Source organism: Salvia splendens, chromosome 8 (assembly GCF_004379255.2).
Source record: "Salvia splendens isolate huo1 chromosome 8, SspV2, whole genome shotgun sequence".
Classification (NCBI taxonomy): Eukaryota; Viridiplantae; Streptophyta; class Magnoliopsida; order Lamiales; family Lamiaceae; genus Salvia; species Salvia splendens.
Window position 1 is genome coordinate 12,459,321 of NC_056039.1, and position 125,218 is coordinate 12,584,538.

The following is a 125,218-nucleotide window of genomic DNA, read 5'->3' on the forward strand; positions in this document are numbered from 1 at the left end:
ATCAATTGGTATCACGATCCGGGTTGATTACCAATGGCTGAACGTAGACGTGGCGGTGCTCGTGGTGGCGGTCGTGGTGGAGGACGTGGGGAGATTCCTCAACCCGAAGGGGCTGCACGGGAACACGATCTGCGTGATGTTGAGAACGACGAGCTAAGACAACAGGTGCGAGATCTCCAGCGATGCCTGGCGCAACTGGAGACTCCCACCACCGAGACAAACTCGGATTCAGATCTTTCCCATCCTAACGATGATGACGGCGAGAACCCTTTTAGCCGTGCAGGGAAGCGCCGCGGGAATGGGTACTATGGGGTTGACCCATCGCGTGATATCGACATGAGGATTGAGATTCCAGAGTTTGAGGGTAAGGCTCTTCCTGATGAGTTCATTGATTGGTTGAATACTGTAGAGCGTGTTTTCGATATCAAGAACATCAGTGATAGCAATAAGGTGAAATTGGTTACAATTAAGTTGAAGAAAAATGCTTCGATCTGGTGGGAACATGTTAAGAAATAACGAGCAAGGGAAAGGAAGTCCAAAATTCAGTCTTGGGAAAAGATGAAGAAGTTACTTCGGGGGAAATTTCTTCCTACACACTTTTAACATGATGCATTTATTGAATACCATGTCTGTAAGCAGGGTGCTATGTCTGTGGAGGAGTTTACCAATGAATTTGATCTTCTACAGATGCATTGTGATGTTGAGGAAGAGGAGGAACAGATGATCACTCGCTACTTTGAGGCGCTTCGTACTGATATCGCTGAGGTGGTTCAATTGCAACAATATTTCAGTTATGAGGATGTATGCAGGCTTGCTCTTAAGGTAGAGAAGCAATTGAAAGGAAAGAAAGTCTCGAGTTGTTGGTCATCGGGCAGAGAGTCGACGAATTTTCGTGGAGGTTCAGGATCGTCACAACCAACTGCACCTGTAGCAGCAAAACAGCAAGTCACGACGAAACCTGGGTAGTTTGTTGAGCCGGGTTCGAGGGCGCGGCAGCTCGTACGGTGTTTTAAGTGTCAGGGTTTTGGGCATATGCAGGCTGATTTCCCCAATAAGCAGATGGTCACATTCATTGGGAAAGATGATGCGCCTATGTTTGATGAATCTAAGAATGATGGCTCTAGGCCAGACACGGATACCGAGTTAGTTTATGCAGATCATGGGCCTGCATTGGTCGTTCGACGTGTTCTGAATATATCGCCTACAGATGATGAACAGTGGTTGAGGCACAACATATCCATACAAAGTGCACCACCAAAGGAAAGGTTTGTAATTTGATTATTGATGGGGAAGCTGCGAAAACGTGGTGTCTGCAACCATGGTGGATAAATTAGGTTTGAAGACAGTGGATCATCCCCAGCCTTACAAGCTGTCATGGCTTGTTAAAGGGCGCAAGTTAAAGGTTCATAAACGTTGCCTCGTTCAATTTTCCATTGGGAAACGGTATCAAGATGAAGTATGGTGTGATGTTATTCCTATGGATGCCTGTCATATGTTGTTGGGTCGTCCGTAGCTGTTTGATCGGAGAGTCAGGCATGATGGCTTCAAGAATATGTATACCTTTAAGAATGATGGAGCCACCATTACTTTGTGTCCCAGTCCAGACGAGAGGTGTGACCCTGCCGCGAATAAGGATGATAAGGTTGTTGGGAGCAATAACCTATTGATGTGATCTACTTTTGTAGCTGCAGCGGCCGAAGCCAAAAACTTCCTTGTGCTTGTGGTGGTCGAAGGGAACGTTGAGGACATGGCTATTTCGGCAGAAGTGCAGTCGCTTCTGGAATTGTATCGGGATGTCTTACCAGCGGCTATTCCAGCAGGTTTTCCTCCTATGAGGGATATTCAGCATTGCATTGATCTCCTGTCTGGTTCCTCTATTCCGAATAAAGCGGCGTATCGTTTGAGGCCTAAAGAACACGAGGAGTTGCAGAGACAGGTCTTGGAATTGCTTGAGAAGGTGGTCATCTGTGAGAGTATGAGCCCGTGTGTTGTTCTGGCTCTAATGGGGCCCAAGGCTAATGGTTCAATGAGGATGTGTATGGAGAGCCGAGCGATCAATAAAATCACAATATAGTACAGGTTCCCGATCCCCAGGTTCGACGATCTATTGGACCAACTGCATGGTTCAATAGTGTTTTCAAAGATAGATTTGCGAAGTGGTTATCATCAGATTCGCATAAGGCTAGGAGATGAGTGGAAGACGACCTTCAAGACGAGAGATGGGTTGTACGAATGGATGGTCACGCCGTTTGGGTTGTCGAATGCGCCTAGTACATTCATGCGTCTGATGAACCAGATTTTTAGGCCGTTTATTGGGCAGTTTGTTGTCGTTTATTTCGATGACATTCTTGTCCATAGTAGTTCGGTGGAGCAACATTTGGATCACTTGAGGAAGGTTTTTGATGTACTGTGCGTACAACAGTTGTACGCCAACGCCAAGAAGTGCCATTTTCTGACGGAGAAAGTGACGTTTTTGGGTTATGTGGTTACTAAGGAGGGCATACGCATGAATGAAGGCATGATTGAAGCTATCACAAGTTTGCCGACGCGGACTAATATTAATGACATTCGGAGTTTCCATGGTTTGGCTTCTTTTTATCGCCGTTTCATTCAGGAGTTCAATAGCATTATTGCTCCGATCACAGAATGTTTGAAAGGTAGAAAGTTCATGTGGAGCAGTGAGGCGGACGCTGCATTCCAGTTTTTGAAGTTAAAGGTAACCTAAGCCCCTGTTTTGACTTTACCAAATTTTGATGATGTGTTTGAGGTGCATTGTGATGTGTCGAATGTTGGGATTGGTGGAGTATTGAGTCAGAATCAGAAACCAATTGCCTTTTACAGTGAGAAATTGTGTGACCGTAAGAGGTATTCTACTTATGACAAAGAGTTTTATGCTATTGTTCGTACTCTTGACCATTAGCAACATTACCTCTTGTCCAAGGAGTTTGTGTTATATTCCGATCAAAGAGTCTCTCTCCATGCATGATTAGGTAGTTTACTTGTTGATCTTGTGTTTCTCTTTCATTTTTAATTATGTGACAGCCAAGTAGTCTTTTCTCTCACTCAATTTATGTGCCTTAGTGTAGGATTAGTAGTTAAAATCATCCTTTAGAAGTCAAGGGAAGGGACCATTAGTTGTAGGCTTTTATCCATTGGTTTTACACCTTGGGTAATAGAGTTTGAGGGACAACAAGTATATGCTTTCTCTTCACTTTTGGCAGCCATTTAGCTTAGTTAATTTCTGCACTCCACCTCCCATTTACATGTGATTTAGTTTAGTTTTTAGGAGTAAATTAGTTTAGCCACTTTTCAGGGTCACTATCCTAGTTTTCTAGCTTTCTTTTAGGAGCCAACACTTAATTTATTTTCCTTAGCCTTTTTACTTAGTCTCTTATGCTTTTTGAACTTAGGAGTACTCATGCATATTGCTGCCCTATTTTTATTTCCGAAAGGTTCTAATTTTCGCCACTGTCTGAATTGGCCAGTTTGTCACCTTGGCCGGTCTGCATTCCCATTTATATGCTTTATCTTAAGTTTGGTGTTTTCTTGCATTCTACTTTATTTTCAACTTTAGTTCCCACTTTGTCTGTAAGTACGGTTTAATTTCTGTAGTTTAATTTTTTCCTCCCTTAAATTAAAGCGTGGCGGCATCGCCAAACTTCCAAGTGTGGAAATACATAACGGATGCTATTGTTCCTTGTGGGTTCGACACCTTACCTTACCATATGCTAATTAATAGTATTTTGGAAAGTGGGAACTTATAAGTATTGTTGAATAGGCAGGGACATGCGCCTACGACATGCGTGCAAAACCCCGACCTTTCAGAGAACTATGGTTTGAAGAACACAGAAACCCTGACACCGTCGACGGGCCTTGTTCGTTTTGCTTCAAAGAATCATTCTATTCAGAACTACAAGTAGCCGACGGACCTTCTCCGGCTTCATTTTCAGGCGGATGTGTGGACTTCCTCTTCCTCGCATTTGCAACTTTCATGTCGCGAGACCGTCGCTGCAACGGAAGTTTGGGTACGGCGACTTCCAAGTCATGGCAACCAACACAATAATCAGTCGGAATCGGAACTATGGTTTCTTAGGAGAGTGACGAGATAGAAGAGAGAGAAAAGAGAGTTTGACATTTTGTTTTTTTCCCAAATGAAAAGTTAAGAGATATTAAGTGAATTTAGATGATTTGTTATTCAAATTTAAATATTAAAAATTGAGTTATTTAGCAAAATCATTAGCTTAATATTAACCTACTAATAATCTCAGATTAAGTCTAATCGGGTCAAATTTGGACTAATTGTGGTTGACTGCCAAAAATGACGGAAACCGTTAAAAAGGGATCTATTCGACAACGTTTTCGTATGTTTTGGATTCAATTTTCAAAAAGTGAATGTTCTGGACCAAAATCGTAAATCAGTTATATGTTTAGAACCAAAATAGTATTTAACTCTAAATTTTAACAAAAAATTTATACTATGTTAGTTGTGTTTGATAAATCTAATAAAAATAGTTATATATATATATATATATATATATATATATATATATATATATGGGTGCATTATTTTACTTTTCATCCCTAAGATCCTTTGTTCTTCTTATTAATAGTCGTTGGATCTTATTCATTAATGGCTCAGATTGATTCTGTGAATCTTCCTCCGCGTTGCATTATACAACTACTTTGTATGCATTATGAGGGCAATATAGTCTAATCAGATTAGAGTCGAACCGCTAGAATTTGGCAATTCCGATTTTGGTGGGATTTGATATCTTCCGTCTCTTCATTCACTCCCATTCAATTCTCTCTCATCCCCCTCCACTCTCTCCACACGGTCCTTTCGAAAAAACCCTAGCTCCATCCGCCTTTGTGAGATTTCGGAAGCAACGCACAAACTTGCAGCTAGATACGCTCACAACAGCGAACGAAATCGACCTACACGATTTCTGGTGTATTTAAACCTTCATCTAGGTATGTTTGAGGAACGATTCCTAGATTTTTTGTACTAATTCTGTATATACCCATAAAAATTAATATGAAGCTTCAAATATGTGGTGTTTTTTTGTTAAGCAGAACAAGGAGTGGTTTGGTCATGATTTTCTCTGTCTCCAACGGGTTGGGTATGTCGCAGGGTGTAAAATCATGGATTCGTGCATCTGACATTTTTTTCCCGACAAATTAAAAATGTCTAAGCGAGGACGACCGCGGTCACAATCGTCTCAAGATGCAGGTATAATTACGTCGCTAAACCTGCATTGCAAAATTGTAAACGTGCATTTGTTATTTTGGATTGTGCATTATGTACCCTGATTTTTGCATTATGCTGTATATATTAGGTATTAATACATGTATTGTCTATGATGTTTAACCAACTCAGTCAAGATTCAATATGGTTATTTAAGTATCTCAGGCAAAACTTTTCTATGATATTGTGTATATGGGTTAATCAACTCAGTGAAGATTACATATGTGCATTATTTGGTTTAGACAGTGCATTATGTAGTGTCTAATTGTCATTATGTGCAGTATATTATGCAATATGAGAAATATTGTGTATATGGGTTAATCAACTCAGAGAAGATTACATATGTGCATTATTTGGTTAAGGCATTGCATTATGTAGCAGGTTATTGTCATTATTTGGAGTATATTAGGCATTATGAGATGTAATTTGTATATTGGTTAATCAACTCAGTGAAGATTACATATGTGTATTATTTGGTTTAGGCAGTGCATTATATAGCAGGTTATTGTCATTATTTGGATTATATTAGGCATAATGAGATGTATTTTGTATATTACGCATTATAAGATATATTGTGCATTTTGAGTGGTATTCTTTATATGTTTTAATAAACTTAGCGTGTAATACATGTGCATTTTTTGGTTTAGAGATTGCAGTATGTATCATGATATTTACATTATGTGAAGTATATTGTGCATTATCAAAGGTAAGTTGTATCTGTAATTACATCAGAGGTAGTGTGTGTACTTGATTAAATTGATAATTATGTAATGTTGGGTGCATTATATGCTTTGTCATACGCATTATGGGTCAAGTTTATGTGCATTATTTGTTATGACTTAAGCATTATTTGTTTTGAAATATGCATTAATCCTTATGAAGCTCATATCGTGTTGTCTTTTGATTTAGTGATAATTTTCTGATGTGTTATGTTGTTTGGTCCATATCAGAGAAGCAGCTTAGAGTCGACATAGACGATGCCCTCGACGACTTTATTCCCGTTGCTCTGGCAAAAAAATTCAGCGATAGGTTGGCCAAGATAGGCCCTAGTATGTCTGGAAATAAGGGGGAGCCGAAACACCAACAAGGGATAACGAATCTGTTGTTTACTTAACTGCTTGAAGCAGTTGAATCCACGATAGAAAATGGATAACGGATCTGTTATTTATTTTTTTTTGTTAATTTCGTAATTTGGAGATTAGCCAACACTTTGCATATTTATGTTCTGTGATACATTGTTTGTCAAAAGTGGATGAAGCTAAGGGATATGGACATGTGCATTATTTCAATTAAACCTTTCATTATTCATCGAGAAATTATCATTATTCAGCAATATACAATGTGTATTACTTTTTTTAAGTTGTGCATTATGTGTTATTAAATTGTCAGTATGTGCAATATACTATGCATTTTTAGAATTACGGTGTATATGAGTGAATTGGTTTGATATAAATTATCATGCGTGTGTGTTATTGTTTCTTAAGTACATATGTAATTAGGCGATTAAAGTATTTAACTACCACTGTGATCATCAGAAATGTGCATTTTTTGATTAAAACGTTACATTATTTATCGAGAAAATTTTATTATTTTGATTGTTGTAGGGAATACGAACTATCAATGGGGTGATGAGTACTTCAATGAGTTAACCTCACAGTTATTGGAGTAATTCAGTGTTATCCAATCCAATAACGAACAAAAAATTTGGTTCATTATTCGTATCAGTTTAAACGTTGTTATTAATGAGTGCGTACTACACCCTAACCCCTAGACTTATTAAACCCTTAGAGGTAAGAAGAAACGTGTGGCAAACATCGAAACACGGCACATCTTATTCGTATACATTGCAGTTCAAATATGGTGCATTATATAGTCAATAAAATCCATTATTCGTTAACATTCGGTGCATTATTCGTAACAGTTCGTTTCCATTCGGTGCATTATTCGTATCGGTTTAAACGTTGTTATTAATGAGTACGTACTATACCCTAGCCCCTAGGCTTATTAAACCCTAAAGGGTAACAAGAAACGTGTGGCAAACATCGAAACACGGCACATCTTATTCGTATACATTGCAGTTCAAATATGGTGCATTATATAGTCAATAAAATCCATTATTCGTTAACATTCGGTGCATTATTCGTATCAATTCGTTTCCATTCGGTGCATTATTCGTATCGATTTAAACGTTGTTATTAATGAGTACGTACTATACCCTAGCCCCTAGGCTTATTAAACCCTAAGGGGAAACAAGAAACGTGTGTCAAACATCGAAACACAACACATCTTATTCGTATACATTGCAGTTCACATATGGTGCATTATATAGTTCACAATATCCATTACTCGTTACCATTCGGTGCATTATTCGTTTCTGTTTAAACATTGTTATTAATGAGTACGTACCATACCCTAGCCCCTAGGCTTATTAAACCCTTAAGGGAAACAAGAAACGTGTGTCAATCATCTAAACACGACACATCTTAAGCGTATAAATTGCAGTTCATATATGGTGCATTATATAGTCAATAATATCCATTATTCGTAACCATTCAGTGCATTATTCGTATCAGTTTAAACGTTGTTATTTAAGTGTACGTACTATACCCTAGCCCCAAGACTTATTAAACCCTTAGGGGAAACAAGAAACGTGTGCAACCCCAAATGAATTACTGCAGCTCGTGTATTTGGACAACGTTATTTAGACTTAGAACATACTACACCCTAGCCCCTAGGCTTATTAAACCCTTATGGAAAACAAGAACTGTGCACCAAACATCAAAACACGGCATAAGTTATATTAAACGGGTCAAGATTAATGTTCATTACATATCAAATATAATGCATTACAGAAACTAAACTATGCATTATACTATACAATATGTAGATTATGTATATCAGTTAAAAAACTCCAACGCAATTAAACTCCAATGCGATTGACGATCTCCACAAACTCATTCATAATTACTCATCGTCGATTGGCCACTACAATCCGGCTAATGCGCCGAATCTGGTCGCTCGAGGACTCCGATTTCATATTCCTAAACAATGAATGAACTAGCTTCAGAATAAAGAATACTTCTTCACATTCTAATTCTCACTAAGTTCGAAACGAAGTATCACCAAACTAGTATTAAATCACCACAGCAAACTCAAAAACAGTATAATAAGCTACGATTAAGCAATAAACTTGGTAAGTGAATGCTGAATGTATCAGCATTGACAATAACTAGTAATTGCAAATCTAAAACTGCTCTGATTTGAAAAGTAGTACCTGATTAGGTTTTTGGAGGTAATGCGGGGAGTTTTGATGGCAGTACCAATCAAACTACTTCCAGTTATATATATTCCCCTTAATCCGCCAGTTAAGCAAAATCAGACGAAAAATTAACAAGCAAGAGACACATAGGGGGCATATCACAATGTGCGAGAAATACCAAGCGGCGCCGAGAACCGAGACGCCGATGGATATGGCGATTCCGATTGCAAAGAATGTGTACGGAGAGATCTGAAGCAAAGCTCGCACCCATGAACTTGATGAATTCACCATCTCTCCTTCCGAGAACTGGAAAAATCAGTTAATCGACTATGTTTAATAAAAAATCAATCATGGGAAGATCTTCATAAGCGTAAATTAAGAATTTTCCATAACCAACCAACATATTGCTTTCCAAATTAGCCCTTTTCGGGTTTTTTAAACATTAAATTTAATGATTATACAAACAAATTTCGGCCTTAGGATTTCGAAAATCAACGGCTAAGATCAAGAAGGAAATAGGAGGAAATATGAGAAAATGAAATGAATACATCCATATATATATATATATATATATATATAGGGTTTTGATCCATGCAAAACCATTCTTAATACAAAAATGCAGAACTAAGCATACAAAAGTCATTTTTAGGTCATTGTAAGCTTATTTTTACGTCATTATAGTAAGGATGACATGAAATGATCTTAACATGACCTCAAACCCAAAGTTTATAATATGACCTAAAACTACTTTACAATGACCCTCCGTGTTTTTGTTTAATTATTGACCATTGGATTGTCAAATCTCATGGTCAGGATTTGGTCTAGATTTTGTATTGAGATCAAGTTTTGTATTGATCATTTTCCTATATATATATATATATATATATATAGGGGAACGTTATTCTCCTATTCATCCCTTAGATCCTTTATTCTTCTTAATATGGGCCGTTAAATCTCATTCATCAACGGTCCAGATGATCAGCATTATTACACTATAATGATGCATTATTAGTCGGTGTGCATTATTCAACTGAAAATCTGCATTATTACACTATAATGGTGCATTATTAGTCGGTGTGCATTATTCAACTGAAAATCTGCATTATTAAATGACACGTGGCACCAATCTAACCGTCGGATGACAAAATCGTGGGGCTGAGATTAAAAAGAACAAAGAACGAAAGATACAAAAAGGAAATGAATACATCCATATATATATACATATATATATATATATATATATATATAGGTTAGTGATTAAGATATAACTAATCTTAAGTGTATAACTGGAGAACAAATCTCAGCCACACATCTTAATGGAACAAATATTATTTATTTTAAAAATACAAAATAGGCCAAGGGTATTTTTGGAAATTACATTATGAAATTTATAACAGGCAACGTGATTTTGCCGTGCTGGAACTCTGCTTCAGCTGAACTCCATCAACATGATGACTGTAGATGAGGGATATGGGGCTGGGGTTTCGGGCGGTTGTTTGGAAGGAGAGGTAAATATTACTAATATTAGCATGATTATATAAGCTGCAATTGAAAGCAAAAAACAATGCGAATAAAATAAAATTAGAAGCAGGTGATAATTCACAGAATTGAAATGCTAATATTATACCATGAGTTTGATCTTCCATAAATTCAAGCAAAAATAATGTAGATAAACCGGAAGCAAAGCGGAGACGAGAACGCAGTTGACGATCTGTTAATCGGCGGTTTCGAAGCAAGTAGAGACGATGAGGAAGACCGTAGGTTCACTATCAAAAATTTGACAGCTGATTTTCAGCTACCTGGTGGATTACCGAAAGAGAAATACGGAGTAATTACTAATTACCGATCAAAAACAGAAGAAATTTATACGGAAATTAAGAAAATAAAATGCAAATTTTGTTTAAGAATCATATGTAAATTGAAAACTGAGTAATTCGATTAGAATAACGACACTAGGAAAAATAACTAAAACATCGGGCTTCACTGTTGACAGTGTGATTCGAAGCGTGCATACGGCGGTCAATAACCCTCGCCTGACCAGAATCTCTTGTTTACAAAACACATCACTCTTATTATGATTTTACTTCACTCTTGTTTACAAAACACATCACTCTTATTATGATTTTACTTTACTGTTGTTTACAAAACACATCACTCTTATTATGATTTTACTTCACTATTGTTTACAAAGCACATCACTCTTAGCATGATTTTACTTTACTGTTGTTTACAAAACACATCACTCTTAGCATGATTTTACTTCACTCTTGTTTACAAAACACATCACTCTTATTATGATTTTACTTCACTGTTGTTTAGAAAACACATCACTCTTAGCATGATTTTACTTCACTCTTGTTTACAAAACACATCACTATTAGCATGATTTTACTTCACTCTTGTTTACAAAACACATCACTCTTATTATGATTTTACTTCACTGTTGTTTTACAAAACACATCACTCTTAGCATGATTTTACTTCACTGTTGTCACTCTTAGCATGATTTTACTTCACTCTTGTTTGCAAAACACATCACTCTTAGCATGATTCTACTTCACTCTTGTTTACAAAATACATCACTCTTAGCATGATTTTACTTCACTTTTGTTTACAAAACACATCACTCTTATTATGATTTTACTTCATTGTTGTTTACAAAACACATCACTCTTAGTACAGGTTGTGCTTACCAAACTTGAGCTTATGTTTATCAATGTATGATTTAAACGTATTATCAATGTTAATATTATGACCCAAAAATGTTCATTTAATTGTTTAAATATTATCAATGTATGATTTAAACGTATGACCCAAATACAGGTTGTGCTTACCAAACTTGAGCATATGTTTTCATGACCTACATATTCACTTAGTATGGCCTAAAATGTTTTTAATACATTTGGTGTAATTGTCGGAGAGATCTTCGGCCTTGCTAATACTTGGCAGCCGTGTCTAGCTTTGAATATAACTGTAATATAATTTATCTATTATTTAGCAGTTTTTTACCATTATATAAATAATTCGATTCGATAAGCATCATGAATTGCAGGGTGATCTCGCAAGAAGACTCGGTATGAAACAAGGAAAAAGTACTAACATAAATGAAATTCAAAATTGTGTTGTTACACCACAGGATGGAGTAAACAAGGTAATTCTTGTGTAATAATAGTTTAACCTTATTGATTACTGCTACAAATATGTTACTAAAATGACCATATCGTACAATATGTAACGAATATTTTTGTACATCATTGACATACATACACATTCATTAATATTACTATTTATTTTAGTCTGTAGCGGAGATTAGTAGCTTCATGGCTATAGGAAGGATTCAAAGCTGGAACACTCAAAAATAAGTTATAAGTGTTGGTTCTGGAGCAGCACGTTTGTGTGCATCAAAGGTATATGTCAAAATTTAAAAAGTCATTAAAAAACTATAGGTACTGCAATGTTTGTTGAGTTTCTATATATATGTTGATATATATGTTTGTTACAGAGTGAGAACCAGGACCGCAACACAATAATTGGTACATCATTTAACGGTGGTAGCGTTGCATCACATCAGACGGGTATAGAAAAGGTACAAACAATGTAGATATATATTCTTGTATGTACCCATTTTTAACCAAATATCAGGCATAACAACATCATCCACATATTATTACACTAATTAATATGTACTGAATTATAAATAGGAAGGAACTATCAATGTGGAAGAGATTGTAAAATCAGCCGTGGCTGACTACATGGAAGGCGGTGGTGATGATGCTGCTAATGAATTTTATTCAGAGGCTTCAGGAATGAAAACGAAAACAAATTTGGATAATAAGCTTAGAAGCAAGGATGGAACTAATGTATGTGGCTATCCATACTTACAATATCAAAAAATACTTCATATTTATTATAACGTCTTATGTACGATTATGTTAAAATTAATATGTAGGATGAGGAACTCGATGTGGAAGCCATAGTAAAATCTGCAGTGGAAGCGTACATGGAATGTGATGTGGTTGATGAGGATTCTGTCACACCTTTCACTAATAAATCAGAACCAAAACTGGGCAAAGATTTGGTTATCCATGCAAACGAACAAGTAAGATTTGTTGTAATTATTTATGTAGTTGTATGTAGTAGGGCATGTACTTCCTAAACCGTCCAAATAGAATATATCTACATCATATACCACTGATCAATACCTTCTACATCTAGCCACATGACACCCAACAAAAATTTAAGATGAACGTTCGCACCAAGACAGACATGAGATGTTCTAATGCACTGCGGTCACCATTTCTTGAGAGAGCAATCACTGTGTCACGCAAGCTTATTCCAGATGAACGAGTAATGTATTACTGGTTGATGACCACTCACTAAGAAAATGAGTAAGTGTTTTGATATCAACATAGATATTGAATTTTTGCCATAAAAACAAAAAAAATAATTATTTGAATGACAGAGAACAAATTATATACAATGGCCGAGTAGTTGAAGTCATGCTTTTGGAATTCTGTTCACTACTACCGCATCATGAGGTTTCAAGTGGAATAATTAGCGTCTTCTGCTCCGTACTTAACCATATGGAAGCTTTGAAATCGGTCACTTCTCCCAAAATGCTGTTTTTCACAACCTACCCTGCTGTGAGTTAACCTAGTCGATTATTTGTTAACCTAAACATGTGAACTAACTCTACTGATATAAATATGCGCAGCTTTACACGGTTGTTATGAGTAATGGAAGGGATGATAATGCGGACAAACAAGATGAATTTGCCTCAAACATTGACAAAGAGGTCAGCGAAATACCACACTTCACATGGGCATACATAGATATGGTATGTTGCTGTAGAATCCATGACATAATTGTAATTTACTTTGAGAAAGACCCCACTCATTTTAACAAAAATCACTAACATATTACACAAAATAGGTATTCTTTGCATTCTGCGTTTCAAAAAGGTACTACACTGCGTGCTTTTGTTTCGAACGAAGATCAGTGGTGATTATAGATGCTTGTAAAGATGGAGAAGACCATGACTTGCGATACACCTACGACTGTATTCCAAAGGCATTGGTATGAATTACACAATTAGAACTCACAGTACTACTAGATAATTGTTGATACTAACACTTTGCATGTTTTACAGAGGACGTTCTTTTGTAAGTATTTATCAAGGATTGGTTGTCACAATCAATGCAAATCAGTGATAAACGTGCCTATTCAGAGGATGAAGATGAGTTGGAGAACAACAGACAATGCAGATGACAACGGCGTTTAATTGCTTAGACACCTTGAAGTCTACATGGGTGAAAGAGAGGGACAATGGAATTGTGGACTGTCGACAAAAACAAAGGTGTGTTACAGTATTTAAGAGCTAAATACAACCGTGTGTAGATGTTGGCAGGATATAATCACAGCGCGTTACTGAATAAAGAGGCGGCATATAAACATTATGCAAAGAAGAACAAGAAAACAAAGATCAACGTAGAAAACATGATAGCAAACTATTGATCTCTCCAAATGTTTATTGCGTAGTTTAAATTAGTGGATCATTTTTCCGTTTCTTTAGGGATAGTGTTACCCTTGATTTTGAATTGCGTTTTACTCGGCTAGAGGATAGCAAACAAAAATGTATATTGTTTCATCTATAAGTTGCGAAAAAATTTTATTGCAATGCCCTTTAATTGCTTCCCTATTGGATGTGTTGGACGATAACTGATGCTATTAACAGTACTCCATAGACCGGGTCATAATAAAGTGCATATGTGAGTCATAGAATTGTTAGTATAATCTGTGTCAAAATATACAACAACAGAAAGCATGACCTAAAACTACTATAAATCAGAAGGACACCTACAGTCTGATATAAATATTTACATCAAAAAAACTGATTAGAAGTACGATCGAAGAAAATTTTTAGTTGTTTAACAAATTCAAAAAACAAAACCACGTTTCTACTCATGTTTTAACCATACTAATAACGCTTGTACAATTCAAACATGCAAAAACATGTACTAAAAATATAGTCATACCTTTGGGTCATACTAACAAATGTTGTCATAACAAAATATGGGTACATAGGGTCACAATAATATTAAATTTGAGTCATGACGTAATGATTAGGTTTTATATTACAAAAAATTAATCTAGTCTATTATGTCATAATAGATGAATATATAGGTCATGAAAATGTAAGGGTAAAATTAGTCAGAATAAACCAAAATTTCATTCATGACATCAACCTATTGACAAATAGAAAGCCACACGCATTGATGACTGATATCAGTAATTTCTACATACGTAACTTTGGAATCTAAGTGTTCTCCAGAAATGAATTAAACGAACATTACTTAAAAAAATAAAAAACTTGAATCAAACATCAGAATTTCTTCTGGACAGCATCTTTTCTTTCTCTTTAAATTTGTCGCAATTCCTTGAATCGTGGTGACCCCACTCCTGACATTTCTTGCGTTGACGCATACGCTTGCTCTTAAGCTTCAAAGCCTTCTAGACTCTTGAAGGGACTCTACTACCACATCCCTTCGTGCTAACGACTTCAGGTGGATGTACATCTACTTCCTGGGGTGCCTCAGCCCCATAAAATTCCTCCATTATTTTCTTCTTCTGGGCTGTAGACGTTACAACCCCATCGGCAAAAATCTGTTGTCGAGCTTCACGCACTATAGATGTTAGCTCATAAATTTGATCAATATCAACAGACACAGCCTGGTAAAGACCAAACATCTCTCCCAACAAAATTGCTTGGGCCTTCTTCTTCTCATCAACATAAACATGCGTTGCTACATCTGGGTTTTGGACGGCATGAACAACCTTAAGCAGATGAGATTTCAACCATCGACCTCCAATCAGATATCTCAGGAATCAATCGCAATTTTTTGTTCTTCAACACAAGGAAGATGTGGCAGCATACAAGACCAGTCCTAGAAAACATCTTACAACCACATAGACAAACAGAATCCTCCACAGATAATGTGACAGACCATGTGTTTGAAAAATGATCTACAACCTTGTAAACCTCTGGACTTGAGTCATTAGATATTGATACCAGACTGCAGTGGTTATAAGCCTCCAGAATCTGTTCTTGAATTTCCTTGAATGCACCATCAGTAAATATTGTGGATGCATGCTTCTCAATAGACCATATTGTTTTCATCTTTGCAGTAGTATTATAATCCATACAATCCAGCTTTGCGGAGTAGTTTCGTTGGGCATCAACAACATTATTGAAATTCATTAAAAAAACAACAAGGTTCGCCCTGGACTGAGTATACCTCTTGAAAAAACTATTCTGCAATTCCGAAACAGATGTCGTCTTTATCAAAGAACTATTAGGAAAGTCCCTAAAGTAGGCTGGAACCCAATACTTTCTTGATTCGAACATAGAAACGAACCATTCAGAGCCAACAAGTGCATAAGTCTCCATCACATTCTTCCACGTGTCTTCAAAGTCAGTGGATTCAATTAACTCAGACCAAACGCATGAATTCAAATCCTTTTTAAAATCAGGATTACCAAGAAGTGACTTAGGAACCTTTTCAGCAACTTTTGCCATGATGTGCCACATACACCATCTGTGACGTGTATTCACAAGAACTTTTTCAATGGCTACTTTCATGCCCAAGTCTTGATCAGTAATTATCAACTTGGGATGTATGCCCATGCACTTCACAAACTGCTTAAACAGCCAAGAGAACGAATCTGCGCTCTCACTACAAAGCAAACCAGGTCCAAAGGACACTGCGCACCCATGGTTGTCCTTACCAGTGAACGAAGCGAAAATCATTGAGTACCTTCAAGGAAACATAAAATAGTATGAAAAGATTTACACGTGTATAATGATATATCAAATAATATGTCATAATAAACTCAAATCGTAGCATAACAGATAAATGCATCAATTTTAATAAAAAAAACTTCTACCTATTAGTTGAGTACGTAGTATCAAACGAAACGATGTCACCAAATTGCAAGAAATTCATCTTGGCCATAGGATCATACCAGAATAAATGAATCAGGCGACTATAGGAATCAACTTCATACTCGTACGTGAAGGCATCACAATTTTCCTTCTTCTTCTTCAACTCATCTATAATCATTTGGGCGTCATATCTTTCAGTGTATCTTCTGATGTCCCGTGTGTAGTTACGGATGTCCAACACAGTACACCCAACAGACTCATAACCGCCCATCAATTCAGTCAATAGCTTGAAAGTGAGAGATGGCCCGATATTAGCACTAGCACAATCTGAAATAAATTTTTGATGAACTGGTTCAAGTTGACGATTTAATCTCATGAACTTCTGGTGTTGTACCTCAACCATGGGGTGGTTGTGTTCTTCGTTAAAGTGTTGAATTACGTAACCACGGTCATAATGGAATTTGAATGCAACACAAGCATTACATCCACATTTTTTGGATTTACGTCGTCGTTTGGGTTGCTTATCGTTAAACTTATGTTCACCCTCTCTGTTACACACCATGTAAAACCATATGGTGATATCATCAACCTTCTTTGAACCGTTCTTCCTTGTATCAAATCTGACACGTCGACCATAGTTCTCATAAAACTCAATCGCGTTGTCCAACGTGGGGAAGCTACGACCAACAAATGGTTTAAGCTCTATAGGGCATTCTGGTATATTTAAATCTGTAAAAATTCATAAATAGAACACACAAAACAAAAACGATTAAAAACCAACAAGCAACCATATACTAGGTGTAGAATGATAATGGGTCATAATAGGCTTAAGTCGTGGCATACATCCAACACAAATATCATATATGAAAATGAGTCATACTATACTAAAAATCAAAGCATAGTGAGCAAAACGCTCAAAAAAGCCATTTGAAAAAATTCACACAAACAATGACGATGACATAAACATATTAGAAAATATGAATAGTAGCATAGCAACCTAATGAAAATAAAAAATATGACGATAACCAGTATTCGCAAAAACGTCAACAGAGTATGATGGATATTAACAAAAAAACCATCATACACTGGGTAGGATGATATTAGGTCATAATAGGCTTATATAGTGGCACAAACTAAAAATAAATAAAATATGAAAATGTGTCATACTATACACAAATAGAAGCTTATCGGACAAAACGATCAGATAATATATTTGCAAAGTTTCACGGAAACGCCTACGGAGAAATAAACAGATTAAAAGATGTGAAACGGAGCATAGCGAACAAATGAAAAAAAAGACAATGACCATAACCTGCATTCCCAACAACGTCATCGGAGTATGATTGATTATCTACATGCGAAGTAGGAAGAGTTTCGGATTCCATTTGTAAAGTATGGAAACTGCAAACTATGATTAAATATAATCACAGATTGAACAGATTAAACTGGAACGCAAATGGAGATGTGTTCTTCAAACGATGATGATATATTTTTAACGCTTGAAAATAATACTCTGGAAGTATTACACTGCAAATTTGGTGTAAGAATGGCTACAAATGATAAATCACGGGGAAGATGCGGTTGAAATAGATATAAACCAGAATTGACGCGTATTCTTTGATAGAGGTAATATAGATTGCTAGATTATAGGAGATCAATTAACCAACAAAACATATATAATTACTTAATTAACCTTATCGTATTATACTTGATTAAAATAAAAAAAACCAGGAATTAACTAAGCCGCCAAATCTTATTAAAAACAGATGATCTAATCAAATCCAAAGATATATATATATATATATATATATATAATATATATATATAGGTTAGTGATCAAGATATAACTAATTTTAAGTGTATAACTAGAGAACAAATCTCAGCCACACATCTTAATACTCCAAATTAATCTTATGGCTTAAATAATCTTGCATATTTTTATAAAAATAATATCCAAAGGGAATTTTTGGAATTCAATATCTCAAATGTATCAACGTGAATTGTCTTCTGCGCAATTTGTACAATCTGAATCTGAATTGTCTCCCGCCACCGCCACGGCCGGCCTCTCCGCCGCCGCCGCATATGCGTCGGTTCTTCCACTGAAGGCGTCCTCCACCGGGCTGTTCGCGGCGATGACGGTACATGATCTGATACTGTTCGTTGGACAGGGAGGATTGCAAGTGGATGCAGCTGATACTGTCGGCTCCCGAGTCACGACGAACGGTGATTAGGATATGCATCAGCATGAGGGTGGCCAAAGACACGAGGATGCAGCTGATAATTAGATAGATAAAAATGATTTTGAAATAATCTTGTGAAAAGTACATAAGTCGAATTTGTGATTTGTAAAATTAGAAATGATGTTAACAACCTCACTGTTATCTAATTAGGCCATGGATTGATCTTTTAGGTTAATCATGACAGCTTGTATATTGATGCCTCTTAGAAAGTGTAACAAATTAAATGAGTTTTAACCATGTGATTTGCAATAAACAGGCTCTGCCGTGTAAGTAACATTTTATTTAACTCTTGTTTACAAAACACATCACTCTTAGTATGATTTTACTACACTCTAGTTTACAAAACACATCACTCTTAGCATGATTTTACTTCACTCTTGTTTACAAAACACATCACTCTTAGCATGATTTTACTTCACTCTTGTTTACAAAACACATCACTCTTAGCATGATTTTACTTCACTCTTGTTTACAAAACACATCACTCTTAGCATGATTTTACTCCACTCTTGTTTACAAAACACATCACTCTTAGCATGATTTTACTTCACTCTTGTTTACAAAACACATCACTCTTATTATGATTTTACTTCACTCTTGTTTACAAAACACATCACTCTTATTATGATTTTACTTCACCGTTGTTTACAAAACACATCACTTAGCATGATTTAACTTCACTCTTGTTTACAAAACACATCACTATTAGCATGATTTTACTTCACTCTTATTAACAAAACACATTACTATTAGCATGATTTTATTTCACTCATGTTCACAAAACACATCACTCTTATTCTGATTTTACTGCACTCATGTTCACAAAACACATCACTCTTACTGTGATTTTACTGTACTCTTGTTGACAAAACACATCACTCTTATTCTGATTTTACTTCACTCTTGTTCACAAAACACATCACTCTTATTCTGATTTTACTTCACTCTTGTTTACAAAACACATCACTCTTATTCTGATTTTACTTCACTCTTGTTACAAAACACATCACTCTTATTCTGATTTTACTTTACTCTTGTTCACAAAACACATCACTCTTATTCTTATTTTACTTCACTCTTGTTCACAAAACACATCACTCTTATTCTGATTTTAATTCACTCTTGTTCACAAAACACATCACTCTTACTCTGATTTTACTTCACTCTTGTTCACAAAATACATCACTCTTATTCTGATTTTACTTCACTCTTGTTCACAAAACACATCACTCTTATTCTGATTTTACTTCACTCTTGTTTACAAAACACATCACTCTTACTCTGATTTTACTCCACTCTTGTTTACAAAACACAACACTCTTATTCTGATTTTACTTCACTCTTGTTCACAAAACACATCACTCTTACTGTGATTTTACTTCAATCTTGTTCACAAAACATTTACTTCACTCTTGTTTACAAAATACATTTACAAAACACAACACTCTTATTCTGATTTTACTTCACTTTTGTTCACAAAACACATCACTCTTACTGTGATTTTACTTCACTCTTGTTCACAAAACATTTACTTCACTCTTGTTTACAAAATACATCACTCTTATCATTATGTTACTACAACAAACAACATTAAACAAGAGATGAAGAAAAAAGCCACAAGGATCACCAAATTTCTCTACATAAATAACTTCGAAGGAGCAATAGCTTATCATCTGCTTAAAATCTAGCTGGTCAATTGATCAAACACCTTCTAGCATCAGCATTTACAAATTTCTCTCTAATCAAATAAATAATTAAGAATGAAAATTTAGTCGAATTAGAAGAGGATGAACTTCAATTACTATTATTACAAGAATTTCCGTAGCTCAATTTCGCCATATTTATAGCTGAAACCGATCGCCGCCTTTGCTCGGGCAAATTCTGGCTTTGATGAACAGAGCTCCGAATTCTTCAATAATTCTTGAATTCCCATACAGCCATCAACCTAAGAGTAATTAAACTCAATTTCGAGTCGGAATTCCCATACCGGATGATGATTGCGGCGAGCAACGACTTGTCGATCATCGTCTTCAGCTTCACATTCTTCGCCCCAGTTAATGGGCTCTTACCCTAGATCACTACTACATATATATATATATATATATATATATATATATATATATAGGGAAGTGATCAATGTCGAACCAATTTTAAAGAACGAATTAAAGACCAAATCTCATCCATCCCTTAATCACATCTAATGGTTATTAATAATTAGTCATTGTTTTATTTCTTTTATTTAATTAAATTGACACAAGGGTAGTTTTGGAAGACCAAAAATGATGCAGTTCCGTGCATACACTTCTTCCTCCATTCCCAAATTCAATCCACTTCTCTCTCTCACCGGTCCCCGGCGCCAACTACCTCCACCGTGCGGCCTCCCCCACCCCAACGCATCGGAGTTGAGGAAGTAGCACCACACTGCGGAGTGGATCTCGGATCTGGTGGAGATGGAGAAGCTCTCTGACTACACTTGGAACGAGGCATATACAGCAAATCGTCGACGTGATCTGCCGATCATTTATCTCGTAAATATCTATCTTCTTATCTCAATCTTCCTCAAATCGTATTGCAGTTTTCATCAAATCGTGATTCATCTCTGAATATAAAGCTGGAGATATCTACACAACGAAGCCGGACGTGAAGAATTCTGATTACTTCGTGAGACCAGAATTCCGATTACTTCTCATGCTTACCTTCAGAATCTCATAGAAAAATTCTGATTATGGGTGATCTACAAACACCAATTGACACTCTTCATACAAATTCAGATTTAGAGGTAGAAGAAGACGACAACTCATTTGAAGGTTCACGGTTTTTTTGATTCATTTTTTTTGGATACCTGATGTGTTTTTAATTTTGCTAAAGTTTTTTAACACATCCGATGAAAAATCTATTGTTGAACCTTGTTGATGAATGAATTATACTCCCTCCGTCCAGCAATAGCAGTCCCGTTTTTCTGTTTTGGGACGTCCGAGAATAGGAGTCCCGGTTCTACTTACCATATTTGGACAATTTAATTACCCTCCCCCTTCTCACCTATTTACTCAATTGCCATTAAAACGCCCCCCCCCCCCCCCCCACTTTAATTTCACTCGCTCACTCTTTCGGTCTCACTCTCTCACCCTCATTCTCTCTCACTCTCGGTCTCACTCTCTCGCCCTCCTCTTCCTCCGTAGAAACCCTAATTCCCGCCGCCGCCTCTTCCTCTTCCCCACTCGACCGTATATGGATAATGTACTCTCTGAAACCATATCCCCCATCTATGGGTTAGATTCGGCCGGAAATTGTTTTCAACTTCCACGTTGGCCTCGTCCGAATCCGACGCCGGAGTGGACCTTCGACACGTCGGAGGGGTCAATCCTGACTCCTATTGCAACCCACCTTTCTCCTATCTGCACATACTCGTGGGAGGCGGGTGATTCGATGTCCACCGTAGTTCTTGAAACTCCGATGGTTGAAGTCCCTTCGTGGACCGATTCCCAGCCCTCTATGTTCCTCGAAACGCCAGATCTGGAAGTTATGCCGTCGATGGTGACTGGTTCCACCATGATTCCTGACCCGCCGGAGATCATGCTCGAATCTGAGCTTATTGTCCCTGGTACGCCGGGTTATGAAAGTCCTGACTCCACTGTGGTCCGTGAAACTCCACGAGTGAAGAGGCGGAGGCGTCCTGTTGAGGAAGAGGAGTGGTTCAAGGAGATCCTCCTGATTCTCTTGCCCGGCATCATGAAGATCTCATCTAATATTGTGAGTTGTGTAAGAATCACCCCCTATCTAGGGTTTGGAGATTCTGGCTTGGTCTGTATTTAGGGGTTTCCATAGGGTTATTTTGTTATGTTGATTTAGCCACCCCCATTTTGGGTTAGGAGGTTTAATCTTGCCCTATATGATGAAATTTGTGATGTTTCACCGATTATGTTGATGGAATTTGTGCATTCTAATATACTGTGGTGATTGTGTTTTGAGTAAGCCACCCTCAATTTGAGTTAGGATGTTTAATCTACTACTATATGATGAAATTTGTAATGTTTGGCTGATTAATCTACTACTATATGGTGAATTGTTGATGGACATGCTGGAATTTGTTGTTGGTTGCTGTTGTGCAGATGGGGTATGTTTGTGGTGCTTATTTTAAGTGAAATGGCCACCCCTTGATCTGGTTTGGAGGCTTTTCACACTGCCCTATGATGAAATTTTGCTGAGGTGCTTTCATGATGGTGAATTGTTGATATTCTTGCAGGAATTTGTGGTTGGTTGCTTCTGTGCTGATGGGGTATGTTTGTCGTGCTTATCTTATGTGAAATAGCCACCCCTTGATCTAGTTTGGAGGCTTTTCACAATGCCCTATGAAGAATTTTTTCTGAGGTGCTTTCAAAAAATAATAGGGGCTGACCAACACACCAAAAAAATCAGACTACCATATTCCGTAAACACTATGGCCTGACCAACACACCAAAAAGATCAGACCACCCTATTCCATAAACATCACTTTGGATGACCTAGAAGCCAAATGCATTTGACTGAGGGCCAATATCATATATTGACCCACCATTGTTCTCTGGCATTTGTAAGTAGTGCAACACATCTCTCACAACATTCTCCTCCACTTCCAGCACATTGGGGATTCCCACAGTTCTTTGTAGTCTATCCGTGTTGATGTGTGGAACTTTGTATCCATTTCCACCTCTGCACTGTAGGATTTCAGTGAGGCAAGCCTGCAATCTTAGGAAAACTCTGTTGAGAGTTTGTGGTGACAGCTCTGCAAATAAGCTACACACATTCCCCACAAGTTCATCCACAGTGTTGCATGGTTTCTCATGCTGCAGTGACTGAATTGCTCTAAAAAAGCCCAGGTCTAAGATGTTAGTATCAGGAGAATTAGGTGGTTGACAAATCAGTTGGATTTTAAATCCATCTGAATTGGCAACAACCTGAAAATCTGCATCCATGGCACTTATGTGTGGGGTTGCATTATCTTGCTGAATGTAAATGTCTTTACTTGCCCAAACAGGCCACTTGGCCTTAATTGCAGGTATAATCTGGCATAAAGAAAAATAACATAGCTACATGATGATCTTTATTGAGTTATTAAGATCTGATAGAATGAAAAAAGTTGCATACCTTGTTGATAAGGCAGTCCCTCATCACTGCCTTTGTGACTGAATTGATTGATTTGGTTTCCATGGTCCCTCTAGCCCTGTTCTTTGACTTCCTCTGTGCTAGCAGTACTTCAGTAAAGGGAAATATTCCCACCTTACCATCATAAGTTGCCTGCCCATCCATTCCAAATTGTGGTCTACTGACAGCACACATAAACATCACTTTGGTGATGTATCTCTTGGATTTGCATGACCTATATGGCTCATCCTCATCCGGCAAGAGGTAGTATATGTCTGATACCTTGGTCATATAGAACCATTTTTCATCTATATGCACTACATTGTGCATGCTTTGATATTGAACTCTACCTTGAGTAATCTGTGGCTGAAGTTGACTACGACTCCATCTAGCTCTTGCTACCTTATTCATATTGGTGAGGGCATGTTTGATTGCATTTGTATGTGGCCGTAGTTTACCTTGCTTCACCCAGTGATCTAATGTGCTCTTGCTCACATTCAATTTTACTGTCATTTTTCTCAGGGAAGATCTTTCAAAAGTAGATAAGTTTCTAACCTTTTCTTCATCAAGATCTAATCTGTCAACATGATGGTAGCCTCTAATCTTTCCTTCCATGATTGCAGGTTCCCCTCTTTGCATCTGCTCCTTGGTTGCCTTCCATAGCCTGTATACTGTCTTCCTACTGATGCTAAATGTGTCTGCTGCCTCCATTACAGCCCCTCTTGCGAGCACTCCATCATGGCTGTGCTTGAGTAGAAACTGCACCACATTGTTCTTGATGCTGCTGCTCAAGTGTAGGGTTTGCCTCTGCCCATTATCCATCCCTAGAATGAAATTTTTCTGAGGGATTCAAATTTTCACAAGTGTTGGGAGTTTTTTTGGGAGATTTTCAGATTTGGGGTTCGTAGGAGAGTCATAAATAAGTGTAGGTGATGTATTTATAGCAGATTTGGTGTTGTACTTTTTGGAGTTCAAATGTCCCTCCAACTCTTTGCAGAGGGAAATTTGAAATTTTCAATTGTCCTTTGTGTTTTGAGCAGATTTGAACTTAATTTGATGAATTAGTAATTGAATGCATTATGTTTAAGTTGAGTGTTCTATTTAAATTCAGTTTTTAATTTATGTCCATGAATATGTTGGAAACAGGAAATTAAAAATGTCATTCTTATAAATGACATTGAAATGTCTAGCAACGAATAAAAAAAATTTGCAGCTTATTCTCTATGCAATTAAACGTCCAGCATGGAAGCAAAACTTTTAACACAATTGAGGTGGGTCCCAAATTCCACTATCACACATCATTTATTACACACTCCACAACTTTCTTAAAACCCGTGCCCTTTAGGAATGGGACTACTATTGCTGGACGGAGGGAGTATTTAACAAGAGATTAACAATTTGTATTTTTTTTATTTTTTCAAATTTGTATTTTTTTTATTTTTTCACGTTTGTAGTAATAAACAAATCAATATGAAGTAATAGTTTATCTGAATGAATTACTAGGTTGTAAAAAGAAGAAGAAGAAGAAGAAGAAATGCTTATTTCCTTATAGTAAACTATTTCATTCCAGTAGGTTTCGTTCGATTTTTTCACACTTGTTGTAATAAACATATCAATATGAAGTAATTTATTTCCAGTAGGTAATACTTCATTTTTGTAGTTTTTTATTTCATTACAGTAAGTTTATTACTTCAGTTCATTATCTAATAAATTGAAAATGAAAATGTTTTTACTTCATTCAAGTAAGTTTATTACTTCATTCCAGCACGTAATATTGAAAATGAGTAGATTTTTACTTCATTCCATACTACTTCATTTAAATGAGTCGTTACTTCATTCAAACAAGTTTTTAGTTCATTGCATGCAGTAGGTTTTCAAATGATTTAACACATGTTTCATTCGAATTCATTGAACTAGGTATTTATTTCATTCCAGTTGATTTTCACTTCATTTCAGTTGATTTTTACTTCATTTAAGTAAGTTTATTATTTCATTCCAGCGCGTAATATATTGAAAATGAACACATTTTTACTTCATTTCATATTACTTCATTTAAATGAGTCGTTACTTCATTTAAACAGGTTTTTAGTTCATTGCATGCAATAGGTTTTCAAATGATTTAACATATGTTTCATTCGAATTCATTGAACTAGGTTTTTACTTCATTTCAGTTGGTTTTTACTTCATTTCAGTTGATTTTACTTAATTTAAGTAAGTTTATTATTTCATTCCAGCACGTAATATATTGAAAATGAACAGATTTTTCCTTCATTCCATATTACTTCATTTAAATGAGTCGTTACTTCATTCAAACTGATTTTTAGTTCATTGCATGCAGTAGGTTTTCAAATGATTTAACACATGTTTCATTCGAATTCATTGAACTAGGTTTACTTCATTCTAGTTGGTTTTTACTTCATTTCAGTTGATTTTTACTTCATTTAAGTAAGTTTATTATTTTATTCCAGCACGTAATATATTGAAAATGAACAGATTTTTACTTCATTCCATATTACTTCATTTCCTTATAGTAAATTATTTCGTTCCAGTAGGTTTCCTTATAGTAATAAACAGATCAGTATGAAGTAATAGTTTTGTTGAATGAAGTAATCGCTAGAATCAATGAAGTAATATTAGCATTACTAGGTTGGAAGAAGAAGAAGAAGAAGAAGAAGAAGAAGAAGAAGAAGAAGAAGAAGAAGAAGAAGAAGAAGAAGAAGAAGAAGAAGAAGAAGAAGAAGAAGAAGCTTATTTGCTTACAGTAAATTATTCCATTCCAGTAGATTTTCGTACTTCATTCGTGTAGTTATTTACTTCATTCTTGTTGTTTATTACTTCAACACATGTTTCTTTCAAATTCATTGAACAAAGTTTTTTACTTTATTCACTCTAAATAATAGTACAATTTATCCCAGTATATTTATTACTTCATTCGAAAAAGTTATTACTTCATCCAGTAGGATTTCAAATTCTTCTACAGATACTTCGTTTCTGCAGTGTCCACGGCAGAGCCTTCAGCTTCTGAAAACCAAAAATCCTCTCTAATAATTGAACAAATGGATTTAACAAACAAAATGCATCACCTCTTCCGCACCAAACTCACTTGCTCATCGCATTTTTAATCAATTATGACCATCATTTCAGGATCCAAGAGTTATTTGTACTTCGAAACATCGGCGAGGCGGTTCTATCCACAGTGGTGACTCGACAACAGCAACGAGCACGTTGAATAGATGCAGCGCAAAGGAGATGACGGCGACATAGCTTCAAGTGGAATTTTATTACTATTTTGACGAAAATCAGAATCCAAATTAGGAATTAGATTAAGTAAATTAAGACTAAGAACTCTGTAAAGCTTCAAAGGTGTATTACCTTCACCAGACGTTCAGCCAGAACGCAACAGCCGTTGATTACCTTCGGTCGACGATTGGCCTGTGTCAACCATTTCAAATCAGTGGATTGGGGATGAATTGGGGTGAATCGACTATAATTGAATTAGCTGGAGATGTCGTCGATTGTAGTCGAGGTAGACGATGATGTCGTCGATTTGCAGAAGAAGATGTGGAAGCGTCGATTTTGGTAGAAGAAGCAGCTTTGGAGCGTCGATTTGCAGAAGAAGAGGAGCGGGAAATGAGAAAGAAGGGTACATATTTTTGGAGGCACAGCAGCAGGAATGAGTATGGAAAGTAAACCATGTAATTTTTACCCTAAATGCAATTTTACCTAAATACTCCTGGGATGAAGTAAATTGTGTACCTAATGAAGGAGCCAAATTAATATAGCATGGTCTAATCTCATCTATTAAAAACTAGATCTAAGGGCCCTAATTTGATCTCTAGTTCGGTGTTTAAGACTAGATTTGTGAATAATGGGATATATATATACAGTTACGAACCTCAATATGTATTTTGCTAAGTTGTTATGAGAGTACTAACATTGAACGCCAATTTAACAATTTGTAGATAATATCAATTGACGTACGCGATTGCGTCACAAGCGTTTGTGCAATATCTTATCGTAATTCAAATAGGTTATTCGACTGAATTTTTAATGAATAGATTAACGAAAATGTTAGCGGAATTTTTCAACATTATTACCTTCTCTAATTGCAATAATTTAAGTTAGTATGAAAATCTAATTAAATTGAACACACCACCATCAACGCACTAACGTCGACCCAATATTACAATGAGAAGTCTTTGTAATATAACTTAACACAATGATTAATTGATTATAAATTAAGTGCGACACCTATGCGTATGTTAGCCAAACAATAGAATAGTTAAATTCTTAAAGGTCGCAAATTTGACTCCATCATAACGTAACTTTTAAAAATTTATATTTATTTGTTAATAAGAAAACAACCTGTGTGCAGTAAAAACCTAGTCATGTAGAATTTATTAATCTTCATATGGATGTATTCATCCTTAAATAGTGACTTTTAAAACTTCAATTTATTAATCCACCGACTTCGTGGTCAAATTGACCCGATCCAAATCAACCTCATCAAAATCCATTATAAAATCCTCTGGAAAATCAGACCAATATTTGCAAACTGCAATTTACTATCAATGAAATTCTATCATTCAAAAACACGGCTCCCCTCCGGAAAATAAAATACAAGACGGCTTATACTATTTTTCTCCGGAAAATAATATACAAGACGGCTTATACCATTTTTAAAACATTGTAGTTATATTATTAATTAGTATTTTGAACTTACAACTTCCTAAATATTTTTGGACAATATATGTGCTATGTTTGGCCATCCAAAATTGGCAGCTGTCGTTGTACCCTCTGTTCTGCCACATCTTCATTTCCATTTTACAATCCATACCTTAATTAGTCATACATCTCCCCTTAATTTTCAATTATATTTTTTTAGTTTCCAACTAGTAGTAATTTATAAAATTGAAATACAGATTGCCCCTTAAAATTAGACTATTTCTAAATAAAGAAATTTTAAACAACTAAACAATACGAATAATGTGAACACAATAATCCTTTAAAACTACGTACCTCACTATCTTTTGTCATTCTCTCTTACTTTATTAATGCATATTAAAACTTGTACCGCTTCAAGATATGTTATTTTTATATATGGGATAAATGAAGTAATATAAATAATAAATTACTTCATAAAAATTTCATAAAAAGTATAAGTTCAACAAAGTAAAATTAAAATGCACCCCCTCCATCCCAATGTAAACAAGTTTATTTTCTCGAAGAAAATATTTGGAGATGTTCTAATTCAAAAAATAGGTGGTGCCAATGGGTTAAAAGTCTTTTTTATTTGCACCAATGACGCATTGTTTAAGTTTAACTTTTTTTTATGTTTAATCATTGCAAACTTTATACGGAATATTAGAAAATTTACGTCACGATATGTGACTTTAGCCAAAGTGCAAAATTTACGAAACCTAATGGTAAAAGTTGACAAAAAAGTCAGAATTATTAGACATGAAAGAGTTGAATGCTTCAATTAATCAATTCTGAGCATAAGCGATTCCATATAGAATATGCTTTAACTCTATAAATTTAACTCGACAGTCATGTTAAACACGTCACCACCAGCACGTTTACTGCCATAATAGGAGAAACAATTTTACACATCTATTTTTCTAGTAACTATCTCAAATAAAAGAATTTTTAGTAAGACTTTTAGAACACTATGATTATTATATCATCACCACCAATTTTTCTAGTTACAACACCCATAATATGTATTTTCAAGAAAACATGACCGACGTTTACGATAAAACGTTGTCATTTGTTGCCGAAAACTCTGGGAATATTTTAATGGTATAAGTATAACATAACATTATTTTTTGACATTATATCACTACGATATACTGCTTTAAATTAGTTATTTATCATTAATTATAGATAGACAAATCAATTTATGAAAATTAATAAACATTATTACTATATAAAAAGAATATTCAACATTCACGTATGAGTTATATTTTCATGGACGGAGGGAGTACTTGTAGATGGATGACGACATAACGGGTATGAAGGAACCGTTGATAAGTTGTGAAGTGGAATGATTGAGGCCACAAACGATGTGTGGAAGATCGTTTGATAAGTCGGATAAAACAACTCAATGAATTAATTAAAATTCAAGAGAACTCAGGAGAGATAATTTCATAATTTATTGATCTTCAAATGTGTCTTTGTATTTCAACAATAAGGCCTTTAGATTGGAAAAGAAAGTCCCAAACTTATGAAAAAAATAAAATTCAAATGGAATAACTGTAGAAAGGAAACCCTAATTTGGTGGGAGGAAAAAAAAACTAATATATTTTCATCTACTAATTCTACCAATTAGAAAATAAATAAATACTTATTAAAAGAAACTTGTTTAGCCTTCAAGTCTTGCATGCATCAAGATGGATCATTTGAAAACTATCTAAAAATGAGAACTTTGTATACTATCACTTGGTAGCACAAATGTATTAGTAGACAGTACAAAACTTATCAGTTGCTCCAAACATATATGTTTTGTGTTGTTAACTGATTGTTTTATGCTTCCAATTAATAGTTCTAAAAGTTCTCATTTGAAGAAAGTTCTCAACTGAACTACTCACCATCAATGTAATCAATTTATAACATCTTATATTATATCAGAGCCTAAATTCGAACCGTACAAATCCAAAATCCGTGCTCAACCCAAAATGCATATTCTTGTGGAACAGATGGAGTATTAGATGCTAACAAATAACTAATCCTAGCCGCAGTTTATACACTGTAGATGACTTGAGATTGATTATGGGATTATAGCTAGAATGAATATACTGATTCATGCAGAGGGATATTATTGGACACAAAATTCTATTCTCTCTCCTAAATCTCTTATAGACAGCATGCTGACAACGTGCACCGATCAGTACATATATAGAAACGCAATAAAAATATCTATAAAAATACACTTAGCATGTTTTACAAGCTCAATCAGTACATATTACACAATGTAATCATGATATAGTTAAAATTAATTGAGTCTAAGTTAAAATAATCTCCACTAAATTAATAAAACGATGATTTCGCCTTTAAAGCATCTTCGATATCCAAAATAATCGTCGGCCATTTCACAAGCATCATGCGAATTTCAACGCTTTCTGATTTCATTATTTTTGGGGTGATTGTTTATACATAATGAGCAAATTAACGACCCTAAAAACATGAACTTTCGTTGACAAAGTGAAAATGATTTACTCATAAGATAAAATATGTTTAATTTACAAAAATTCAAAGTCAAGACGGCGGCTTCTCATTATTGGTAAAGAAAGACTCGATTCGAATTTCGAAATATAATAACTTTAGTCATTTTCATTAATTTTCTAAACAAGAACGTGCCACTTATTAACTTTTCCCCCCACCATTCCAATTCTTTTATATATAAGCAATCAAGTGATCAATCAAAACCCAATATAGCTACTATGCCCCTTCAACAAATTTCTAGTACAATCTTGTATTTCATTTTCCTGCTTCGTTTACCAACAATATATGGTGGTCTAGTTGCCAAACCAGGATGCCAAAATATGTGCGGGAATTTGCCAATTCCTTATCCATTTGGGGTCGGGTCAAATTGCTCGCTCGACCCGTCCTTCACCATTAGCTGCAACACTTCCACAGAGCCTCCGAAGGCGTACCTTTCCATCATTGATAAACAATTGATTGAAATAAACGAGACGTATGTTCGGGTCAAGTATCCCAACTTGGTTTCGGTTTGCTATGAGTCTGAGGGTGATTCGTATAAAGATAGTAGTGTGAGTGTGAACTTGACAGGGACTTTGTATTCGCTGTCCATGTACACAAACCGGCTCACCGCCATAGGATGCGACGACGCTGTGCTGCAGTCCAACGGAACTTACAACAACGGGGGCTGCTCAGCGTTTTGCGAGGACCACATCAACACTCAAACAGGGTATTGTCCTTTTGATCCTACTTCCATCGGTAGTGGTTGTTGCCAGGCCCAAATCGTCGGAGGTAATTCTCTATTTGTAGAATAATTTTCTTATGTTCTATTATAGTTGAGTCATTAAGTATATTTTTTTTTGGACATAAGAGTTATAAATATGTAAATGAGTTTGTTTAGACTGTTGCTATCGGTTCCCATGTCATGGAACACCAATTAAAAGATACTCCCTTCGTCCGTGAAATGTTATCAATTTTATTTTTTTTTTCCAATTTTAGTAAATAGACCCCACTTTCAACTAACTCATTACACTCACATTCTATTATAAAAACATGATATAAATGCGGGACCCAAATTCCATTGACCCACTTTTCTTCACATTTCTTAAAACTTTTGCAGATAGAGGGAGTAAATTATTTTAAATATTAAAAAAAGAGAGAAGATGTGAGTTTGAACTTTGACCTTTTCATCATTTTTCTTGGTTCAGAATGGAATTTATTTTTTTTGCCAAAATGAGGCACATTTCACGTATAATAATATTATAACCATTTTCACAATTTAAGTATTGTAATTTTTACTCCATTATTATTAAAAGGATAACTAAATGTTAGTAGTACTATATTGAAATTTGTGTACATCTTTTAATTCAATTTGACGTATAGCAATTGTAAATTTAATTATATATGAAAATATAAAATTATTTATGTAATTTGTTAATAATTTTACACTCCTATGTTAAAATTTTATATATTTTACTAGTAGTTCGTATGAAAAAGAAAATACTCCCTCCGTCCCTGATTAAATGTCTAATATTTGACCGGCACGAGTTTTAAGAAATTGTTTGACTTTATGGAGTAAAGTAAGTAAAAAAAATTAGTGAAATGTGAGGCCAACTTTTATATATTGATTTTATAATAAAATGTGAGTGGAATGAGTTAGTGGAATGTAGGGTCCACTTACCAAATATAATAAAAGTGAAATGAGACATTTATTGGCGGACGAACGAAAAAGGAAAAATAGGACATTTAATAGCGGATGGAGGCAGTACTCCGTATTTCATTACCTTTGGTTAGGGTCACTGCGTAGACCACTAGACATTGCATAAATGTGAAGGTCATAGTTGAGAGATAAATGAATATTTTATTAAAATCTTCACAAATCTTGGGTGATCACTTTTGTTTTCTTTATTCTATTCTTAACTTAAAATTATTGTTTCTATTTTTTGTTTAAAAACTTTATTGCTCATGAAAATGGATTAATGAAAAATTTTATTTTAATTTTTACAAAAATCATCCTTGGAATATTTGGAATTTTTTGGGATACAATTGAAACCCCGTTGATGGTTACTGGTGACAGAGACGGGTTTAGTGGGAGCAGAACTAATAGACTTGAGCAGGAAAGTGCAACGTAGGAAGCTTTTCCCGTGCAGCTACGCCTTTATCCTGGAGGTCTCAGACACCGGATTTTCGTACCCGTTGTTCTACCTCCATAACTCAACCGCACTGCAAAACGACAATTGGGCGTCGGCTACAAGTCCTCCAGTGGTGCGGCTGGACTGGATTGCTGGGGTTCAAAACTGCAGCCTAGCAAAGCTAAATCCTACTACATACGCATGTCGTGATGAGAGGAGTTTATGTGTTGATGTTGCCAACGTCAGTAGAGGATACCGGTGCAGCTGCGTCCAAGGTTACGAGGGCAATCCTTACCTTCTTGGAGGCTGCCAAAGTTAGTGTTACTACTACTATTTATTCTTTTCTTTTCTTTTGTTATTTTTTCGCAACCACCTTTAACTAACTAACACTGTCTCCAGCGATTGCATTTCCCAGTTCAATTGCAAGAACTGGGTGCCAGGATCAGTGTGGGCAACTCTCCATTCCATTTCCTTTTGGAATAGGCCAGAATTGCTCTTTGGAGCCATCCTTTGAAGTGTATTGCGATACCTCCGCGAACCCTCCCAAAGCTTACCTCTCTATTCTCGAGAAGGAAATCACCCACTTAAATTTATCACAGGTTCAGGTGGACTATCCAACACTTGGTTACGCTTGCTACAATCGGTCAGATCGAATCATTAAGACGGAAGAGCAAAGCTTGAGGGTTGACTTGTCAAAAACTCAATTCACGTTGTCGGAAGATGGTTGGATTTCCGTGATTGGGTGCGATGATATAATGGTGGGTATGACTCGAACTTCTGTTAGTAGTACATGTGCAGCTGTTTGCAAGGATAACCAAATTGCTAACGATTATTACGCATATTGTCCAACTAAGAGGGATGAGTATTGGCCTGGCAATGGCTGTTGCAGGGCACCCATTCCCAGAGGTAGGTATTAACATATTTCTTATATTCCAACATAATAATAAACTCTGATTAAAGAAGCCGGGTTGCAGGCACCTCCTACCTAGAAGCCAATTTGAGCGAGTTCAGTGGACGATGGCCGCGAACCAATTTTTATTGTAGTTACGCCTTCCTTGGAACCAAGGATGACTATTATCAAGCAACATACCCCATTTTGAATAACTCAACACAAATTCAATCTGATGATCCACACATAAATTACCGACCCACCATCGTTCCACTGGACTGGAGGATTGGTGCCGTAAATTGCAAAGACGCGCGATTGAATCCAACTGATTATGTGTGTCAGAATAACACAGCCTGCATTGATTTTGATGATACAGTTAGAGGCTACCTCTGCAACTGCTCCAAAGGATACCAAGGCAACCCTTACCTTAGCCCAGGATGCAAAGGTTGCTGCTTTTTTTAAAAAATTTCTTATCTTTATCTAACAATCTAATGCTTTAAATCATAATTTCAAATGTTTTACGAACAGATATCGATGAATGCGCGGATAGTACAACTAATGCATGCGTTTCAAATTCAATTTGTGTGAATGCTGTTGGATCTTATCACTGCTCATGCCCCAAAGGATATGTTGGTGATGGCAAGAAAGATGGCACCCGTTGTATTAAGATGTCGCCATCCAACACCAACACCATAATCTTGGCAGGTAACAATATGTTTTCATTGTATCCCTCCCCTTCCACAATAATTAAGTCTTTATCTTTTTATGGTAAAAATCAATACCCTAAATTTCTCTTAATTAATCCATTTCCTACTTTACTTTAATTATTTATCTATTATATTCTCTCTTATTTACTCTCACTCTATTTATTTAACTCCCCAAATTCTTTTTTCATCATCTTCATGTCCAAAAGAAATTCTCAATTTATTGGTTCAAATTATTCGTTTTAAAATGAATTATAAATATCACTTATCGGTGTATATAATCATATGTTCTCCTTTCATCCCACTATAAGTAAGGTGTATTTCTTTTAGGTCATCCCATTATTAATGAGACATTTCCTTTTATGTTGAAAAAATAACACTTTATCTTTCTCTTACATTATGCTTTCTCCTACTTTTTTTCTCACTTTTACTTTATTCTCTCTTCATTTAACCACTAGACACCACTACCTAAAACACGTGTCTAAAAGAAATGTGTCACATGTAATGGACGGGGGGAGTATTATGCTGAACAAAAAATTGTAAAACATAAATTATACACTACTCCCTCAGTCCGCCACTAAATGTCTCATTTCTTCTTTTTTGTCCGTCCGTCGATAAGTATCGCATTTTACTTTTACCATTTTTGGCAAGTGCACCTCATATTCCATTAACTCACTTCACTTTTATCTTATTATAAAACTAATATAAAAAGTATGACTCGCATTCTACTACCTTTTAGACTAATTTCTATACTTAAATTCCGAGCCGATAAAAATGGGAGATACATTGGCGAATGAATGATCATACGCAACTTAATAAGATTGATCCAAATAAATAAACAAAATAGTACTCTCACTTTTCTTTTTTATTTGTTCCAATCAAAATGACCGCTTTATATTTTTGAAATAAACTTCCTCTCTCCCCTCTCCTCTCTCCTTATTGATATACCAACTAAATATTTCTCCTTACTTCACTCCGGTCAATAACTTCATCTAGAATCTCGTTCCACTCAAGAAAGTATATAGACATATTGAATAGATAACATAAAGTGGTTGACTTGTGCATCATTATATAGTACTCCACATGTTTGCAGTTTCTTAGTCAAGTAATTTCATATACAGGTATGGGCTCTGGATTAGGATTTCTTGTACTCGTCTTAATGTCCTTTTGGTTGATTAAAGTACTGAAAAAGAGAAGGGAAAAACTGATTAAGGACAGATTTTTCAAACGAAATGGTGGTCTTCTCTTACAACAACAACAAAAGAATGAAGGTACAATTGGAAAAACAAAACTTTTCACTGCAGAAGAGTTGGAAATAGCTACTGATCACTTTAATGGAAACCGAATCCTTGGACACGGAGGTCAGGGTATTGTCTATAAAGGAATGTTATCGGATGGTAAAATTGTGGCGGTAAAAAAATCAAAGTTGGTTGAAGAGAACCAGTTGAAACCGTTCATAAATGAGGTGGTTATATTGTCACAAATCAATCACAAGAATGTGGTCAATTTGTTGGGTTGTTGCTTGGAAACAGAAGTTCCTTTACTTGTTTATGAATTCATGCCAAATGGTAGCCTTTATAATCTCATACATGATCCGAATCATGAATTTCCATTTCCATGGATCATGCGTTTGAAAATCGCAGCTGATATAGCAGAAGCATTGGCCTATTTACACTATGCATCTTCTGTAGCGATCTATCACAGAGACATCAAGTCAAGTAATCTCCTTTTGGACGAGAAATATGTTGTCAAAGTGTCGGACTTTGGAATTTCAAAGCCTATTTCTGCAGGTCAAACTCACTTAACTACTCTAGTTAAAGGGACGTTGGGATATTTAGATCCAGAGTATTTTCATTCGAGTAAATTCACTGAAAAAAGCGATGTTTATAGTTTTGGAGTGGTTCTTGTCGAGCTTCTTACTGGGAAAATGCCAATTTCCCCTGATGAGGAAGAGGAGGAAAGAAGCCTAGCTACTCGGTTTCGTACGTGCATGGTAAGAAACTGCCTCGACACGATTTTGGATCCTCAAATTTTGGAGCAAGGTAGAAAGGAAGAGGTGGTTTTAGTGGCCAAACTTGCACAAAAATGCTTGAATTTGAAAGGGAAAATGAGACCAACTATGAAAGAAGTGGCTATCGAATTGGAAAGTTATAGGTTATCTCAAAGGTCTATTAGAGTTGAAGATGAATCAGAAGATGTGAGAGCTGGAGATGACACAGAAGATGTGATAATTTTTGAAGACATTCCTGCAACAATTTCAGACAATGAGTTCACATTGCCTGGTAGATAGTGTGTGTAACTGCATTGTATACGAATTTATACATCTCTTTTAATTTAATTATGTTGTCAAACAAATTTCTCCGTTTTAAATTTCTACTATACAAATTCACAAGTATTTTTTTTATTTTGATGTACAAACTTTAACAATAATTTTCATCGTCTCAAATTCCGGCAAAGTCAAAGTCTATATGTGCGGTGCGGTGCGGTGGGTAGAACAGTGCACTTGGATTATTCAAAATAATCAATTTCATGCTTTTTATTCAGTAAATAAACTTTGTTATTTTGAGGGCATCCGCAACACTGCGTATGGTCTCATCCCCGAGGGACTGAGACGGGACGGGATGCGTTGCAAGCCTATTCCCCCACATCATGTGGTGGCAAACCAATCACCAATCGTTGTGCCCAGGGGCGGACACACGTGAGAAGAGGGTGGAGCTTAAGCCCTTACCCAATACTTTTTTTTTTCTGTTTTTAGTTTGTAATTTTTTTGAAATTTTTGAAATTCATCCACTTAGCCCTTACAAAACCAATATCTTTGAAGACTAAATCATTGGAAATTGATTGATGAGCGGGGCTGAATTTGAAATTCTGAAATAGTTGAAGAAGAGCAACAATGGTGATAATGGTTTGAGGAAGAAGAAGACAATTAAATAGTATTAAATAATATACTGTAAATAAAAGATACGGACTTGATTCGTGCCTCTTTTAATGTGCATTTGTTGTTTCAAATATTCAGAATTTATTGTGAAGTGCCTTCAATAGATATTGCATAGGTGTAGGAGAATTAGCTTTTAAATATTACTAAAAAAATGATTTACTAGAGCTATAATCCAAACGAATTCTTCTTTAATTAAAAATTTTCCTACACTAGAATTATGCAAATACTCCAGAATTGGTTATTCCGGCTTATTTTTCTTGATAAGTTTAGTTTTTTCTTGTTTATATTTTTAATTTAATTATAAATAAGTTTGTATTTCTAAAACTATTACTAATATTCACATAAGTTTGTATTTCTAAAACTATCGATACCTAACAAATTCAGAGTGTTTAGTTGTTGTAATTCAACAGATGGAACATTTTTTTAGGTTGCGAACTTTGTCAAACTCTCATTTTTGTCTGTAAACTTTGAAAATATCTTTTAAAGTCCGACAAATTTGATTTAATATTATTTAAGCTACTTTTTCACTATTTCAAATTTTTTAACGACAAAAACACCCTCAACACCACGAAGAACAGAGTGGGTATCGTTTACAAGTTAGCCCCTACTAAATAAATTTGCTGCGTCCGCCCCTGGTTGTGCCGAAATATAAAATTATATACTCATTCCTTCTCTTCTCTAAAAAGTATAAACATTTTGTTCAGATTTTAACGTATAATTGTTAAAGTAATACACATTGAGATAAAAGGTAGTGTAATTAGGGGTTGCGTTAGTGTGCTAACTATTTTACAGTAATAACTAATAACTTTCAATTCCGTGTATTAAAATTATCATCACAAAGACATAATTATATCAATACAACATGTAAATTTAAATACCAACACAAAGACATAAGTTTATCAATACAAGAAGATTGATAAGTTTATATCTTTGTGTTGATATTTTTAACATACAAAATTGATATTTAGTTATTAGTTATTACTGTAATAATTTAGTATTTGATCACACACAGTGTAACTAGTGTTAGTGGGGGTGTGCTCATGAGTGTAATGGTTAAGTTGTAAATAAAATTACGTGTGGGGTAATGTGTTATCTAACTTAACTATTCCAAAATTAGAAAGATCATACTTTTTAGGGACGGACTAATAAAAAAATACTCCCTCCGTCCCAACTAAGATGACACACTTTCCTTTTTAGTTTGTCTCAACTATGATGACACATTTCTATTTCTCGTAACATTCTTTCTCCAATTAATACACATAATCACTTTTTTCTCTCTTCAATTAAATATTCAACTCTCTTTCCCTCTACCATTTAATACTTACACCCATTATTTCTTTCTGCAATTAACCACATTAATCAACAACTCCTAAAATCACGCGCCGACTAATAAATATGTTATGAGAGAAGGAGTAGTTCATACTTTTCATGAAGCATTTAGAGAATATATATATGAGTAAACTGTTTTTTAATTATAAAAATAGGATAAAATTATAATTCCAAATTTTCAATTTTGTTCAGACAGATATTCAATTTCGGCTATTTTGCTTACTGTCACCAGTTGAAGCCTGAAGGGAGTAAAAAAGTGAAAGTCAAGATGGCGGCTTATCCTATTATATGTAATGAAAATGTCAACATCAAATAATTGAACTTTAGTCCTTTTCATTAACTAACTTTTGTCCTTTTCATTTATTTTCTTGAAACAAGATCATGCATTACTTAATTCACTTCTTTGATATGTGTATACATATATGCTCTATTAAAATAAGTGATCAATCCATCTCAATTAATAGCCAATATGGCTCTTCATCTAATTTCTATCTTGTGTTTAATCTTTCTGATTCGTTTACCAGCAATATATAGTGGTCCAGTTGCCAAACCAGGATGCCAAAATATGTGCGGGAATTTACCAATTTCATATCCATTTGGAGTCGGGTCGAATTGCTCGCTCGACCCGTCCTTCACCATTCGCTGCAATTTGGAGTCGGGTCGAAGGCGTACCTTTCCATCATTGATAAACAATTGATTGAAATAAACGAAACGTATGTTCGGGTCAAGTATCCCAACTTGGTTTCGGTTTGCTATGAGTCTGAAGGTGATTCGTATAAAGATAGTAGAGTGAGTGTGAATGATAGGGATCTCACGTTGCCTTATTCATCACCAAATATCTTTAGCTATATCTCCTCAACAATACATGGCATATCTTTTTTGATTTAGCATAACTCTTATTTTGTTAGTTATCTTTAGTTATTTTTCATATCTTTTATAATCTTTTATTTTAATTATCTTGCTTGATTAGCAAGATAGGTTTAGGGTTTAGAATTCTATAAATTATAGAATTCTCTAGTATTTTGATTCACTGAGAAATAAAGTATAAACTTATTCTCATTCCCAGTTCTGACGGAAATCGCCCCCTAGCACCTGAACTAGGGTTTATCTTCCTTTTATTCTCGTTTCAAACATGCGTGCTCAATCCCGATAGAACAAGGTTCTATCAATTGGCGCTTTCATTGATTTCCTCTTCTCCCACCGCAAACCATCTTATCCGAAGCTCTCTCAAAATCTCCTAAAAAAAATTGAAGTCACGTCACATTTTTGTCTCAAAATCTCTCTCATAATAAAAAAACACCATTCACGGCACTTTCTCTCACATCACCCCAATCTTCCCCACTCATTCACGGCACTTTGACACTTTCAATTTGAACATCCAATTCACCAACCAGGTCGAGAAGTTCTTGACGCACATGCTTGAGCAGGAGTCCTTCGCGCGACGGCATGATGAGTTGAATAGTAGGCTCGACGATATCTTGGCCAAACTTGCAGCCTCCACCAGCGGCAACCATCAAACACGGATGGCAACTACCGCCATCGCTTACGGAGGCACCGCGGGGTGTATCACCCGCACCCTTGCCGCGCCTGAGAGTCGATCCTCCTCGTTTCGACGGAGAGAATGTTGTCGAGTGGATTAACAATATGCAGATTTATTACAACCACCGTTACACGCCTCTATCTGATCGTCTATACCTTACACAATACTTGTTCAATCACCCGGCGTCGGAATGGAGGGCAAACTGGATGGATAATAATGCCGGAAAAGGCTGGGATGATTTTCTATTGGCAGTCAAGCAGCGTTTGACCTATATGAGGATTCTGTTATGCACGATCCGTCGTGCCAGAGCCACGACAATCAACCGTTGACCCATGCCACATCATCACCGATGCAGCGACACGCCACCTCCCAATCGACAATCCCAACGTCACTACTGTCCGAGATCAGCCAGCCATATCGTGAGTTTCCAGCTGTTCGAGCCTCGGCTACAAAGTCGCGAACTCGAAGCAGGTGATCATCTAGTCGATGGCCGAAGACATTGGGGCGAGCCCAATTCTTTTGCTCATCAATGTTCCCAGCAACAGCGTCGTTCTTAATGATGATGTTATTCTTGATTTTTCGAGAAACGTTGTCATTCCCCACCCGAGATCAGTGATGCAAGTGTTCGTCCCTCCAAATCATCACATGGCGTCACGCCCACTGCCCAAGGATCAACCTATTCCCTCATCCAAGTTCGGTGATGTTATTGAAGCTAAAGTGGGAGCAACCTCTACACCATCTTATGGTGATTATTATATGGAGTCGCATCTGCAGAAGCAAGCTTTGCTTTGTGGCTGATCGGGATTTGTTCAGATTTAAACAGACATTCACCTCCGATGGTCGTTCGATCCCGCCGCACAATGTTGTGACATGTTTGGACAGAAGCTGTAGTATTCTCTTTGATTTTATCCTTTCATGGGGGTAGCGAATGGAGTTGTGCTACTCTTCGATTTGGTGGAGACAAATGAGTTCGCATATTTGACCTAGGAGCTTTTGATAGGGTCGAATTCATCCAATTTAGGCACGAATATCAGCCACCCCCGTCCAAAAGTTCAGGAGTGTTTTCTGCTAGTCAAGATGTCGGTGCTAGCTCTACTTCAGACGTAGCTATGTCGGAGAAAGGAGTCTTCCCCAACCTGTGCAGCAACAGTATAAGGAGAAGAAAGGGGAGGAACTACGAATGTTGGCACCAATGGAAGGATCTTGGTTCAGCTGCTCTTATTTTGACTTCCACCTTGAGGGCAAGGTGGTTTTCGGAGAGTTGATAGGGATCTCAAGTTGCCTTATTCATCACCAAATATCTTCAGTCATATCTCCTCAACAATACATGGCATATCTTTTTGATTTAGCATAACTCTTATTTTTGTTAGTTATCTTTAGTTATTTTTCATATCTTTTGTAATCTTTTATTTTAATTATCTTGCTTGATTAGCAGTATAAACTTATTCTCATTCCCGATTCTGACGGAAATCGTCCCCTAGCACCTCAACTAGGTTTATCTTCCTTTTATTCTCGTTTCAAACGTGCGTGCTCAATCCCAATAGCCCAACCGCATTGCAGACTGACAATTGGGCATCTGCAATGAGTCCTCCGGTGGTGAGGCTGGAGTGGATTGCAGGTGTTGAGAATTGCAGCCAAGCAAAGCTGAATCCGACCACGTACGCATGTCAAGATAGCAAGAGTCTATGTGTCTATGTTGCTAACGTTAGCAAAGGATACCAGTGCAGCTGCCTGCAAGGATACGAGGGCAATCCATACGTGGTTCGAGGCTGCCAACGTTAGTATTACTCTTTTAATTTATTCGTATGTACGCCAAAGGAGTACTTAGGGCATCCGTAGTGGTGCGGATGTCCCGGCGGAATTCCCCGCGAAATTCCCACTGCCACGTCATAAGGACTTCCCACTGCTCTGCCACGTCATAAGGACTTCCCACTGCACAGTGGCGGAATTCCCCTGCAGAATTCCCGACGGAATTTCCACATTAAAAAAATTCACAAATTAACCAATTTCCGGAAGTATATAATTTACGGAATTAAAATTTCGACGCGAATACAGAGAAAATGAACACACTTTATTTTTAAAAAAACAGACTTCATTAAAAAAAATACATAATTAAACAAAAAAAATTAAATGCAAAAATCAGAATTCCGTGTGAAATTCCGTGACAGTCCACGCAATGGCGGACGTCATGACGGAATTTCGTGGAAGGGCGCGGACCTATGATGTCCTCATGCGAATTCTATATCCGCGCGTGTGTGGCCTAATGGCAGACGTCCGCCACGGAATTCCGCCAAATCCGTGGGAATTCCGCATCGAAGTCCGCCATTGCGGATGCTCTTACTAACATTATCTCCACCAGCAACAGTATTTCACAGTTCCATAGCGAGAAACAAATGTCGGGATCAGTGTGGGGAACTGTCAATTCCTTTCCATTTGGAGTCGGGCGGAATTGAAATTGGAACCATCTTTTGAAGTAAACTGTGATACATCATCTAACCCTCCCAAAGCATACCTCTCTCTTCTCAAGGCAGAAATCACCGGTTAAATTTATCACAGGTTCGGGTGAACTATCCAACACTTGGTTTTTCTCGCTACAATTGGTCAGATACTCAGCGGAGAATCAATAAGACAGAGGAGCGACGCTTGAGTATTGACTTGTCAGGAACTCAGTTTACGTTGTCGGAAGATAGCTGGATCTCCGTGATTGGGTGCGATGATATAATGGTGGGTATAACTTGACATGCCAATCGAACTTCTATTGGCAGCACATGTGCAACTGTTTGCAAAAATAATCAAATTGCTAGTGATTATTTAGCATATTGTCCAACTAAGGCTGCTGAGTATTGGCCCTGCAATGGCTGTTGCGGGGCACCCGTTCCTAGAGGTATTTACATATTTCTTCTATTCCAACATAATACAGAAAATGTAACACCCGGAAAAAAAAAGAGAAAAGAAAAGTTAAATTAATCTAATTAAATATTTGATTCTGTTGACTTAGTCATCAAGCTGTATTAATTTAAATTCTAATTAAAGATTCTGCAGAGATTTTCCTTCTCCGTAATCTACAAATGAAATAAATAAAAATATATAAATAAACGTTATCAATCATAATTAATATTGATTGAAACTAACTACCCAGCCATATCCCATCCCTTTTTTTTCCCACGTTTAAAGATGCATGCCCACATCCCAGCAAAATCTCCAACCAAAATATGTCCGTATATTTACTTCAACCACACAATGCAGTTTTCTCATTCCTCCAAAACAAACAAAAGAGGCACACTGCGAATTCAACATCCATTCTGCCGTATTTTCTTCCTTCCACAAAGTTGAGAAGAAATAGTTATAGGAAGAGAGCCGAGAGTTCCCCAAATTATTTTCCGGCAACTCTTTGCAACAAAGAATTTCGAGAGTTGTTCGGAGTTGTTTCGAGGCTGAAGCGATGAGAAACGGTGGTTGCCGAACAAGTCGGCCTGTGCGAGCAGTCGAGTGATGATGGAGGAACAGAGCCGGCGTGCCTGGATGACTTCCCGTCGGCACGTACCCGAGGTCGGAGAGTCTGGCGGCTGAGACACCGCATCTACGGCAACCAGCGGCAGCAGCAGCGTGAACCGCGACGGCTGGGTCACCTCCGCTCCAACAGTGATGACAGACGGCGGCAAATCGGAGCGACGGAAAATTTGGGAGAAACTGTTCAATTTGTCGACGAGAGAGAGTGCACCGGAGATGGAGGGAGAGATCGGCTGGACGACGACAGATAGACGGAGCAGCAGCGAACAGCAGCCGACGGCTCTGTGCAGACGGTGATGGCGGCGAGAAGCAGCGACGACCCTGTGCAGACCGCAACGGCGGTGGTGGCTGGACGCCGAGTACGAATCGACAGCGGTGGCTGGCGGAGTTGGAGGAGCGACGGGTTGGGAGAAATTCGAGACGTGGTGTCGAGAGATAGATGGAGACGGGAGAGAGAGAAATAGAGAGAGATTGGGAGAGAAGAAGATGGGCGTGTACAATGGGGGAAGAAAATAAGGATTTGGGCCTATGGTTTTTTTTAAAAAAAGATTGGGCCTCAGGAAGATATATTTTTTTTAGTTGGGCTATTGTATCAAATACTTCATTTGGGCCAGATTACAAATTAAAAAGAGATAAGCTAAGAAGAACACTCATGATGACGGAGGCTTTTCACGCACGCTTTTTGAGGATGGAATGAAGCACAAGTTAAAGCTTTAAACGATCGAGGTGGGCTTTCTTTTTAAATAAGGGCAATGCCCAAAGTATATTTTTATGTGAAAATGATATGAATATTTGTCATGCCGTGTTTTGTTTTATTCTATGGAACCTATCTGATGTGGCTTTTGCCATCAATGGATAATCGAATTCGGGTCTGTCTAGGGAGTGAGTCCCTATTCAGGCTAGTGTACACCTATGGAGATCGTGAGCCGTCTTTTGGGTCGGCCGGTCTAGTGACTTGGAATGTGGCCACATTCCTTGTCATCAATGGATCAGATATGAGAGATAGCTATGGGAAAATGGTTGATCAACCGAATTTTACAATGGAAATGATTTTAGTGTCTTGGAAAATTTCTAAAGTTAAAACCCCAAGGTCACTCAGTGGTGGCATGATAAATACTTTTTATAAAATGTTTTCGGCATGAGTCCACTGAGTGCATCAAGTACTCAGCCCTGCTTTTCTTTTTAAAAATTGCAGGTTGAGCGTGAAGGGTGCGGTGGGTGTTGAGCAAGACTGTTGAAGAAATTTAAGTGTGTAGAATGTGTCATGTCTTCACACGTGGCATATTCCTTCTCTCAAATGCTTCCGCTAAGTAGTTGTCTTTCTTTTGAGTTCTTGTATCGTTGAGATAGTATTCATTTTTGAGTTGTTGATTGTTGAGATACTCTGATTTTATTCGAGCTATTCCCAGTTGTTTCGAGCTATGGTCGAGTTGTGTTGTTTTCCCCTATCTTCCCCGCTTCTTTAATCCTCCCCTAGTCGCGATCAACCGTGTTTTCTATCCTTAGAAAATGCGGGCGTGACAGAAAAGTATTATGTGTCACATAACATTGGGTTGCAGGCACCTCTTACCTTGAAGCCAATTTGAGCGAGTTCACTGGATGATGGCCACGTACCAATTTCTCTTGCAGCTACGCGTTCCTTGCGATCAAGGAAGACTATTATCGAGCAACATACTGTTAGAGAGTTATAACAAAAACGTGAACAATTTGGATATCCTGAAAGGCGTGAAACACTTTCAGATCAAATCAATTTGGCGGTTCTACCAATATTTGATCCGATACAATTCAGGTTTCGAAGATATTTGTACGTTGATTCTGTAATCTTCTTTGAACCGAAAATTGATCAATAAGAAGAGGTTAAATTGAAACTTTGCGTCTGTTCACGAAGAGTTGCGTCTCTTCGTTTTGGGTAACCGAATTTAACCGATTTTCAAAGGGTTTCTAAAATTGTAAATTAGTCCTTCGACTATCAGAAAATATTTTTTCGGATGAATTTTCTGTACAGCTCGACCCCAGCCAGGGCCTCTGCCCCTTGGACCCCGCTACTTGGGGGCGCTTCCCCTGAACCCCCGTCTAGTCATAACGAATTCAAATAAGTGTACACTCCGCACTTCCAACTTATTTGATGTCTCATTATGATCACGTTGATCAATCAAGTTAATCTAATTGCACTAAAATATCCAACATTCCTCCCCTATTTTAGTGCAATCCTTTATTAACTAAAACAAGTCATCTCAAAATTCAAACTTTTGCATAAATGAAATATCGTAACGATTGAATTTCACCTTAGCACATTATACATTCCATACATTCGAATACACATGGTGTCTCTAAGGATTGAACCATGGGAACTCACTTTGAATACACAAAGATAATGTACACAAAAGTTTACATACAAATATGTTCTATCTTGACACTATATTTACTAGTCTATGTCCTTATCTTTCATAAACATGTCGAAGCCAAGTCCTAGCTTCTTGAAGCGGCTAACCTTCATGCTTATATAGGTAGTTCCTTTATTCTTGCACCTACATATGCAATTTTTCAAAAGAACTATTAAGAATATATACATTCAACCTCCTTAACTTGTAGGTTTGAACACATACCTTAGGATGATTCTTCAATGTGTTCCAATCTCAAAATATTAAGCCTTCCTCATTGAATTCAGCATCTAGTGTCATACTAAATGGGAATTGGGTATCTTAATATCAGAGATTTGTAGTGGACTTTAATCCCATCCATATAGCCGACTTGTGCACAAGATCTCTACTTAACCCTTTGGTCAAATGATCGGCTAAATTGTTGTGAGTTCTCACAAACTCCACAGATATCACATCATCCGTAATAAGTTCACGAATCATGCTATGTCTAACACCTAAGCGTCTTGACTTTCCATTATACACTTGACTATATGCCTTAGCCAAGGTAGCTGCACTATCGCATCTGATAGATATAGGTGATATCGGTTTAGGCCACAATGGAATTTCATAAATTAAATTCCTTAGCCATTCAGCCTCTTTACCGACTGCTGCTAATGCCACAAACTCTTATTCCATTGTTAAATTTGTTATACAAGTTTGTTTCTTTGATGCCCAACCACTTGTGGAAGAATGATCTTCCATATTGGTAATCCAACTTCCATCCGAATAACCTTCAAGTACAGAAGGAAATCCGGAATAACACAAACTATAATCCATGGTTCCTTTTAAGTATTTAAATACTCGATTCATTGCTTGCCAATGGATTAAACTTGGATTGTGAGTATATCGACTCAATTTTCCAACTGCAAAGGCTATATCGGGTCTAGTGCTAATCATAGCATACATTAGTGATCTAATAGCCTTTGAATATTCAAGCTGATTCACAGCAACTCCTTTATTAGGCATGAGTTTTGCACTAGGATCAAAAGGAGTCTTAACTGAAAAACAATCTTTGAAATTTTAATTTTTCCAACACATTCTCAGTATAGTGTGATTGAGAAATGGAAATTCCTTGTTCTCCATGTGTGATCTTTATTCTAAGAATCACATCAGTCTTCCCCATGTCTTTCATCTCAAACTTAGATGACAAAAATTCATTTATTTTATCCACTTCATCTTGGTCAGTACCAAAGATCAACATGTCATCTATATATAAGCAAATGATCACCCCTTTACCAGTAGTGTCAAATTTGCTATATACACACTTGTCTGCTTGATTTAATACAAAACCATTAGACAACACCACGTCATCAAACTTTTGATGCCATTGCTTGGGGGCTTGCTTTAGTCCATAAAGAGATTTTACCAATTTACATACCTTATGTTCATTACCAGGCATGACAAAGCCTTCTGGTTGTTTCATGTAAATCTCTTCATCTAATTCACCATTCAAAAAGGCAGTCTTAGTATCCATTTGGTGAATTATTAGATTATGTATAGCAGCAAGTGTTAACAATAATCTAATTGTGGAAATCCTTGCAACAGGAGCATAGGTGTCAAAGAAATCAATTCCTTCCTTTTGTCTAAAGCCTTGGATAACCAATCTGGCTTTATATTTGTCTATGCTTCTATCCACCTTCAACTTCGTTTTGAAGATCCATTTACTATCCAAAGGTTCACACCCAGGTGGTAAATCAGTCAGTTTCCATGTATTATTTTGGATTATAGAATTCATCTCATCTTGGATTGCCTCTTTCCAAAATGCAGCATCCCTTGAAGCCATAGCTTCTTTGTAGGTCCTTGGATCATCACCAATATTAAAACAATATTGATATTGAAAATTAATTTCATTCCTTGATCCTTCCACCAAGTACAATTGGAAATCATCACCAAAAGACTTAGTTTTTCTTGCTCTACCACTCCTCCTAACCTCGAGAGGTGAATCAGTCACTTTGTTAGACACATCATAGTTACTAAAGCTTGCAATCATGCCTCCAGGTTTAGATAAAGATGTGAATCTATCATCATTCCCAAAATCAGCATCTCTTGACTCAATAATAGAGTGCACGGATACATAATCATTAGGTTCTATGACATAGAACCTATAACAAACAGAATTTTCAGGATATCCAAGGAATACACAATCTATCTCTCTTTGACCTATGGTCTTTATTTTAGGATCAGTTAGTCTTACCACAACTCGACAACCCCAAACTCTGAGATAACTCAGTTTCAGTGGTTTCTTATGCCAAAGTTCATAAGGGGTTATCTTGTTCCTTTTATTAGGAACTCTGTTCAATAAGTAACAGGCTGTTAACATAGCTTCACCCCAAAATCCTTCACTTAGGCCAGAATAGCACAACATTGAATTAACCATTTCTTTCAATGTTCTATTCTTTCTTTCCGCTACACCATTTTGTTGTGGTGTATATGGAGCAGTGGTCTGATGTACTATACCAGTAGATTCGAAATATACTGGATCATAATACTCACCTCCCCTATCAGTGCGAAGAACTTTAATCTTCACACCATGATGAAGCTCTACACTTTCTTTGAAGATTTTAAATTTATCAAGAAGTTCATCTTTTGAATGGCACAAATACACATTGCAATATCTAGTAACATCATCAATAAAAGTAACTACATACTTTTTATTTCCAAGTGATGGAGTAGAATGAAAGTCACACAAATCACTGTGTATAAGTTCTAATACCTTAGTATCTTTACTGATATGTTTATTGAAATGTTGACGAGTAATCTTAGTTAACATGCAAGTTTTACACCTTTCATTATTCAACTCAAAAGCAGGTATTAAACTCATTTTCGACATGTCTTTCAATCTCTTGTAATGTACATGTTCTAATCTAGCATGCCACAAATCTGAGGATAAATTCTTTTTTTGGTAAAGGACTTTAATTGAATTCCATTTTAATGAAGAACAATACTTGTATTCCGCCTCAGGGAGTGACGCATAACTCTTATGCGTCACTAACAGAAAGACGCATAATCATTATGCGTCGATATTGAACGACGCATAATAATTATGCGTCGTTAACTAATGAGGCATAATCATTGTGCGTCGTTCATTAGAGACGCATAACGATTATGCGTCGTTAATTAGCGACGCATAACGCTTATGCGTTTTTCTTTAGCGACGCATAATACTTATGCGTCGTTCGTTGAGTTTTAAACCGGGCAGAAGGCAGAATCAGCCAGAAACGAAAGAGCAGAAGCAGGGGACGAAACCAAACGCGACGCAATCAAGCGATTTTCGACGAATCCGAGCAAAATCCGGCGAATTACCACCATTTTGCAACCATATTCCGGTAATTGTTCTTCAATTTGGCTAAATACATCCTTTAATGTTTAATTTGGGCAGGTTTTTCGTAATTTAGTAAAAGTAGGGTTTTTGATTAAATTGATGGATTTTTGGTATTTTTGTGTTGTTTTGTTGCATATAACTATGGATTATGATGAAATTATGGGTTATGATGAAATTGATGGAATTTTTGGTCGACTTTCCGTAATTTGTGTATTTCATATGGATTTAATTTAGCAAAATTAGGGTTTATGATGAAATTGTTGGATTTGTTGGTCGATTTTCCGTAATTTGGGTATTTCATATGCATATAATTGAATGGGTAGAAGCAATTGATTAAGTTTTTGTAATTGTGCCCCTTTTGGTGGGCGATTTTATGTAATTTGGGTATTTCATATGCATATATTGTGCCCCTAAGTTGCAATTTAGTTAGCTTGTTGATTGTTGAGTTGTTATGAAAAAAATTGAAGCATGGGTGAATGTTTTGAAGTAGATGGCATCTGCAAGTTCCGAACAACAGTTATGCTATGGACCTGAGGATCCATCACTACTGTTTCATCAGAACGAACACATTTCAAGCTCCTTGTTGGCGAATGGCACAACAAATGTGTTGAGAAGTCGTAGGACGGAGAGTAAGGTGTGGGCATTGCCTATACATGAAATTGTGATGTATTGGCTAGGTGTATGGGGGTTCAGAGGCGTGGTTGAATGTGGAAGACTGATGAGGATGGACAATGAGCTAATAACTGCCTTGATCGAGCGCTGGAGGCCTGAGACACACTGTTTTCACCTTCTAGTTGGGGAAGTTACTGTTACCTTACAGGATGTGCAAAGCCTGTGGGGTTTGAGAGCAGACGGTCGTGCTTTCACTGGCCGTGACTACCCTGTTGGATTTGAAGATTGGTCCAGCAAGTGTAGAGATTTGTTGGGATGGATACCTGACTCAGAAACCGAAACGAAGCACGGTGGTTTGTTGATGACGTCTCTGATCCACCAAGCGACGATGTCGTTGGGTGATGGGCTGCCTGTGTATGCATACATTCAAAGAGCACGTATACATGCTCTGATCCTGTTAGGGTGGCTTATTTTACCGGACACCACAGGGTGCAAGGTCCCCTTTATGTGGTTAAATGCCTTAGACGATCCGGAAGATGTGGCTAATATCAGTTGGGGTAGTGCTGCTTTAGCATACCTGTATCATTATTTGTGCGAGGCTTCTGTAGGCAGACAGATAAGAGATGTGGGTGGACCTATGGTTCTCTTGCAGCTGTGGGCCTGGGAAAGAATGCCTACATTGAGGCCAGCCTTCTTGATATCGCCTATGCACACGCCGTATACCCCGTGCGGAGCCAAGTAATGTTTTTGTTTAAATTAACTCACATAATTATGTGTTTTGTTGATAACTTTTGACATTAATATTATGTATAGGTGGCACGGAGTTACTGAAATTGGAAATGCTCCCCGACATTCAGTAGCTCATTATCGTGATCAGTTATCACTGATCCGTCCTGGCCAGGTGAAATTTATTTGTGTTGTCTTAATTAATGAATTTACTTACTATAGTATGAAATTAATTGTGTTTTTATTTTATTTGTTTGTAGTTTCTGTGGACACCCTATGCAGACTGTATCCTCCCTGAGTACTGCATTGATTCGACTGCATCCTACTTGTGCGATACTTATTTGGTGTGCTGGTCATTTGTCGAGGCACACGAGGCTGAACGCGTTTCCCGACAATTTAACCGCTACCAGCGTATTCCTCAGTACTGTGATAGGATGCTACATAGCTCCGGCCATTTGAGTAAAAGTCATCGCCGTGGGAGGAAGGGCGCTGATTGGGCTAAGGTACAAAAGTTCTTCATTGATGAATGGGACTTGCGCCACGACAGGTTCCAAGCAACTTTTGACCACGCAACGGCGACAATGGATGGTCGCATTAATCCGGGCTATATGGCGTGGTACAATAGGATCACCGTGTCGTACCTAGTTCAACCTGGGACACAGTCAACTGAAGGGATGAACGAGGCAGCCTCTTCTAATTTATTGACGGTATGTGATGTTTTTGTATATAAAAATGTCTTTAGTTTAAAGTTTGTATTGCTCCACGTGGTATGATGTCATTTGTATTTTTGTTATCTAGGTTGAGACCCTTCAGGGGATATGGCATTTGACCTCTGAGCATGACACAGACCCTCGGTTACGGCAGATTCGAGAAATGGCTGCTTCGGCACTTCGTGCGATGAACCATGCTGATGCGATGGAGTATCCATCTTCTCAATGGAAAAATGTGGTCGTGCCGCCACGCCCACCAACGTCTCTTCGTCATGGACTGCCGGGTGTCCGGACGGGTGGGCACAGGATTACACGACAGCATAGGTTGGCGCAGCAGCAGCAACCGCAACATGAGTATGCGGTACCAGAGCCTTTGAGTCCGGAGTACGATCCCCCAGGATGGTCTCAGTTGAGTGGTGCAAGCATTGAGCCCTCGCAATGGGGAGCACGCGCGTCATGTGATTCATTCTTTGGCGGTGTGTCTGATTGGGATGCATCTCAACAAGGACGTGATACGTACTTTCAGAATTATCAATTTATGGATCCTGTGGGGGAAGAAGAGGGTCACGAAGAAGAGGGTCCGGAAGAAGAGGGTCCGGAAGAAGAGGGCGGGGAAGAAGAGGGCGGGGAGGAACATGACGAAGTAATATTCCGACCACCGACCGCGGGATCCTCACGATCATCAAGTACGATTGGGCGGGCTATGCAGAATGTATTCAGGGGCTTTTCAACAAGGAAGAACAAAGGGAAGGCTCCGACAAAGTTCACGCCTCCATCTAGATAGATTTCGGTCATATGCTGGTATTTGTGTCTATTAAAACAGGTTGTGGTCGTAAGTTGATTTTTGAACATTTTTTATGTGATGAAAAATAGGATAAAGCTCCATGTTTTCTATGGTGGAATGAACAGTATTATGATTTTGATAAACAAATATAAACGAATACCAACATATGACCGAGCGAAGTATTATGATTTTGATAAAACAGTATTTTGATTTTGATATAAAATTCGGTTACAAATATAAACAAATACCAAATATAAACCGTATTATGATTTTGATTAAAAATTTTGAAACATAAAATCGCCCGACCGGACGCGTTTTAGGAACGTAAAATCGCCCGACCGGATGAAGTTTCTGGACTCAACAGTGCTTAACGACATTGCTTTGGTGACGCATAACTATTATGCGTCGTTACTTGGTGACGCATAACACTTATGCGTCGTTCTTTGGTGACGCATAAGTCTTATGCGTCGTTCATTGGTGACGCATAATGCTTATGCGTCACCAGGTGAATTTCGTTTCGCCCTGTTAAGTCCAGAAACATTTCGTTTCACATTTTTGAACATTTTTTCCGGGTTGTATGTGGATTTTTGAAACATTTTTGCCGGGTTGTATGTGGATTTTTGAAACATTTTTGTCGGGTTGAAACATGTTACAAAATTTTTAGTCCAGACATAATAAAACACATCATAACTGTCGACAACATCTCACAAATGTTGATACATACATAACATCTCAAATACACAACACAAATGCAAATGGCTACCATGACTTTACTGAACGGCACCGGCTGAGCAATTTCTTCGATCATGCCCCTCTATCCCGCAATTTCTGCAACGGCGGGGAGCTCTCGGTTCATCTTCCTCCTGGACATCCATTTGATTAAGTATCCTCCTTCTTCTAACTCGGCCACGCGTTCTAGGAATCAACTGCTGAGGGGTGATGCACAATTTCCATGAAGGTGCAACCCAATACTCTTCATGTCTTGGTGCATCAAATGAAACTTCACTATAGTACTGTGATCTCCATGTACCTAGGTAGTACTTCTCATCTATGAGGTCAATCATAACATGACCTCTGTCTCTAGCAACCGCACAAGCATGCGAACAAGGGATTCTCCACATCTGCCACTTACCACTACTGCAACTCGATTCCAAATACCTGACTATTTGAACATTGTTGCCTTTGACACTCCTTGTACGATTCTTCCTCGAGTTCGGACATGGTACTTCCCTATATCTCGGTCAATGACAGTGATGTAATGTTTTCGCCCCTTTGAGTCATTCTTAGCAAGTCTGTCCCTCGCCCATGGGGTTAATTCACGTTCGGTGTGTTCTATTGTTGTCTTCTTCTCCACCCACCATTTTACCGTCCTCCAAAATGTCAAATCAACCAACGCTCTAATCGGCAACTCTCTCACACCCCTCAAGACGTTATTGTAGTACTCTGACATGTTTGTGGTGGCCACCCCCCACCTAAGTCCACCATCGTAGCACAGTGACCAACATTCTTTTGTAATCCTATTCAGCATTCGAACTGCACCACTGTTGACATCATATAGTGCTCGACGTCTTCTGGCAAATTTACGTTCCTGAGAACTGACCCCCAACTTCCATATAATGGCCTTCACATTGGGGCCCTTGTGCTTCTTCAACACATTTGCCCTCACATGAAGCAAACAAAATTTGTGGTGTATCTGCGGGGCCCTAGTCATGATTTCAGACTCCATTGCATTCAAGAGTCCTTTATGCCTATCTGATATAATGCACACCTCCCTCTCGTATTTCACTACATGAGTTCTGACATGATCCAAAAACCACGACCAACTGTCATTGGTTTCTTCATCCACCACAGCATATGCAATAGGCAAGCATGTCTTGTTAGCATCAAAACCACAAGCAACAAGCAACTTACCTTTAAATCTTCCTCGGAGGTGAGTCCCGTCCACTGTTAACACCGGTGCGGCCTTCTGGAACGCATGTATTGCAGGCCCAAATGCCCAGAAAACATAGTTGAACACCATTGTACGCCTCTGACTCAACAGATCGTTATGCTTCCACTCAACAATTGTGCCCATATTCTGTGACTGGAGTTCAAACATGTAGCTTGGCAACTGCCTAAACGATTCCTCCCATCCACCGTATACAAACTCTATAGCCTTTCTCTTTGCATACCACGCCTTCTTATAACTGATTAACACACCAAATCTGTCTTGAATATCAACTATTATTGAGAAGACCTTGAAATCGGCACATTGTCGCACATGATGTCGAATCAACAGAGCTATCATTGGGGATGAAAAGTTAGCATGATCTCTATTAGCACGATGGCCTATACAGGTATGTCGATTCTTCCTCTTCCTAACTTCCCACATATCGTCATGCGACCTTTGTGTAACTGAAACCTCCCACTTACATTCCCTCGCCTTTTCAGCGTCGGTGGTGCTGATGATGTCTGCCCCTGTTACTGTCGTTCCTGCTGGAAATTTGCATACAGCATGCCACCTTCTTAATTTGCTCTCGACAACCTTAAACTGTTTTTCATTCCACAAACTCCACATAGTTATAGCAGTCTTCACGTGTAGCTTGGAATCAAATTTTGTTCCCAACACAATCCGATGCTGCTCATTCTCATTCCAATACAAAAGGTTGTGTTCATTACCACCCACATCATCTGATACTCCAGAAGGACGACTTGGTAATTCACGAAAGAATCTAAACCCAATAGGATTGTATTCCGGAAGTGGTTGTTCACCTTGCATAACAGGTTTACATGGTACTATCTCATCATCAGAACTAGCACCGACATTATCAGCACCATCACCATCACTGAGATCGGGGTCTGGCTCTGTCTCTGTCTCGGATAGTGGCCTTGGCTCATCAAGATCATCTGCATCATCTACCTCATCATTCAATCCAACACCAACATCAGCAACATCTACAACATCTCTCTGCTCATTCATTTGGTCCACCCTCGCAGATGATCCAATACCACAGTCAAAACTCATTTGTTCAAACCTCGCAGATGCTCCAATACCATAATCAACAACTGGTGGGATTTCTGCACTCCTCACCGGTGAATACTCAACAAATAATTCAATACACCCACTTGAATTTTGATCATTGTTGAACATAAACATTACACTATCATCATTGCGAATCACAGAACATGTATAACTCATACCGGAACCATAGACTATACATTGTCTCCATAATAATTCAATTGTGTGTTGGTTTATATCTATTCCCATCGCATCACAGATCATTGCTACCAACTCATAATAGGAAACACCTGAATTTAATATGATGGAGCTCCTCGCACGAGGTGGGTCATAACCAATACCCATATGTGGTAGTTGAACTACTCTACCACCCCAATACAAACTCACAAATACTTGCATGATTTCTGCATCAAAAACATATAAAACAACGACAATTATGGACATTTTCCTACAAGCCCTAATTTGTATAAATTGGGTAAAACTAACAAATGAAAGCACAATAAACATGAATAATGATAAATGTAGCTAAATTGATGAACAAATTATCGGATCTTATGGAGAAATCGCCGGAAATCGCCTGAAAATGCCGGAAATCGCCGAGAGAGGAAATGAAAGTGTGTGAAGGTGCGTGCTGTGATCTGCGTCTGCCTGGAGGGAGTTAAAAGCCGTCTTAACGACGCATAACCATTGTGCGTCGTTCAAGATCGACGCACAACCCTTATGCGTCGTTAAGCGACGCATAATCCTTGTGCGTCTTTAATTAACGACGCATAAGGGTTGTGCGTTTCATTAAGAACGACGCACAACCATTATGCGTCAATCTCTCAATTAGAATGAATCTATTCTCCTTCATTAAATTAGAATTCCATTAGTTTCTTAGCACAAAAGAAGAAAGAGCTCCAAATCTGATTTACTAACATGATTACTAGAACTAGTAGAAGTCATGCAAACAGAATTATTAACAAAAGAAACATCTAGATTCAACCTAAACATGCCACAAAGATAACCAAAGCCAATAAAAGTACCATGCCTTGACAGAATATATTTATCACTTTCTAAAACTTGTTTGTAACCACAATTTTTTAATACAATACCAAACACCAAGTTTTTACGAATACCAGGTACATATACAACATTCTTTAACACTAAAGAGTTTCCGGAAGTAAACACTAGGCTAACTGTTCCTAATCCTTTGATTGGTTCAGTTGCAACGTTTCCCATTTTTAACGAAGATCCATCTTCAATTGGTTTGAAATCTTTGAACCATTGACGATCCTTGCACACATGACACATTGCACCCGAATCAACCCACCACGAGAGATCATCATCCTGCACATAAAGTGCTTCAGAAATTATTGATGCATAATAATTTTCAACCGAATGATCATTAGGTACAGAAACGAACCTGATTGTTTTCCCGGATCCTTGGATCCACTTGTACCAGGTACGTTCTTTCCTTTACTTCCACCTTTTCCAGACTTGCAGTCCCTTTTGAAGTGCCCAGATTTACCGCACTTCCAACACATCAGTTTAGGCTTCTTATCCCTAGCCTTACTGTAGTTTCCCTTGAAACGATCTTTTCTCTTTCCCAGCCTTGGAGGATTCACCATCTTCCACCATGTTCACAGAAGAACCAACCATTGTTTTTCCATTACCGACAGAGCCCTTTTCCATATCACGTATGGACTGTTCGATTTGGAAGTTATTTCCAAGTTCGACCAGATTCAACTCCTCCTTCTTATGTTTCAGATTGTTTTTAAAATCTTTCTAGGAGGGAGGCAGTTTATCGATAATGCTAGAGACAGAAATGGATTCATCCATTTTCATATCATATTGGGAAAACTGTCCCAATATCCTCAACAATTCGTTGTATTGTTCCATGACAGGCCTCGAATCAACCATTTTATAGTTAATAAAATTACCAACAAGAAATTTCTTGCTAGAGGCATCTTCTACCATATATTTGGCTTCGAGGGAATCCCACAACTCTTTAGTAGACTCTACGTTTTGATATACATCAAAAAGGGAATCAGACATACCGTTTAAGATGTGACCACAGCATATGTAGTCGTCGTTCTCCCACTTCATCCGCCTCCTCGTCTGTTCCAGAGTTTCATTATCAACAGCCTCGGGCATGGGAGTACTCAGAACATACACAACCTTCAGACCCGTTAACATGAAATGCATCTTCTTCTGCCAGCGTCTGAAATCCTGGCCAGCAAACTTGTCCAACTTCGCAAAACCTTTCGTTGCTTCCTTCGTTGTTTCCTTGTTCGACATTTTCAGAAAATTGATTTGATCTTTGTTAGGGAGTTTAAACAAAAACGTGAACAATTTGGATATCCTGAAAGGCGTGAAACACTTTCAGATCAAATCAATTTGGCGGTTCTACCAATATTTGACCGGATACAATTCAGGTTTTGAAGATATTCATACGTTGATTCTGTAATCTTCTTCGAACCGAAAATTGATCAATAAGAAGAGGTTAAAACGAAACTTTGTGTCTCTTCACGAAGAGTTGCGTCTCTTCGTTTTGGGTAACCGAATTTAACCGATTTTTAAAGGGTTTCTAAAATTGCAAATTAGTCATTCGACTATCAGAAAAAAGAAATTCGGTTGAATTTTCTGTACAGCTCGACCCCAGCCAGGGGCTCTGCCCCTTAGACCCCGCTACTCGGGGGCGTTGCCCCCGAACCTCCGTCTAGTCATAACGAATTCAAATAAGTGTACACTCCGCACTTCCAACATATTTGATGTCTCATTATAATCACGTTGATCAATCAAGTTAATCCAATTACACTAAAATATTCAACACATACCCCATTTTCAATAACTCAACACAGATCCAATCTGATGACCCAAACATAAATTATCGATCCACAATATTCCCACTGGATTGGAGGATTAGTGCATGAAAGAGCAGATTTGTGTCAGGTGTCGCGTCAAGCAAAGGATGTATCCTACTGATCAGGATGGAAGTCCCAGCTAAGCCTGAACCTGGTATCAATAATTCATCAACCCACTTCTACTGACTAGTATAGTAGACGTAAGGGTCGAATCCCACAGAGATGAATGCGCTTTGATAATTGTGGTGATATTCTGGAAGGGTTGTTTAACTACCATGCTTTGGGTCGAGATTCTAACTAGACTGGAAATTAATGTGGTACTCTACTGACTAGGAGGTGTGAGAGATGATTGATAAGCAGCTGTGTACGTGAGAATAGGGGACATTATGTTTCAGAAATTATGTGGGAGGTACGGGGTTACTATAAAAGGTTAAACGGAATATCAGAGAAAAAGTGGTAGTTAGGTGACTTGACTGACAGATCTGTAGGGTACCAGCAGAAAAGGTAGAGAGAAGTAAAGGACAAAAGCATAAAGTAACTAAAAAGCAAAAGTGGTCTCAAACTTAGATGTGGATGTTATCTTCTTCAACAAGAATTAGATCAAATCAACAAAACCAGAATTGTAGATAAGAAATGCAGATTAACAACTTTGAAAACACAGATCTAACAAATTAAACTCCAATTCAAAAGATTAAACTAACGAAACTGACATTACGCTTACTGGGTGACATGCAAGGTGGCAGAAGTCTCTTAAACTAGGCTTTCACACTTAACCATTTCAGATCTAGAATCTAACAACAAAATAAACTCATGAACTCAGATCTATCAATTCGGAAATGAAAAGATGCTTGCAATACCTTGAAATTACCGAAGCAGTTAGATCTAAGCTATCTAGGCAAAAAGAAACAGAATCAAACAGGAACCGATGCACAGAAACAACTTCATAGCATAAAAACGTTCGGATCTTAACCACAGTACTTCAAAGTCAGAAAGTATTGAAAACGCAACAGATCCAATCGTAAGAAAACAAAGTGCGATTAACTAAGAAAGCAAGTAAAGATTGTTTTGTCACTCCGGGCGATGAAACTGTTAACACTACGAAACACGCTGACTGGAACGAGAGGATGTGGAACTCCGGCGAGCTGATGAGCTTCAGGTGACCATGGTTGTGGCGAGGAACGAGAATATGAAGGATAATGCTGAAGGATTGATCTACCGAAGAGAGATTTCTAACTAAGCGTAGGAGTTGATGAACTAATTGATGATGATTCTCTCTCCAAGTGGCTTCCTTTTATAGGGAGGCCTCCCTTGATTTTTAGGGTAGAGTCTCTTCATGAAATGACTCTTTTGCCCCTTGCTTGCAGCTGATTTTCCCAGCTATCCTTCTTCTCCATCTCGAGCCTTTTTGGCATGCATCCTGGTCAGTATTGCACCCTACTGACGACCTTTTCACCTAAATTATCCGAACATTCCTATACTGGCTAGAACACTTTCCCTGCACAATTTAGCAACTGTTTTGCAGATATATTCTAATTATGCACATTATATTGACCAGTAACCAAGGCCTAGAATACGACTTATCAGTGCACTGAATTGCAAAGAAGCGCGAAAGAATCCGACTGATTATGTGTGTCAAAATAATACCGTCTACATTGATTTTGATGATACAGTTAGAGGCTACCTCTGCAACTGCTCCAAAGGATACCAAGGTCATCCTTAAGTTAGCCCAGGATGCAAAGGTTACCTACTTTTAACTTTCTTTTCGTTTCTCGTCTATTAAAAAAAATTCGATTTGCTTCAAACGCTAAGCAACTGACATTTTACATGTTTTATGAGAAGATATTGATGAATGCGCTGATAGTACAACTAATGAATGCGTTCCAACGTCAATTTGCGTCAATGATCCTGGCTCTTATCACTGCTCGTGCCCCAGTGATGGGAGGAAAGATGGCACCAGTTGCATTCAGCTGCCACCATCCAACACCAAGACCATAATCTTGGCAGGTAACAAAGTTTTGATGTTTTCATTGTAATATTGTTGGCTCAAAATTACTTGTGCATTATCATATAGAATTCGTATTATGGTGCACAGACAATGTAAATAAGTGTATAGAACATTTTCAATTTCATCTATTCAATTCAATAAGTTTGATCTAAATAAAAAATTAAATAGCATATAAGGTTGACTTGCTTCATTATATGTACATGTTTGCAATCAATTTCTGAGTCTAGTAATTGTTATATACAGGGATGGGCTCTGGATTAGGATTTCTTCTTCTCCTCAAAATGTTATTTTGGTTGATTAAAGTGTTGAAAAGAGAAGGGAAAGAGTGCTTCAGCAGAAATTTTTCAATCAAAATGGTGGTCTTCTCTTGCAGCTACAAACAAGTGGAAGCACACTTGGAAAGACAAATCTTTTCACTGCAAAAGAGTTGGAGGTAGCTACTGATGACTTTAACGAAAACCGAATCCTTGGACATGGAGGTCAGGGAATTGTCTATAAAGGTATGTTATCGGATGGTAAAATTGTGGCAGTGAAAAAATCAAGTTGGTTGAAGAGAATGAATTGAAACCGTTCATAAACGAGGTTGTTATATTGTCACAATTAAATCAGAAGAATGTGGTTAGATTGTTGGGGTGTTGTTTGGAGACCGAAGTTCCTTTGCTTGTGTATGAATTCATGCCAAATGGTAACCTTTATGATCTCATACAGATCCAAATAATGAATTTCCTTTTCCATGGAACATGCGTTTGAAAATCGCAGCAGATATTACCGGTTCACTGGTCTATTTACACTCTGCATCTTCTGTGTCAATCTATCACACAGATATCAAGTCAAGTAATCTCCTTCTGGACTAGAAATATGTTGTCAAAGTGTCGGACTTTGGGACTTCGAAGCCCATTTCTGCAAATCAAACTCACTTAACTACTCTGTTTAAAGGGACGTTTGGATATTTAGATCCAGAGTATTTTCATTTGAGTAAATTCACTGAAAAAAGCGACGTTTATGGTTTTGGAGTGGTTCTTGTCGAGCTTCTTACGGGGCAAATGCCAATTTCTATTGATGAACAAGAGGAGGAAAGAAGCCTAGCTACTCGGTTTCGTACAAGCATGATGAGAAACTGGTTGGACACGATTTTGGATCCTCAAATTTTAGAGCAAGGAAGAAATGAAGAGGTGATTTTAGTGGCGAGGATTGCAGAAAAATGTTTTGAGTTTGAAGGAAAACTGAGACCAAGTATGAAAGAAGTTGCTACCGAATTGGAAAGTTATAGGATGTCTCAAAGGTCTGTTACGGTTGAAGATGACTCTGGAGATGTGAGAGTTGAAAATGGCTGGGAAGAGATGGTGAGAAGCTTTGAAGACGTACGTACCTGCAACGATTTCAGACAACCGAGTACAGATTGCCCGGTAGATAGTGTAGGCAATACATCATACATACCCCTTAAAATCAAGTGTGTTTGTAGTAGAGATTGTATGTAGTACACTTAAATTAGTGTCCATCTCCAACTTCTCTACCGTTTGTTTTTGTGAACATGAATGAGTTATACTTAAGAGTTGTTATATTTGGAGTGTAGAATGATTTTGCTCTTATTTTCTGTTGTCTATTTACAATCTACAATCAACCCGGAGCGAATAATCGTATAACAAAAATAGATTAAATTATCTACATAATTACGGGGAGTTTATTGTGTTTACTAAATAAATCATTCCCTATAAAATTTAGGCAAAACACATCCCCAAGTCCTTATATTTTCATGGTTTACTTCAATAGGTCCTTGTACATTTTTTTTCGTTTTAGTAAGTCCTTTTACTTTTATATTCGATATATTCCAATCTTTATTTGACGGAACCGTTAACTTTTCCGTTATAAAATAATACATCATATGTTAATTATTTAAATATATTCCACCTAATATCTTAGTTGGAAAATATTAACATAACATAAATATAAAAAAAAAATTTAAAAAACTAAAGAATTCTAAATCGTTAAAAGAAATTTGTTGTTTGATTATTTGAAGTTCGAATATTAATATTGGAACCAAATACTATAAATTAATATTCAAACTTCAAATAATCAAACAACAAATTTCTTTTAAGGGTTTGGAATTCTTTAGTTTATTTTATTTTTTTATCTTTTTTTTTAATTTTATGTTATGTTCATATTTTCCAACTAGGATATTAGGTGGAATATATTCAAATAATTAATATATGATCCGTCAAATAAGGATTGGAATATATCGAATATAAAAGTATAAGGACTTACTAAAACGAAAAAATTATATAAGGATCTATTGAAATAAACAATCAAAGTACAAGAACTTAAGGATGTGTTTTGCCTAAAATTTATTTCCTGATATCTGGCAATAGATTGCTGACACTGTTAGGGTACGTACATGCAAGAAAGCATGTTATATGTTCCTTGCATTTGTATTTTTCATAATTTATGGAGAAAAATTTATTTATCACATAATTTATCATTTATTATTATTTACAATTAATGGAATTAATAGAAATAATAAATAATAGAATGAAAAATATTTATATTGTTACGTACAGAAAATCTTTTAGATTATCAAATGATTGAAAATTGATAATGGCGGACGTGAGATTGGAATTAATGGTGAGTAATTAGATTATCAAAAAGGAAATTGAATACTGGAGAGGGAATTAAATAAAATAGAGAAAATTAAAGATTAGATTCAAAGTCACCAGTCGTCTATCATGCTTTTAGGGATGTCAATCCAACCCGAAATCAATAGGTCGGCTCGAATAATCTGGTAAAATTAGTGGGCAAGGGCTGTAATTTTGTAACCCGAATGCAAAACGGGCTAAATGGGTTAGCCTGAATGGGTTGGCGGGTTAAACGGGTTGGCCCGACGGGTTGTAACTTTTAATTAAAAATTATTAAATTTAGGATTTTTTTATTTTTGAATTTCATGTGACGCAATTTTAGTCTTCTTCAATCTTTATTCTATAATTTTCCACTCGATCTCACACTATTAACTTTCAAGTTCCACATCGACTCATTATTCCATCGTCCCATCATCTGTCATTACTGTCTTACCACCACCAAAGTCAATCAAGACAAAATTAAGAACTAATCCATCAAAAATCTCATTATACAATTATTTTTTTAATAATGATTCATGTAAGATATGAATTTTAATTTTCATTAATATTTACTTATGAACAATGCCAAAATAATGACAAGAAGATAAGCTCTAATTCAAATTGATTGATTTAATTTTAATTTATCTTTGTCTATGTTGTAGTTGATCGAGATGAAAGGCTTTTCTCCAACTATATTGAAGAATACTATGAAAATTTGAAGATTTCATATGATTCGAAAACTAAGAAGAAAAAAATATCCAAAATTTAAAATTATTTTATAGAGAAAAATTTTGATACAAAAGATTATTTTTGAAAGTTTTTAGGCCCGAATAGCCTAATGGGTTAGCCCGAACCCAGCGGGTTAGGTTAGGGTTAAAATTTTATGACCCGAAAAATTCATAACCTAAATAGTCTGGCAACCCGAACGGATTAGCCCGATTGACATCCCTACTTGCTCTCATCAATTCTTTTAAGTATTAAAAAGTGGGCAAATAATTTTTTATATGACACGAAAACTCTACATAATTATGCATATAATTAATGATTTTGAGTCAAGCTCTATTGGATTTGTGTCCTTATTATGTTAATCCCTTACAAACCCTATAATTTGGTTAAGTTCGAGTGACCTATTAAAAAATAAAACTTATAACCTTAAATTATTTTTATTTTTTTTCAAAAAAAATTATTTTTGTTTTATTCTATAGATTTGTGTAAATCAAGTTTTTATCGTGTAAATCAGGTTTAAAATGAGATTTAGTCGTGTAATATTAAGTTTAATTATGTAAATCAGATTCAGGTCGTTATTATATTGTTATAGTGTCGTGTCAACCCGTAGTATATTGTGTTGTATACGGGTTGGATTCAGGTTTAAAGGTAGCAAGTCATGTGTGTGCTCTGGTTGAGAATTTCAGTAACAGATCGGATTCATGCCAGATCTTATTGGATTAGGTCGATATTACGTTCAGTGGCAGATTCAATATTTTTTTATTTGGGGTACGATTCGAAGCTTCAAAATTTGACCAATTGTTTTTATTTTTTTCTCACTCAAAATCTAATTTTATTTTTATTACTCCATCCGTCCCACTCAAGATGTCCACGTTCTTGAGTAGCATGAGATTTTAGGAGGAGTTGTTACGTGGTTGAATATTTTAATGAGGAAAAAGGCGAGAGGAATTTATTTCTAAATATTGAAAGTGGACATTTTGAGTTGGAGAAATTGAAAAGGAAATATGGACATCTTAAGTGAGATGTGGGATGGAGAAAGTATTAAAAACATTATATAGATGTGCATTTGAGTAAAATCAGAAAGATAAAAGCTAATTATATATTACGACGAAACAACATGCATTAGAAAAGGATTAAAATCTATTAAAATATTTTTAAAAAAAACTAAAATAATAAAGATATAAAAAAAGCGTCCAATTTTTTGAAAAAAATACAAAAAAAAAATGTGTGTGAATTGTGTTGGTTTTAAATCCAATAAATATTAAAAAAAACTAAAAAGACAAAAATGTATCCATATAATTGAAAATTAGAAAAATATATATATATGCATTATATAGGTTTCCCTTTCTGAATGCATTTAAGAATATTTAAAACGACAAAAAGTAAAAATATAAAAAATGGCAAGATTTGAAGATACAAAAACTTATAGAATATGACGATGGCGTTTGTGATCAGTCTCACACCTAGGCGTCCAGTGTGACAGACCGAGAAATATTCCACTCGACCGACTACAAAAGTTGGCTAGGGGTCAGTTGTATCTTTTGTTCTCGTGTAGATCCGCCACTAATTACGTTTGCTTCGTAACAACTCAACACATCCAATTTGTGACCCCTACTTAAAATCAACTATGTATCCTAACTTTGTATAGTCAACCTAACTAACACTCCCTCCGTCCCGTAAGTTTTGTCACACTTTGACCATGCACGGGGTTTAAAAATGTAATGATAAGTGAGTTGAAAAAGTTAGTGAAATGTGAATCATACTTTTATATATATTACTTTTTATTACAAAATGTGAGTGAGAATGAGTTAGTGGAATATATGGTACACTACCAAAAATGGTAAAAATTGAATATGACAAATTTTGTACGATGGACAAAAATGTGGAAATGTGACAAATTTTTAGGGACGAATGGAATAATCGCGAAGCTGTGGCAGGAGTAAGTACAAGAAATTAAAATTGAAGAAAATTGAGGAAAAAGCTGCATTCGAAGCCCTTCTAATTCATGACTGAAAAGCTGCTATGTTGAGTGAATTTAATGCACTTCTTCACAATAAAACATGGATTTTAACAACACTTCCTCCAGGGAAGAATCTTATTGGTTGCACTTGGATTTTTAAGCTTAAATTACATATATCTGGTGCTATTGCAAGATATAAGGCTAGATTGGTTGCTCAGGGTTTCTCTCAACAACCTGGTTTTGATTTCAATGAAACTTTCAGTCCTGTTGTGAAACCTACTACTATCCGAATAATTCTCAGTCTAGCCGTCTCACTTGGTTGGTCAGTCACTCATCTTGATGTGAATAATGCTTTCTTAAATGGCGAGCTCAAAGAAGATATATATATGAAGCAGCCTATGAGTTTTGAACAAGGTGGACCTCATTTGGTATGTAAACTCAACAAGGCTATCTATGGTTTAAAGCAAGCTTCTAGAGCTTGGTTCTTTACGGTGCATTTTGTTCTCATTCGTTTGGGATTCATCCAATAAAAGGTTGATACTTCAATGTTCATCAGACAGAAGGGTGCAGACATTATCTACCTTCTCATCTATGGTGATGATATGCTCATCACTGGCACCTCTCAAGCCTCTATACAAAAAGTCATCTCTCAATTGAATTCATGCTTTTCTTTAAAAGATCTTGGGGAGGTGAGTTTGTTTCTGGGAGTTGAAGTAGTGAAGACCATCAATGGATGCCTTCACCTCTATCAATCTAACTACATCAAAGATCTCTTAAAGAAAACTAACATGACAGGTGCAAAAGGGTGTCCAACTCCAATGATCTCGAGTTCAGAGTTGAGCAAGCATTCTGGGGAACCCATATATGATCCAAAATTTTACAAGAGCATAGTTGGAGCCTTGCAATATGCTGCAATCACTAGGCCGGACATCAACTTTGCTGTGAACAAAGTGAGTCAGTATATGGCAGAACCATTGGACACACATTGGAGGGCAGTTAAAAGGATCTTGAGATATCACTCAGGAACTTTGGATCATGGAATTCAGATTAGGAAATCAACCGGAGACATTTCTGCCTTTTCAGACTCAAATTGGGCATCGGACTTGGATGATAGGAGATCTACTACTGGTGTTTGTGCTTATCATGGAAGAAATCTTGTGTCATGGTGTGTGAAGAAGCAGACTGTGGTTGCTAGATCTAGCACAGAGGCTGAATACAGAAGTCTAGCTCAAGCGGCTGCAGAGGTGAGCTGGCTATCTTCAATGCTTGGTGAGTTGAAGATAAAGAAGAAGTGAAGTCCAGTGATATGGGTAGATAACATGAGTGCTATCGCTTTAGCATCGAACCCAGTGTTTCATGTAAGGACCAAACATATTGAGCTAGATATACATTTTGTTAGAGACAAAGTACTGGGTAAGGAAATTGAGTTGAGACATGTTCCTACGGCTGATCAGGTAGCAGACATTTTCACTAAGCCATTAAGTCATCAATCCTTCGTGAAGCTAAGAGAAAGGTTGGGTGTAGTGTCGTTAGCTTCGCTCGGGTTGAGGGGGTGTGTTAGAAGAGATGATCAGACGCCTAGGCTGGATCAAGCTACTGCTAATCAACTTGATCAAGCTACTGCATGCCGACGCTCACATTGCATGCCGCAACGGGATCAAGCCGCTGCTAACCAAGTTGATCAAGTTGGCACGTGCCGAGTTGATCAACAAGCCGCGATGCCTGATCTCATGTTACCTGACCGCCAAGCTGATCAAGCTGCAATATATTGTCTCAAGCTGATCAAGCTGCAATGCGTTGTGCACGAGCCAAAGCAATCACGAACTCCACGAGAGCTAAAGCTGAGAATGAGACAAAGAAGTGTAAGGGGTGTGCGGCACAAAAGGAGCCAATGATCAACCTCGCACGCGTTGAAACCACGGACAAGCCAGCTAAGATGGAGGACCACATATGTACTTGGCGCGACATGGTGTTGCGCGGTTTAAAGAGGAAACATGTCTTGCAGAGTTTGTTAAAGTAGATTAGTACGATGTTCAGAGTTTGTTAAAGTAGATTAGTACAATGTTTTTAGATCGTTTGAATCGAGTATATATGTATCGCATCTGGTTATATTTGAAGTAATGAAAAATGCCGATTTGAGTTCTCTCTCCAAACATATCTCCAGTATGTGTGTCTGCATAGCTCCCGCAGCTTCTTTTCAATTATATGATGAGGTGTTAAGTTCAAGCCCTCTGTACATCAGTTATAATTTCCTCCTTTCTATAGGAGTTTATTTATAATTTCCTACTTCATATATACAATCCGATCATTCTTAGAAAAAATCTTGTAAAATTTTTAATTTTATCCATGTAACATGCTAGTGCCTAAGCATAAAATAAGCTGAACGGGTCCCTCTCCCACTATATATGTTGACTTATTATATATACACATAAACTTTTGGGAAGCATTTTATGCATGTCCTTTGAGTTGACCAATCACACTGTAATACACAACTATATTAGTCTTATCAAAAGCAATTAGAACACACATTGAACAAACTAAAGGTAATTTAACTTTTATTTTGAATATATAAAATGTTAATTCAACGTGATCATATAAAAAAGAGCATTCCGTCCACTTTTAAGAAGGTGTTGATTAACTTCCTCTTTTAATGCCTACCGCGTTAGACGCAATTAATCAAACACCAAAATTACTATATATACATAACCAATGTTTTCTAATTATTGAAGATTATAACCAACATGCCTCTCCAAGCATTGTCTCTCATCAACTTCATCTTCTTGCTTCTCTCACCATCTCTTGCCACAGCCACTTGCCCCAAAAAATGCGGCAGCTTGCACTTCTCTTACCCGTTCGGAGTCGGGTCGGGCTGCTTCATGGATCCATCATTCAACATCATATGCAAGAAATCAACACCCTACCTCAACATAACTGGTAAAATGCTCGAAATCGTCGAGATACGCCCGACTCAGATACGGGTCAAGTACCCGTATATGTTGGCTGCTACTTGCTACAGTAAGACAGAGGATTACCCGCACAAGGTCATACGTGACAACTACTCCTCGGTCGACTTGATGGATACTCAATACGCCATATCGGATCAGAACTGGCTAACAGCCGTCGGTTGTGATGATATTGTGGCGGCGTTCGGGCAGAACAACGAGATCTTTGCGGGCGGCTGTGTGACGTACTGCCCCACTAAAGACCCGCATGGGCACGGGCTCTGCCCCAATGACGAAAACGGGTATTCGGCCGGCAACGGGTGTTGCCGAACATCCATACCCAAAGGTATGTATTAACTTCTTTCATACTAAGTTTAGTTACAAATTTACTTTATTGTGATGTCTCACTCTAAATGAGACATTTTTTAAAATGGAAACGTTCTTACTGTTTAATTATTCGCAAGTCACAAAACAACTTTGCATAAAATCCAGTGTAGAATAATAAATGCTACGGTTAGAACGAGACAGGGGGAGTTTATTTTATTAATAGGAATGGTTGGGATGAAGAGAATATGAGTGTGATTGAAGAAAATAATCAAAGCTACAATTATAACTTGAAAGAAATTAATTTAGATGAATCAAAGATAACTGAATCAAAAATATAGATTATTTACTTACCTTCGTAATGTAGAATTGAAATCAATATAAAGAGTTTATGTAATGTAGCCATTACGATTTCTGCATTAGTCTTATATTTTCCGTATTCTGTTTACTATCAGGCACGATGTTCTTGGCAACGCAGCTAAGTGACATAGGTGGAAAATGGTTACGCAACAAGTTTTTCCCTTGTAGTTATGCCTTCGTAGAGGAAACGCGAACTTCCAAACAATCTGCATTTTCGTATCCGTTTTCCGACTTGAATAAGTCCAAAAATATCAATGAGTGGGTGCTGAGTACCCAGCAGCCGGTGGTGCGGCTAGACTGGAGGGTTGGGACCCAAAATTGCCATGAAGCTCGACGAAATTCCTCTACTTATGCCTGCAAAGCCAATGCTGACTGTGTCAATCTTGAGTCTAATAGTGATTGGGCGCAAGGATACCTTTGTAGTTGCAAGAAAGGATTTCATGGCAATCCATACCAAAATGGTTGCCAAGGTTAGTAGACTCTTTCTTTTAATATAAACTCCTTATATTATTTTTCATTCATTTTCTTCCTAATTGTAGTCTATAAATATATAATAATGATATGTAGTGTATGACATAGGAGATGCTTCATTTCACATTGATATGTTTAGTTTATAGTGAGAACTTTATCGGTGCGCTAAGGCCTAATACACTATTATCAGTTGACATTGCATAACATATCAGTTACTAATTCCATATCAATTTGTTGTTTCACAAATATCAGTAAAGTTTTCTGATGCCAACTAATATGTTTTGTCATGTGAACTGATATAAATGTATTAGCGAACTGATATAGTTCTCATTTTAACAAACATATCAGTTCTAAAGTGAACTTAACCATTCCGGTATGACATATTATTCTAACACTCCTATATATTTTTTTCGGACCCAGATATTAATGAATGTGATAATATCGAGCTTAGTCCTTGCGATTCAAATGCGATTTGCACGAATACTATTGGGTCTGTCAACTGCTCTTGCCCAAAGGGGTATGCTGGTGATGGATGGAAAAATGATGGCAAAGGTTGCATACCCTCAAACATGATTCATGTCTTCATAGGTAATGTAATTTTAGTACAAGTTTTAGTTTAAATTCTAAGATTATTTACTCTTGCTAAATTGATTAGTGATTTTATGAGTAGGGGTGGGCTCCGGAATAGGATTTCTTCTATTCCTCTCAATGTGTATCCTGGTGCATATATTGTTACGAAAGAGAAGGAATAAAAGGCGTAAGGAGAAATTCTTCAAACGAAATGGCGGTCTTCTCTTACAACAGCAAACAAATGAAGGAACAATTCAAAAGACCAAGCTATTTTCTTCTGAAGAGTTAGAGAAAGCCACAGATAACTTCAATGAAAGTCGGATTCTTGGACAGGGAGGACAAGGCACGGTCTACAAAGGAATGTTGTCCGATGGCAAGATTGTGGCAATCAAGAAATCGAAGCTTCTCAACATGGATCACTTAGAGCAATTCATAAATGAGGTTGTGATACTATCACATGTTAATCATAAGAGTGTGGTCAAATTGTGGGGATGTTGTCTGGAGACCGATGTCCCACTCCTCGTCTATGAGCTAGTGCCTAACGGGACACTCTTCGATCTAATCCAGGATCCCAACACTGAATTCCAAGTTTCATGGAATATGCGTCTGAAAATCGCAACTGATATTGCTGGGGCGCTCGCCTATCTTCACTCTGCGTTGTCCATACCTATCTACCATAGAGACGTCAAGTCTAGTAATATTCTTCTAGGTGAAAAATATACGGTTAAATTGTCTGATTTTGGGATCTCTAGGTCTGTTGGAACGGACCAGACACATTTGACCACATTGGTAAAGGGAACATTTGGATATTTTGATCCAGAATATTTCCAGTCGAGCCAATTTACAGAAAAGAGCGACGTTTACAGTTTCGGAGTAGTTCTTGTCGAACTTTTGACAGGACAGAGGCCGATATCGTTGGATATAAGAGAAGAGGAGAGAAGTTTAGTGATGCGTTTTCTTGAATGTATGGAAGAAAACAATTTATACAAAATTTTAGATGACCAAGTTTTGAAGCATGGCAATGAGGTGGAGTTTACCGCAGTTGCATGGCTTGCGCAAAGATGCTTGAATTTAAAGGGGAGAATGAGACCAACCATGAAAGAGGTAGCAAGAGAGTTGGAGAGTTTGCATATGTTTGTAGAAGATGGGGAAGTTTGTGAAGCCAAGCCCATCATTATTTCGGACAATGAGTATGCATGGACACCTAGTGGTATAAGTGTAGAATCATCATCATCTTTACTTACATTTTAGCTAAGAAAGTGTGCATGCAACTTGAAGTTGATAGAGATATAACTTTCATTTGTTAATTTGTAATGTGCAACGGAGTTGTACTATTTACCTAATGGTAGCTTTTATTGACACTTCCAATTTTCACACTCGATTATACAAGAAAATTTTTGTTATAAAATGATAGAACAATTGAAATGAATAACCAAGTTAATTGATGCCTCAAAAAGGGGCAGAAAGGGGCTCTTTAATATCCCTACATTCCGGTGATGATTCCACTACTAAACATTGGCAATAAGTCTCCATAGAAACAACCTCTTCCCTGAAAACTGCCCCGCTGCGGCCGCGGCCTCTCTCCTCCACCACCTTCTGTGGCTGCAGATTTTCGCCTGAAACTGTCACCACCACTGGCACCTCTTTGATTTCGACCACGTCCTTCAGCCCCTGCAGCTATAGTATTTCGTGAACATAAGAATCACGAAAAATAGTCAAATTCTGGTTTGTCCCATAATTTTTAAAACTGGAATGATAAATCACCAAGTTTCAGAATATTGCAATTATCATCTACGTCATTTTTCAGATGATGCCTGCGATGGCGTGACAACCAGATTTCACAATTATCCCACCATCGTTGAATCATTTCTAGGTAAATCACATGATGTCATTATGTGCCACCGCCGTTTTGTCAACATAGATAAATCTGATTGCCAGATCATTGCAAAAAACGACGTATGGCCTAATTGTGACATTCTAGAACCTGGTGATCAATCATTCCAGTTTTGAAAAGTATGAGACACACCAGAATTTGACTAATTGCGATTCTTTTGGCAATTCGGCCAAAATAACCTTAACTTCAATTTGTATAAAGAAATCAAACCTCAGTAAACATGGTTGATGCTTCATCCGGTTCCTTTGTCTGAACAATGTCAACAGCAATTTCCTATACACAAAAATGATTCATCATAATAAATATGTTAATCACACAAAATGATTCATACTGATGAGAAATACATACTCTGGCGTGATCGAGCTGTCCTTGTTTCAAGGTGCGAGGCTCCAACTCAATTGAACAACAGTAGTTTGCCATATACGAAATACAAATCCAAGATTTCTCATAAAAAGATAGTACTAATAATATAAATTCAGTTGATCATGAGCATCAACTACTTTTTTTGTTAGTACAGATAAGATAAAATATACAGTTAAACCGTTTTATATTCAAAATTTTAAAACTGGGAAGTCACGGATTATTCACCTAGTGCCTCTAGCTTTTGAACAACTTTTTTTTCACTTTCTCAGATCAATGTGGTGTTTCACGAGAGAGAAATAAATACTCCCATATTTAATTGTGATTGGTTGGGCGATGGAGTGGGATTATTGCCTAATAAACATAAATATACAGCCCAATTTTTATAACTAATGGAATAATGTGATGCGCACTCAGTAACGAAAATGGTTTATTTTTAATACTTCATCCAATTTTTTCCGTCGATCCATAATTAATTTGACACTTTTATTTTATACTCAATTCAGTCTCTAAAATATATAAATTATTTTTTTATTAGTTTATCTCTGAAAAATATTAACTTTCTAATTTTGAAAAGTGAAAAAACACATTACCCCTACCAATCATTTTATTTACAACTTTTACAATTATACTACACTACTAATGATGTGAAACTCACTCTCCACTAACACTAATTACACTATCTTTTTTCTTCATCTCTCATACTTTGTCAATTATACATTATAACCTGTGCGAACCAAATGTTTATACTTTTCACGGACGGAGGAAGTACTATTTTTTGTAATGGATCTTATATTCCTCTAACTTATCACATTCACACTTTATTATAAAATTAATATATAAAAATAGGTTTCACCTTCTACCAACTTTTAAAACTCATTTTCCATTTCAATTGAATGTTAGTAAAATAATTAATAATGTCATAATACTAGTAATTGTTAACGCTGATGATTAAATATTATTTCTGGCTTTTAAAATTAAAATAATAAAAATATAAGAATATATTTCTCTCTAGTATGTTCATGACACGCCAGAGCAGGTTGAAGCCGTGGAGAGGTTGCATCACGACTGTCCAAAGCCGAGCTCAATGCGGCGTCAGCAGCTGATTTGTGAATGCCCCATCTTATCCAACATCGAGCATAAGCAAATAAAAGTTTGGTTTCAAAATAGAAGGTAAGAAGCTATTGAGTGTAATTCACCAAGCGTAGCATTTAAAAGTCAAGGGAGTAGTGGAGGAATGGTTGTTGAGTTATTTTCTTGATTGAGGAAGGAGGAGTATATATGTCTTTATCATGCTATGTGAGCCCGTTTACCTTGTGGTGCGTGTTTGTGGGTGGCTTATGAAGGTTCATTTACTTTTTGTATTTTCTCCAGACTTTTGTCCATTGCAGAAGAAACTTTAGCAGAGTTTCTTTCGAAGGCAACTGGAACTGCTGTTGAGTGGGTCCTAATGCCTGGAACGAAGGTACACTTCATTCTTTATTCTCCAGCTCTATTGCATTATTTATTCTGTCTTGTTGTATGCAAGATTTAATACTATTATTTACACTTCATAGGCCTTCATTTTACCGTGATATGTTATGCATGTGTGCACACAGTCATTGGTTAATTTTATGAAGGCTTAAGGCCTTTTACCCTATTATAAACTTAAGTGTTTATCATTTGAATAACAGTACTTATATCCAGTAGTTCAAGTTGAATATTTTACTACAATAGGAGGGTATAATGTTTGCATGGTCCGGATATTAGCAGTTTTGACCTATTGAATTTATAATTTTCGAGTAGCCTGGTCCGGATTCCATTGGAACCGTTGCTATTTCTCATGGTTGCACCGGTGTGGCAGCTAGAGCTTGTGGTCTGGTCGGCCTCGAGCCTACCATGGTAAGTTATCTGTTTTCATGTGCTGCCTACTGCCAATGGTGGAACTATTGAACTTTTGTACATGCAGGTAATTATGATTTCAAACACGGTTTTCCTTGGATATTCCTTCTGTATTTCTTCCGGATGGGGCCTTTATAATCAGAAACTTTTAGTTATACACGCCCACAACTTTGGCACCAGGTCGTTATTTTTGGTTGCTGCGCTATACTTCGATCATGGATGATGGTAGAATAGTGGTAGGTGACCATAACTTCTATTTTTTTTATCTCTGCTGGAACCATGCATTCTGAACCAATTTAATGGTTACAATATCGTTGGTTTCGGATTAAAACTTCAGGTTTGTGAAAGATCACTCAGCAACACTCAAAAATGGTCCCAGCATGCCGCCCGTGCAAAACTTTGTCAGGGCAGAGATGTTGCCTGGCGGTTACTTGATCAGACCTTGTGAGGGAGGAGGATCGATCATTCACATCGTTGATCACTTGAATTTGGAGGTAACTAAATGTATCTGCCACGTCTACACTGTTCCTTGTGGATTATTCTGATACGTAGACGAGTTACGCCCCTCTCAAAGATCGCTTTCTTAAATATTTAGCTTATATAAGCATAACATGCAGGTCCAAACAGAAATCACACAAAACTAATTTCATTTGTTCCCCTTTCCATACCAGGCATGGAGCGTACCTGAGGTGCTGCGCTCTCTTTATGAATCTTCGACGGTGCTCGCTCAAAAGACGACCATGGCGGTGAGAATAGAGCAACAATAAGAACTGATAGGCCAACTATCCTTTGTGTCACTAATGTCTTCACTTCTGGTGCTCTTGTTCTCCCACACAGGCTCTTCGTCATCTCAAGCAGATGGCTCAGGACATTCCGCAAACTAATATAAGCAACTGGGGCAGAAGACCAGCAGCTCTGCAAGCACTTGGCAATCGGTTGAGCAGGTCCAACTATTCACAAGACTCTGGTTTTATTTGTATTTGGCTTCTTATGTGTGCAATTTTCCTGATTATCAATCAGGGGATTCAACGAGGCTCTGAATGGATTCAGCGATGAGGGGTGGACCTTGATAGGAAACGACGGCATGGACGATGTTACCATTCTTGTCAGCTCCAATCCAGAAAAACTTATGGGGTTTAATATCCCTTTCACGAATGAGTACAACTCCATTTTCAATGCCGTCTTGTGTGTTCCAAAACTTCTATGCTTTTACAGGTACTTCACTTAAAAGCTTGATCTTCTTGTCCTGCCCCAATAATTCTTTTAGCAAATTATAACAATTGATTCTATTGCATTCATTATTATTTTGTCGGAATCAAGTCTCTGATTAACTCTTTCTTTCTTGTGTGCAGAATGTGCCACCTGCGATACTACTCGGGTTCTTGCGGGAGCATCGGTCAGAATGGGCGGACAACATTGATACCTATGCAGCATCTGCTGCCAAGATTGGTCCGTGTACTTTCTTAGGGACTCGGGTTGGAAATTCCGGTGGTCAAGTCATCCTTCCACTGGCCCAGACTATCGAGCACGAAGAGGCAAGTGCATAGGGTTATCTTCTCAACTCTTGTTGTCTTATCTAACTCTAATTTACTGTAATAGCCTTTGTTGCAATGTTTACATAAGAACATATTGTTTGGTTTTCCAATAGCTTCTGGAGGTAATTAAGATGGAAGGAGTCAGCCACATGCCTGATGAAGCAATGATGGTTAGAGACATCTTCCATTTGCAGGTAGATATTCCCATTGGATTCCTGCCCAGTTACTAGCTGTGATATGTAATGATAGAACAATCTTTCTTGGCTTATTTTTATGTTCAATGTCAAAAACTCACTGGTATAAGTTACTAGCTTCCCTAATCCTTTCCACGTGCTTACTAACTTCATAACACAAGAACTTATTACTACATCTGTTGTGCCATAAACTAATTGATAGCTTGAAAAATGAGAGTGATCTTAAACAGATTCTAGAATGCCAGAATAGTCTTATGTGTAAAAGAGTTCTAGATGGTAAGTCCTGTTTGTACGTATCAAATAGCTGTTCTGCAACGCAAGTTTGTGACATCTGGTCTGCATCTTGAATTTGGCAGCTCTGTGGGGGAATGGATGAAAATGCAGTCGGCACGTGTGCTGAACTTATATTTGCCCCTATTGATGCCGCCTTTGCTGAAGATGCTCTTCTCCTGCCTTCTGGTTTCCGCATAATTCCCCTTGGTTCTGGAAAGGTGAGTGCTCTTTTGTTGCTATTTTCCTTCTGTTTGTTTATTTCCCTTTCTTGTTGCACAACTCGATATTATATTTTGGAGTAACGGGGCTTGATGATAACTCTTTGGAACCATATCTTGTATCGATGATGCTACATGTTCACTTGGTCAGAAGTCTCTTAATAAGGGGTTTGGTATAGCTTTTTAACTGAAAATTCCAAATTCAGAAGCTTTTTTACGGATTCTACGTCTAAACGGCTGCAATATTTCACAGGTAGCATCAAGTCCAAATCGTACTCGACCTTGCATCTGCTCTAGAAACTGGGACTGGAGGCAGTAAACCGTCCAACGACCTTGCTGTCACCAGCAGCACTTCAAGGTCTGTCATGACTATTGCTTTCCAGTTTGCATTCGAAAGCCACATGCAAGAGACTGTTGCATCAATGGCCCGGCATTATGTTCGCAGCATCATATCCTCTGTTCAGAGGGCCGCGTAGCTCTCTCTTCATCGAACACTTAAAGCTGCAAACTTGTGAACATCCACAGGCCGTTCCTGTTTTCACCTTCGCGAACCAGGCTGGTCTTGACATGCTTGAGACGACCTTGGTCGCACTTCAAGATATATGTCTGGAGAAGATATTCGATGATCGTGGTCGTAAAAACCTCGGCTGAGAGACTCCACACATTATGCATCAGGTCAGCCAATATGCAGCAATGCAATTACTACTCTTCCAAACCATTTTAATTTAGTTGAATTATAGTAATGAGTATTTAGTCATTCTTACGAGTATTAGCGGTTTATCTTGGCAATGTAGGGATTTGCGTCTCTTCATAGGCGGTATCTGCTTGTCGAGTATGAGCCGGCCCATCTCGTACGAGAGAGCCATGGTGTGGAAAGTTCTGAATGAAGACGACGGCCCACATTGCCTCTGCTTCATGTTCATCAATTGGTCGTTTGTCTAAACATGCATTCGTTGAAAGTAACTAAATCCAACCCTTTTCCCGAAATTTATTTATACACCAAAAATCACAACACATAATAATACAGCGCGCACACAAAATTTTCAAGAATAAGAGGCACAATTTTGCTGCCTCAAATCCTTATAGAATCTTGTAATAAACTCTTCAGCAGCTTCATCTACGCGATTATCTTCTTCGTCGTTTCTCAACGGAAACGGTGAATCGGTAATCCTCAGCTGCCTCACCATCGGGCTCTGGCCGAAGCCTGGCAGAGCCGGCGAGGCAGTGGCGCTGTGGAACATCTCGACCGCGGCCTTCATTAGCTCTTCCTCGGTGGGGCGGCACTGCTTCTTCCGCTTGTGCGCGGAGGTTTTGGCCCAGCTGAACTCGTATTCTAGGTGGCGGTCGCGGTGGTGGTGGTGGGGCATGAGGCTGTGGATGGCGGCTTTGCCGGCGATCTTGCCACGCTTCATCAGCATGCTGAGATTGGCTAATAGTTTCCCCTTTGAAATGCCTTTTCTCAACATGAAATATAGCACTTTTACTATTTTGAACAACTTCTTGGCTATGATTGGTAGATTTTGCTCCATTTTTCTGGCTGGATTTTTTTTATTTTTGTTTGAAGATGGAGAATGTGTATGGATAGAGAAGAAGATTGTTTGATTTGATGAAATGGAAGCAAATGAAGGTGGTATATATAAAGGGTAGTAAAGTGTACACCCTGCTTTGTAGGTTGTATGAAGTGAGATTTGTTCAATTTGATTAAATAAAACATTCTTCACTTTGCTTTTCAAAATGAGTGTTGTACATATTAATGACCAAACATGGTTTTATTTGAAGGTTATCTAAGTAAATATGTTGATTCGATGTTTAATAGTAAATCACGCATAAATGAAGAATGTAAATAAATACTATTTTAAAATGGGTGTAATTAGTTCGTTACAGCTCCAATATCTCTTTATTGAAAACATTAGTTGCTGTGATTGGTAACTTTGTTGAGAAATATTAATGGTTAATTGGTTACTCCAATCTACCTTGCTTAAAAAGCTGGAAATAAAATTTGAATCGATCTCAACCTATGGAAGTCATGGGACCGATCAATAGTGTAAATAAATTATGTTAAAACTCTTATAATTGTTGGATAATTAGTTAGATGAACTAGTAACAACCAAGCGAGTTAATGAAAAATTCAAAACCTTGAACCTTTGTTGATAGTTCTAATTGATTCTAAATCATGATCATTACATAAAGATGAAAAAAAATTGTATTGAGATAAAATAATCGAATAAAAATGTCTCACTACTTACTCTACAATCATTGTTTCAAAAACTTTGAGATGACTGGTGTACGAAGAAATCAATGTCCAAAGATAGGCGAATTTAATAATAATTATATCGTTTTCAACCCGACCTGCAAGGAATAGAAGAATGGCGTTTATTTGACTCCAACATATAATTTTGGAATAATTTAAACATGCTATAGTGATTATGTCCAAAACATACAGCATGGTTTACTTAGCAAGAAAGGTATGAGTGGGACACGTGTCGGTTGTTGTCTTAAAATTATTTCACCTAAAAATAGAAAATGTATTTGCCAGGGAAATGAAGAACCTTAGAGCATCCACAACCGTGCTCTTGCCAGCGGCACGGTTGTGGGCCCGGGCGGTACTATTCATGCCTGCTCTCTGGCAAGAGCACAACACCCACAACTGTGCTCTTCCGCAAGGACGAGCACAATTAATATAAAATTCAATTACACAACAACATTTTCATAATACTAAAATTCATTAAAAAAACCACAATAAAAATTACAAATTACAAATAAAATAAAAAGACATAATTAAAATCCTAAAAATTAAAAATTACATAATTAAAATACTAAAAATTAAAAATTACATAATTAAACTCCTAAAAATTAAAAATTACATAATTATTGGCTAATATAACCCGAGGAAGACTACGCATCCGGCGGCACCAACCCCAATTGTTTTTGGAGACCCAATATCATGGACTCGTGCGTTTGAAGTTGCGTGGGGTCATAGTTGACCTATCGGCCATATTGAGTTGGGCCAAAAGGGCCCACAACGAGTTGTTCGGGGGTGGAGGTGGAACATAGGGTGCGGGTTCGGGAGCAGGGGCAGATGGAGTCGCGGCGCGACGTCGTTCGGCCGCCGCCTTCTTCCTACCTTGCGGTCGGCGTCGGGAACCGCTTGGTCCGGCATCGGGGCTACCCAAGTTAGCTCCGGCGAGTTGGCTAGCCACTTCTTCCGAGCCGGAGTCGGATAGTGCTACCGACCGTGAGCGTTTGGAGGAGCCGCTAGAGGAGGATGTTATGCCTCCCTTATACTTCGGGTGCGTCCGCGTCTCCTGCCAAACGTTAAGATATTTGAACGACTTACCGTTCATGGATTGGTAGGTGCTCAGCGAGGCGGTGATGATGTCGACCTCGCTTTGGCCGCTCCCGGCATTCCGGGACTCCTGGATGAAATAGCCGTTGAACTTGCCAATTTCTTCGTTGGCTCGGCCGATGCAGTTGCGCACCATACTCTCGTTGCGCTCGATCGTTCCCGGCGGCCGGTGTGCATTGTACCGGCTAGAGACGCGCCACCAAAAGTGATCGCCGGATTGGTTCGTTCCAACCACCGCATCTTCGGAGATTTCCAAGTACGCCTTGAACAATCTTTCCATCTCCGCCGGTGAGTACGGTGTGCGGACACCGGCGCGAGATGGAGGATTCGGCATTTGGGAAGGGGCGCGAGGCCTAGGCTCCGGTGTCCACCCGTAGCGCCCATCGGAGGCACCTTGATCGTCGATTGGGTATGGCCGGTAGCCACTCGGAACGCCCGAATCTTGGGTGAGAGGAGGGGCCGAATATTCCGTTTCCGGACTAGGAAACGGTTGCGAACCGAACCATTCGGGGTTCCAACCGTGAGAGCCGCTTGGGTTGTCGTCGTTACCGGACATAGTGGTGTTGTAGGGTGTGAGAGGAAGATGAAAATGGATATGAGAGATTGAAGATGAGAATGGAGATGAGAGAATGATGATGAGAATTGTGTAGTGAAAGTGTGAATTTTTGGGAGTGAAATTGGGGGTATTTATAGATGAAAGTGTGTATTTTTGGGGTAAAAAAAATAAATAAAAAAATTAAAAAGTGGGGAAAAACGGTTATAAACGGATATAATTTTTTGGGGAAGTGAAAAAAAAAAATTTTTTATTTTTTATCGGTTTTTTTAATAAAAAACCGATTTTTTTAAAAAAAAATAAAAAATTGTTTGAAACCAACGGCTATGCCGTTGGCGAATGGGAGAGTGACACGTGTGCGTCCGCTGGCACGGACGTGCTCGATACATCGAGCAGCGCCGTGCCAGCGGCGCGGTTGCAGCGGCGGCGGTTCTTCGCCTTGCCGCTGGCACGGACGGCGGTGGCGCCAACCGCCACCGCTGCGGATGCTCTTATTGTCGGTAGGAAAGTACGTAGTATTTGCCATGTTGCTGGTCAGAATACACATATCCCAATTGGTACAAATACAACAAAAAAGTACAATTATATCCATAATAGTATAAAATATTATGCCATCCCACATATCATTTGTGATTATTAACTAATTTAAATTCCGTAATATATTGGCTATGTTAATCGAATTATAGTTTTTTTTTCATGATTCGTAGTAATTCTTATTCGATTATGATCTAAATTGTTAAATTTGCGTCATTTGTAAATTTGAGGATCTTGGTCACAATTTTAAAATAGAAGGAATAATCAAGAGTGATGATGTGAGGCCTACTGTATTGAAAATGGAGATTTAAACAGGTGTTTAATTATTCTTTCGATATTTTTCAGATTTGGATTTAACTTTAGTTATTTTGTTTGCGTGTAACTGTTTTCAATTGGGATTATAAATTGAGTGTATATATAAATAAATATACGAGATTTCAATTTCAATTTCTATGTATTTTCCGACCTTACTTTTGCAATTCCAATTTCATGTATTTCCGACCTTACTTTTATAATTCCAATTCCAATTCCAATTCCAATTTCAATTCCAATTTCAATTTCAATAGATCCTCAGAGTCGAACAATTTTTGTGCAACATAATAGAGGAAAAGGAAGCATGATAGAGGAATAACAATGGAAAAAATAAGCATTGCTGCTTTGGACATGCACTTCATGTATGGATACACAACCAACACGTGTATACAATTATTATTTTAAAAATAGGATGCAGCAATTGTACACTTTCATTAAAAACCTTAATTCCTTGCTATCTTGCATCCTAAAGAGGAGCAAATGTAATAGTATTTGATTTGGTTGGAAACTTGGAATCAAACATTTAATTATGACTTAAATAAAGTATACACGTACTAGTATAAAGAGAAGCGAACAAAGGAGTAATTTTTATTGCTAAATACGGAATAGTATAGCTAGTATTTAATTTCCATTTAGTTCAAGCTTTGGGAATTATAATAATTAACTACAGAAAATGTTAACACACATTTTTATATATTTTATTAGCAATAACTTATAAGTTGAGTTTGTTAATGATATGGAAGGTGCCTAGATTTCGACCTTTGTTATAACTTATAATTAATCTTAACCTTGAAAATAGGGAATGACATTAATTAAGTGTGTAAGGAATCTATGTTATATTTTGGTTTAGCATTCGTTGATGAATAAGGAATTAAATTTCTTGAAAATAATCATTATATTAGTACATGATTAATCTTTACAATTTCAACCATAAAAATAAGTAAAAAAATGTCTATATTAGTCTAGTAGCGATACGATAGATATAAGAGGTCAAAGATTTTGAATTTGAGTAGCGTGACATAATCTTTAAATTTTATTCATTTATGGATTAAAAAAATGTTCAAGGTGGTACATAAAGTGCATCTCTAATGAAAACCTTACTTTTAATCGAATTAACAGAACTAGTTAGTTTGAAATCATAACTTTTAAATTTTTAATAATCGCCTAATGAAGTATACTAGAATATTTTAGTGCATGAAAATGCCTGTAAAAGAATGCAAAAGTAAGGTCGGAAAATATACTTCGCATATCCAAAAAGTGAAGAGGCGTACATATAATATAAGTATGCTTGGCTTTACGGAAATTAAGTGCTATGATATCGACCTCTTTTTGACCCCATGTTATGTTTTAATACAAGTTTACAACTGTCAAAATATACTTAGCATATCCAAAAAGTGAAAGAGGAATAATATAAGTATGTTTGGTTTTATGGAAATTAAGTGCTCTGAACTCGAACACATCTTTTTGTCCCAATGTTGTGTTTAAATACAAGTTTACAACTGTGGTAAGGATATACTCTATCCATTCGATTGTGATTGTTTATTTTGATTCACATAAATGTAAAGAGAAAATATGGATTTTAGATTAGTTAAATATGAGTCAGTATACTCTCGTCCAATAAAAATATGTGCACTCTTCATTTCATCCATCTCATAAAAATATATTCATTTCCATTAATGGAAAGTAGTCCCAACTCGTTAAACTAAGAATAATGTGAGTTTCACTATCCACTAACGCTATTTTAAATTTTAACTACTATTCTCCTCATCTCTCTTACTTTACCAATTGTGCATTAATTCACATGTCATTTCAAATGTACAATAAAAATATGTGCACTCTTCATTTCATCCATCTCATAAAAATATATTCATTTCCATTAATGGAAAGTAGTCCCAACTAGTTAAACTAAGAATAATGTGAGTTTCACTATCCACTAACGCTATTTTAAATTTTAACTATTATTCTCCTCATCTCTCTTACTTTATCAATTGTGCATTAATTCATATGTCATTTCAAATGTACACATTTTTATGGGACGGATGAAGTATTAAATTAATTTTACTATAATAAAATGTGAGGTCGGAATATGAGGTCTATTTACTAAAATAGGTACTTAAAAAATACTCATTCCGTCCCGTTTTAGGATTCTCGGTCACTTTTGCGCACTCGTTTTGTAAAAATGATAATAAATAGTTAGAATGGAAAAATGGTAAAGTAAGAGAGCGAATAATGCAGACAAGAGTTTAGGGTTCATTTTTCTCTACATTATTCTCTCTCTTACTTTACCATTTCTCCACTTTAACTATTTATTATCATTTTTTATAAAATGAGTGTGCAAAAGTGAGCGGGACTCCTAAAGCGGGACGAAGGGAGTATAAAAATGAGACATTTATTTGCGAACAAACAAAAAATGATCGAGATAGTTTCACGGATAGGAATATCAAATGGTAATCAAGATAATCGGAAATGATAGAGTTGAAGAATCAAGATTCATTTTTCTGAGAGATTCTGTCAGGATATGCAACAATATGAGTACAAAGTAATTCAAATGATACTTTGTTCTACAAGAGAAGATGTAATCGAGCAACTAATTTGTTATTGATGTAGATGGCATGATTATTACAAGAGATGATGAAGAAAAGATCATGAACATGAGGTAAAATCTGTTTCAAAAGTTTGAGAAGACAGATGTGGCAACCCTTAAATTCTTTCTAGATATATAGGTTTTGAGGTGGAATTAAGGTACCAGAGGGAAAAAGAAAGAAAGAAAAAGAAAAATTATGTTCCAAAAGTTTGAGATGACAGATGTGGCTAGAGATGCCCACGGTTTCGGAACCGGCGGTTACGGCTCGGAACCGCCGGTTCCGGTTTCGGAAATTATCGAACCGGAACCAAACCGCGAGGGCATTTCGCAGTTCCGGTTCCAAAACCAGCGGTTACGGTTTCGGTTCGAAACCGTCGGTTTTCGGGCGATTTTTTACGGTTTTTCGCGGTTCCGGCTAGATTTCACGGTTTTCTGATAGTTTTTCATGGTTCCGGTTTGAAACCGTCCGGAACCGGCGGTTCCGGCACAGTTTCGGTTCATAAAATTTAGAACCGGAACCGGCCCGCGGTTCAAAATACAAGAAAAAAGTCACGGTTCCGATTCGGAACCGGAATTCCGCGATAAACCGCCGGAACCGAAAACCTTAGGCATCTCTAGATGTGGCAACCCTTAAATACTTTCTAGTTATATAGATTTTGAGGTGGAATTAAGGTACCAGAGGGAAAAGAAAGAAAAATATAGCAAAACCACAAAAGAGCACATCTCAAATGCCTTCAGCCATCAACTTCCTTTTACTTTCAAAGTCTCACTAACATTTAACATCTTTCAAGTTATTTGCCATTTGTGTATGGGAAAAGGGAAATCCTGAGCACCAACCCCTCACCCATGTGCCAAGACGCGACAAAAATCTTCTCTTTTCGAACTCCCAGTTTGGTGTGAAGTCTTCAAAAATTATGTTATTTTGGATGTTCCAAATCGTCTAGGAGACAACATAGAGCATGGAGATCCAAATTTTCTTGTTGAACCTCTTGAAGAAGGCAGTAAACCTGAGAGAAAGCATGCTTTCGGTCCTTTTGGCAAGCATATTGAAATGCTCCAACAATCTCAAGAGAAGTACCACAATTTTGATGAAACTTTGCAACTGAAGAAAATGTGCTCGATCATTTCAGGTTCATCTATGCGAAAGGTACATAAGTTGTCTTCAATCCCTGAGTGCCTAATCTGAAGAGTCTCTCTTCTGTGTTGAAACGCTCTTATAGTGAACTAAACTTAAACACTTTACTATAATGACATTTGGTTCACTCCGTGTTTTATTCTCCAATTATGCATTTAAGTAGTGGCTATCCTACGTCACTATTTAGTAAAAAAAAAGAATAAAATATAAAATAAAATATACTCCCCCCGTCCCATAAAAATATGAGCATTGGATATAGCACGAGAATTAAGATAAAATTGGTAAATGAGGAGAATGATATGGTAAAGTAAGAGAGAAGAGGAGAATGGTAGTTAAAGTAGTGTTAGTGGATATTGGGACCTACATTATAAAATTGATATAACTTTTTAAAAATGAAATGCACATATTTTTATGGAACGGAGGAAGTATTATTTTTTACTAAAAAAAGATAAATAAGTCAATTTAGATGAACATCCCAAAAAAAATACAGAATCGTTTTTAACAAAGACAATGAGTTATAAAGAGAGATTAATTATCCCTGTGCATATAGTATTTTTTTTAAATTGAAATTAAGTACAATTTCGTGTGTCACCTTCCAGCCTCTTTGCCCTTTAAATACCACTATCATCCACCTCAATTTACTCACCCTCAAACAATCATACTCCACCTACCTTTCTCTCCATACCAACATCAAAAAATCAAAATCCATCAACAAAAAATGGAGCAAAATGGAGCCAAAAAAATATGGAAAATAATGCGAGTGGTATACTTCATGCTGAGAAAAGGCATTACAAAGGGAAAACTATTAGCCCATCTCAACATGATGATGAAGCGCGGCAAAATCGCCAGCAAAGCCGCCATACACAATCTCATGTTCCACCACAGCAGGCGCAGGAGCTCTCACCCCGCCTTCGACAGCGACACGATGGCGGAGATTTTCAGCAGCGCGGTCGCGTCGCCCGCGCTGCCCTGGTTCGGGCCGAGCCCGTTGGTGAGGCAGCTGCGGATCACGGACTCTCCGTTCCCGGTGACGGATGCGGAAGCTGAAGCAGATAATTTTGTTGATGAAGCTGCCGAGGAGTTTATAGCTAAGTTTTATGACGATTTGAAGCGGCAGAATTCCAGCATGTTTTTGGAGTATTATTGAGTTTTGTTTCCGCTGTTTTTTGAGAATTTGGGGAAGAAGACTGTGTTTTTGGTAGTAATAGGAATGCTTGTTGAGTTGTGGATAAATAATTTCTATGGAGATGTATGAATAACATGAAAATTATTGCACGTTTAATAATCGGTGGAATAAATTTACTTGTAAAGTAAAATTTGGTGGTCATGGTTGGTAAGATGGAATAGAATGAAATGGCGGGAAAATGGTATGTGATTCCTACTTCCATTTTATTCATTTACTTGGTGTGATGGAATGAAAGAGTGAATTCATGAAAATGCAAAGGAAATCCAAAAAAAATGGCATTTCGTTCCTATCTTCGTCTCATTCCACTATTGTTCCATTTCATCATACCAAGAATGATCTAATTAGTTCCCTTTTTCTACTTCCTCCGTTCCATGTTAGTTGAGTCATTTTACTATTTTGGGGAGTTTTAAGTTTAGACGAGTCATTTTTATTTTTGATAAAAAATAACCATCTCTCTTACTTTATTCACCATCCACTTAACACAATATTTTTAATCTTCGTGTAGAAAAGAAATACCTCAATTGAGGAACGGAGGGAGTATAACAAACCTAGCTACATAACCTGTTATTAGCATGAATTTTTTTTGCGATGCAGCGTCCCCTCCCTCTCCAATATACCCTTCATTCCACTTTAAGTGGACCATTTCTAATTCAGCACGGAATTTTATATACTATTGTTTTGTAATTAAATAGAGAGAATAAAGTAGGTAAGGAAAAAGCATAGAGAAAGATGTTTCTATATTAGAATGTGACATTTAGAGTAACATTATTTTAACTACTATCATTCTTTTTCTCTCTCTTATTTTACTAATTATATATTAATTCTCGTGTAGTCCTAAATGTTCCTATTTTATGGGATGGGAGAGTAAGTCAGATTTACCATAATAATTACTAATAATTATTGGAATGATACTCATAAAATGGAATAATGACGTTTTCATAATAATAATTTTGTATTAAATTAAAAATGATACAGGGTATTTTTTTATTTGAAAAAAATAATATATTATCTTCATATATAATTATATTTAATCGATTTAAAAAAATGTTATCTTCATTAATTATGTTGATCTTTAGTAATAATCGCTACAACAAAAAAATGGTTAAGAACATTTTTAATGCTATTAAGGATACTAATTTATGTGCCTAATTATACCATTAACGTTTCATAAAGTGTTATTGTTTTTGGTGTCCCAATTAAAATAAAAAGACACAAATGGAAGCATCCTTAAAAAATAAAAGATTAAGATAATTTGCTCGTAATTTAGAAACACTTTTTTTTATGTCTTAAATTATGATTATTTAAAAACAATTCAAACCCCAGTAAATTGTGTTTCAGTCAATTATAAAGGACTAAGAAACTTCATGAACGTGTATTACAGGTGAAATTGTACACGAGCGACTGAAGAGCTATTTTTATTCTAATTATACATATATAACTTTTTATTATAAGAGTGAACTACTCTTATAGTCCCTGATCTTGTCGAAAAATGCACCAATGATTCGTAAAAAAATTTTATAGCCTTTTTGGTCCCTAGAAATCACATTTTTTGTACCTGTAAGTCTTTTATACCCATGACCCATCTACATTTGAAAAATCCCGTAAATGTCATGGAGGGCATTTTTGGTATTTGGAAATCACATTTTTGGTACCTCTTCATTCTTGCAATTTTTTTGGACATATATAAAAGCATATTTTCGGGCTAAAAAATTTACCTTTTTGGTACTAGTTGATTTTATATTTTTACAACATAAAACATTTTCTTTTACATTATAATTCACTTAATTGTTTCAATAATTACTTGAATAACATATAGGTTGAGCTTTATAATAAAAAAAGTTACTTTAGTTTACTTTAATATTTTTATTAAAAATGTTTGCAAGAGTTCGCTTTAATTTACGGTAGGTATAATTCAATTAAATTTTAATTAATATACTTTAAAAATATTTTCTCACTATACTATATTTTAATTAACGTATTTAAAATATTTATTTTTCACTTAATATAGTAAGATTTAAATATTTAAGTAACATTTTTTAAGTAAAAAATTTATTATAGTGTATTATAGTACACTATAATATTTTTTCTTCTCAAATTTTAAAAAAAATTAATTAAATTTTTTATGTGAAAATAAATCACATGCAAAAAGAATTTTTTATAATTCACTTTAATGTTTTTATTAAAAAATTTACTATTAGATTTATTTTTTCTTCATATAGACTAAGTTTTATAATGAATAATATTTAATTTAAAAAAATAAATAAAGTGTAATTAAACTCTTTTAAAGTTGTATTTATTTTTAAACTCATAATGACAATAAACTATTTTAAGGAAATAAAAATATAAAAATAGTATACTAGTAATAGTATACTAGTATTTAAGGAGTAACTAAAAATGCAAAAATGGTATACTAATATTTAAAGTCTAAAATGCCCTCAAACATTAAAAATTTACATTTTTGGTATCTAGGGTTACTTTAGTCTTATTATATCAAAAATGCTATAAAATTTTTTTAAGGACTATTGATGCATTTTTCGACAAGATCGGGGACTATTAAGGTAGTTCACTCTTATTATAATTGAAGTTAACTTTTAATTCTATTTAATAGTGATGTAATTGAAGAGCTATAACTTCTAATAATACATACTCTTTACTATATAAAATTTTAAAAATCATCACCAACCATATTTATACGTGTCCATATAGTATATAAAATTTCAAAATTACGTGTAACTTAAACTTAAAGAATATCATATTAATTAGCATGCATACGTACAAAAACCATTATACCAAATGCAACAGCCGTGAAGATTTTGATTTTGAAAAATTCAATAAAATTCGCACAAGAATTTATTAAAATATACACGTAGGGTTGAATTACAGAAGCATCTAGAAATCCAATGTAAATGTCGATATCAATTACTATATTAATAATAATCTGTTATAATCATATCAGTGATTTGAGTATAATCACATGCATGTTAAACATTTTGGTCCCATTAAACCCAGATGGTCACAACTTTTATTTATATATTAAACCTAAGATCAATTTGGGGGTAATATTATGCCACATGCTCAGTTCCGAGCATTTGATAACTTTAGGTGTCTTTATCGATAGTCTCAATCCCAATTTAATAATTATAGAAAACAAATACTCAACTGTGACACATCTAATCTACGTAATGGATTTCTGATGATAACCATGAGCAAATATTATTCTTATGCATTTTTATTACTACAACAAGAAAACTAATCAGAGTTGGAATGCAGTTTAAATTTATCTAACTTCCATTATACGCTAATTTCATGTTATTCAGCACAGTAACCCTACTTCCCATCCATCAATCAATTGTGAATTGACATGATTTTATATTATAAAAGTCCTATATAAATCTTAAAAAAAAATCAATTCTACCGTTGAGTTTGGCCAATTAATACTCCCTCCGTCCCCCAATTTGAGTCACTCTTTTCCATTTTGGGCCGTCCCCCAATAAGAGTCACTCTTCCCACTTACCATTTTTGGACATCAAAATTACCCTTCATTACACCAAAAGTCAAAGGGGCCCCACATTTTACTACCTAACTCCATTTATTACACCACACATTCAAACTTTTCCTTAAAACTCGTGCCGAGTCAAAGAGTGACTCAAATTGGGGGACGGAGGGAGTATTATACTACTAAATGAGATTAAAATGTGATGCTATATAGAGAATATGAGTCAAAATCAGAACTCACAATTATAAATCATACTGATTAATTATGTGAAACTCTATAGTTTCTTTATTCGTCCATGCCATTTTGACTTCAATCACTTATTAAGTCATTTCTTAATATCTACGTCAACATCCTTTCCACAATTCACAGATCCCATCATAATACTTTTGTTCATTTTTCATTTCATGTATTTCTATTTATCGTAATTAAATTAACTATATACTTTAATTTAAAATATCAATTTCATTATAATTAGCATAATTAAAAGCCTAAAAAAGTTCCATTGTTGAAAACCAAAGATTGGACTCCATATTGTTCATCAACTTGTCTTAAAACTCTCTCGTCTCAATTTGATTGACCTTTTAGGACATCCTATTGGGTTGAGATGCATCCAGCAATAAGTCGATTTGATGTTCGATCACTCGAGTTGGTGGAAATTCATCAGGAATAAAATATCTATAAACATTTGCAAAACAAGTTTTAAAACACTAATTAAGAAGAATATCATGATTGGTGCTAAAATTCAACAAAAGTTATCCATCACACCATGAATAATGGGAGTAGTGTTAGTTAGTGTCATACTCGATCTCATAGATACATATAGAATTCCGCGGAAAGTCATATTTGATGAAAGTCGTATGTACGGCTTGGAGGGAGATCTTTCATATCTTTCGAGATCCACCCTACAATATGGGGTAAAAAAGCCAAAATAAGTGATTTTTGCCCTGTCCAAGGAAGAGATGACAAATACTCATAGAAATCATGTCACAAAGAATTTTATCCTCGAGCGCCAATTTTTAAGGGCACCTTATGATAAAATCTATGGGCTCCATTCTAAAATTAATTGCTGAAAGGAGAAGAGGCTTGTAAGACTTATATAGTAATTTCAGATCTATATGAACACTGATGAGAGATCGTTCGAAAATTCTCTAACATTGGGAGAGAACGACATTGGTGTCTTAGGTTTTCTTTGATGTTTTACATTTTGAATTTAATTTATATTTTAATTTTTTTTTTGTCATGCTATGATTTATAACATTGAACGAAAAATGCATAGATTAATTTTCATCGCAGGCCTAGTAAATGAATTAAGCTAAACATACGAACGAAATGGCCTCTACTCAATTTCAAGTAGAAGTAATTTTCACAAGGATTAAGCAATGTATATTCAGTATCAAACTCAATAAAATCGTGAATCCTACATGAGAGATACGTCATTCTAAAATTAGCATTTAATTTTTTTTATTAATCAAATCCACATTGTCTTATTTCCAAATTCATCCTATGAACTGTATATACAGCTTGATGGGATGATATGCCTTCAATTATTTAATTTAGGTGTTGGGAAATATGTAGCCACAAAATACTATACTAAGAAAATCGTCGACGGATTCGATCTATAAAACAAATGAATGAGAATCGAGCTATTTTACAAGCTTTCAAAAAATTTTATTTTCTATGATTGTTTTAGATCACTTGGGGGGATTTACGTAGCTAGAGCCTACAGTACTCATTATGATTAATTTATCCATTACTTGAATAAATTATATAGATTAACACAATCAATCAATTTTAATTGGTCACACACATTCACACGTGTGCGTATATACATTTTTTATATGTATGTATTACTATTATTTTCCATTCAAATCAATGAAATACTATTGACCCACATAGATAAAGCTGTCATAATTAGGTAGCATTAATAATTTATTCATAACTTGATCATTAAGACAGAGTTGGGGACCTTGATTACAAATTTACAACTCAAAGAGAGATTCACTTATGGATCTTGCGATTCTTGCCACACCACCACCAGTGACATTGTGTTTATATTTTGTGTTGCTATTATTTTACTATTGATTTTATTTACAAATTGATTACAAATTTACAACTCAAAGAGATTCACTTATGGATCTCGAATTCTTGCCACACCGCTAGTGACGCTATGCTTATATTTTCTATTGCTATTATTTTAGCATCTGTTAACATTTTCTAAATATTCAAATCATAGTTTAAAGTTTGTACAGTATACAGATTTTACATTTGATTACATCCCTACGGATTAATTTATACAATAAAATCAATAGTTTTGCTTTCTCCTTTTCTGCTTTATTAAAGCCAGTAAACCACTTTTGTACAATTATTTAGTTACTTAAAAACGACAATGTGATATTCTGTTCTAGTAAAAACAATAATACGAAATACAAAATTTTAACATTAATAGAAATTATCCCATCCTTAACAATTTTGGAGAATATAGACCATAAAGGTTCAGCAATATGACACCACAAGAATAATCCATCAGTCTCTCAAGATTAAATGCCTTCTCTTCCTCTATAACTGTCCGGCCTCTTAAAAATGAAATGTATCATCAAGAAATAAAGACGAGTTTGCCCTAAAGGCGAACGATGCGATAACACAGTAAAACTGGAGTACATTTTGCTGCTTCTCACGATTAGAGCTTCAAAGCTGCTTTCGCCATCGCAAGTGCACCCTCATAGGTCTGACTTCCGCCAATGAAACCGCTCATATGGACAAAAACTCCCCCAGGGATCCCTGACTCCCTAGACAGTTCGTCATCTCTCAGTCCACGCCATTGAGCAGGAAGTGCCTTGCGGCTCTCAAACCTATCGGGTGACATTGCCACTGCCTGGACTCGCCAACTTTTACTTCGGTCATCCTAGTACATTTACACATGATGCAATCGTGTGTTCATAGTGTTAAGAAGGATTACGTGTATATGTAGATGCAAGTGAAAGAAAGGAATAAATGGGCGAACAGAGAAAGAATGAAAAGAAGGGGAAAACTCATAATAACCTGATAAAGCACATATTTAATAGGAGGATTAATCTTCATCTCCTCCTCAAGCTCAAATAAGTGAAGCTTCCACTGCAGAAAATAAAACTTTAATGAAATCAGAAAATCCTAGCATCTATACCTGATGATTGCTACCAATGGTCAAGCTCTTAATATAACGTCATGGTTCAATAATTTATATTCAAAATGAACTAGATACAAACAATTGAACAACTGCCCCTTTATAAAAACAAAAATGGGGATGATTAAGACAAGGGGTTATAATGCTTGACAACGGAACGCATACATCTTTTGTGCATGTCTTGGCCTAATGGTAGAGTGGTTAATACCCGAGACCAAAAAGTCTTGAATTCGAGATCACTATGACACGACCTTTACAGTTTATGTTTGTACTATCACAAGAGAATAAAAATGTATTTCTCTTGCAGTTTGACTGATTAAACTGAATCAGCTATGAAGGAGCTATAGTACTTGAAGTTGACTGTGTTAGTTCCAACCAGGGGTTTGCTCCAGATTCATCTAATTGCTTATGACTTATGATGTTCTCGTATTAATGTGGGGTTATTTTGTTCAATGCTTCAATTCCATACATGATTATCTCATTCTCTTCATTCAAAAACTACTAATTTGAGTGAATTAAAATATATGTGCATATTTCAAAGAACAATAGCTCTTGAATTCTTTGGGGTAGGTGATGGACAAAAAATCTATTATTGAGAGGGCTGGTAAATTGCTCACCGGACAAAATCGATCCAAGACCATAATTTCTCCACTAGGATCGACATCAAGCCTCGCCTCAAGGCACTGCATCACAATTGACCGAGCTGGTAGCCATGATCGAGCAAGAGATCTAACATTCTGAAAAAAAAAATAGTAACTGTTAGAACTACTGACAGAAGCAATTCGAATCCACGTGCAAATTCAAGATAAGATTCCACAATCAAACTCCTAAGAACCAACCACCTTTTCTTGTGGCAGATTTCCAATCAAAACAGTTAGTTGTTACACAAGAAGGGTGGGTAAAAGGTATATAAACAAGAAAGGCACCATTCTGATGCACTTTCAAAACTTACATCCATGAACTCATGGCCAGCCAAAGCCATTGCTTGTTCAAAGGCTCCATTTTCCTTCTCAGACGACTGATCGGGATCTGTCCAGTCTAGATTTAATTTCCCAACTCGTGAGGACAAATGTGTATTGTTCACATATCTCGGTGGCTGGTCGGTATCGTACTGATTGATTCCATTATCAACGGCATCAATCGCCTGTTATCAACAGAAATAATGGTAGAACGTAGAATTAGACAAGGGAAAAACATTAAGGTTATTCGAACAAATAGAAATCAAAACTTTATACCCTGCTACTATTCTATTGGAACTTTCCAAAGCTCTATGCTTTGGTCATTTCCATCGCCAGAATCTTTGCAATTCAATTCCAGAGGGGCAACCCTCCAACAAGATGCACATTGCATTACACTACACCATCCACTAAAAATCAACCGTTTGTAACCAAAAAGGTCAAAAATAGAGTAGAATGGACCATCCTTTTAAGGGTTAACCGTGAATCGTATCCCCAACGCAGGCTGAATCTCTATATCTACACCATGTCCCACTAAAAGTTGATTCATCTTGCCAGAGTCTAGATCATCATATGAAACCCCTATATATTGGGACCTTTTTATGGAAAGGCTGAAAGTTGAGAACTTTTAAGAAACAACACTGAAAGTTGGGGACATTACGGGTTTTGAACAAAAAACCAGGGTAGGGATTAGTTAGAAAAAAATTGAAAGTTGTGGTTCCTTTGCCAGAAAATGAGAGATGGAGCATAAAATGAAAGTTGCAGACATTTTTCAGAAAATGGGGACACAAACTAGCATAACCCTTCGTCGAAAAAACTATGAAAACTGAAAATGTTAAAGCACAAAAACAAGATGCTGGAAAATGCCAAAAGATGAATAACCTCCATGAAGTTCTTGTAAACTGCAAGAAACAACCGCTGAACGTCGGGATGGTCTTCATCAACTTGAAGCTCCTTAGCAATGATCTCTTTCCCAAAATGCTACAAATAAGAAAGTTAGAAACACAATCCAAATTACCTGAATAATGGAAAGCTAGTAGATTTTGTGCACAAACAACGTGCAAATTACAAACCACATTGAAAATGACATATATGCAAAAACAAAATTCCCCAAAAAGGGGAGATTACCTTGTAAACAAGACCAGCACTACTGAGCTTGGTATTAAACCCATGACCAAAAATCTCTTCAAAGCCCTTCTGGTGATGATCATAGCGGTCTTTGGCGGGGTCGTAAACCCCGCCCACATCCAGCACTGCGTCCAGAGTTTCAAGAACCTAACACAGGCATTTCATCAAACAGGTTACCTACACAAACAGAAACCACACCAAAAACAACAACAGGCGATAAAAATTTTCCGGTTTAAAACGCACCTTGGGGTCGCGGGAGCGGACGATGTGAGCTTCGGAGAACTTTTTGGTGAGGCGGATCATGAAGCAGCCGAGGGCCTCGTCGCAGTGGAAGCTTCCGTTGTGGGTACCCACACGCTTAACGGCGGCGGTTGACATGACTGCGAGGCTACGGCGGAGTAGAGACGGCTGGAAGGGGAAGGGGAAGGGGAAGAGGAGACGATTGGTATCGAGAAATTTGGTTGAAAATGCTTTGATTTTGAACATGCCTTTAGGTATTCAAAATGTAAAGCAAAATTATGTGAAAAAATAACGATGAAGCTAATCTGGATTGGTCTTGCTTTGTTAATGGGCCCATGATCCATATGAAAAGCATTGTGTTTGTTTCAAACGAAGCAGCCCACTAATCAAATAAGGTTAAAAATTGTTTGCAATAGAAATCATCCATACCTTCCAACTCTCTTTATAGTGTATAGTGTATAGTGTATAGTGTACTACTGCATATGGACTGTGGATCTTTAGTTCAGTCAACATTTGATTTTTCTTTTCAAATACTCACTCACAATGTCTTAAATTTCTTTTTTCATATGCTTGCGATTATTTATATCATTTATAGTTTACTTGATCTATTTCAAGAAAGATGATCTCTTCATCGACCCGAAAAACAAGCGGAACGACAAACCAACAAGTGGTGCAGTAAACCTAGTCTATTAGGCGCTATGAAAAATTCCCTCCAATATTTTGTACCTATGGGAAACAACACATCAACGTTTACATAAATACTAAAAAAGCAAAATTATCATTGTAATTTTACAATCAGACGCTCCTTTTTAGAATTTGTATTATAAAATGTTCCTCATTCCCAGTCAATTTTTACTATAATAAGGAAAATAGTCGACTAATCTCTAATTAGTGTAATTAGTATTTGATTTGATCCTTCCTATAATTATCTTCTCTTTAATCATGGGAAATTATTGTAAATCATGTATTTTACACCTATTAATACAAGTTTCTCGAATCACCAATTCACGGTGATTCCCAAATCAATTGTCACATGGTATCAGAGCATCTTCATCCTCTAAACCCTATTCTTCCGCCGTCATACTCTTCTTCCTTATCGGACTCGACCCCTCCGACCGACTGAACTTGTCTCCTTCGGTCTCTCTTTCCCCACTTGCCATGGCAGCACAAACTCCGGACCCTCTACTTGTCAATACTATGATCAATATTACTCCAGTGAAGCTCGATTCCACCACCTATCTTATTTGGCATCGTCAAATGCTGCATATGGCCGAGTGCTTTGATCTCCAAGGCTTTCTTGACGGATCGGTCGTCGCTCCTCCATCTTCTTTGACGTCTGATGTTGGCGTCTCTTCTCCTAACCCCGTCTATAACTCATGGCGCATGAAAGATCGGAAGTTGCTTTCTGTTATCTGGACTTCTGTCTCTGCAGAAGCCATGTCTGAGGTCATTGAGTGCTCCTCGTCGCACTCTGCTTGGTCAACATTACAGGTTGCTTTCTCGGATTCCTCCGTCTCTCGCACGCATCAATTGCGTGATGAACTTCTCTCCCTTCGTCGTGGTGCTCAATCCGTCGAAGAATATGGCCGAAAATTCAAAGGCTTGTGTGATCAATTATCGGCGATTAATCGTCCTGTCGATGATTCTGACAAAGGGCATTGGTTCTTGCGTGGATTACGCAGTCAATACACATCTTTTGCTGACACACGACTCGCTCTTACTCTCATGCCTATGTTTCGCGATCTCCTGCATCAAGCGAAGCAATTCGAGTCCATGCTTCGTGCCATGGATGTCCTACCTACTTCGCCTGCTGCTTTTTCAGCAGAACGAGGTCGGACGACCAACGAGTAGCACCCTAGTGGTGGTCAGAATTCCAACTCAAGTCAGCGCTTTGGTCGCGGCCGTGGACATTATCATGGCCGAGGTCGTGGGAACTCAAATCCACATCTAAATAATGGAAACTCCAGTCAGACTTCGCACTCAGGTGGTCGTTCGGGTCGTCTTCCTTACACACCACGCTGCCAAATATGTCGTGGGGATCACTATGCAGACAAGTGTCCTCAATTCCTCAATGCTCATAATGCTATTCCTTCTGCACATTTGGCTGAGGCGTTCAAAGCATCTTGTAGTGTGGCTCCTCCGGCCTCTGATTGGTATCTTGACTCGGGTACCCCTACTCATATGACAAATCAACAATATGTCATTGACTCTTGTGCACCTTACTCTGGTAATGGGTCCATTATTGCTGGTAATGGAAATTCTTTATCTATCTCACATATTGGCTCGAGTAAATTAACCAACGACGTACAATTATTGGATGTGTTTGTTGTGCCTCATATTACGAAAAACTTGTTATCTATCAGTAATTGACATCTGACTATCCTGTTGATGTTCTATTCTCTGATCAGTCTTTTATCATTCAGAATCGAGTAACCAAGACAAGGAGTTATATTTACTTGATCGTGGTGATCCAACTTTAGTTGTAGCTCTCCGCAGCACAACTTTAAAAGCTATTTTTCTTTATGGCACTTACGCTTGGGTAGGGCTGGCAAATCGTGCGGATTGGTTCGTTGTCGGGTCAACCTGATAATGACCCAACCCAATAAGGCCTAACCTGAACCCGACCTGTTAAGAAAACTGTAAATCCGAACACGAACCCGACCTGTTACCTTCAAATCCGAACACGACCCGCACCCGACACGAACCCGTTATCGACACGATAGAATATGGGTTGACACGACACGATAACAACTCGAACCTGATATTACACGATTAAAACCTAATATTACACAATTAAACCTTAATTTTTAACCTAATTTACACAATTAAAATTCATTTTATACTATTTAAACCTAATTTATAAGAAATTAAAAAATTAAAGTAATATATATATTTTTAAATAATAATAAAAATAATAATATTATTTCTTAATGGGTTACCCGTATCCGACCCGCATCCGACCCGAACCCAACCCGAAATTATCGGGTTCTTAATGGGTCAACCCGATAAGGACACGGATCCAATAAGACTTGACCCAAACCCAATAATTTCGTGCGAATTCGTGTCGGATTATCGTGTCGTGTCAAAAATTGCCAGCCCTACGCTTGGGGCATGTCCCATTTCATGTCATTTCTTTGTTGAATAAATTAGGGCATTTATCAATTTCCTCGTTATTGTCAGATCCTAGTGTTTGTTCGCCATGCCAGTTGGCTAATAGTAAACGTTTGCCTTTTGCTCTCAATGAAAAACGTGCTACTGCTGTACTTGAACTAATTCATTGTGATTTGTGGGGTCCTGCACCCATTGCTACTTCTGAAGGTTATAAGTATTATGTTATTTTTATCGATGATTTCTCAAGATTTTCTTAGATTTATCCATTACGAGCCAAATCAGACTTTTTTGACATATTACTACATTTCCATAAATTTGTCTACAATCAGTTTCTCAGACTGTCAAAGTGTTTCAGAGTGATGGAGGCACTGAATTTGTTAATGCCCAAGTTCGTGAGTTTATGTCTGCAAATGGAATTCATCACCATTTGTCTTATCCATATACGCCATAACAAAACGGTCGTGCAGAACGTAAACATCGACATGTCACTGAGACAAGCCTCTCTATGATGTTTCACTCTCATGCTCCTGCATCTTTCTGGTTCGATGCATTTACTACAGCTGTATACATTATTAACAGGCTCCCATCATCTGTGCTACAAAATCAATCGCCATTTGAAGTTTTGTTCGGTTCTGCTCCTAATTATGCACTCTTTCGACCTGTTGGTTGACGTACCTTCCCATATTTACGTGATTATGCAGCTGATAAGCTTTCCCCTCAGAGCCGCCCTTGCATTTTCTTGGGTTATAGCAGCATGTATAAAGGTTTTCGTTGTCTGGATCCGACCTCCCATCAGATTTTTATTACTCGGCATGCTCAATTTGATGAAACTTTATTTCCTTTCTCCAGTGAGTCGAGCTCTTCTTCCCCTAGTAATATGGATATCGTGAGTTTTATGGATGAGGCATCTCTTCTGTCTACATCAGCTAGTCCAACACCTTCGGTCCCAACTCCATCTACTCTAAGGCCTCCGCCTCAGCATCCATCTGCTCTCTTTGATGATGAAGAGCCTGATGTTCCACATCAGCCTGAAATGTCTGCTCATCCTAAGCATCAACCTGAACTGCCTGCTCATCCTGAGCATCAACTTGAATTGCAACCTGAGCAACCTGCTCCTCCTGCCACCGAGCCAGCAGCCCAGGTTGCACCTCATGTCCAACATCCTATGGTTACTCGAGCCAGGGCATGTATCTATAAACGCCGTTATCCAGTTGACTTATCTTAACCAGCTTTCCTCTTTGCTCTTGTTGCTTCTTCGCAACCTCGCGGGATCAAGTCAGCTGCTTAGTCCCCAGCTTGGTCATCAGCTATGCAAGAAGAAATTGATTCTCTTCATGCTTATGGCACATGGGATCTCGTGCCTCATCCTCTTAACATGAACATTGTTGGTTCTAAATGGGTTTTCAGAACTAAATATTGTGCAGATGGGTCTATTGAGCGTTACAAAGCTCGGTTGGTTGCTCAAGGATTTACTCAAATTCTTGGTTCAGATTTTCACCATACTTTCAGTCTGGTTGTGAAAGCTGCTACAGTTCGTGTTGTTTTGACTCTTGCTGTTCAGCGTGGGTGGCACTTACAACAACTTGATGTGAAGAACGCCTTTCTCAATGGTGTTCTTGACAAACCAGTCTACATAACTCAACCCCCTGGGTTCGTTGATCCTCGGTTTCCAGACCATGTTCGTCGGCTTAAAAAGGCCATATATGGTCTTCGTCAAGCCCCTCTGGCTTGGTTTAGATTCAGCATTTTTCTTCTTAGTATGGGCTTCTCCCAGAGTCGAGCAGACTCGTCATTATTCCACTTTCATCGGGGGCCGTCTACCATCTTTCTCCTTCTTTATGTGGATGATATCATCGTCACTGGTAATGATCAGTCTTTGCTACAGAGGTTCATATCTCAAATTCATAAGGAGTTTGCCATTAAAGATCTTGGTCGTCTCAACTACTTTCTTGGTCTTGAAGTTTCCTACACTCACGATGGACTTTTTATCGGTCAGGCTAAATATGCTCATGATATTATCAAACGTGTTGAGCTATTAGACTCCAAGCCTGTAGCGACACCTCTATCTGCAGGGGAGGTTCTTGTTCGTGAAGGTTCCCCATTTCGGGATCCTTCTCTTTATAGGTCTCTCGTTGGGGTACTTCAGTACTTAACTATCACTCGACCAGATCTCTCATATGCTATCAATCTTGTCAGCCAGTTTCTACAGTCTCCTACAGATGATCATTTTCAAGCTTTGAAACGTATCATCTGGTATGTCAAAGGAACAATCCATTTCGGCCTGTCCTTCACTCGTCGTACTGACTCTTCCGTTATTGGATACTCGGATGCCGACTGGGCTCGTTGCATTGATACTCGGCGCTCTACATATGGATATTCGATTTTTCTTGGGAGAAATATCGTCTCTTGGAGTGCCAAGAAACAACCAACCGTTGCTCGTTCTAGTTGTGAATCTGAATATCGTGCTATGGCCAATACTGCTGTTGAAATTATTTGGCTCTCAAATCTTCTTCATGAGCTTCAGTCCTCTCCATCCTCTCGGCCTCAGCTCCTCTGTGACAATAAGAGTGCTATCTTTCTTAGCCAAAATCCTGTGACTCATAAATGAACTAAGCATATTGACCTGAATTATCATTTTGTTCGAGAACTTGTAGCTTCAGGGAAACTTACTACCCAGTTTGTCCCATCTCATCTTCAGCTTGCTGACATCTTCACCAAGAGTCTTCCTCGGCCAGCTTTTGAGTTTCTTCGATCCAAGTTGTGCATGTGCCTTCATCCCACGCAACGCTTAAGGGAGGATAATAAGGAAAATAGTTGACTAATCTCTAATTAGTGTAATTAGTAGTATTTGATTTGATCCTGTCAAACATACCAAAAGTAAAAACTTACCAAAGGAAGGGACGTCATTAAATGAGGAAGATGTGTAATTGATATGTTATACAAAGTCTTAGAATAGATTGATTTTCTACCAAAAATATATTGTATTCTTCCCTATATAAAGGTGAAGAACCGATGGTATCAAACACATTGGAATAAATACAATCATCTTCTCCCAAACATGAGTGTCTCTACAAATCCCATAAGCTCTTGATTATCAACTTTAATATGGTATCAGAGCGGGACGATTCGGGCTTGAGACTCAGAACAATATCATCATCGTCTCAAGTACCTATCCCGACCCTTTGAAACCTGTAACACACAGCCAACAAACATGTCAGATTCAGAATCTAATAACCCTCCGAAAAATAACCCACCAGTTACACTCTCAGCCGAACAATTCGCTGAGTTCATGAGACTAAGTATGTCTCAGAAAAACCAAAACCAACAGCCTTCATCCGTTGAATCACTAGGCGAAGTATGCCTGACCGAAAAGCTCAACGGCGATAACTCTCCGTTGTGGGCAAAACTGATGAGTCGGGGGATCCGATGGAAGGGTCTGGCATCTCACATCACTGGAGTTACAGACCCTCCCCCTCCGACAGACCCAAGCTACAATCGATGGCAGCAGAGGGACGATTGTTGCTTCAATTGGATCATAAATAACATCGATGCCAGCCTCGTAAATGAGGTTTCGCAATACGAAACTGCCTACGACTTATGGGATAGTCTGGCCACAACGTATGGAAGCGGTGCCGATCAATTTCAGATTTCAGACCTGTACAGACAAGCATACAGCATCAAACAGGAGACTCATCCCTGGAGCAACTATGGCAGAAACTTCAAGATCTCTGGATATCAATTGATACCAGGGACCCAAACCCGATGGATACCCCATCGAGCATCGACAAGTATAACCAACACACTCAAAGGCACAGATTATACCAGTTCATGTGGGCACTAGACGACCACCGGTACAACAAAATCAAGAGAAAGATCCTAAATATGGATCTTATTCCAACAGCAAGGAAGGCCAACGGGTTAGTCAGAATGGAATCTGTCAACGAGAAACTTCTCAGCCCAAAAACTAAGGAATCAAGAATCGGAGTAGGCCTCGCGGTATTCGATCGAAATCGAGCACCAACACCATCAATAATTAAGGAACCCTAATTACCAGAAGGAAGAAGACAAAAGCAAACTAGTATGCAGCCATTGTGGAGGAAAGAAACACACCAGAGAGACGTGTTTCCACATCCATGGGTTCCCGGAGTGGTGGGAAGATATGAAGAGGGCGAGGCAGGCCCGGAATGAAGGTCGAAACGGCGGAGGCCGAGGAGGCGGGAGAGCCACAACGGCCGTCACTCACGACCGAGCCACCAACACCGACAATCCGGCTGGCGGCAGCAGTGGCAGAGGCATCACACTTGGCGGCGGAGAAACCAGGACCGAGGAAAAGTCCAAAATTGGATCAGTCTCCATAGCAAGGACATGGTCAGAAGGTAAAATTGGATCAGTCTCCATACCAATCGGAGACATCGCCGGTGGTAGCGGCGGCGAAAGGGCAGCCGGTGAAGCTAGGGTTCCCACAAGCACAATGAGGAAGGCGGCTAGGGTTTCATTTACAAACCCTATATACTCCCAACTCTCCAAAATTCCAAAGCCACCTCCCACAAACCTAAAATACCGAACCCGACCCCAAGCCAAAAAAAACCCCTTCAGCTTATACCCCCAAATCCTCAAATACACCAAAATAACCCCCGCCCCAAAATAGCCTATCCGTTTCCACCCCAAAATTCTCGAAAATCCCAATTTCACCCCCACCGAAAGAAAGAATCAAAAAACATACCCCAAACTTCCGAAAAAATCCAAATTGATCCCCCACTCGCAAAAACTTTGCAAATTGCACCCCAGCCTTCCACAATAATCAACTATCAGCCAACCATACCCTGCCGGAACTCATTTTTTACGCCTTAGCCTGTTCTTCTACATCTATTTCTGGCCCAAAAGACCCTCAATGGATTTTTTATTGTGGGGCAACAGACACGATATCGTTTGAAGCCTCAGATTTTGTTTCCATTGCCAAATCCAAAAAATCCTATGTCTAAACCGCCAGTGGGGACCTAGCACAAGTTATGGGGGCAGGCACAATCAATATCTCGCCGACTCTATGCCTCTCTAATTGTCTTTTTGTTCCGTCTTTATCAAATAAATTGTTATCAATAAGTCACGTGACTAGAGAACAGAACTGTAAATTACTAACGCTATCTCGATTGTGCATGTTACAGGATATCAAGATGGGGACGATAGTTGGGCGTGGCACTGAGCGAGACAGACTGTACTATGTGGACGAGATATCCCAACAGAGTCCTGCAATGATGTTGACTCCCGGACCGACAGACAGGCTTGGCTTTGGCATCGTCGGTTAGGGCACCCATCTTTAGGATATTTTCGTCTTCTTTTTCCTTAATTAGCTAGATCGTTAAACTCCTTTCATTGTGATGCTTGTGTGTTGGCCAAAAACCATAGACATTCTTTCAAGTTAAACAATACGAGAGTAAAATCTCCTTTTGCTTTAGTACATTCAGATGTTTGGGGTCCGACTCCTATCCCGGGGGGACAAGGTTGTCGTTATTTTGTGCTTTTTATTGATGACTACTCCCGCATGACTTGGATCTATTTTTGAAAAATAAACATGACGTGTTTGATAAGTTCGTAGATTTCTATAACCTTATTCAAACCCAGTTTAAACACACCATCCAAACCCTTAGATCAGACAATGGGGAGGGAATTTGTCAACAATAAAATGCAAGAGTTTTTTAAGAGTAAAGGGTTAGTCCACCAAACCTCGTGTGCATACAATCCAGAACAAAATGGGGTAGCCGAAAGAAAAAACCGTTACATCCTCGAAATTACCCGAGCTCTCTTAATTGAATCTAAAGTACCAAAATCTTTTTGGCCTGAAGCTGTAGCTACCGCTGTGTACCTCATAAATCGTCTACCTACTGGCATTCTTAGCTTTAAAACTCCCCTAGATACTTTTTCCCAGCACTTCGACATCCCATCATCTCTATCCCTTGAACCCAGAGTTTTCGGATGCTCGGTCTTTGTCCACATTCCTAAACATGAACGGTCCAAATTTGATCCATGCGATCTCAAATGTGTATTCCTCGGTTATGGAAAAAATCAAAAAGGTTACAGATGCTATGACCCAAAAACTCGTAGGATGCACACCACTATGAATTGTGATTTTGTGGAAGGGGAGTACTTTTACGCCCAATCTAGTAGTCAGGGGGAGACACAACCTTCAGCCAATAGTCCGAACTATGACCTCCTAGATTGGCTACCAGATACTCAAAACCACCTTTTAGGGGGAGAGTGTCACGCCTGCATTTTCTAAGGATAGAAAACACGGTTGATCGCGACTAGGGGGATTAAAGAAGCGGGGAAGAAAGGGGAAAAAATACACATTTTACTAAAAATTTAATAACCGAATCAACTTTGAAAACGTTATAATATTATCCTAACAATAATACCAACTCTATGTAAATAAAGAATGGACGATAAACAATTTTCAAAAGAGTTAGACTCTCCACTAATAAACAATTCTAAAGAAAAGGACTCTTAGCGGAAGCGTTCAAGACACGGAAAATGCCGAGTATGAAGACACGACAAATCCAACAATTATTAACCATGACAAAACAATCCATGGACTCTGCTCAACATCCTCCACGCCCATCGCCGCTCAATCTGCACATTAAGAAAAACAATATGCAGGGCTGAGTACTTGATGCACTCAGTGAACACATGCCAAAACATAGTTTTTCAAGCCATAATCAAGTGACCTTGGGGGTTTTAATTAAAAGAACCCAAGTACACAAAACATTTATTTCACAAGTTCGGTTGGCCAACCATTTTCCATCCACATTCACCATCATCATATCTGAACATACATGACAAGGAACGTGGCCACGAACCAAGTCACTAGACCGGCCAACTCCAAAGAGATAGCACATGATCTACGGGGTGTACACTAGTCCGAGCAGGGTTTGCGGCCCTACTGGGACCCGAATTCGATTAAACATACATGGCATAGCCACTTCAGATAGGTTCATTCAAAAACAAAACATGGCAAGACAAACACTTTCCACCTCCTTTCACATAAAATGTATTTAGGACATAGTCCTTATTTAAAAAGAAAGCACACCTTAACAGCTTAACTCCTCAATCACTTTCTATTCCCACCGCAAACAACGTGCACAAGCTCACCCTTTTTGAAATAACATGATATGCAAAAATCAGACTTTGCAAAAAAAAATTAATTTAAAATAATGCATGCATCCTAAGTGTGTGCGCTCAAATTATCTTTTGCTCCTTCGTCAACAAAACTGATTTATCAATTAAACACAAAAGTTGCCTTAATCTCGATCGACACTAAACCAAACTAAGTCAATTATTTAGGATTCTCAACCTGCCAAAATTTCGATTCTTTTAAAAAAAAATCTAGCGTAGCCCAGTACCCGAACCTCCATTTACTAAATGATTCTATATGGATCCAACTTGCAAATAAATAAAATGGCCCAAGGCATTACCAATTAAGTAGCCGTAGCATTTAATCAATAAAAGAGGTAGACAAATTATGCCCCCACATCACTACACATATAGGCATTAAAGAAAAGAAAAGTATTTAAAAGTATACTCCTAGCCTTACACGTATACACTCATTACCCAACAAAAATCTCTCTCCTTTTTTCTAAAAAGGAACACATCAAATTTTATTAAACTCCCAGCCTCCAGCCACGTCTCCCAGCGTCCTTCTTCTTCATTCAATTTTTTTAAAACTCCCGTATCTCTCAAACTCACTTATGCAGAACCTAAATCCATATTCTCATCTCTCAATTTACAGATCCAAATCAGAAACAGTAAGCTCGTCTCCCTTCCTATCTACCACCTTAAAAATTAAGTAAAGCATCTAATGCTACTATCATTGCTCCTCCGTCGCCGCTGAGCTCTAACCAGCTCACCCTCCGTCGTCGGCGGCGCTTCTAATCACAGCCAGTAAGTCCCTCTCCCCTTTCCCCCAAACTGAATGCTTTATTAAGTTTTCGAAAATGTTCGATTCAAACATTTTTTTTGGGCAGACAAGGGAATTTTTATATTTGAATCGACGAGGAATCAAAAGGGAAACTTCCAACGGTATTAAAAATCGAAGCTTTAGGAGGAAAGTATTATTCAAATATTTGCAGACTCAAGAATTTGTTCCAAATTCGACCAGTGAACTATCGTGTAATTTTGAAGATGTCATGAGATGCAGGGAACTCTAGAATTAGGGATTATACCTTTGGAATGAGGAGAACAAATTGAGATTTGCAGGGAGAATTTGGATTCACAGACTGTTCGATTCCTTCTTTTCAACTGTGACAAAATAAAATGGTGCTATGGATTTAATGTCCAGAGAGTTGTTTACACTGAATTGAAGTGGAAGATTATACCTTTGTTGGAAGGGAAGAAAACTGCACTGGAAATTATGAAACGGCTGATAAAAGATACAGTTGTGGGGAGAGATATATAATGCAGATATTAGATTTGTTTGTTGGAGAGATTTTAGGAGTGGAGGTTTTTGGTGAATAAAGAAAACGTGTAGAAGGGTTTAGGGGAAGAGATTTATGTTGGCTGCAGGAATTAAATAGGAATTATGAATAAATGGTAATACTAAAAGTAGCCCAATTGCATAAGGATAAATGGGCTAAGAAAAATAGACAAAAGTGATAGGCCTAAACATATATAATTTTAGTACATTGGTTAAGTTGTGGTGTTTTATTATTTTAGTACTTTGGTGTTATTCCAAGTACATTGTAAACGAACGCCCAAAATTTTCCCATCGACGACTCTCACGTCAGTCTCGTCGACAACTTACCCCACACAATTAATCAACAATAATTCAAGCATTCACAACCAATCGAAACAACATGGTATTTTATTCAAGGTCTATCACTCACTCGTTCTTAAAATAAAAATCTTAACTTAAAAAGATAGAAAAAAAACGGGTATTACGGAGAGCCACGAGGGGAACTACAAACAGGGGGAGAGTCACAGCCAAGCCCAGTCACAGACGTTGGTCCACCTGAGGAAGTTAGCAACACCGTCGGGCCGTCAAATCCTGTAATACAGAACGTCGAACAAAGTGACGATGACCAACCGGCAACCCCGCCTTCGATTCCTGAGGTAAACAGTTCAGATTTTGATAATATACCTTCAGATGACACAAACACTGATAGGGGTAATGATGAGGAATGTGGAACAAGTGGAAGAAGTGGAGATTCAAGAGACCCATACGAGTTGCCCCCAAGGAGAATAAGAGGAGTGCCTCATCGACGGTACTCACCGGACTGGAAAGGGAGAAAGGCTAAATACGCAGTATCCAATATTGCGCAAAGTCACCTATCATAAATGGCCCGAGCCTTCGCAAGTAAACATAAGCACTGGAGGGAAGCCATGAAGAAGGAGATAGACGCCCTAGTAAAGAATGGCACATGGGAGAAATGTACGTTGCCAACAGGAAAGAAGCCAGTTGGATGTCGGTGGATATTCACCATAAGAAGGAGAGCAGATGGTTCAATCGAGAGATACAAGGCAAGACTTGTGGCAAAAGGATACACCCAAGTATATGGAGTAGATTATGAAGAGACATTCTCCCCAATGGCTAAGATGGAGACTGTGCGGACACTACTTTCTGTAGCAGCGTGCAAAGACTGGAATCTACACCAGTTCGATGTAACTAACGCCTTCTTCCATGGAGAGCTAGAAGAAAACAAGGAAGTATACATGGAAGTCCCACCAGGTTTTTCCGGAGAATTTGGAGAAGGAGAAGTTTGTCGGTTACGAAAAACCTTGTACGGTTTGAAACAATCTCCACGGGTCTGGTTTGGCAGGTTCTGACAAGCTATGTTCAAGTACGGATTCCAACAAAGTCATTCCGATCACACACTCTTCACAAAAAGGAGAAACAACAAGGTAACATGTCTGATTATCTACGTTGATGACATGATTATCACAGGGGATGATGTAGAGGAAATCCAGAGGTTGAAGGAAAATTTGTTCAAAGAATTCGAGATGAAAGATCTAGGAGCATTGAAATACTTCTTGGGGATAGAAGTGTTGAGATCCAAACATGGAATATTCCTAAGGCAGAAAAAGTACGTCCTAGACCTATTGACCGAAACAGGTCTCCTCGAATGCAAGCTTGTAGACACTCCAATGATCCCCAATCATGGTTTGAAGATAGAAGAAGGAGCGGAACTCGCAGACAGAGAAAGGTACCAACGGCTTGTCGGAAAACTCATCTATCTCTCACATACTAGACCCGACATTGCATACGCCGTGGGCATTGTGAGTCAGTTCATGCATCAACCTCAAGCTAATCATATGGAGGCCGCATTGAGGATCGTGCATTATTTGAAAGGTACTATAGGATATGGAGTATTCCTAGCAAAGAGAAAAGACTTGGAGGTTGATGGATACACCGATGCCGACTGGGCAAGCAACCCGGTAGATAGAAAATCTACGGGAGGTTACTTTACTTTCATCGGGGGAAACTTGGTTAGTTGGAGGAGTAAGAAACAAAAGGTAGTATCTCTATCTAGTGCCGAGGCAGAGTTCCGAGGAATGAAAAGTGGACTCATAGAAATCCTATGGCTAAGAAGATTGCTCACAGAAACTAGCTTCCCACCTACTCGGAAGAGCCAGTTGTTCTGCGACCACAAGGCCGCCATTAGCATCTCGGAAAATCCCGAGCAACACGACCGAACGAAGCATGTGGAAGTTGATCGCACTTTATCAAAGAAAAACTGGACGGAGGTATTGTGGAATTCCCGTTTGTCCGTTAGGAAGAATAACTTGCAGACATTCTAACCAAAGTCGTTCACCCAAAGGTCTTCAAAGAAATATTGGGCAAGTTAAGCATCGGAGATACTATTACTCAACTTGAGGGGGTGTGTCAAACATACCAAAAGTAAAAACTTACCAAAGGAAGGGACATCATTAAAGGAGGAAGATGCGTAATTGATATGTTATACAAAGTCTTAGAATAGATTGATTTCCTACCAAAAATATATTGTATTCTTCCCTATATAAAGGTGAAGAACCGATGGTATCAAACACATTGAAATAAATACAATCATCTTCTCCCAAACATGAGTGTCTCTACAAATCCCATAAGCTCTCGATTATCAACTTTAATAGATCCTTCCTATAATTATCTTCCCTTTAATCATTGGCAAGTTATTGTAAATCATGTATTTTACACCTATTAATACAAGTTTCTCCGATCACCAATTCACGGTGATTCCCATATCAATTCTCACATACTATTTTTGCTAGATTAAAAAAAATGTTTTCTCGGTTGCATGAAGCAATTAGATCAGCAGCCAACTGCCCCCCCTTCTTGAATCAATATAAGCTTTAATATCTTGCTCGTCGCTATAAGTAGAAAAATGTTTGGTACGAAGAAATCTCTTCCCTCTCCTCACTTCTCATTATAGTACTACTTATTAGTATTATTTTCAACTTCATGTTTCTTCAGATGTTTGTTTGAGAATATTGGAAATGAGAACAAGTCTCGCGTTAATGAAGGGTGTCGATAACCGAACAGCTCTGCATGTTTTGTCTCAAATGGATATCTCATCAGGCACTCACCTATGTCACAATATTAGTTTCACATAGCATCCAACATTTCTGTCTTGTTGATTAATCTGGTGATGGAAAACAGGAGATGGTAAAAAGAGGAAGGCTCTTCTTCGCTTGTCCGAGAAGCTCTGGACTAACATTCAAGATTTGGGAAGGAATGGGGTGCTGCAGTTGATGAAAAGTCCTCCATTAATTCTACATGAGGCAGCAAAAGTAGGCAACTTGGATCTTATAAAGATGATTACAACTGATTACCCTGATCTTTTAGCACACACGGATGACAAGTACGGATGCTCTATCCTCCACATCATTGTTATCCATCGAAAAGAGAAGATCCTTCAACTCCTCGAGAAGGCAAGGTTCGTTAAAGACTTCAACGAAGTCTTACAAGACAAAGATGGCAACAACCTTTTGCATTCAGCTGCGAAATCAAAATCCATGTGTCTGAAGGGGCTGGAGGTTGTTGGCGAGCACGATGTTCATATGCAAAATGCGATCACCTGGTTTGAGGTAACTAAGCTAAGTCTATTAGCTTATTTTGGAAAATCAAAATGCATCTCACTTGCAATACATGGACAGTGGTGGATACAGAAATTTTACCCTGGGGTACAAAATTGTACGGCAAATAATCACATCACCTATTAAAAATAAAATAATACTCACTATAAAAAAATTCGTCCACCCAATTTAGTTGAGTCGTGTTCCCTTTTTAGATGTCCCGACTAAGTAAAGTCGTTTTTTAGTAAAAAAATAAAACATCTAGTCACACTTACTTTATTTTGTATCATTTTATAATCTCTCTTAACTCTCTTACTTTATTCTCTTTTTTATTTTATTTTATCTTCATCTATTTTGTATAACACAAATTTTTAATTTTTATGCCTAAAAACGCTTTAATTAAGTTGGGACGGAGAGAGTAGTAGCGTAACCAAATTAACAAGCTTCATTTGAAAAAATGACTACTATATCCACAAAACAAAATAATAAAAAATAAAGTACTACAAAAATGTACACGGTCTGGAATTATTTTAAAACAATCATATTAAACCATTAAGAATATTATTGTAATAAAAAATAAATTGCAAACTAAATATAATTCAACAGAAAGAAAATTGCTACAAAATGCCATATAAACAATTAAGATTGGAAAAGGAGGTGGTATAGCTAACTGGAAAGAGAGAGGAGGCAAGAGGAATCGAACATGAGCTTGAAGGAAGGCGAGTGGAGCGCTCAACCACTGGACCACTCATGCTATTGTTTAATCTTACTACAATTATGTATTAAGACAACAACCTTTGGGGGTACAGTCGTACCCCTTTGCTCCCATGTGGCTCCGCCACTGTACATGGATGATGCAGAAATTGAAGAACACTGTCCCACCTTATTATCAGGAGATGAGAAACAAAAAAGGGGTATACGCCCGAAGAACTATTCTGGAAGGAGCATGCGGAAATGTTGGCTAAAAGCGAAGCATACACGAAGAAAACTGCAGAATCCTGCATGCTTATCTCAACACTTGTTCTAACATTGGTGTTTGCTGCTGCCTTTGCTCCTCCTGGAGGGTTCAACCAAGTGACGGGGACTCCTATGCTATTGAAGAACAAATGGTTCCCAACTTTCATCATATTCCAAGTCTTGGCATTGTCTAGCTCAACCTTAAGCATCTTAGGTTTTTGGTCCATCATTTCATCAAACTACCCAGAGCGTCAGTTCTTCATGTTTCCGCGTCTCCTGAGGGCATCAATGTCTGCTCTCTTACTCTCCATCTTATTCGTCATCTCTGCTTTCTTGTCCGCCTTCTTTTTTATCTTCCTTCACCACATAAAGGCGCTCGTCTTGGCATTTACTTGTTGCTCGTTCTTGGAATTTCCTACCAGTTTATAAAGGTAACACTCAAGACCAGCCGTCTAGAGTATTATCGCCAGACTAGAGCGCGCTCAAGTTAGTACGAGAGTTTGAGTAGTCGTGTACACACTTTTGGAGCCTCCAAATTTTCTCTATTTTCTTCCTATTTTCGTTAGTCGAATGTATTATGTATACATGCATAACTAATTTTGAACCATCATTGTGTTAAATTCAGTTATGTGCTACCACATATCAATTTACAATCATCTTTGGTATCATTACATGGAGATATTTTGTTATTCTGTCTCACGTGTGTTGTTCATCTCATGTGTTTCATCTTTTAACTTTTCTGCATTTGTGTTGTTCCCATTTGATCTTTGATTAGTTTATTTTCAGTATTTTCTTCTCAAACCCAGTTAAAGTGTGGCAGCATGGCCAACTCTGTTTAATTGTAGTAAGTGTATAAGTATAAGTGTATAACGGGTACTATCTTTTTGTGGGTTTGACATCCCAACATACCATATAATTCATCCTGTCCCCATAATGGTCCATATTTATTTATTTTTACTTTCTAAAGGAAAATGCGGGGAAAAAGTTAACTGGAACATTTTGCATTTATCACGGGATTTATACAATTTTATTTTGTGAGTTGAGTGGAAGGAGAATAAAGTAGAGATACTGATATTTTCATTTTAAGAAATGTTTCAATTATAATGAGACATGCATCTCAAAAATAAAAATTTGTCACTTATTATCTTTCTTACTTTACTCTTTATCAACTTTAACTATTTATTATTTTTTCAAAACGAATGCCGAAAATGAAATGAATTTTATTAACTCAGAAAGATGTGAGTACTAAATATCAACTCAATTCATGTTTAATTATTTATACAAAACTAAATAACTTATTGCTTCACTTAACTTAAATTAATTAAGATTTCGGGGTTGTTGGTTATTAATAAATGGACAAAGAAGCTCTAAAAATTGAATAAATGCTTTGGTATTTTCAACTTCAAATAGATGTGGATGACCAAACTTCCCCGCCGAAATTATGTACCAACAACATAAAGTAGACTTGTCGGTTAAAGAGTCAACAAATTCCAACAACCGTAAGTTGAAAAACAACAAATATTGACCTCTCAAATCTATTTTGTCCTCAGATCCTACTTAAAGGGTTTTTGAGATTATTAACTTTCACATCATATTCTTGTTTAAAAATTTCATATAATCTCTAAATCAAATAATAAAATCATTATCTTTAGTTTCTTCTTTGGCACTGTAAAATCGATGAGGTTAAGGTTGGACATATCCTCGAAATATTTATATTTTAAGTATTTTCTTATTAGCTTGTGATACGAGGGTACTCGTATCGGTTCCGGCAGCGCGAAGTCGTCGGAGAAGTGTTAGGTTCGTTCACGGGATCCTCCCGTCGAGCAGCCTAGGGTTCTCGGTTAATTAGGGTTTGACGAGATGAACTTGCGGAAAATAAAGTACAACAAAAGATAAAGTAACGATAAATGATAAACTGAATTGATATTGCTTGGATGAATGATTCAAAAGATAACAAATACTCCTATTTATAATAGGAGTAACCTAACTTAATGATCAAGAAATAAATATCCTAATTATATAGAAAAGATATAGAAAATCACTAATTAACTAAATAATAGAGATATGGAGGATATTCCCAAAGATATGCGCGTATCAACTCCCCCACGGTTGAAATTCACCTAGCCCTCGAGGTGGAAACCACGACAAAACGAAGAGTGTCGCGACCAGAAGCTTTGGCGAGGTATCCCCACCCGGATCAAATGTACGCAAATCCTCAAGAATTGCACAAAGCTGACGAAGTGCAAGGACACCCACAGTGAAAAAGAACTCAATCTTAGTTTTGTTGGACTTCTCATTAATCTCATCCGGCAAAACCAAATCCACCTTTCCATTAAAATAATTTTCTTTTCTCCACTTTATGAATGGGCAACTTCCTTCTGAGGCAAAAGCAACAAGCACTCCAAAAATTTTCTCACAACTCAAATCTTGAGCTCCTTTAAGCAAAACCTCAGATACAAATGGAAGACCAAGGAGCAAATTCTTTTCCCACTCCTTTTTCCTTGAGCTCGGAACATCAACCTGCAGATGACGATTAGAAGCCAAAATGGGGTTGTCACATGCAGTGAGATTGCGGTTGATGGAGACGAGCTATCGTCTAACAATTCCCTTTCATCTCCAATAAAATTACTAGGCAAGCCAATGGCTGGATTTGATTTGTTTCCTATCTCTGAATAAGCAACATCACCATCTATGGCTTCATTCGTTTCTGACTTTGTCTCTGATATAGAGTATGTTGAAAGCTTCATTTCTAGTTTATCACAAAGCATTTCATTCACCATCCCACGTTCAGAAAAACAGTCAAAATCTCTGGCTCTAGCACATGAATACCCAATCTGCACAACTAAACTCGATGGAGAAGAGTCGACTTCTTTTTGCTCTCTCAATTCATGCGCATATCCACACCCATAAGCATCCAAACTCTCGTCAAGTTGTGGCGAATGTGCGTGAATAAAGTCATCACCATAGCATCCATCTTCATCCGTCTCACCCTGATAACGTTGCAGCTGTGGTGGTTGCGGCCGGAATTCGACAAACACACGGTCAAGGGACTCCATATGCGTTGGTGGTGGCGTCGGCCAGCCGAAGGGGGGTGGTTGCTCATACGCCGGGTATCCCTGTTGTCCCGGTGGGTCCCAACAGGTAGGACGGTCCATCGGCGATGACAGTGGCTGATGCTGGTCAAATTGTGGGGGTCCGAAGGGATCGCCTTGTGGCGGTGTGCCCAGCACGATGTTGGCTTGATTATTGGCAGTGGTGGGAGGCTCGGGCGATGCAGTTGGTAGCTCCACACACGGTCTTGTTGCCCCGGCTGACTGTACGCATATGGGGTGCGTTGTTGTTGGTAAGGTGTCGGATTATAATCTAGAGCTGAGTCGTAGCCATAATGTAGGTGGGCATAGGCTGGGGAATCCAGTGGATTGCGGCTGCCCGGAGGGTCCCAGCTGGTTGCATGCCTTGGTTGGACCTGGTGCGATGGTTGGTTTGGCGGCGGTAGGTTCCATTCGAATTTGGCAGGTACGGTGGCATTGCGACATCGTACAACGGTGGTGCATCTGGAGGGTCAGGTTTGGGGTGCGGATAGGACACCAAAGAGGGACTTGTAGCGCAAAAGGGTGGTGCCGGAATCGAGACCGGCGTTGCCTGTGTTGCTACGAATCTGTGAAATTCAGCAGTGGTAAGTGAGGATTCTAGTTTGCTGATTGCAGCTGTTATCCGCTCAAGCTGCGATACCAAAACGTGGGTTGATTGTGACATGATAGCGGTGAATGCGGAGGCTGTGGTAGAGACGATGGTAATGCGGAGGATGAGAACCGATGAAAGCACCAGATGATACGAGGGTACTCGTATCAGTTCCGGCAGCGCGAAGTCGCCGGAGAAGTGTTAAGTTCGTTCGCGGGATCCTCCCGTCGAGCAGCCTAGGGTTCTCAGTCAATTAGGGTTTGACGAGATGAACTTGCGGAAAATAAAGTACAATAAAAGATAAAGTAACGATAAAGGATAAACTGAATTGATATTTCTTGGATGAATGATTCAAAAGATAACAAAGACTACTATTTATAATAGGAGTAACCTAACTTAATGATCAAGAAATAAATATCCTAATTATATAGAAAATATATAGAAAATCACTAATTGACTAAATAATAGAGATATGGAGGATATTCTCAAAGATATGCGCATATCAGCTTGTATTATTATAATAGCTAAATTCCATAAATGTTGGTTAGATCTTTGATTGTGGACCATAGCAGTGTTGAAATTTCTCTTATTTACGACCATAAATGTTGGTACCAAAACATTATTCTTACGTCAATCTTTAGTTTTCTTGACATAAGCAATAATTGAAATTAATATTTCATTAAACAGCTTCAATTGAATTCTAGACGACACATGTATACATTCGTGTAACAGTAAATGGTGGTTGTCTTCTTCATTGCATATAGACGTGGATTGCCTTTTATCCACTTGATTTCCAAAATAATGTAGTGTTGGAATGTAATGGGAGAAATTTTAGTGCCATAATCCTTTTCTGACATTATTATTACTACTTTTTAAGAAATTAGACAATAAATTTAAATAAACTCAAATGATTTGGCCATGTAACATACTGATAGGTGGTTTGTAATGTGCCTCAGTTAGCTGGTTTATGCAGTGCTTTTAATGGCAACTATCAACGCATTAGTATTTAATTCTTTTTTCACTTTTGAAAAATATCTAAAAATTTTGAATTCATATCGATGCATTAGTATTAATTATTTTTTCACTCTCTTAAAATTTTGAATTCATATAAATATCTCGATAATATTTTTTCATAAAATAGAACTATATTAGAACAAAGGTAATTTTATAAAAAATATAATGATATCTAATTGTATATATTCGGATAAAATTTAATACTAATATTTTCATAAATTTTCATACTATATTTCTCAAATCAGTTGTATATCAATATAATTATTATATGTTGAGTAAATAAAAAAAAAGGTTTCTAGACAATATGGCTTGCATAATTTCGGTATCCGGTAAAGAAAATATCACCAGAGGTTTCTGGACAATGATTTAATTGCATTTGAGGTACTTTTGCACTGTTTTGGACTTTTTTGACATTTTTATCCTTTTTAATTTTAAGGAACATTTTAATATTTATGCTTAATATTTCTATTATTCCTTCATCTCTTTTCAAATTTTCTTCTCTTTCTTATTTATTTGATTTCTTATTCATCTTTTTCGTTCTCCATTTATTCTTTATTTAATTTAATTAAATTTATATTAAATATTTAATGCACAACAAATTAATATAATTTTATTTTGATATGTACTCCCTCCGTCCCATAAAGTTTGTCACATTTTTTCATTTACATTCGTCCCACAAATTTGTCACATTTCAGTTTTTGCCATTTTTTGTAGTGGACCTCATATTCCACTAACTCATTTTCACCCACATTTTATTACAATAAAACTAATATATAAAATTATGATTCATATTCCACTAACATTTTGAACTCACTTTCCATTATATTTTTTAAAATTCGTGTCAGTCAAGTGTTACAAAATTTATGGGATGGAGGGGGTATTATTTTATAACAAATTTAAAATAAAAGATAATAATTTAATTTTTCTAAAATTTTTTTATAGAAATATGTTTTGGGACAAAATTGAAACTGATGTGCTCAACTATACAACTAGAGAATTTATGTAAGATGCATCTTAAGAATAGTCTTCATATTTTTCTATTAAAAATAATGAAAAAATATATTTTTATGTGTATAATAATAAATCTTGTTAAACTGTCATATATAAAATATTTATAATTTATATTGTAGTTTATTTTTAATGTGTATATATAATTAAAACTCTTATTATTTTATTTTGTTTAATGTGTGTATTGAATAATTATTGTTAAATTAAATTAAATTAAGAATGAATGGAGAATGAGAGATATGAATAAGAATATTTTTTTTGAGTCCACAAACTTTGTCAAACTATCATTTTTGGTCTACAGTGTTTTGAAAATATCTTCTGATATCCGTCAACTTCAACGTAATATCATTTGAACTACTTTTTCAATTTTTAGGACAAAAATACCTTTAAGGCCATGAAGGGCATTTTATTGTATTTACTCTCTCTTCTTAATTAAAATATTTAATTTCTTTCCATTTCTTTCTTCTTCATCTTCTTTCTTCTCTCTCTTCTTCCTCATCTCAATTGTTTCAGAGCATCATATTCTTCAAATTGGTGTGGGAAATAGTGAATTTAGATTTTTGTGTTTAATGCTTTGAATTCTTCAAATTAGTGTGAAAATCGACTTGGACAAGGATGATTGAGATCAGGAAGAAGAGAGAGAAGAAAGAAATGGAAAGAAATTAAATATTTTAATAAAGAAGAGAGAGTAAATAGACTAAAATGTCATTCATGGCCTTAAAGGTATTTTTGTCCTAAAAATTGAAAAAGTATGTCAAATGATATTACGTTGAAGTTGACGAATCTCAGAAGATATTTTCAAAATATTGTAGACCAAAAATGATAGTTTGACAAAGTTTGTGGACTAAAAAAAATGTTCCCTCTATCTAAAAATACATGTTCTTTCATAGTGGAATTACGTCTTTCTCAAATGATTTAACTCTTGCAGTTGACGATTAGAGTTCTCTTGCAATGGTATGTGGAGACGGAGGCGACGAAGATATAGTCCTTTGAGAGAGAGTAAAAGGCAAAGAACTTAAGAAGGTGAAAGGAAAATAACACTTTTAAATCCTATTTTGAGGATCAATCTAACTCATTTTTAGCTTAACAATGACTAACTTTAATCCATTATTTCTCACTCATCGAGAATAGAAAATGAATATACCACGGTCAAGTACTCCGAACATAGATTGACCAAGCATACTATTCCAACAAGATTGTGACAAGTTGTGGCCATATCTAGATCTGAAACTGGGTAGTCAACCAGTTACTCACGTTGTCACACCTGCTAACATCTGTTTTTCTATTTTGAAACTAGGATGTCATTAACTTAGAAGTCAAGAATACTATATTCTTACCTTCTACTCTTTTGGACATGCAACTTTCATCATGGCATTGCTCAAGTCTAAAGAATTTGACTACTTAATCAAAACACATGTTCTATGATTTAGAAAAACGTAGAGGGACGATGAAAAATAGGTCCATTCCCCAGGCCCCAAGAGAGCATGATATAGCCGGAGCAAAAAAGTACTCCCTATGTTCATCAAATGTTGTCCATATTTGATTCGGCGTGTATTTTAAGAAATATAAGGAAAATATAGTTGAAAAAGTAAGTGGAATGTGGATTCCACTTTTATATAGTACTGTCATCTCACAATAAGAGTCACAATTCATTTTTATCATAAATGGTAAGTAGACCCCACATTACACCAACTTATTTCACTCACATTTTATTATAAAACCAATATATATATAAGTAGGACCCTTGGTTCACTAACTTATTCAATTTACTTTTCTTTACATTTCTTAAAATCCGTGCACACGTTAAATGTGACTTCTATTATGAGACGGAGGTAGTATTAATTTCATTATAGAATCTATACATATATAAAGTGGGAGTTTTGAGGGTATTTATGGAATTATCATTTAAGCTTAAATATATAATTTAAATACTATAATCTAGACATTTAAGAATAAAAACTATTATATAGTTCAAACGTAATAAGTTACTACCGCTACAATTTTATTTACTATATCAAAACTAATAATAATTCATAGTAGTAATAAGTTGATACGAATATTAACAATTTTATAGTATTAAATTTTCAATCTTTACTGCATGTGAAAGTGGGGTGGCAAATTCATCATTATGAATATAAAAATTTACAGTTTTTGGCTGTTACAAGAAGTGGAGGAGGGTGCATTCTATTTTCCATTATTATCATTATATTGTCATTTATGTTTTTTTCAAGATTCAAAGTTGTAAACACTATATATATGTGTGTGTATGCCTCGGGAGGTTTGAGAAAAGGCACCAAACAAAGAAAAAGAGTATTGTATTGTGGCATTTTTAGCGAAGACCTTCATTTTGAAGGAATTATCTATTTATCCATCCAATATGTAGTAATTTTTTGCTTTTCTTAATTCGCGTATCATTTTATGCATTTTTATATTTTGATTATTATGTTATTATATTTATTGTTGATGATGATTTTTGAATGTTTGGTATTTTTTTAATATTTTATAGATTATTTTGATGATATATATTCGAGGTCTCATCACAAAATTGTTGCTAATGGTTATGGAAAGGTCAAATAAAGGTATTTCCTATTAATTATTTTTTAGTGTTTAGACCAATAGTAATAATAATTGGTTTCTTGATTTGTTCATTTACTAATTGGTTTCTCGATTGTTCATTATTTTTTGCTATCGGTAATTCATCCACCACTCTATTCAATTTTATATTTTGGTTTGCATGTTATCAAGTATCATATTATATTTGTTGTTGACGATGATGTTGATCTTTAGGTATCTTTTAATATATATTTATGGGTTATTTTGATTACATATATTCAGAATTTTATCCCATAATCGTGGTTAATGATAAAATGAAGGTACTTATTGATTATTTTTTGCTATTTAGACCAATAGTAGTAATAATTGGTCTTATAAATAAAATCTCCAAATAGATTTACAAGTGTAATAAAATAAAGATTCAATTTTTCCCCTAGACTTTAATTTCAATCTATCATTATAAACATGCATATAAAATTCTCAAAAATATTAACAAGGCAGGATCTTCCTTTGATTGGAATAAAATTTTAAAATACTAAAAAATAATATTTTTTTAATGTGAAATTACTTAAATTCAACATATATCAAAATCATATTTTGAGTTTAAATGTCCCACCATTGTTATAATTGAATTCACTAATTTAATCCAATTTGTTGTGAAATATATCAAAAATATATTATACAATATTTATATTAAACATAAAATTTATGTATCTAAGTATAGAATTTTCTTTATTAATAAATTTATTAAATGAGTTTAAACATATGATATTTTAACTTGGTTTTGCACATGTCAATCATGCACCATTGCATATATAAGTCAATGATTTTTTGTTTTCTTTCATTAAACAATAAAGTATATATCAAATCCAGATCTAAAACCCCAAAATAGAATAAGTGATCAACAAAGTAAAACTGAACTGGAGGGAGAATTTTATTGATATTTGGCTCATTTGTTGGCCATGACGAGAGTATATTTTAAAGTTAAGGGTTTAGGATTTAGGTTTCAAGGTTTGGGTTTTTAGTGTATAGGGTCACTATATTGCAATGAAATGAATCTCGACTAGGAAGTGTCTCACCAGTGCAATATTAAATTATTGCAACGTAAATTTGCTCCTGCAGTTATAACTCAACGGTTAATTCATATTTTCACAGAATTAAAATACTTTTTAATTTTAAGTCTGATATTTAAATGTCAAGACAGTTTATTAAAATGTCAACACAAATATGTGTTGAAATTTTAATGTGATCGTATTGACATTTTTAAGAAAAGTTAGTATTTAAACGCACTCTTGTGGCTATATGAGTTAATGTGATTGAAAAAGTATAATCCAAAGTAAGAGGATGTCGAATATTCTTTTGTTTATCATTTCACAAATTTTATTTTGCATAATGAAATAAATATGAAGAAATTAAAATGACACGTGCATCGCACGGGCGTGATACTAGTGTGAGTAATGAGTCAGTTGAAAAGTTGAGCCATTTACCAAAAATGGAAAAGTAAAATGGATAATATTTTGTGAAATGACCGAAATGACAAAAGTAGATAATATTTGGTGGACAATATTTGGTGGACGGAAGATGAGGTAACAACGAAGATTATTCACACATCGTGATATCTGATGTGGAAGTGTGGTAGGCCAATACTACTATAATTCAGATTCTGCGCATGATTCTGTCGAGTTTTTGTTAGCGGGATGTGTTGACAGGGTCAATCAGCCAACTCATATTTTACATTTCTCATTTCTGCAACTTGATTGTATTTTAATTAATTATTTCTATCGATCATCTTTGAATTTGTACCCCATTTCTGAAGCCCTGTTATACTATTATTTTGATCAAAGAGTGTACGTAGTATGTAGATTATTTAATTGGGGATTAGTTTAATAATTAATAATTACTAAATTAATAACTATAATGCTAATATAAAATTATTTTTAATTGCGACTTTGTTATCCTTTTTTTCTACAATTATACTAGACGGATAAGGCAGTAGTACCCTACTCCAGCTAGCCGTGCCAGTACCACAAGGTAAAACAAACAACAAAAATAAAAAAAAAATAACAAGAAACTTAGAAAAGTCCAAATAAAAATAAAGTGCCATCAAGAAGAAAGTTCAACAATGTTGGGAGAATCATTGAACTTCAATATAGCATCTTTCCATGCAAATTTATGGAGGTCCAAAACTGTACTGACCCTACTACCCCGGCCGCCAAATTTTAAAAGAAAAATTAAGTACTTTTTCTTTTAGTCCGATCTCATAAAATTATCTCATTTCTATTTATAGGAAGTTCTTCCGTACTCATTATCTATAAATATTAATTTATTTAAAACTTATATCATTATCCACTAACACTATTTTAACTATCTTTTCTCCTCGTTTCTCTTATTTTATTAATTATGCATCAATTTCCGTGTCTTCCCAAATGTCTTTATTTTTTTGGGACACAGGGAGTATCAAAAGTAGGTATTGGTTTATTAATTATGAATATGATAGTCCAATTACCATGACAAAATAGTGAAATAAAACTTGTTGAATATTAATCGAATATTCGAATCTTAGAATTGTGATGTATTCTAAAAAAATTGGTGAATTTTGAAAAACATGTTTTACAAGAGATGATATTTTTTGTAAAAAAAAACCGTACACTCTTACATATATAATACACCAAAATTGATGAAGCAAGTATTCATTAATCTGAGACCATTAGCAGTGGGGCGCCCTAAGGCGCGCCACGTCATCAGTTTTTTATTTGAATATTTAAATAACTACAAAAATTAGGAAAAAACTTCATTTCATTTATAAAAATTAATACATTACAATACGAATTAAAAAAAAATACGCAAACTCAGCGACGATGGTTACAGGCCCACACTTCTTCAACCATGTCGTTCATGAGCTGACCATGATCTTGTTGGTTGCGCATTGAGGCATGTCTAGCTAGAACCTCATCGAAGCCCGACGACAATCCTGTAGCGGGGGGGCTCGGTCGCCGTGTTGGACGAGCTAGATGCACCATCATCATCATTCCACTCGGTGATGCTCCCACCTTCATGCTCGACTATCATGTTGTGCATGATAATGCGCACATACATGACGTCTGAGATGACTTCCTTGAACCAGAAACGAGCCGGCCCTTTCACAATTGCCCACCGCGCTTGGAACACACCAAATGCCCGCTCGACATCCTTCCTCGCCGACTCCTGCTTGTGCGCAAATAAAACTCTCTTCTCACCAATTGGGCAGCTGATCGTCTTCACAAAAACAGGCCACCGTGGGTAGATGCCATCGGCCAAGTAGTACCCCATGTGGTATTGGCGCCTGTTGGCAGTGAACTCGATGACCGGGTCGTTGCCGTTACATTGCTCGGTGAAGAGGGTGGATGAGTTGAGGACGTTAATGTCGTTGTTCGACCCGGCTACGCCGAAGTAAGCATGCCAGATCCAGAGCCGATAGTCAGCGACGGATTCGAGGATCATCGTCGGGTGGCTGCCCCTGTAACCACTAGTGAAATGGCCTCTCCACGCCATCGGACAATTCTTCCACTGCCAGTGCATACAGTCGATGCTCCCTAGCATCCCAGGAAAGCCGTGCACCATCTCGTGCATCTTCATCAGGCCCTGGCAATCAGTGGCAGTCGGCTTGCCCAAATATGTGTCGTCGTAGGCCACCACAACCCCCCTACAAAAGCTTTTCAGGCACTCGCGGCCTGTTGTTTCACCGACGTGGAGGTATTCGTCGAATATGTCCGTCGTGGTGCCGTAGGCCAACTGACGGATTGCAGCCGTGCACTTTTGCAATGGTGTAAGGCCGGGTTTGCCGATGCCGTCTTCCCGATACGTGAAGTATTCATCACGTGACGACAACATCCGAACAATACTGAGAAATAGTCGGTCCCCACCGTGGTCGATTGGCAAAATAGTCTTCAACCAGACGTTGGTGAGCTGCCGCGTGGTCGCGTGGGACATACGTACGACGTCGAATAGGCCAATGGACCTGCTCAGCCACCACCGCCGCTGCCGCCACCGCCGCCTCCTCGCGCTGCATTTCCTCAAAGCATTCCGCCATGGCCTCTTCAACAGCTGCATCTAAGGCTTCAGATGTCGAAGTACTTGACTCCGAGGAACTAGAACTATTGGTGTGGTCGTCGTGGTTCATTTTGGTATGCGAGAGAGGTAGATTCGTGAGAGATGAGCGAAATGAGAGAAGCGATATGTTCGTATGAAAAGTGAATGAGAAACGAGGTGTAAATAGAAAAATCAAAAACGCGTGTCATCGTCCTCGACCATCGTCCGCCGATCCCACAGTGGGGCGGACGATGGCGCGGACGATAGGCCATCGTCCGCGCCCGAGGACGATGGACGCCATCGGGCGCCCCATTGTGGGTGCTCTGAAGGATAAAGATGATAACTACAAGGTAATTCTTACTTTTTGAAGTATAATTTGGTGTTGATTTATGAAGAAATGGGTCTTCACCTTCATGTATCATATGAGAGAAAATATGGATATATGATTCGATAATGTGAAATAATGGGACCAGAGAATTTCTGCAACTACTTCATGATAAATTTGAGAGGAGTTCATGTTTGTTGATCAAACTTCTATGTGGTGTTGCATTAGTTCTCTATCACGAGACTCGTCAAACTTCTATGTGGTGTTGCATTAGTTCTCTATCACGAGACGAGTCTCTTTTTTAAATCCGTGTTTGAAGTCTTGCAGATTTCCTAAAGAGAGTAAGAAAGATGAAAGAAAGCATAAAAGTGAAGTAACAAGTTCAATGGAATCTCAAAATACAAAGAAAAGTAGTGAGAAAATAGTCTCAATGATAACTCAAAATAAATCCTATTTCACCATAGCATAACCAGATCACTTTTCAAAATTTTGATTCATTACATTCGATAAGTGGACGGGTAGCACCTAGTCAAGCACAGGCTCGAGCTACAAATTAATTCATGAAGCACACGACAAGTCTCATTGGTGGAATGCACAATTTTCTATTTTGGTCCGGCCCTTAAAATGACTCTTTTTGGTTCGCAAAATACTCTCTCGCATTGGCGGAATGCACGGTTTTATTGCGAAATTGGTAAAATATGGGAGAGAAATAGATAAGGTGATTTAAGTAGGACAGAGAAAGTGAACATGTGAATAAAGTAAAAAAGAGAAAAATAAAAAAGTGAGTAATATATTAGGAATAACTTTCTATTTATAGTATGGGACTACTTTTGCTAGATTGGCGAAAATGAAAATTAAAATGAGATTATATTTTATGGATGGACGGGGTATTAATTTTATAATATTGAGATAAATTAATGAAATATAAGATTCATAATTAATAACAAGTAAATGAGGCAATTATTTGTGGATAAACGAAAAGAGGAAGAGATAATTAATCAAGGACAAAGGAATTATTATATTTC

General features: G+C 37.1%; 10 protein-coding genes and 1 pseudogene across 11 annotated transcripts; 5 read left to right on the forward strand and 6 right to left on the reverse strand.

Annotated features, from left to right (window-relative positions):
- Window positions 1–15,014: 15,014 nt before the first annotated feature.
- On the reverse strand, window positions 15,015–17,831 carry LOC121745764 (protein FAR1-RELATED SEQUENCE 5-like). Its single transcript, XM_042139720.1, has 4 exons — window positions 17,759–17,831; window positions 16,449–17,175; window positions 15,439–16,318; window positions 15,015–15,338 (listed from the first exon to the last, which is right to left on the reverse strand). Exons 1-4 carry the CDS (start codon window positions 17,829–17,831, stop codon window positions 15,015–15,017), a joined length of 2,004 nt encoding a protein of 667 aa, XP_041995654.1.
- Window positions 17,832–23,188: 5,357 nt separating this feature from the next.
- On the reverse strand, window positions 23,189–24,629 carry LOC121745765. The gene is made up of 2 exons (XM_042139721.1): window positions 23,811–24,629; window positions 23,189–23,728 (listed from the first exon to the last, which is right to left on the reverse strand). Exons 1-2 carry the CDS (start codon window positions 24,627–24,629, stop codon window positions 23,189–23,191), a joined length of 1,359 nt encoding a protein of 452 aa, XP_041995655.1.
- A 6,620-nt stretch (window positions 24,630–31,249) lies between these two features.
- Window positions 31,250–37,022, forward strand: LOC121745767 (wall-associated receptor kinase-like 9). The gene is made up of 6 exons (XM_042139722.1): window positions 31,250–31,799; window positions 33,085–33,453; window positions 33,539–34,045; window positions 34,114–34,473; window positions 34,557–34,733; window positions 35,854–37,022. Exons 1-6 carry the CDS (start codon window positions 31,250–31,252, stop codon window positions 37,020–37,022), a joined length of 3,132 nt encoding a protein of 1,043 aa, XP_041995656.1.
- Window positions 37,023–57,388: 20,366 nt separating this feature from the next.
- Window positions 57,389–57,901, reverse strand: LOC121745768. The gene has a single exon (XM_042139723.1). The coding sequence runs from the start codon at window positions 57,899–57,901 to the stop codon at window positions 57,389–57,391; it is 513 nt and encodes a 170-aa protein (XP_041995657.1).
- A 10,615-nt stretch (window positions 57,902–68,516) lies between these two features.
- LOC121742996 (wall-associated receptor kinase-like 9) lies at window positions 68,517–71,788 on the forward strand. Its single transcript, XM_042136160.1, has 4 exons — window positions 68,517–69,055; window positions 69,489–69,863; window positions 70,285–70,452; window positions 70,535–71,788. Exons 1-4 carry the CDS (start codon window positions 68,644–68,646, stop codon window positions 71,683–71,685), a joined length of 2,106 nt encoding a protein of 701 aa, XP_041992094.1. The 5' UTR covers window positions 68,517–68,643; the 3' UTR covers window positions 71,686–71,788.
- Window positions 71,789–71,853: 65 nt separating this feature from the next.
- Window positions 71,854–72,883, reverse strand: LOC121742997. 2 transcript variants are annotated; one of them, XM_042136163.1, is made up of 3 exons: window positions 72,677–72,883; window positions 72,539–72,601; window positions 71,854–72,105 (listed from the first exon to the last, which is right to left on the reverse strand). In XM_042136163.1, exons 1-3 carry the CDS (start codon window positions 72,746–72,748, stop codon window positions 71,884–71,886), a joined length of 357 nt encoding a protein of 118 aa, XP_041992097.1. In that variant the 5' UTR covers window positions 72,749–72,883; the 3' UTR covers window positions 71,854–71,883. The 2 variants fall into 2 exon arrangements, with proteins under 2 accessions (XP_041992097.1, XP_041992095.1); XM_042136161.1 differs by having other exon boundaries at window positions 71,854–72,111.
- Window positions 72,884–73,775: 892 nt separating this feature from the next.
- On the forward strand, window positions 73,776–77,731 carry LOC121745769 (annotated as a pseudogene).
- Window positions 77,732–77,832: 101 nt separating this feature from the next.
- Window positions 77,833–78,318, reverse strand: LOC121745770. Its single transcript, XM_042139725.1, has one exon. It carries the CDS (start codon window positions 78,316–78,318, stop codon window positions 77,833–77,835), a length of 486 nt encoding a protein of 161 aa, XP_041995659.1.
- A 7,653-nt stretch (window positions 78,319–85,971) lies between these two features.
- Window positions 85,972–86,400, forward strand: LOC121745771. The gene has a single exon (XM_042139726.1). It carries the CDS (start codon window positions 85,972–85,974, stop codon window positions 86,398–86,400), a length of 429 nt encoding a protein of 142 aa, XP_041995660.1.
- Window positions 86,401–92,349: 5,949 nt separating this feature from the next.
- LOC121745384 (MYG1 protein-like) lies at window positions 92,350–95,699 on the reverse strand. Its single transcript, XM_042139261.1, has 7 exons — window positions 95,423–95,699; window positions 95,180–95,326; window positions 94,934–95,032; window positions 94,048–94,239; window positions 93,713–93,832; window positions 92,975–93,046; window positions 92,350–92,837 (listed from the first exon to the last, which is right to left on the reverse strand). The coding sequence occupies exons 1-7, from the start codon at window positions 95,663–95,665 to the stop codon at window positions 92,613–92,615; spliced, it is 1,098 nt and encodes a 365-aa protein (XP_041995195.1). The 5' UTR covers window positions 95,666–95,699; the 3' UTR covers window positions 92,350–92,612.
- Window positions 95,700–99,839: 4,140 nt separating this feature from the next.
- On the forward strand, window positions 99,840–101,138 carry LOC121745772 (uncharacterized mitochondrial protein AtMg00810-like). The gene has a single exon (XM_042139727.1). It carries the CDS (start codon window positions 99,840–99,842, stop codon window positions 101,136–101,138), a length of 1,299 nt encoding a protein of 432 aa, XP_041995661.1.
- Window positions 101,139–125,218: the final 24,080 nt, after the last annotated feature.

What these genes read in the sequence shown, in the direction of transcription:
- LOC121745764 (XM_042139720.1), bottom strand. Translation starts at nt 17,831, where the DNA reads ATGGAATCCGAAACTCTTCCTACTTCGCATGTAGATAATCAATCATAC. An exon ending in TGACGTTGTTGGGAATGCAG is followed by an intron (nt 17,176 to 17,758) that starts GTTATGGTCATT and finishes GAATTTTTACAG; the next exon opens with ATTTAAATATACCAGAATGC. An exon ending in TGTTTTCTAGGACTGGTCTT is followed by an intron (nt 15,339 to 15,438) that starts GTATGCTGCCAC and finishes CATCTGCTTAAG; the next exon opens with GTTGTTCATGCCGTCCAAAA.
- LOC121742996 (XM_042136160.1), top strand. Translation starts at nt 68,644, where the DNA reads ATGGATCCATCATTCAACATCATATGCAAGAAATCAACACCCTACCTC. An exon ending in ATACCAAAATGGTTGCCAAG is followed by an intron (nt 69,864 to 70,284) that starts GTTAGTAGACTC and finishes TTTCGGACCCAG; the next exon opens with ATATTAATGAATGTGATAAT. An exon ending in CATGATTCATGTCTTCATAG is followed by an intron (nt 70,453 to 70,534) that starts GTAATGTAATTT and finishes TTTTATGAGTAG; the next exon opens with GGGTGGGCTCCGGAATAGGA.
- LOC121745765 (XM_042139721.1), bottom strand. Translation starts at nt 24,629, where the DNA reads ATGGATAATGGGCAGAGGCAAACCCTACACTTGAGCAGCAGCATCAAG. An exon ending in GGGACTGCCTTATCAACAAG is followed by an intron (nt 23,729 to 23,810) that starts GTATGCAACTTT and finishes TCTTTATGCCAG; the next exon opens with ATTATACCTGCAATTAAGGC.
- LOC121742997 (XM_042136161.1), bottom strand. Translation starts at nt 72,748, where the DNA reads ATGGCAAACTACTGTTGTTCAATTGAGTTGGAGCCTCGCACCTTGAAA. An exon ending in GACAGCTCGATCACGCCAGA is followed by an intron (nt 72,602 to 72,676) that starts GTATGTATTTCT and finishes TTTTGTGTATAG; the next exon opens with GAAATTGCTGTTGACATTGT. An exon ending in CATCAACCATGTTTACTGAG is followed by an intron (nt 72,112 to 72,538) that starts GTTTGATTTCTT and finishes GAAATACTATAG; the next exon opens with CTGCAGGGGCTGAAGGACGT.
- LOC121745771 (XM_042139726.1), top strand. Translation starts at nt 85,972, where the DNA reads ATGGAGCAAAATGGAGCCAAAAAAATATGGAAAATAATGCGAGTGGTA.
- LOC121745768 (XM_042139723.1), bottom strand. Translation starts at nt 57,901, where the DNA reads ATGTCGAACAAGGAAACAACGAAGGAAGCAACGAAAGGTTTTGCGAAG.
- LOC121745770 (XM_042139725.1), bottom strand. Translation starts at nt 78,318, where the DNA reads ATGGAGCAAAATCTACCAATCATAGCCAAGAAGTTGTTCAAAATAGTA.
- LOC121745384 (XM_042139261.1), bottom strand. Translation starts at nt 95,665, where the DNA reads ATGTTCAAAATCAAAGCATTTTCAACCAAATTTCTCGATACCAATCGT. An exon ending in TTTACAAGAACTTCATGGAG is followed by an intron (nt 94,240 to 94,933) that starts GTTATTCATCTT and finishes TGTTGATAACAG; the next exon opens with GCGATTGATGCCGTTGATAA. An exon ending in TCTTGGATCGATTTTGTCCG is followed by an intron (nt 93,047 to 93,712) that starts GTGAGCAATTTA and finishes TATTTTCTGCAG; the next exon opens with TGGAAGCTTCACTTATTTGA.
- LOC121745772 (XM_042139727.1), top strand. Translation starts at nt 99,840, where the DNA reads ATGCAAGAAGAAATTGATTCTCTTCATGCTTATGGCACATGGGATCTC.
- LOC121745767 (XM_042139722.1), top strand. Translation starts at nt 31,250, where the DNA reads ATGCCCCTTCAACAAATTTCTAGTACAATCTTGTATTTCATTTTCCTG. An exon ending in CCTTAGCCCAGGATGCAAAG is followed by an intron (nt 34,474 to 34,556) that starts GTTGCTGCTTTT and finishes TTTTACGAACAG; the next exon opens with ATATCGATGAATGCGCGGAT. An exon ending in CAACACCATAATCTTGGCAG is followed by an intron (nt 34,734 to 35,853) that starts GTAACAATATGT and finishes TTTCATATACAG; the next exon opens with GTATGGGCTCTGGATTAGGA.